The sequence below is a fragment of the Neoarius graeffei genome, chromosome 1 (genome assembly GCF_027579695.1).
Source record: "Neoarius graeffei isolate fNeoGra1 chromosome 1, fNeoGra1.pri, whole genome shotgun sequence".
Classification (NCBI taxonomy): Eukaryota; Metazoa; Chordata; class Actinopteri; order Siluriformes; family Ariidae; genus Neoarius; species Neoarius graeffei.
In genome coordinates, this window is record NC_083569.1 from 24,315,075 (window position 1) to 24,459,253 (window position 144,179).

Sequence of the window (144,179 nt, forward strand, 5' to 3'; positions counted from 1 at the left end):
ATTAATACAATGAATTCCATAAAGCTAATGCAAGAATGAAAACTGAGGTCAACAGATTTCAAATGTAGACCTGTTTATTAACATTGAGTGCCTGAGGAACAAGTTATAATAACTTAAAATAAAAAGAGAGCCATCTTTCTTAAGTAAACTTTTGCTTCTTTTACTTTTCCCATCTACAACATGTCAGACATAAAAAAAAGGTTGATCAATGGCTCAGCAGCATCAAAATATTGCACTTTTGTAAAAGAATGTACGTAAGCATTATAAATTATAACTAGAGCCAACAATTCCCCTGTGGGAAATTGTGAGAGTGATGCAGTGTGCGCAGCAGTCGCTATTGCAGGAGCTGAGCTGTACTGTGTGAATGTATGATTTGCCATGAGGCTACAAGCCTGTGTCTCTCTGAGAGGGAGCAGCCCCTCCCTCCTGTGTGTGTGTGTGTGTGTGAGAGAGAGCAGCCCCTCCCTCATGTGTGTGTGTGTGTGTGTGTGTGTGTGTGTGAGAGCTAGCAGTCCCTCCCTCCTGTGTGTGTGTGAGAACGAGCAGCCCCTCCCTCATGTGTGTGTGTGTGTGTGTGAGAGCGAGCAGCCCCTCCCTCATGTGTGTGTGTGTGTGTGTGTGTGTGAGCGAGCAGTCCCTCCCTCCTGTGTGTGTGTGTGTGTGTGTGTGTGAGAGAGAGCGAGCAGCCCCTCCCTCATGTGTGTGTGTGTGTGTGTGTGTGTGTGAGAGAGCGAGCAGCCCCTCCCTCATGTGTGTGTGCGCGCGAGAGCGAGCAGCCCCTTCCTCCTGTTTGTGTGTGTGCGAGAGCGAGCAGCCCCTCTCCCACCCGCGCGCTGAGCACAGAGACACAGAAAGGGCAGTTTTTCCTCAGAGTGCTCCCTCCAAACAACGGGGATTTACACAAAAACGGAAGGAGATATTCACAAAATTCTTTCACATTAAGTGCCACAAGGCTCTCCTGAACACATAGATGCAATTTTTTTCATGTAAAAACCGCGGCTTTGACGATCCCAAAATCGTGTTGTCTGAGATCGCGATTTTCAGTCGAAAACGATAGATTGTTCAGCCCTACTCTGCCAAGTCTCAGTGAAATCGGTAAAATATTTTTGGAGAACTAGATGTGTTTGGACACACCCACACACACATCGTTCTGCTTTCTGTAGTAATTTTTTTTCAGAAGTCTTATTTCTGGGAAAATATGAACAACAAGTCATTATATATGGTCAATCATAACATTTATTAACAAAACATGTTAACAAAACAGATTACACATGTCTTTCCGCTCCTATATAGCTAATCTGAGACATCGTCCTCTGCCCTCTGGCTTGTCGGGGTCGATCCGGAGTCCCCTCCCTCGAGCTGCTTCAAGAAACTGTCACTCAGACCTATGTTGGAGAAGCTCTCCCCTGACGTGCTTCCTGGGGTGAATTGCCCTGCTGTGAGTGGCCCTGCTGAATGTGGCCTAGGTAGAGGGACAGATATCTGCAAAATAAAGACGTTAAAAGATATTTAAAATTTAGTTATCTCTAGTTTGCCTGTATTTTTTTTAATGTGACAAGAAACGTTAAACATTTAAAAGATGATTTTTGTTTGTTGTTGTTTTTTTTTTTTAAATTACACTACCGTTCAAAAGTTTGGGGTCACTTTGAAATGTCCTTATTTTTGAAAGAAAAGCACTGTTCTTTTCAATGAAAATCACTTTAAACTAATCAGAAATATACTCTATACATTGCTAATGTGGTAAATGACTATTCTAGCTGCAAATGTCTGGTTTTTGGTGCAATATCTCCATAGGTGTATAGAGGCCCATTTCCAGCAACTATCACTCCAGTGTTCTAATGGTACAATGTGTTTGCTCATTGCCTCAGAAGGCTAATGGATGATTAGAAAACCCTTGTACAATCATGTTAGCACAGCTGAAAACAGTTTAGCTCTTTAGAGAAGCTATAAAACTGACCTTCCTTTGAGCAGATTGAGTTTCTGGAGCATCACATTTGTGGGGTCGATTAAATGCTCAAAATGGCCAGAAAAATGTCTTGACTATATTTTCTATTCATTTTACAACTTATGGTGGTAAATAAAAGTGTGACTTTTCATGGAAAACACAAGATTGTCTGGGTGACCCCAAACTTTTGAACGGTAGTGTATATGTGTCATCAAAATTTGTCATTTAAAAAAAGATTATACACAATCCAATTTATCATGAAGATATACATGTGCAGAGTAGAATGTCTCATCTTGTCGCTGGCTACTCCACTGTAATACACACCTGCTGCACCTGCCTCATCAGAGTGCTGTGGCAACGGGGTGGGTCAGCTGCCAGGACTGCTGCGAGGGATGCTGCGAGGCAATGCGAGGAGGCAACGAAGTATCTGGGGCTTGTGGAAGGGGCATGATGGGCCTTGTGAATTCCCGCATCAGATTCTGGGCAGCTACAGTGAAGTCCTCCCATCTCTCATCGGGCACCTTCGCGATCCTGGCCACGAGCCAGTTCCCCAGTGCCGTGCGTTCGTCTTGGGGTCCTGCAGAACTGGCGGTTAAAGCTGCTTCAATCTGCTCAAGATCATGGAAAAATGTAAACATAATGATTATTAACTCCATATACCATTAAATAAGAATACCATAAAAACTATACACATCAATTTAAAATACATTTTGTACAAAGTTGTATTCTTTTGGCCAAACAAATGCTAAAGTCTTATACCTTTTGGGAAATCTCCTCAGACGGCCTGGGCCTTGATAAGTATTTGAGAATGACATCATCAATCTTCTTTGAGCGCTTTTTTTTGGCTTGAACATAGGCCCGGCTGGAGGTTGACCTGTCACTCGCTTGATCCTCTTCTTCACTGGTCGAAGCTCCCCTGCTTTTCCTGGACTCTGATGACGGCAGCTGGAGGAACGAAACACAAAGCAGAAAATAGTCATTAATCATGATCATTAATGAAATAATTAATTGTGATCGTTAATCATCAATCATGATCATTTATAATAATCCAAACAACAATACATGGTAAATGCTTACTCTTCCTGTGTCAGACATGTACGATCTTGGAACGATGTGATCCCTCAAGAAAACAAAGTTCTGTAGCTGCCATCTTTTCCTGGCTGTGAGTGCCTCTACTGCTTGCCCTGACCTTTTCTTCAAAAGCTTTCCCACAACCATCCTCTGGTTCCTGAACCATCCATTTACCTTGGCAACTGCAGTAAACAAAAACATAAAACAAAATATTTCGGTATTTATTTCAGGGATGCAAACGGCATCTGAGTGTCTGATTATAATTTCATCAAAGTAAATTCGCAGCTTTCTGATTTACTGTTTTCTTCTATGGACTGTAACGGCATTTGCTTATTTAGTAATTTTAATACAGAATTTACTTTGATGAAATTATTCAGACACTCCAGCGCCCCCCCTAAAAAAAAAATCGGATCTGCACGATACAAGGTGCATGCGCCAAAAGGCGCGCCGTTTGCATAGAAATGCAAAGAAAAGAAAGTTAAAATTCACGTGCACAGCATGAACTTGGGAAAAAAATGACAACATATACCAAGCAAAGCTTTAACCAATACACGTGCAAAGTATGTCTACACAAAACTTACAAATCCAAGGATTTTTACTAAGAAAATGCCAAAACAGCACCATAATTAGTATTTAGCAGGTGAATACTCACCAGTTGTGTGTAGTTCAGCAGCAATGCCCTGTGTCAATTTCCGTTTGTGGATGGCATTGCTGTACAGGTCCAAAGTCTTGTCGTAGAAACAAGGGTTGGCACGGAAAAAATCGACCAACTTCTCCTCGTCTGCTACGCCAAAAGAGTAGGACAAACTCCTGGCCTGCTGGCCACTGTCGTGGTCTTCACCCTCCTCCTCACTGCTCCTTGTCCTCTCTCTCTCCTCCCTCTCTGCCGCCGTCTCTCTCTCCTCCCTCTCTGCTGCCGTCTCTCTCTCCTCTGTCTCCATCCTCCTCTTCCCTTTTGCCTTCGGCATATTGAATTTAAGCGATGCAATGAAAATGAAACTGGGTTTTCTCTCAATCAAAGCCTACGTGTACAAATGGCAGTAGGCACCCCTGCAACTTTATATACCCGAGTTTTCGTGCGATTGCTGCCCTCTCGCAGTACGGCCAATGCACGGCCGACTTACTCGACACGCATGGATAACGTACGAAATATCTGAACGTGCATTGGCCGCACTAATTCCGTATGTAGGGTGCACGACAGACATACGGAGTCCGCAAGTGCGACGTACGAAAAAAATTGACATTTTGCCCAAACCTGACACCAGCAAATCGTACGAAAGACGCACGTCGGCCGTACGAAAGACACACGAGGCCGTAAGTTTGTCTTGCAACCTGAAAAAAACGTAAGTGCCCGTAGAGTTTGTTTGACATGACAAAGAACCTCTGTGGCCGGTCTGCGGCCAGTCTACGGCTCGAAAATCAGCACGTCACACACGCGCCCTCCGTGCGTTTCTTTGCGTTTTTTGCACGTAGACCGGCCGTAGGAGCACGTACGGCCGGTTGTGACCGAGGCATAACAAATTATCATTAAACTTGAACGAATCCAAAGTAATATTATTTGGTAACAACAAAACAAACACACAAATAAATATTCAAATAGATGGGGTTATTATAGAAAGAGTTAAGGAAATCAAATTTCTTGGAACAACTATTGATGAAAAACTTAGCTGGAAACCACATATAAAAACATACAATCCAAAGTATCAAGAAGTATTGCAATATTAAACAAAGTCAAACAGTTTCTAGATCACAAGTCACTCCGGATTCTTTACTGTTCCCTGGGTCACCTTATTTAAGTTACTGTGCAGAGGTATGGGGCAATAATTACAATAATACAATACATTCATTATTCATTCTCCAAAAAAGAGCAATATGGATTATACACAAGGCTGGTTCTCGGGATCATACAAATACATTTGTGGGTGCAATTGGTCTTACGTGATCAGTCTCATTAAATCAGTCTCAGTAATAATACCTTTAATTTTGGTGTTTAATAATAAGTTACCAAACAGCTAAATTATGGTATATTCCAAATTATTATTATCACTACCAATGCAGCAACAATGTATTACTTACCGTATTACATAGACACTACAGCCAATAGTATTCATATACTCTTGGGTGAACGCAATTTGGAGTTCTTTTAGATTGTGTGACTTCAAGGATATATCAGCAAAAACAGACACACAGTTTAACAGGATAATTGAATTTATTATAACAAAGGTACTAAATGAACAATAGCAGTCGAATACATTATATACAATATGGTCATATACTTGATGAGCATGTGTGTGTGCGTGTCTGTGAGCGTGTGTCTGTGTGTGTGTGTGTGAGGGGCTGTAAAGTTTGGAATGTTCTCAAGTGGTGTTAGGGGAAGGGATTCCACCTCGTGGTCGAGACAAAGGGACTAGCCGTGGTTGCTAACCCACTAGCTTATAACATTACTAAATCCACTGAAATCTTGATGAGGTCAAGATATGTGTAATAATGAAATTAAAGGTGTTAGAAAGGATAGAGAAAGAGCATGCAACAACCGATCTATTAAAAACAACTGAGAGGACAATATAGAACAATGATCAATTCAACACTCTGAGTATCTACAGTGTGCACAATTAAACAGTTCCTGAGTTTAAATTCACACTACTTCATAAAGCTAATTCCTAAGACTAGTTTTTGCCCAAAATGCCAGCCTTACTTCCAGTATTTGCTTCTATGCAAGATGAGATGTCCCGAAGAGGCAGAGTTTCACAGAGCTCGTGGAGGCTTCTGTAAAAAGGCGCAGAGAATTCCTTGGTCCGAACTTCGTCGTTCGTGAGGAAAAGTCTCTGATCAAACAATGTGCACAGCGATTAAGTCAGAAGGAATCCGGTCGCTTCTAACTTTTAATTAATTGCTTTGGGCTGCAGTCGTAACGTGACTTATAATGAACAAATAAAATCGGTTGTAACTCAAAATGAGTGAGACGGCACACTTAAGTAGCATTTTTACCGGCCAGCGGTAAACACGAAAGCGCGCTGAGTCTTCTTTTCTTGCAAGGCAGACGTCTTGATCTCGGATGTTCTGATGAGAGGGTGTCTCTTTATGTCTGTACTACGCATGGTCCACAGCGCCAAAGAGGCTGAACTGAGGGTTTCCGGGTCACCTATAGAGTCATGGAGGAAGTGACGTAGGTGATCCCGCCCAGCCGTGACGTAGGTCATCGCGGAAGTTAGTTGATGGGATTTGTAGTCCAAGACGGGACTGGGCTGTCCCTACACATTATTCTTACAGTCAGAAATACTGAAATTTGCAGATCTGGTGGACTATCAAACAGCACAAATATTATTCAAAGCAAACAATAATCAACTACCACATAATATTCAAAAACTGTTCACTGAAAGAGAAGGGAGTTATAATTTAAGGGGTTTATTTAAATTTAAAAATTATAGGGTGTGCACAACCAAGAAAAGTTTTTGTATTTCTGTTTGTGGGGTGAAGCGGTGGAACAGTTTAAATGAGGGGCTCAAGGGATGTCCAGACATGAAGCGGTTTAAAAAGATGTACAAAAATTTGATTTTCACAAGGTATAAGGATGAAGGGGATTAATCATAACTGGCTGTTTATTGTGTAAATTTTCTTTTTTGAGTCTTCATCTATTTGTTTTGTTTTTATTTTGTTCTCCATTGTGAGTGTGGGATTTGTAGTAAACTTGTGTGTAGACATATGGATATACACATATAATTAATTAATTATATGATATAGTCATAGAGAATTGATATCTGAATAGTTGAAGTAATAAGTAATATACAGTGTGTGATATATATATATATATATATATATATATATATATATATATATTAGTGCTGTCAAGCGATTAAAATATTTCATCGCGATTAATGTCGCGACTGTCATAGTTAACTCGCGATTAATTGCAATTTAATCGCACATTTTTGTCACATGAAAAACCATTGTAATTCTCTTATCAGCATAAAAAAGTGAATGGGCTTGCTCACCGTTCGAACTACGGGGGTACTCGGGGGATTCGAGATCCCCTGAAACAGACATGAGATCCCTTGAAAACATGTTTTGGGAAATGTTGGGGGGTCTCTAAAATATTGTCAAAATGATGTTTATTGACAGCAATCGTGTGTAACGGGAAGCATTTGCATATCCGAAGTGAGCGCACGATGGAGAGCCGCGCTCTGAGACAAGCGCAAGCACCGCCCCAAGGGAATAAAGGGACCCCCCGAAAATATCGGCATAGTTCGAACACTGGTTGTACCAATGTTTCTTTTTTTATTGCAGAGCATAACACGTCTTGTCACAGCCACTACAAAGTGGGGCTGGAGCCGCCGATGGGAAAACAAAACCTAAGCCGAACACCGTGGCTCTTCGGGGGAGGGCAGAGGACTCTGGCTGTGCGGGGCGTGGCATCATGTCACAGAGCGTTAATCTCACGATAAAAAAATTATCGCCGTTAAAATTGAGTCAAGTTAACGCGTTAATAACGCGACATTTTTGACAGCATATATATAAGGAAGCTTGATAATCAATTTATATTGACTAAAGTAGAGGGGTGGAATTAAATAAGTTTTTACTTCAGCCCACTCCTTTTCAGACATGTAAACTCAAAACTGCTTAGTGCATCCTTGTTTGTATTGTTTTCTTTTGTTTTCTCTCTCATTATCTGTAGCCGCTTTATCCTTCTACAGGGTCGCAGGCAAGCTGGAGCCTATCCCAGCTGACTATGGGCGAAAGGCAGGGTACACCCTGGACAAGTCGCCAGGTCATCACAGGGCTGACACATAGACACAGACAACCATTCACACCTACGGTCAATTTAGAGTCACCAGTTAACCTAACCTGCATGTCTTTGGACTGTGGGGGAAACCGGAGCACCCGGAGGAAACCCACGTGGACACGGGGAGAACATGCAAACTCCGCACAGAAAGGCCCTCGCCGGCCCCAGGGCTCGAACCCAGGACCTTCTTGCTGTGAGGCGACAGCGCTAACCACTACGCCACCGTGCCGCCCATTTTGATATATTATTACATATATTATTTAAGGTTTATTTTCTAATTTAGTGGCTTTTTACGTGTTATTGTTGCAAATGCTGTTTTGTTTTTCTTGTTATCTGCTTATTTATTCATTGTTTGTTTACATGTTTGAAATAAACCATGCCCCCAGAGTGAATATTCATGAGCGAATTGGGCGTGGTGTTTCGCCCAGTGGAAACCTACAGTAACCCTTTGTGTACCGCGCACGGGGCGGGATTTTTTTTCTTCAATCAGAAAGGTAGGGACACGCCCATACCCAATTCTACACCTGTGTTGTTGAGCATGGAGAAAACCAGAAAATAGGGAAAAAGTTAGGGCAGGCAAAATAAAGATTTTTTCTTTCTTTTTTAAAATAAGGTAACTATTCCTAAATCTCCTATAATACCACATGAGAGTATAGAATAAAAGGACCAAATTCCTATTTTTATTTTCGACTCTAAAAAACCCATTTATCAACTTCATTTAAAAAGAGTGTGCCAAATAAAAAAAAAAAAAACTTCTCCTAGAACAAAGATAGAGGCATTGCAATATCAGGTTAGTATATAGAGCCAAAAGAGCAAACCCTATCCCAGCTCCTTGCTCTAAAAAAATTTGCTTGACATAACACTCTCGTTTAGAGAACAAATCAGATATCAAATTGATTAGAATAGATACTACACTTGATCCTGGTCAAAATACAAAGAAATGATAATTTACTGCAGCTAATGGCTTTAAAGATACCATTTCCACATATTAAAATCCAGAAAGGTAAACACAGCTAGACTCCGCCCCCAACAGCTGGATCCTTTTGAAGAGAGACATCGCCTTTTGGGGCGTGTGGGAGATACTTCAATACAAAAAGATCAACAGTTCTAACATTTGTTGACTAAAAATGTTCAGCTCCACCAGAGCAAAGCCTACAAAAATATGGACCCTTTTCACGTGACGTCACGACAAACGCGGCCGCCATTTTGGACATGTACTACCAGTAGTTTACCACAGCCAGCATTGAGGAACGGCAGCAAAGAAAGTTTTTACTTTCAGCAAGACTTCCATCATGCCACTATATTGTTGTGCACCTGGATGTAGTAACCATCAACAAACAAGGCAAGGTTTATCATTTTATCGGATCCCGACGGAGAAGATGGATAGCGGCCATTAACAGGAAAGATTGGCAGCCCTCGGCATACCAGCGCTTGTGTAGTGACCACTTTGTTGGAGGTAAGACGAATAAAATTAGCCAGAAAAGGCATTACATTGCTGTTAACATTCTGTGGCGGCGAGTGTGTAACCAAATAGGTTAAAATAACCCATTGTAACCTCTTTGTTCTTCTGTAGTAGCTATTGTTGACTAGCTAATGTCAACAACATAGTAGTTAGTATGTTACTGTAGCAATGTTTACGTTCAGTCATTTGGATGACTGTTAAAACCTTTCAGTCTCAAGTTTTTCCTTTACTGTATTTACTAGTTTACTGTAATTATGATCCGGCAGCTATTTACACCGGATCCAGTGTAAATAGCTGCCGGAGCCAATGTCCGAGGTTCCGGAGCGCGCTCCGGCTTGCTCCCCCTCAAATTAAGCAGCGCGCTCCGGCTTGCTCCGGAGCACGCCGGAGCGCGCTGCTTAATTTGAGGGGGAGCAAGCCAGAGCGCGCTGCTTAATTTGAGGGGGAGCAAGCCAGAGCGCGCTGCTTAATTTGAGGGGGAGCAAGCCAGAGCGCGCTGCTTAATTTGAGGGGGAGCAAGCCGGAGCGCGCTCCAGAACCTCGGCCGGAGCACTCCTGGAGCAAGCCGGAGCGTGCTCCGGAACCTCGGACGTTGGCGTGTATGTGTATGGCGATGGGTTTTTAACGACATAGATATACAGATCATGTGGGCCGAAGTCAGGTAAAGACGAGGGCTTCGTGTACTTCCGTACGTCAGTGAACAATCCTGGTGGAAGCAGGTAAACGTCGTTCTCTAAGCCTGCTAACCTCAATTTTTGCAAATACCTCTCCCTCTGCTCGCCCTGTAAATGCCCTACGTCGCTGGATAGTGAAGGTGTTTTCTGCATCTCGCTCCTTTTTCTTTTATGTTTTTCATTTGTCGCCTTCCTCGCATTCAAACTGATTCAAGCCGAAGTCCACTACATGTCCAAAATGGCAGTCGCGTTTACGAAGGTCACGTGACTGAAAAGGGTCTATACTGAACTCATTAACATTTCTCTCCACGGAAATCTTTAGTAAAGGCCCCGGTCACACCGCCTGAACTTTGCTGGAGCGTTCCTGGAGCGGTGAAAAAAATTCATCACCGCTCGTAACCGTTCACCACCGTTTAACAAAAGTTGGCCCCCGTTAAAGCAACGGCGTATACGCTCGGCCACCGCTGATGTTTCTCGAGGGGCCCTCCTACCGCTCCGAAAGTTTTGAGCTGCACAAAATATTGCGAGCGGTGAGGAGGGGGCAATTTTCCGCCCCGGCAAAGTTCACCCCCGCTGCACCAATGCCCAGTCAAAGTTTGGCACCGCTAGACGCAAGTTTGTGGCTTGGGTCCGCTAGGCCAACGCAGAAATCTTGAACGCTGGACCACCGCTGCTTCGCCAGCGTTGCCCGGGCAGCGATTAAACGTTGCACAAACTTCGGTGGAGCGGTTGTAAGCGTTTTACGAGCGGACACGGGGTTGCTGGAACGGTGTCGGGCGTTGAAGCAGCTATCCATGGCGGCGATGAACTTTGGTTTGGCGTTGGTATAGAGGTGTAAAGATGATGAATCACTCGGTTTCGTCCATTTTAGGTACCGTTTATTAACATATCTACAAGGCACCAGCAGGTACTCGTGTGCCGGCACAACGTTGCCCACGCGAATGAAAACAAACACATAAAACCTCACTTCCCACAGATTGCACACAGGTCAAAATAAGAGTCCCCGGTGAGACACTGCACATGTTGCAGAGTCAAAACATCACACACTCACACATGGTAGGAAACCATTAATAACACAAATTAACACAAATAATATTTGTATGAGAACATAACTCAACACCCCCACTTGTTCTCATCTTCACAAACCATACACAACCATTATCAAGTATATCTAATTTCCAAACAGCAAATTTTTAAACTGCAGGATTCTAATTTTTGGTACAGATTTATGGGCCTTTTCCACGACCCTTTTTCAGCTCACTTCAGCCCAACATGGCTCGCGTTTCGACTACCTCAGAGCAGCACGACTGAGCTCACTTCAGCCTTACTCACACCGTTTTGCAGTGGGGCTGAAGTGAGCCCAACCGAGCCGAGTGGGGCTAGGGGCGTGAGGAGACAGTCCTCTGTGCACTGATTGGTGAGGAGGAGTGTCCTCACATGCCCACACATGCCCTGCGAGCACGCTGGGATCTTTAACCACCATCTGTAAACACCGTAAACCCAGAAGAAGGCTTTCTGAAGCCTTATGCGCCTCGCCTCATCTACTGTATACGCTCTTATCTGTTGGCGTTGTCGGTGACAACAAGCCACAGCACCAAGACCAGCAACACTAACGACTCCATGTCCTCCATGTTTATTGTTTACTACCCGGGTCGTGAGACTACCGCTTAAAAGCTCACTGATGTCACTGTTTGCGCCGCCTAACGACATCACGTGACGTCCACCCACTTTCGCTAACTCCACCCAATGTGTCCACCCACTTCCAGCCAGCACGGTTCAGCGCGGTTGTAGTCGAAATGCAACGCCAACAGCCCCGCTCAGCTCGACTCAGCCCAACTCAGCACCGCACGGCTCAGCCCAACTCAGCCGCGTTGGTAGTGGAAAAGCCCCATTAGTGAGTATGTCTGCAACCATGTTTTCTGTTGGACAGTATTTAATAGTTATTCTTCCTGCCCTAAGTACATCATTAATGAAATGGTATTTCACATCAATGTGCTTACACCTTGACCTATGTACTGGATTTTTACTCAGTGCTATGGCTCCCTGATTGTCACCATAAATTGTTGTACAATTGTAAACATTTGAATCCAAATCATTTAATAACTGCATTAGGTAGATGCTTTCCTGAGTTGTGTTTGCTAAGCCAATATACTCAGCTTCACAAGTTGACAGTGCCACTGTGGGTTGTTTCTTAGACTTCCAAGATATTGCAGGGCCTTGTTTTGTTGGACTGAAACAGTAACCTGTGGTACTACATCTGTCCTCTACAGAGGATGCCCAATCCGAATCACTGAATGCTGACAGACTCAAGTGTTCATCTGTTTTCTTGAAACATAGCTCGTAGTGAGAAGTACCCTTCAAGTATCTTAAAACATGTTTGGCTGCCACCAAGTCTTGTACTTTAGGTTTTGCTAAGGATTGTGACAGTTTACTGACAATCCAACTGATGTCAGGTCTGGTGCACGTCATTGGATAGATCAAGCTTCCAACAATTTCTCTGTAATCTTTGGGATTTTCTATTTCAGTGTTGTTTTCTTCTACATTTCTGTTACATTCCATTTTCAACTCATTTGGTGTAGCTCTAGGTTTACAGTCGGACATTCCGAACCTCTCAAGCATTTTGATTATGTATTTTTCTTGACTCATTTTGATTTCTCCTTCTTTTTGTTCAAACTGGATGCCCAAAAAATATGATATTTGTCCTAAATCTTTCATATTAAATTGAGACTTCATTGTTTCCTTGAACCTGTTTAGCTGATCCTCAGTACTTGCTGCAATGATCAAGTCATCTACCCAGATGATTACTATGATTGTGTCATTTTCAATCTGTTTCCTGTATACACAGTGATCTACCCGATTTCTCTCGAAGCTGTTTTGTTCCAAATGATCGTTTAAAAGTTTGTACCAATTTCTTCCAGGTTGTTTGAGGCCATAGAGGGATTTTTTCAACTTGTACACTAGTTTCCCTCCTGTTTCTGTTGCCTCTTTGAAACCCTCTGGTTGATCTAAATAGATCTCTTCTTCAATGGGGGCATGTAAGTATGCCGTTTTCACATCCATCTGATGTACAGAAAAGTCATTCTGTGCCGCTATCTGCATCAGTGCTCGCACTGAGTGAGATTTGCTGTAGGAGCAAATGTCTCATGGTAATCTATTCCTTCTGTTTGTTTGTATCCTTTAGCAACATATCTAGCTTTGAAAATTTTTCCTGTGTCTATATTTTCTTTCAAAGCATAGACCCGTCTCCCCCCCACTGTGTTTCTATCCTTTGGCAAAGTCACCAATTCAAATGTGTCATTTACTTTAAGTGAAGCCATTTCTTCCTTCATAGCCTGTTCCCACATAGAAGCTTCAGGTGACATGATGGCATCTCTATATGTTCTATGTATGTTCTATATATATTCAAACATATATATGTTTGGATATATCCAAAACTATTCATGATACGGATTTGAAACTTGGTGTACATATTAAGAAGGTGATGTAGATGTGCCTTTTCATACTAAGAAACTTGAGAAATTTAAATTTTTCATGTTTCAATGGAAACAATTTCAGACTTCGTTTGTCAGGTTAGTCTGAGGGGGAGGTTTTGTTTCCGGAGCAGAACTTGAAAATTGTGAGTGATATGGTCTTGAACGGTAGTATGACTACCTCTGAGTAGTTTGCCATGATAGTATAGTGGTTAGTACTCAGCAACCCTGGTTTGAATCTAGGACATGGCAAAAAAAATAAAAGCTACCTGAACAGGTATAATTTTGGGTTTGCTGTCATTAGTCATTTGCACTGTTAGAGTTGATTTGTTTTTATTTATTTATTTGTCTTCCATTCAATACCTGACACTTTTGCACAGTTTTTATCTTCATTTATCGCAATTCTTGATTTTAGCACTATTAATGCACAGTCACATGTACAAAGTGCATATATAGGGTTTTTTATTGTTACATTTTTATCTGTATATTGTAAAGTCAGCTTGTTCTTTTTGCACAGTTTGTCTTTTTCTTTTCACATGTTTGATAACTTGCTGCTGCAACAAAAGAAATTCCCAGCTTGGGAGCTATCTACCTACCTGATGTTTACAGGAATCAAAACCTCCAATATAGTACACATCTAAAACTTTCGTGCTTTGGTGATGTTGGTGAAAACACTATTGGAAGTCCAGAAAGCTGGTATAGGGTAAGGTGGCTTGCGCCAATCTCTTGCATCTTTACAGCTTTCTTAGCCATTGCAAACAGAGAAAAAAAATAAGCCAGTAAGTAAATAAAAAGAAAGTAGAAGGTAGGAAAATATTGTGTCTCATGAAAAAGTAAGAAAAAGAATTACTGCAGACTAACAGTCCAGTTGCTTGTTAAAAATGGAGAAAACCAGAAAACAGGGAAGAATCAGACCAGAAAAAAAAAAGAATTTTCTTTATTTTTTGAGCAAAATACCTCTTTCTAGGACTACTATAGTATCACACAAACGCATGGAACAGGAAAAGCAAACCCCACTTCTAGCTCTCTACTATCAAACGTCTACTCTTATATAGAAAACACAAACATTAAACTAACACGTTAAAAAAAAAGTTTGCCTTTTTTTTTTTTAAACAGGGGCACTATTCCTGGATGTACTGCAATACCAAGCTGATGCGTGGAGCAGAAAGAGCAAGCCCTTATTCCAGCTCCCTGTTCTAAAAATCTGTTTAATATAACATTCTCGTTTAGAGAACATATCAGATATTAAACTGATAAGAACAGATACTACACTTGATCTTAGCCAAAAGCAGGGGCGTGTTTAGCCTATTTTTGGGGGTGCTCAAGCACCCCCAAAAACAAGCTCAGCACCCCCTAGCTCAGCACCCTCAAAAACACTGCTTTTGGACATAATTTTCAGAAATAAGTGCCCTTGCGCACTGCGCAGTGAATGTGTGCGCGGGCGTGTGTGTTCTTGAATTCACCTGTTAGGTGATAGTTCTATAACCAGTAAAATACCTCTCCTCCTTGCGTCCCCTCTGATTGCCTGTCCGCGAGAGTGCTTGCTACGACATGGTGTTTTTTTTAACTGGATTCCACGCCGATGAGGAACTCGAAGTAGCACCTGAGTATTACTGGCATAGCGAGATGTGAAGGTACGGACTGGAGTTACAATTGTTAAACACGACACAATAATATGCATAATGCAATACTGATGTTCCCTGCACAGAATGATAAAAACGACATTTATCATCCATATCGAGATACTTTTGTGCAGAGCTGTACAAGCGCTACGGTGCTAGACCACCATGTGTGTTAGTCAATTTTATTTAATGTAACATAGCGTTTACGTTTGCTTATCATTCACAAATCCAAACCCTGGTCATTGTCTGGGGGGACAGTGAGTGTGGTTTGGATTTTAAACAAATGACTATCAAAAGAACACTACCAAAATATAACAAATATAACAAAAAATATAAACTAATGTAAAATCATAATAATACACACTATTATTACACAATACACAATAACACATTAATTAACAATTACCACTGTTCAAAATGAATAGCTCCAACATTACAAATGCAGTAGTAGGTCTTCTCCTCTCATCTCATTATCTGTAGCCGCTTTATCCTGTTCTACAGGGTCGCAGGCAAGCTGGAGCCTATCCCAGCTGACTACGGGCGAAAGGCGGGGTACACCCTGGACAAGTCGCCAGGTCATCACAGGGCTGACACATAACCCTGCATTCATGTGCTCTGGGAAGATGATATTTTCCAGTTGGGAAGTGGTATTTACCAGTGTGTTGTGTTCACATGCTTTTGTTGTGGTTGACAAATTAAAGATGGTGGACCAGATTCAAGTTAGCAATAGTTAGTTAGCTATCGTTAGCAATAGCGTCTGCTCTGGATAGGTAAAAACAAACCATAACAACGCATTTTTAAAGGAAACGGATTTCTAATGTATTATATTACACTTGTTAATGACGCAACATTGCATAGACACCAAAAACTACCCACTAGTACTAGTAAAAAAAAACTTTAGTAGTGTACAATGCTTAGCATTCAAGTGTCTTGTACCGCTCGCCGCCATGTTGAAAAGGTTAAAGTTCATCTCATCTCGGCAACTCGTGTATCAAAATTTTCTACGAGTTGCCCAGTGGAAAATACCACAAGAGGGGGCGTTCATGTGTGCTTTCCATGTCGGCGTTTGGTATTTACCATAATTCCCATAGCACATGAATGCAGCAACAGACACAGACAACCATTCACACCTACAATCAATTTAGAGTCACCAGTTAACCTAACCTGCATGTCTTTGGGGGAAACCCACGCAGACACGAGGAGAACATACAAACTCCACACAGAAAGGCCCTCGCCGGCCACGGGGCTCGAACCAGGACCTTCTTGCTGTGAGGCGACAGCGCTAACCACTACACCACCGTGTCACCCCAGCAGTAGGTCTTGTTTAGTTAAAAATATAACGTAAATATTTGTGTCAGTGGTTGTAAATGTGTAGATATCATAGTTTATTGGGTTAGCTTCTGTTAAAACATTTCATAAATCTAGTCTTCTTGTCTAGTTAAGTCTAAATACGGAATAAATGTGGAAACCCTGTCGTTCAAGCTAGGTGCCTCTGTCAACTAAGCACCCCCAAAGATCAGATGCTAGAATCGCCCCTAGCCAAAAGGCCGAGAAGCGATAACTTACTGCAGTCAATAGCTTTAAATAAACCACTTCCAAATATTAAACTCCAGGAAGGTAAACACAGCTAGACTCCGCCCCCAACAGCTGGATCCTTTTGAAGAGAGACATCGGCTTGGTGTGTGTGTGTGTGTGTGTTGGGGGGGTTCTATGCAAAAAGCACGATATTTCTAACATTTGACCATGAAACATGTCCAGCTCTACCAGAGCAAAGCCTGCAAAAATAAGCTGAGCTCATTAACATCCCTCTCCCCGGAAATGTTTAGTAAAAGGTGAAAGATTTGCGGTCAGTGCAGAGAAACCTGAGCTGCACTGAACACTGGATCAGGTTAGTGACACTGGATTGGAGGCTGGGAGACTCTCAGCGCTGCCGCTGTGATGCTTGGAGTTGTGGCTGAGGAGCTCATTACGGAAACACCTGGGATCTCCTTTAAAAGGAGGAGCCTTTGGGAAATGGCGGGGGCTTGGAGCTCATCACCTGCTGTCTTGGGTTTGGTTATCTGTTATGGATTTGTTTTATATTTGTTTTTTCTTTCATGCTATAACTCTTCACTACACTATCATCACATGCTTGCACTGATTAATTGCCTTACTCACACCATACATTCATTTAGTAAATATTTCTATGTTCTTTAAGTAAATGAATTAAGATCTTCAGTCTCTGTCCTTGTCCTCCTTCCTTTGTTGTGATTTGTGAATCAGTCGGAACACTAAGTCATATCAGAAGGTGCGGTCACGTGGCTGCTGTGTGAGCTTTGAACCCTGACATTACAAAAGTATAAGTTTAGAAACACAAGCCAAATGTGACCAACATACAAATAAACAACTCAAAGCACATTTCAATGAAGTATTAAACTTGGATGAGCCAGCAGCAATATTTCTTTAAAAATATTCTGATCACTGGACTGAAAACTGAAATAATTATTGACAACTTTTTCTTGGGGCTCGAGGCAAAAATATTCGCTTGTGCTACATCCTAAGGCAAAGTTTACTTTTATAAAATTGAGAGCATCATTATGAGATCATAGATGCCTCTAAACTTTAAACTAACGCTATTTGTTTTCTCTAGAAATGTATTTTCATTGGTGAACGGCTGCTTATATTGTTTCTATGGTAGACTGGGTCTGTATGTGATTATATATGACACTGTAATATAGGAGACCTGACCAGTCTGATGAGTTTGTTGAACATCCCATTCCAAAACCATAAGCATGAGGTATATTTCAAATATACAACTTCCTGTACACAGTGAGATACATCCCACTGATTCTCACTGTCACAACAGGTAATTCACTTTCATTGTATTAATGAATACCCTACTTTGTATTAATCTAGTGATTTCATAATTTCTTCAGTCAATATTGTTGACAAAACATATTTCCCAGATTTCTTTCTTTATTTTCTTTTTACAACAGGCAGTTTTGCAGATAAAATTGTCCCAATGGATGAAGATGCCAACATTATGGGGAAAGAAACAGACACTGTTACTCTGAAATGTTCATATGAGTCAAGCAGCAATAACATTGACCTTTACTGGTACAAACAATATCCTAACAGCGCACCACAGTTTTTACTATATAGCTCTGGGAGCACTCCTACTGACACTCGATTACCTGCATGTCTTTGGGAGAAACTGGAGCACCCGGAGGAAACCCACGCGGACATGGGGAGAACATGCAAACTCCACACAGAAAGGCCCTGCCGGCCACGGGGCTCGAACCCGGACCTTCTTGCTGTGAGGCTACAGCGCACACCACAATTTGCAAATGTTCATTTGAACAAATTATTTCTATTGAGGTATTTCACTCACGTGACCAAGTCATGTGATGCTGCCATTTTGGACGGCACGGCTCGAATCAGTTTGAATGCGAGGAAGGCGACAAACGAAAAACATAAAAGAAAAAGGAGCGAGATGCAGAAAACACCTTCACTATCCAGCGACGTAGGGCATTTACAGGGCGAGCAGAGGGAGAGGTATTTGCAAAAATTGAGGTTAGCAGGCTTAGAGAACGACGTTTACCTGCTTCCACCAGGATTGTTCACTGACAGCTAAGGTTTGTTCACATTTTCATTTACTTTCGGTCCTCAGGATAGACAAAATGTTATTAAATGTAATTGAAATAACTTCTTAGTCTGTTGAGACATGGCCCGTTATAAGTTTTTCCTTTACTGTATTTACTAGTTTACTGAGCGCGCTCCGGGGCGGGCGGGCTGGCCGGCTAGCTAGCGCGCCGGGGCTCGCTGGCTCAGTAAACTAGTAAATCCAGTAAAGGAAAAACTTGAGACTGAAAGGTTTTAACAGTCATCCAAATGACTGAACGTAAACATTGCTACAGTAACATACTAGCTACTGTTGTTGACATTAGCTAGCTTGCCGTCCAAAATGGCGGACACCGGGGCGTCACGTGACCCTGTGACGTCAGGTGAAATACCTCAATTTGGCAGCCAGAAAAGTAGGGACACGCCCATACCGCCCACACCCAATTCTACACCTGTGTTGTTGAGCATGGAGAAAACCAGAAAATAGGGAAAAAGTTAGGGCAGGCAAAATAAAGATTTTTTTCTTTCTTTTTTAAAATAAGGTAACCATTCCTAAATCTACTATAATACCACATGAGCATACAGAATAAAATAAACAAATTCCTATTTTAATTCTCTACTATAAAAAAACATTTATCAACTTCACTGAAAGAGTGTCAAATAAGAATAAAAAAACACCCTTTTTTGAGCAAAAGTACTATTCCTGAAGATACTACAATATCAGGTTGATAGGAGCAAACCCCTATTTCAGTTCCCTGTTCAAAAAAAAAACTGCTTGATGTAACATTTTCATTTATAGAACATATATCAAATTGATAAGAATAAATACCATGCTTGATCTTAACCAAAAGACCAAAAAGCAATGTCTTACTGCACTCAATGCTTTTAAATACCACTTCCACATATTAAAATCCAGAAAAGTAAACACAGCTGGATCCTTTTGAATAGAAACATCACCTTTTGGGGCGTGTAGGAGATACTTCTATGCAAAAAGATCAAAAGTTCTAACATTTATTGACTAAAAATGCTCAGCTCTACCAGAGCAAAGCCTGCAAAAATATACCGAGCTCATTAATATTTCTCTCCACGGAAATCTTTAGTAAAAGGCGAAAGCTTTATACGTCAATAAAGAAAAACCTGAACTACACTTAACACTGGATCAGGTTAGTGACACTGTATTGGAGGTGCAGAAAGCTGGTAGAGGGTAAGGTGGCCTGGGCCAATCTCTTACACCTTTACAGCTTTAGTAACCATTGCACACAGGCAGAGAAATGTCTGACCAATGAGCTTTTTTGAAAGAAAGATAGATCGATCGATCGATCGATAGATAGATAGATAAGCAAGCAGGGTGGGGGTGTTGAATTTTGAAAAGGAACAGTTGAGTGCTGTGCGATCTGTCCAATATCACGGATGTAGGCCTATAAATTAAATATGAAAACATCAGCTGGAGTTTGATTATTGACAGGAACGGTGTTGACCCCAGCAGTAAGTGCTTTCCATACCACATTTTTAATTGATATATGAGGATCATTGCATCATCCTCGTTAGTATAGTGGACAGTATCTCCGCCTGTCACGCGGAAGACCGGGGTTCGATTCCCCGACGGGGAGACTTTAAACATTTATTAACTTGTGCAGCAGGGGGGTGGAGTGGTTCACACTGTCGCCTCACAGCAAGAAGGTTCTGGGTTTGAGCCCAGCGGCTGGTGGGGGCCTTTCTGTGTGGAGTTTGTGTTCTCCCTGTGTCAGCTCTGGTTAACCCCACAGTTCAAAGATATGTAGTTCAGTTAAGATGGGGTGGTGTTGGGTGGAAGTGCCCTTGAGCATATGTATATAAAGTGTGTGTATGAATAGCCACATTTTGTGTCAATTAAATCTTATTAATAGTAACAGATCTAGATAAATCCAGTGACTATAGACCATACTTTAATATGCCTAAAGTCAATGTTAATGTCAATTATGACTATTGTAAATTGCCAATGGGAGACCCTCTGATGATGTTCTAATAATATTCAATTTCTAAGTCTAGTAAAAGTCAGACAAAAAAAAAAAATTTCTGTGTTTTTAGCTTTTAGGTAAATATCAGAAAATTGAGTTAGCTAATTTAATGGATGCCCGCTAACATATCTTTGCGCATGGAGTGTTAGGAAACCTCCCTTGTGATAGTGAGAACTGGCAGCCTGGATTTTTCCATTGGCTCACGCGCTCGACCCCCAATCCAATGTTGCTTTGGTTGGCCAAAGTTATGAGGTTGCTGTGGGGTACTAAGACTAGACTAAATAACAAAATTAAATGTTTCAGACACCCCTAGTCCCCCGGACGCTCTGGGAGTCTCCCCAGGAGCATGTAGACAGAGACAGGAAAGGCAGGAGAAACTTGATCTAAGGGTGTATTCAGACCAGGATAGTTCGATAGTTCACTTGCTTTGGTCCAAACCAAATGTTTTTTTTATTTTTTCATTTTGGTGCGGTTCGCTTTCACACTGTACATTTTAGTAAGCGGACCAAAATCTGTCAACAAAGCCACGCGCCCTGAGGTCGTTCAGCTATTGGTCAGAGACGACACGCGCGCACAGCGTTAAGTTCAAAAGTAGTCACGGAGGATAGCGCTGATGAGCGCACATCATGTTGTGACAGTTCTGGCTCTTCACGCAAGTCGCTAGTACCGCCACTTTTTGAAAGAACGTCCCTGATTTTAATGTAGGTCTGACGGAGTTTCTTCACTTTTAGCCGACATTGTTCTGGGGAGCGCGTGAACCCCTTCTCCTTCATTTTCTCACTGAATACAGCAAACACGTCGGCATTTTTGTGTGTTCTCTCCAAAAGCTCAGATATGTGGACATCTGCCCATATATCCACAAGGGTACGCGTTTCTTCCTCGGCCCACGTTTGCCCCCTACTCATTTTTTGTACTCTGTAGTCTAGCCTGAATTACTGAACGACTGTTGAAAGGTTCCCTTGACAACCGAAACAGTGTTTGCGCTTTGCGGTGGAGTGTCAAGACTCTGTTTCCCATAATGCTCGACAAATGACGGAAGCTCCCGAGGTACAAAAAAGCAAAATTGTCGGATTAGGTCCGGTCTGCTTTCACACCTCCAAAAGGTCCGTACCAGGGTTCCTTTGGTCCGGACCGAGTCCGACCTTGCAGCTCGGTCTCGGTGCGCTTGTTTGGTCCGGACCAGAGTTCGGTGGTTTGTATTCAGACCAACCCAAAAGGTCCGGACCAAGGGAAATCTGGTTCGTTTGGTCGTTTGGTCCGGACCAAACAACATAGGTGTGAATACGCCCTAAGTCTTATTTGGAAAGTTGTAAATTAAATTGTAATGACTGGCTATTGCTGATATGTGGTTTGATGTTGTGACATGTAAGTAAGTTTAGCAAACAATTGATTTGATTGATGTAGATTTATGGTGTGAAATGTAAAGAACTATTCTTAATATGTGAATTGATGGTGTGAGATGTAAACAAGTAATGCAAATAATACTGTTGGTTGATGAGATGTAAATAACTATTGCTAATATGTGAATTGGTGGTGTATATTGTGAATAAGTTTTACAAATTACAGTGTAGATTGATGGTGAAACGTAGGCTTAATAAGTTACCAATATGTGCATTGATGTGAGATATAAATAACTAGGCCATAAGTTGATAAAATATGAATTAAACCGATGGTGCAATAAATAAAAATGTTTTGAGAGATCTTGACCACTGTGAGTGAAGAAGGGCTCCCCCTCCTTACAAAAGCCAATTTAACCACTGTCTGAATGAATGGATTTTTGACCAAAATGCTCTGTTATTTAGATGTTATTAGAGGGTTTTTTTTCTTGGGGGGGTGCCAAAACTCAATCTCGCCTAGGGCAGCCGGCCCTGTCTGAACGGATCAAACTTTGGTGCGCGAACCAGAACGGAACCCGTTCCCTGTTGGTGGAAAAGGGCTACGTGTTGGTGGGTGCAAAGTCTTGTCGGGTCCATATCTTGTCTGACCAGTAGGGAGCGCACATGAAATCAGCACCAGTGTCTTGTGCTGAATTGGAAGAGGAGGGGCCAAAAATTATGCAAAACCCTGCTCAGACGCTTTGCCCACCCTCACGGAGCAGCCTACACCCTTGCAGGGTTACACCTCAGCCAGGTAAAGAAGCTCATATTTACCTGGTAGGGGCAACACCATGATCAAGAAGGTGGATTGCCCAAAATAAGGTCTAGCTATTGCTCTCAAGCTGTGCTGTTCTTTGTGAATTTCTCAAATGCAGGAATCTCAACTGCATAATTTCTGGTAGTGGAGGACTGTGTTTGCATTCTTCTCTTTTGCCTAATTCTATGGAAGTCAAAGATAGAGCTGTTTGTTTTTTTGAAATTTTTCTTTGTGTTCAGATGTTTTATATCAAGAGCTTCTAGCTGTTTTAAATCTTTGAGAAGCTAAAAGGGTTATGCTCTTAAAAGTAACATGTGGAAAAGATCTTTCTGGTTCTGTATATTGCTGTGTTTCGGAGTACATAGGGAACAGGTTTTGTTCAGGTTTCTTTTATCCTTAGCACCCAGCTAGGGTTTCCATGAGTTTTGAGCAGAACATGGTTGTTGAGGATGCACCGTTGACAGAGGGAATTTCACTGGGGTTGTGCAGACCTTTGCGAATTCTTCAAATGTGGGAATATCGACTGCATAATTTCTGACAGTGGGGGAATGCGTTCCTGCTCTCTCCTCTTTCCCATAACCCTGATAGAGTCAAAAATAGAGCTGGTGGCTTTTCTATCTATCTATCTATCTATCTATCTATCTATCTATCTATCTATCTCCTTCCTTCCTTCTTTGCCCTCCCCTGACGTTGTGCGCTGGAGTGCAAGTTGCACGATGTGTTTGAAGTCTTATGAAAACAAGTGGGCTCAGGGACCAAAGTGCAGCATGTGGAGAAAATGTAGCTGGCTCCGCATGTTGCTGTTATTTTCGCTCTGCTCGCACGGCTTTCCGACCACCAGGGAACGTGTTCTTGAACGGGTTTAGGTCAGGCTTCTGGGAACCTTGGCATGAGCAAGGGTCTTGATCAGGGGCGTCACTAGGAATTAAGCTTTACTGGGGCACTGCACCCCCCCCCCCCCCCCCCCCCCGCACAATGCACCTTAACGTTCCTGTCCCCAACCTATGCAAAGTGGATAATTCTCATGCTCTTGTGGATGAAGTTATGCGAGGAATAGGTCAACGAGACGGAAAACACATCCCAGTCCCCAAAAAAATTATTGTTGGCATTTGGGCTTTTAATGCATGCTGATGCTAAACATGTCACCTCAACTCTCACGATTTACGAACTTAGCTGGTTAGTTATGACTGACTAGCACATAGCCTACAACCTTAATCTTACCTCTCTCACCCTCCTCCTCATCTGTCACTGCTTCCCTGCCCCGTCTCTGCTTCGTGAGAAGAATTGTCTGATATCCATTTGGAAAAGTAATTTAATATCGTTTAATTCGATGTAGTTTAATGGGTTTGTTAGAATATGGTTTGCTTAGTTTTGTTGCAAAAACTTCGCGCTACCTTAACTCATCCAGAGCCCGTTCTCTGACTCAACCAAAGAGTAGACTCATCTCTCCAGTAGGCTAAATGGACTCATGGCACGCCACATGCACACTATGTTTACAGTGAGAATCTCCCAGACCAATCAGAAAATTAGTTAGAAAGAAGAGGCAATAGTTGTTTGAAACACACTCTGTCCTACAACTTACAGTAGATAAATGATCTGCCAAAGAAACTAGTTTGTTACAAAAATCGTTCAACATTTTCTTACTGGGGCACAGCTGATTTTTACTGGGGCATGTGCCCCAGTAAAAAAGGCCTAGTGATGCCCTTGGTCTCCATGAGTTTTCAACAAAAATTTGTTATCAAGAATGCGTCATCGACAGAAGGCATTGCACAGTGCACAGCAGAAGTAAACAGTAGTCCGGAGATGGTGGATCGCATTGCTTGCCCACAAGCTTTGTTCTTTTATTTCTTCCCTGGTGGTCAGAAAGCCGTGCGAGCAGAACGAAAACACCAGCAACATGCAGAGCCAGGTACATTTTCTCCACACACTGCGCTTTGGTGCCTGAGCCTCCTTGTCTTCATAAGACTTGCAGACATAGCAGATATTTGCTTTCTTCCAAAGTACGAGCACAGACCAACTAGTAATCATAAGAAGATGTAGAAACTTATCCTAAACTAAAAACACGCCCTCTGATGTCGTCACGGTTCGCACCAGGAAAAAAAACAAAAAACAAAACTTCTATCCGGAAGGGGACCTACTTTTCAGGTTCCGAACCCAGAGATTAAATTGGGCGGAGCCCTCCGGAGCTCCCTTCCGCCTCCTTGCCTCGGCAGTACAGCCAGCAGGAGCTGAGCTCCCTCTGCTTCAGTGTTTATTATAATATAATACTTTTATTCATTTTCATCTATTCTAAAAACACCATCAATATGAGAGTTCATCAATAATGATTTAGACAACAAAAAATAAGCAAAAGTGAATTACACCCTTCAATTAAAAAAAAAAAACATTTTCATTGGAATTATCATTGAATGCGCATGCGCTGTGAGAATGCGTGACATCACACAGCATCATCATACGTTTAATCTCATCTCATTATCTCTAGCCACTTTATCCTGTTCTACAGGGTCACAGGCAAGCTGGAGCCTATCCCAGCTGACTACGGGCGAAAGGCGGGGTACACCCTGGACAAGTCGCCAGGTCATCACAGGGCTGACACATAGACACAGACAACCATTCACACTCACACCTATGGTCAATTTAGAGTCACCAGTTAACCTAACCTGCATGTCTTTGGACTGTGGGGGAAACCAGAGCACCTGGAGGAAACCCATGCAGACACAGGGAAAACATGCAAACTCTGCACAGAAAGGCCCTCGCCGGCCACGGGGCTCAAACCCAGACCTTCTTGCTGTGAGGCGACAGCGCTAACCACTACACCACTGTGCCGTCCGTACGTTTACTATAAAATACTTTATATTTTATGAGGATTTGTGTTGTACAAAGTTGTAACTATCTGCTAAACATGATGCCTTAGCAAATTAGACAGAGGTAAGTCATGGTTCTTTTGTTTATTTTGTCTTTAGTTGAGAAACTTTCTCAGGCAAAATATACTAGTGCAGCAGATGACATAAGTAGCGTTAGCTAACACTGACAGACAGGATTCTAGTCGAAAAATTCACGCATCCATTTGCTAAAGTTCAGATTTTTTTGTCTGTAGTTCTGTCATATTTTATCTTCATTTACTAAGTTGTAGCTGTTTTCTGTGTTTTTAGCTTTTAGGTAAATATCAGAAAATTGATTCAGCTAATTTAATGGATGCCTTAAATGGTCGACCTGAACTGCTGACGACATGAATTTCTCTTGGCTGCATCGTTCTGAAAGTGCTTGTTTCATGAAAGGTGCATCAGAAAATACCTGGTTTTCTGTGTGTGATGTGCTCAAGTACACTGTAAAGTTGGCAGATAAATAAAAAAATGCTTCTTTGCATCTGAATTCTGTTCCGAAAATTACTAAAAGCCTGTCCACCATTATTAGATCGCAGCGACTGACGGGTAGGCGGATTTCACTCGGCTGCATCGTTCTTAAAGTGCTAATCTAATGAAAGTTACGTCAGAAAACCCCCAGTTTTCTGTGTGTGCTGTGCTCAATTACACTGTAAAGTTGGCGAATAAATAAAAAACTGTTTCGAAAAATGCTTTTTTGCATCTGAATCCTGTTCCAAAAATCACTAAAAGCTTGCCCGTCATTATTAGATCGCAGCGATTTATAGCTTGGCGGTGCTGCACGCTTGACGTTATTTGCACCACTACCTTCTTTTGTTTCCACACGGACTCTATAATATTCTCCTCAGTGGCGTGAATTCTTGATACCGATTCTTTTGAAAAGACACGAAAGCTCTTCAAATTCGTCCTCAGTCTTTGTTTTTTTGTTTGAGGATGATTTGGAGCCGATAGCTGAGCAAGCAGACTCAAAAGAGAACCCATCCTCATCTGGGTCACATGTTGTTGTGAAGTTGTTTACATACTGAAGGCAAGCAATATTGAAGATGTCAGATGTCTGCAGTTCGAAGAAAGCTACCACTAGAAAAGCTTTACTACCAGAGTGCTTGGATAATCTAAGTCAGAGAGAAGCAGAGGATAGATACAGAAGAAGTTAGCTTATTTATGGTTATGATGTGTGCAAAATTGCTCGAAATTATTGGCGTGATGATGTCCATTTTTGGCCTAGGTTTACCTACATGGATGTTGGAATGTACCTTCTCACTGCATTTTCTCTGTTTTAATATTTTTTTTAAAAAAACATCGTTTACTGAAAGAGAAGGGCAGGGAGGATTGAGAATCCATTAGCTGTGGTTTGTTTACACCCGATACTAAAACTGGTAGCGTCCAGCAAAAGTAAGACTCAGAGACAGTTTCACTAACTCTTTATAGGCTCCAGTGAGAATTGAACTCACGACCCCTGGTTTACTAGACCAGTGCTCTCACCACTGAGCTATGGAGCCTTAACTCTTTCACAATTATTGAAGATTGGAGCAATAGCAGAACCTTGAAGCCCCTGCGCTGATCCCCAAAACAGCCCCCAGAAACTGCTGTAAAGTCACTCACAGCTTTAGTTCCTAGCTGCAGTTAGCTTCTGTTTACTATTTGCCTCGCAAAAAATGGACACGCATTTTAAATAATGCAGTGCGTCAGTCGTAGAGTGGGCTGTGGACTGTACATTCTGGCTACTTTCTCATCTGAGTTAACAAAAACACTGGACAGGCCAAGACCTCAAGAGACAAACCGTAAGCACCATGAGTGACCTCGCTGATCTCCAGGCTCTTCATGTGGGGCCATCCTCAGCAGCAGCCAGTGGTTTTCAGGTGATGAGAACTGCAACCCAAAAAAATTCAACCAGTATTTTTGGTTCTTTTTTGATCGGCTGCCCAAATTAATTTTGGCGCGGGATATAGAAATTGGTTCTGTCCGGCCGGCTGTCCGTCTGGTCACATTTTCATTTCCGGGCCATATCTTTAAAACTACTGAAGATATCTTCATGAAACTTTGTATACATATCAAGCAACATGTGAACTGCTGCCTTTTGCTATTTTGGATTTTTGAAAAAAGTATTTTTCAAAATTTTACATAAATATATTTTGACTTAGTTTCTCAGAGCAATGTTCGTTTCCGGAGCATATATCCAAAACTATTCATGATCCAGATTTGAAACTTGGTATGCATGTTAACAAGGTGATGTTATGGGTTCCTAATTGTTTTATTAACCCCGCCGATAGTAGTCGGAGGGGTTATTATTTTCACCTGCGTCAGTCTGTGTGTGTGTGTATCTGTCTGTCTGTCTGTCTGTGTGTCTGCAAGATATCTCAAGAACCAATGGATCGATTTGGACCAAATTTTGTACGTGTTGCCAATCACCCAGGAAGGAAACCATTAAATTTTGGAGGTCAAAGGTCAAGGTCATGGCAGAACTTCGAAATTTTCGCCCAATGTATTTTAATAGGGAAAAGGCGGGGTTTGCACTCGTTAGAGTGTCCCTGTCTAGTTTTTTTTATTTTTTGACATATCAACATTTAGGGTGGCACAGTGTTGTAGTGGTTATCACTGTCTCCTCACAGCAAGAAGGTCCTGGGTTTGAGCCCAGCGGCTGCCAGGGGCCTTTCTGTGTGGAGTTTGCATGATCTCCCTGTGTCTGTGTGGGTTTCCTCTGGGTGCTCTAGTTTCCCCCACAGTTCAAAGATGTGGTTAGGTATATAGGAGCCATGGGCTGAGGTGCCCCTCAGCAAGGCACCTTACCCCCAACTGCTCCCTGGGCGCTGTAGCATAGCTGCCACTGCTGTGGGTATGTGTGTGTGTGCTCATTGCTCACTTGTGTGTGTTCACTGCTTCAGATGGGTTAAATGCAGAGGAGAAATTTCACTGTGTGATTCAGTCGGTGCTTGAGTGTATGTGAAACAAATAAAGGCTTCTTCTTCTTAAATCTACTTGGCTAGATAATGTATGTTCAGTACTGACACAGATACTAGTAAACAATCCTGTTGCCATAGCAGTGTGATTCTTGCCATCTAAAAAGATCTCTTTTCTCCATGAATAAAAACAAAAGCATGTCACATAAAATTATCAATGATCCGGTTTATTTTACACCCAAATGCTTGACACTTGGTATCTTAAGGGCTGTTAACAACAATTTAGAAGCAATGTGTCCAAGAGCTCCACTAGCCTCGATAAATCATGTTTGGAGCACTGATCTCTACATAAAAATCTGGAAAGCTCAGAGGCTCATCAGAGTGAAACCATCTGACCGCCATCTTACCACTCACATCGTTGAGCAGAATGGTTATTTAGGCTACTGGAAGCTACACAAAACTGGTCAAGTTATTGATGTAGTTGGTGAGAAAAATTGCAAGAAAAATGCCTGCATGTGCAGCAGTGAACTGTACAAACTGTCAAGTCAAAGGTGGTGGACGGACATTTCACCTGTGAGTATTGATAGTGTGTGATCATTTTTATGTGTGTGTGCAGTGCCATTTGCATGGACCCACCTACAGCATTTTATGATGGTTTGCAAGAGCAAAATAACAGAAAATCTGTCTTATCATTTTGTCTGTTTTTGTTGAAAATCTGACAGTGATATCTGGGATGAACACTGTGACTGTGTCAGATTTTTGATGGAAATGTCCCAGACTAGATCAAAGCCAAAGTCTAGACATGTTTGATATTGAATGTGAGAGCTCAAGCTCAACGGCTCAAACTCAAAAAGAAGAATGAACTGAGTAAATTAGCCTCAGTAGCCTAAATGAAAGAAGGACCATAGCCTTAGGCAGAAATGGCAATGAGGGATGCAAATAAAAAGAGATGTTGTTGTTCTAGTTTGGTCAGCAGTTATTTTCATTTACCTCAGGCTAAGCACAAATGACAATGTCGATCATCTACACACGTCACACCTACTTGCACAAATTGACAAAATGGGCATGATTGTCTGTTTTAACATGATTTTAGTTTAAATTGAGTCCAAGTATATTGATAAGTACTCTTAAATCAGGGTTGGTCATATTTCCCGGTCAATGGCTTATTTCCCGGATGGCGTCCAATATATGATTTCCTGTACAAAGAAAAACTGAAATAATCTCTGTAAAAATAATTATAGTAGTAAAAGAGCTGCTCAAAAAAATGATCAGAGACTGAACTGGAAAAGAAAGAAAAAACAACAACAGTGAAGGGGAGTGCTATAAAGATATGTAAGGAATGTGGGTAAAGTTGAGAAAATAAGAAGTGGTAATGAAAGGAAAAAAGTCAGGAGATACTTTTCTTGGGGCAAATTTGATCGGACATGACAGCTTAACACAGAAGTCAAATGATCACACACTATCGATGTGAGTGGTAAGATGGCAGCCAGATGACTTCACTCATCTCAACAGCAGGGAATTGAGGTATTTCACCCACGTGACCAAGTCACGTGACACAGCCATTTTGGATGGCACGCTTAAGTCCTTCAGTGCAAGGCGGTATGAGATGGTGGAGACCTTTGCACATTTTAACAAGAAAGTAAGCTGTGATTCGTGTTAAATTGGATCTGTCTTTTATCACAAACACTGTACCCAGCCTTGGTATGGAGCCCTGTTTATTTATTTCTGTGTCCCGTTTCTTTCTAGCCTCTGTTATTGCGTTTTATGTCTGATGTCTGCTACATGCAACCCTCGACAAATTAACACTGCCTTGTTTCACTGCTCAGATGGGTTAACAAACACTGACCCATTTCCTTTTTGCTATATATTTTATCAAAATTGCGTTAACTGATAAACTAACCTGAAATGAAATGATCACTGCAAAGTCTGGAGTACTCTGTTGGCTCCCAATCCTGTCTCTTCGCAGCTGCAATCCATTTGGCCCTCTTGTCTGGGTCAGTAGGAAACCGGTAGTGATGTGTCGGTCGTGAACGATCCAGTTCAAAGAGCCGGCTCTTTGAAGTGAACGACGGGAGCCGGCTCTTCGGTGGGAGTCAAATTAGTTTTTTGTACTTAGGTGCCTCAGAGAGAGAGAGACTTTCACAAAAGTTGCTGTCCGATTGCGTCTTTGTGTTGTCTATTACCTTTCAAAGGAAAAAAAGTTGCATGGTGTACGCCTACTTTTTTTGGTTGGGGGGGTTGATGTCATTCACAGCTGCGAAAATATGAAAATTGGTGTAATGCATAAAGCTGTGGAGCACAGGGGAGAGGAGTCTGTGAGGCACCTGAGGAGGGGAAAATCAGCTGTGTATTTTATATTGGTAATATAACACAGTTTTGCATTATGTTTGTGAGAAAATAATTTATTAATTGGTAAGTTTTATTTCTATAGCTAGAACATTGTTACACTACTATACTTAACAAAGCTTTACAATGGCTACAAAAACTAAAAAATAAAATGGAAAACATCCTATTGATAAAATATAAATAATAATGTAATTAATAAACTAGTTAATTGCAGCAATTAAATCAAAAATAAAATCTCAGGAGCCGTTTGGGAGCCGAAAGAGCCGGCTCCTTATAGGAAGAAGAGCCAAAAGAGCCGTGCCAACTACGGAAGTGTTTGCTTTTCACCAGCCAAGGTATGGACACATTTGCTGAACAAATGTTACACAGTGACTCTCCAGTCAGAACGCTGCAAAGTGGCATTGACTCTGGAATGCTTCATCATGTCTCAACGAGTATTTGCCGGCCAACATTCAGATACATTTGCTTATTGACTCTCAAACCGTGACTGTGCAGTCCTCTGTTTGTGGAAAACATGCAAAGAAGCAGCTTGCCGCCAACGAAAGACAAGCACGCAGGCGCCCGTGTCCTTGAAGCACGCCCAGGTTTGCGCAAACCGATGCCATTCGACTGCATGCAACGCGAGCGGAAAGCAGAAGGAGCGGCCCTCAGTCACCTCCTTGGCAAAGCAGTGACAAGCAACCGATCCGTTGCTGCCGTTTCCTCCTGGGTGCCTGGCCACGCTCTCTGCCTTTCATCAGAGAAACGAAGCGTTAAAGGGTGTGCGTTGGCCGGGAATCGAACCCGGGTCAACTGCTTGGAAGGCAGCTATGCTAGCCACTATACCACCAACACTGCGTGCCTGGCCTGGGGACAGATGCCTAAGTGCCATTGCTTCTGAACTTGAGGCCCAGGCAACAGCTGATCGGTCCAAGCGCTGAGGTTTCTGTAGTGTAGTGGTTATCACGTTCGTCTCACACACGAAAGGTCCCCGGTTCGAAGCAGGGCAGAAACAGCGGTGGGTTTGTTTATTTATTTATTTTTTGAGTGACTGCTGAGCTGTGATCTCTGCTCTGACCGTGCCAACTACGGAAGTGTTTGCTTTTCACCAGCCAAGGTATGGACACATTTGCTGAACAAATCTTACACAGTGACTCTCCAGTTCTCTGTTTGTGGACAAATATACACCTGTCGATTGTTGCCAACGAAAGGAAAACACGCAGGAGCCCGTGTTGTTCACCGCTTCATGGGTCGAACGTACGCAGGGGCAAACTGATGTCATTCAACCCTGCAAACAACTACTTACGTCGCTCGTGGAAAGCGGAAGGAACAGTCCTCAGTCATCTCCTTGGCCCGTCCAAACAAGGCATTTGATTTCTTCCCGTGATGTTGTTGCAGCGCTTTTCAGTGCTGATCCTCGTCACACTCGACCACCAGCTCATCTCTACGACGCCAAGGCCGTGCCCCTATCCTCGTGACAGTCGCTTAAGCGTGATCTGTGTTCTTCTTGAGGCCCAGGCAAGAGGTAACACACGCGTGGTTTCTGTGCTGTAGCGGCGGCCACGTTCGCTTAACACGAGAACGGTCCCCGATTCGAAACCGGGCGGAATCGGTGCTCGTTTTCTTGAACTTGGCGGCGAACAAATGTCGAGCTGCGATCTCTGCTCCGTCCGTGCCTTTTGGAACAGTCCCAAACCGAGACGCTGAAAAAGCTCCGCGTGTTTTCTGCTGTGCAGTGGTTTCCCCTTTCACCTGACAAGCGAATAGACGCTCCTGAGAAACCTGGCAGAGCCACGCTTTGCCTTTTGAGCTCTGCTTCCCTTAACGTCCAGTTATCGCCTTGCTAAAATCAGGTACCCTCGAAACAGCCAGAAAGACAGACCCTTAACGTGACCGGATTGCTTTCTGTAGCTTAGTGGTTGTCATGTTCTCCTAGGTGCAGACGACCGTCGGGACAAAACCTCGTTTGCACGGTTTCCCTGCCTCTCTGGTTTTCCATCAAGGTCCGTGACGGCTGCTTTAAAAACAAAATCGGGCACGATCTACATTTCTGTTGACTGTGGAAGCATGGACATTGCAATTCGTCACGGGGAGGTGGTGTTCTCAAATGCCACTTCGTTGCTCGTTTACGGAGTGAGGTCAGGTCAACAGGGCTGCACACGGCATCAGAACGCTGCAAAGTGGCATTGACTCTGGAATGCTTCATCATGTCTCAACGAGTATTTGCCGGCCAACATTCAGACACATTTGCTTATTGACTCTCAAACCGTGACTGTGCAGTCCTCTGTTTGTGGAAAACATGCAAAGAAGCAGCTTGCCGCCAACGAAAGACAAGCACGCAGGCGCCCGTGTCCTTGAAGCACGCCCAGGTTTGCGCAAACCGATGCCATTCGACTGCATGCAACGTGAGCGGAAAGCAGAAGGAGCGGCCCTCAGTCACCTCCTTGGCAAGGCAGTGACGAGCAACCGATCCGTTGCTGCCGTTTCCTCCCGGGTGCCTGGCCACGCTCTCTGCCTTTCATCAGAGAAACGAAGCGTTAAAGGGTGTGCGTTGGCCGGGAATCGAACCCGGGTCAACTGCATGGAAGGCAGCTATGCTAGCCACTATATCACCAACGCTGCGTGCCTGGCCTGGGGACAGATGCCTAAGTGCCATTGCTTCTGAACTTGAGGCCCAGGCAACAGCTGATCGGTCCAAGCGCTGAGATTTCTGTAGTGTAGTGGTTATCATGTTCGTCTCACACACGAAAGGTCCCCGGTTCAAAGCCGGGCAGAAACAGCGGTGGGTGGGTTTGTTTATTTATTTATTTATTTATTTTTTGAGTGACTGCTGAGCTGTGATCTCTGCTCTGACCGTGCCAACTACGGAAGTGTTTGGTTTTCACCAGCCAAGGTATGGACACATTTGCTGAACAAATCTTACACAGTGACTCTCCAGTTCTCTGTTTGTGGACAAATATACACCTGTCGCTTGTTGCCAACGAAAGGAAAACACGCAGGAGCCCGTGTTGTTCACCGCTTCATGGGTCGAACGTACGCAGGGGCAAACTGATGTCATTCAACCCTGCAAACAACTACTTACGTCGCTCGTGGAAAGCGGAAGGAACAGTCCTCAGTCATCTCCTTGGCCCGTCCAAACAAGGCATTTGATTTCTTCCCGTGATGTTGTTGCAGCGCTTTTCAGTGCTGATCCTCGTCACACTCGACCACCAGCTCATCTCTACGACGCCAAGGCCGTGCCCCTATCCTCGTGACAGTCGCTTAAGCGTGATCTGTGTTCTTCTTGAGGCCCAGGCAAGAGGTAACACACGCGTGGTTTCTGTGCTGTAGCGGCGGCCACGTTCGCTTAACACGAGAACGGTCCCCGATTCGAAACCGGGCGGAATCGGTGCTCGTTTTCTTGAACTTGGCGGCGAACAAATGTCGAGCTGCGATCTCTGCTCCGTCCGTGCCTTTTGGAACAGTCCCAAACCGAGACGCTGAAAAAGCTTTGCATGTTTTCTGCTGTGCAGTGGTTTCCCCTTTCACCTGACAAGCGAATAGACGCTCCTGAGAAACCTGGCAGAGCCACGCTTTGCCTTTTGAGCTCTGCTTCCCTTAACGTCCAGTTATCGCCTTGCTAAAATCAGGTACCCTCGAAACAGCCAGAAAGACAGACCCTTAATGTGACCGGATTGCTTTCTGTAGCTTAGTGGTTGTCATGTTCTCCTAGGTGCAGACGACCGTCGGGACAAAACCTCGTTTGCACGGTTTCCCTGTCTCTCTGGTTTTCCATCAAGGTCCGTGACGGCTGCTTTAAAAACAAAATCGGGCACGATCTACATTTCTGTTGACTGTGGAAGCATGGACATTGCAATTCGTCACGGGGAGGTGGTGTTCTCAAATGCCACTTCGTTGCTCGTTTACGGAGTGAGGTCAGGTCAACAGGGCTGCACACGGCATCAGAACGCTGCAAAGTGGCATTGACTCTGGAATGCTTCATCATGTCTCAACGAGTATTTGCCGGCCAACATTCAGACACATTTGCTTATTGACTCTCAAACCGTGACTGTGCAGTCCTCTGTTTGTGGAAAACATGCAAAGAAGCAGCTTGCCGCCAACGAAAGACAAGCACGCAGGCGCCCGTGTCCTTGAAGCACGCCCAGGTTTGCGCAAACCGATGCCATTCGACTGCATGCAACGTGAGCGGAAAGCAGAAGGAGCGGCCCTCAGTCACCTCCTTGGCAAGGCAGTGACGAGCAACCGATCCGTTGCTGCCGTTTCCTCCCGGGTGCCTGGCCACGCTCTCTGCCTTTCATCAGTGAAACGAAGCGTTAAAGGGTGTGCGTTGGCCGGGAATTGAACCCAGGTCAACTGCTTGGAAGGCAGCTATGCTAGCCACTATACCACCAACACTGTGTGCCTGGCCTGGGGACAGATGCATAAGTGCCATTGCTTCTGAACTTGAGGCCCAGGCAACAGCTGATCGGTCGAAGGGCTGAGGTTTCTGTAGTGTAGAGTTTATCATGTTTGTCTAACACATGAAAGGTCCCTGGTTCGAAACCGGGCAGAAATAGCGATGGGTTTGTTTATTTATTTATTTTTTGAATATGCCGATCCAGTAGTGGTAGTGCACATGCATTCAGCTTCAACATACTGGAATGGACAGTCTGTGTCGAATGTATACAGTGCCATAGAATGCTGATTTTTCAGCATCTTTTAAGGTCAATTATAGCAGGAGTGAGAGTATTGAGGAACACAGAAAATAACCACAGTAAGAAGTGGACTCATCAGGAATTGAGCATAAACCATCACCAAACACAAACAGCAAAATCCCCAGTGTTGAATTCAGTGGCGTAGCCTGGATTTTTTTCATGGGGTGGCCAAAGGGGGGCCAAGGATATACAGGGGGTGGCCATGCTGTGACTAAATAAAGGTGAGGTGAGGGGGTCCGGGGGTCCTTCCCTGGGAAATTTTGAATTAGCTAGATTTGAGTTCCTGTATTCTGATGTATCTGGTGGCATATCTGGTGCCTAACTCATGAACAAAACCCATGTGAGCCAAGAGGTCAGAAATTAATGTATTCATTTATTTTTGTAACATAAAGCATCTGCAAAACAAAGAAACCATCCAACTTGTTTACTCTAGTTAAGCATCAGGATTTTAACGATCACTACTAAAATGCAGAAGTAAAAACTAAAAGATCACCTGCCCCAGGCACCTGGGAAGTAGTAAGTATATTAGTCAGGCTTGAATAAAGAGTGCTTTGCTCAGGAAAAGGAAAATACTTGTATACTTAACTCATACATACAACATATGTAAACACTTACAACACGTTGTGATATTGTCCATTGTAAGTACTGTACAAACTAAATGTGTTGAGTTACAAAATGTGTTTGTGTGTGTGTGCGTGCGTGCGTGTGTGAGTGAGTGAGTGAAAGTGTTACACTGATGTAACACATGACATAGATGAGGTGTAGTGCATGAGTGGTGTGTGTGTGTGTGAGAGAGACAGGGGGGAAAGTATGTGCACTGCATGTAGATATAGATGAGCTCTGTGTGTGTGAAGATATGTTATATGTAAATACAAAAATGAAGTGCATAAGTTGTGTGTGTGTGTGTGAGAGAGAGTGTATGTTCAGAGTGCATGAGTGTTGTGTGTGTTATACGTGAATATAGAAATGTAGTGCATGAGTGGTGTGTGTGTTGAGAGTGCACGAGTGTTGTGTATACCAGTGAGTGTGTTACATGTAAATATAGAAATGTAGTGCATCATGCATGAGTGGTGTGTGTGTGTAAGAGAGGGTGTGTGTTGAGAGTGCATGAGTTGTATCTTATAGTGAGTGAGGGAAAGACATAGTGTGTGTTAAGAGAATGAAGTGTGTGTTCATATATGAGTGAGAGAGAGAGTGAGTGTTAAGACAGTGCATGAGTGTTACATTTAAATATAAAAATTTAGTGCATGAGTTGTGTGTCTGTGTTGAGAGTGTATGAATGTTACATGTAAATATAGAAATGTAGTGCACAAATTGTGTGTGTGTGTGAGAGATAGACAGTGTGTTAAGAGAGTGCATAAGTGTTGTGTATGAGTGAGTGTGTTACATGTAAATATAGAAATGTGGCGCATGAGAGGGGTAGGGGGACAGTGTGTGTTGAGAGAATGCATGAGTGTTGTGTATGTATGAGTGTGACAATTATTAATCAATGTGTACTCCCACCAGTAACACCCAACATCTCACACACATTAATATAAACATCACACAACTTCTCTATATCTACTGTGTATCTAGTATCTATCTATGTGTGCCCACAGCACAAATCCCACTGTAGCCGGATATCTATAAAGACACATATTTATCTATACGGTTGCATTTACATGTAAACGAAGGTTTCAGTCACTGAAAACGGATACTTTCGAAAACCCCAGGCAAAGTGGAGATTTCTGGAAATTCAGGAGATTTCTGGAAACTCTGAATTGTCTGAGGACAGAATTGTAACTGCATATCTACAAAGTGAGAACTTGAAGAAAGTATGAGATGAATAACTTACCTCCCAAATTAATTGCACATTCACATAGTTCGTAGGTTGTTGTGTTGTAGGACTAGAGCATGACTATCTGATACCACCTGCTGCTTGAACACGCGAAACGTTTATGTGCTACGGTAATATGCATCCCCGCAGAAACCAAATAGGCGGAACAAAAATCCAGCGGGCGGAACTAACATTTCGTGGGACATACTGGTTTTATAAATTTTATTGTCCGGCCCTGGGGTGGCCAGGGCGGGGCCAAGGTGTGCCCTGGGGTGGCCACGGCCCCTCCTGCCCCCCCCCCCCCCCCCCCCCCCCCCCCAGTGTGTGTGTGTGTATATATAAGGAAGCTCGATAATCAATTTATATTGACTAAAGTAGAGGGGTGGGATTAAATAAGTTTTTACTTCAGCCCACTCCTTTTCGGACATGTAAACTCAAAACTGCTTAGTGCGTCCTTGTTTGCAGGCACATGCACACATAGGGCTTTAGGGGTGCTTGAGCCCCTGCCCTTTTTGCCTCTAATTAAATGTTGCCCTTTTAAAATAATAATAATAATAATAATAATCCTAATAATAAATAATACAGTCCTGTTAGAAGTTTAAAACAACGGCGGTACAAAAACTCCACGGCAATCTACCAATGTTCTTGTAATCCGGGGTGGTTGTGTGCACTGTAATCCAGGGTGGCTGTGTGCGCTGTAATCTGGGGTGGCTGTGTGCGCTGTAATCCGGGGTGGCTGTGTGCGCTGTAATCCGGGGTGGTTGTGTGCGCTGTAATCCGGGGTGGCTGTGTGCGCTGTAATCCGGGGTGGCTGTGTGCGCTGTAACCCGGGGTGGCTGTGTGTGCTGTAATCCGAGGTGGTTGTGTGCTCTGTAATCCGGGGTGGCTGTGTGCGCTGTAATCCGGGGTGGCTGTGTGCGCTGTAACCCGGGGTGGCTGTGTGCGCTGTAATCCGAGGTGGTTGTGTGCTCTGTAATCCGGGGTGGCTGTGTGCGCTGTAATCCGGGGTGGCTGTGTGCGCTGTAATGCAGGGTGGTTGTGTGCGCTGTAATCCGGGGTGGCTGTGTGCGCTGTAATCCGGGGTGGCTGTGTGCACTGTAATCCGGGGTGGCTGTGTGTGCTGTAATCCGGGGTGGCTGTGTGCGTTGAGCTGCCGCTTCTCTGTCCATTGCTGCTCCGCTCGCGTGCGGCCAGAGAGAGGGCGTGCACGGACTGAGTGAGAGGGAAGAAGCCGCTGCACGCGCTGCCACAATGATAACAGAGGAGGTGGACAGTGAGGCAGCTGGAACATGTGAGCTGTGGTCTAACAGTTAGCCCTTTCAAACTGTATGGACATGACATCTGGGCGTTTGTAGGGTAGGGTGACCACCTGCTCATAAACCCAAGGGGGGAAAAGGGGTATGTTCTTGAGGGACAATGTGGGACGGCGCCGCGCCGGCCGCTGGAAGACTCACAGATAGTGGTTTACCCATTTCTAGCACATACTACCTTACATGGTATATCAATAATACCCTATTCTGCTGTTATTGGTGATGTATGGTCATGAACAGGCCACCAAATGTGTTTTTTTTTTAAATAAACATTCATAATATTTTGACCATTCAATGACTTAACAGACACACTTCCACTTATGATTTACTGAAGCTACTCAATTTTATTTATTTTCCATTACAATTTATTCACTTTAAATCAATCATAATATAATATTGAGTCTGAGGCTTTGCAGTGCATCAGTACAGCAGGAATAGTGGCAAGTCTCCATTTAGTTTTCAGTGGATTAACAGGAATTGTAGTGGCTCAGCACCACAGAAACAGTAGAAAAAAAGTCTCTTAACTCACAACCACAGCAAAAACTCTTCTGTGTTTGGGGACACCTTTAGGCCTTTGGGGACACGTTTAGGACTCACCAGCATCTGCATACATGTCAACCTTTGGTCAATCAAACCTGTATAGCCAACCTCCAAAATCCGTATTTCCCTTATAAAATCCATATAAGATGCAAATTAAAATAATTTACCTAAAATTTGAATGATAATTAACAATGATATATCCCAGTTACTTTTTATTCAATATTAATAACAATAAACCTTCAGAATGAATACAAAGCTCCAATGTTTGACAAAAACACAAAGTGCCACTCTAATGTTCTGAATTGTACTCCATGACAGCTTTTTTAGCACTCTGCACCAATACTCACTAGGCTGCATGTCACAGCAAGTGTCTGTGTTGATCTTGCCGGAGTGCCCATTCAGAATCTTTTCAGTCGCAAGTGAAAGTCGCTCAGATGGAAATACGCATTTCAAACAAAATACTTCCTGGTTGGCGGGATTCTTGCAATGCGGTGTGCGCATGATCAAAAGTGGAACGAAGTCTTGCTACCACGAGATAACGCGCGATTTCATAAGACTCTTTACTGGCTGTTTGTGCTTTCTGTGGTGTACAGTACGTTTATAAATGTTATGCGCTCTTTTATCATCATGGGAATTTATTATAGCTCTAAATAAATATTGAAGTTTTTTTAAAGAATCCGTATAACTTTATTTGTACGCCCGTATACTACGTTTATTGAATCAAATCCGTATAAAATACAGACATTCCGTATAGGTTGACATGTATGCATCTGAATGAAATAAGGAAGAGAGATAAGAGACAGAATTAAATTAATTTTTAATTTTTTTCACTGACGTTAGCTAGATAGCTAACGCAACACTGTTACATCCATTAATATAACTTAACTTTGGTTGTTGTCTCTCATTGCTCATTCAGTGGTCTTCTGAGGACTTTCAAGCAATCTTTGACGAAGACAGGGGCAAGCACGTCCGTGACGATGGCTTCTGCCTTTGTCCGACCACATGCCATCATCTTTGCAATGTCGGAGTCCTGATACATCGTTGCAGCTAGCTTTGTGCCACAATCTCCTGCCTGATATGATATTGCGTGTTGGGCAGTGTGAGACACACTCGTCACCTCTGCCGCAGTCACTTTGTCATCTAGAGAGTCGTTTTTAGGTCGGAGGAAAGCATCCATAGATTTAGACGTTTCTTTCTGTTGCACACGTTTCTTGTGAGTCTCCGCGAGCCTGTGTCGTTTCAGGGCTACTGACATTTGTGCGAGTAATTTAAGTCTCTGTAGTTTAATAATCTGCTTGTTAACTGACATGACCTGACCTGTTACTGTTCACAATCGATTGCCTCGGGCGTGCTTCGGTGTACATGCAAGTATCATATATCGTCGGGAAGCTTACATTCTCCTCTTGTATATATAACTAGTCGTCGACCTCTTCCACAATGTGCTCAAATCAAATGTGGGTTATGTTTCAGAAAAAACAAAAACAAAAGCTTGTGAAAAATGTACTCAGAAGCCTATGCAAAGCAGAGAGGCTCTCTGATCTCCTTCTCCTCTCGATTGAAAAAGACATACCGATAAATCACAATGAGGTCATTAATATCTACAGGGACATGGCCCCCAGAAGGTTACTGCTTTAAGGCCCCTGGAATGTTAGGCTTCTACCTTATGAGAAGAAGTACTGATTTTTATCATTTTGTCCATTAGGCTATTTACTTATTTGTTCAAAGTTCAGGTTTCACTGTTCAATGTTAAATCTTTAACAATAAAAAAGCCTAATAATGCACCAGTGTTTTATTGCTTTGCATGTCTTCCAAGCCTATGATAATGTGAGTGACAATTTTGCTGACACAAAAGAAATGGCAATTGCATATCACTTTCACCAACACAGGACACATAGCTAAGTACTTACCTTCCTCTTAGTACGTTAATTTTAATTCTACATTTCCATATTTTGGAAAGGACCGGGGAAAAAAATAATGCACTTGCTGCCCTTTTTCTGACTTTGAGCCCCTGCCCCTCTATAATCCTGTGCACGTCCCTGCTATGTTTGTATTTTTGTCTTGTTTTCTTTTGTTTTGATATATTATTATTACCTATATTTTTTAAGGTTTATTTTCTAATTTAGTGGCTTTTTACGTGTTCTTGTTGCAAATGCTGTTTTGTTTTTCTTGTTATCTGCTTATTTATTCATTGTTTGTTTACATGTTTGAAATAAACCATCGTTATCATCATCACTGCAACCGCACTTGCTAATTGACACGGTAGCCAAAAGTGCGGGCTATTTTCGCGGCCACGCCCCCAGAGTGAATATTCATGAGCGAACTGGGCGTGGTGTTTCGCCCAGTGGAAACCTACGGTAACCCTTTGTGTGCCGCGCACGGGGTGGGATTTTTTTTCTTCAGTCAGAAATATTGGTAGGGACACGCCCACACCGCCCACACCCAATTCTACACCTGTGTTGTTGAGCATGGAGAAAACCAGAAAATAGGGAAAAAGTTAGGGCAGGCAAAATAAAGATTTTTTTTCTTTCTTTTTTAAAATACGGTAACCATTCCTAAATCTAGTATAATACCACATGAGCGTATAGAATAAAAGAACCAAATTCCTATTTTAATTCTCTACTGTAAAAAAAAAACATTTATTAACTTCACTTAAAGAGTGTGTTTTGTCAAATTCGTATTTGTCAAATAAGAATTAAAAAATCATTTTTTTGAGCAAAGGCATTATTCCTGAAAATACTACAATATCAGGTTGATAGGAGCAAACCCCCATTCCAGCTCCCTGTTCTAAAAAAAAATAATCTGCTTGATATAACATTTTCATTTACAGAACATATCAGATATTAAATTGATAAGAATAGATACCACACTTGACCTTAACCAAAAGGCCGAAAAGCAATAACTTACGTTCAACTTGTTAACATTTCTCTCCCATACCGCCCACACCCAATTCTACACCTGTGTTGTTGAGCATGGAGAAAACCAAAAAATAGGGAAAAAAAGTTAAGGCAGGCAAAATAATTTTTTTTTCTTTTTTAAAATAAGGTAACCATTCCTAAATCTACTATAGTACCATATGAATGTATACAATAAAAGGAACAAATTCTTATTTTTATTCTCTACTCTAAAAAAACATTTATCAACTTCATTTAAAGAGTGTGTTAAATAAGGAAAAAAAAGCTTTCTTGAGAACAAAGACAGATATACTATAACATTAGATTGGTATATGAAAAGAGCAAACTCCAATCCCAGCTTCTTACTCTTAAAAAAACCACTGCTAGATATAGCACTCTCGTTTAAAAAACAAAACAAATATTAAATTGATTAGAATATACTACACTCGATCCTAGTCAAAATGCGGATAAACGATAATTTACTGCACCTAATGGCTTTAAATAAACCACTTCCACATATTAAAATCCAGAAAGGTAAACACAGCTAGACTCCGCCCCCAACAGCTGGATCCTTTTGAAGAGAGACATCATCTTTTGGGGCGTGTGGGAGATGCTTTAATGCAAAACGATCAATAGTTCTAACATTTGTTGACTAAAAATGTTCAGCTCTGCCAGAGCAAAGCCTGCAAAAATATACTGAACTCATTAACATTTCTCTCCACAGAAATCTTTAGTAAAAGGCGAAAGATTTATGCGTCAATGAAGAGAAACCTGAGCTGCACTTAACACTGGATCAGGTTAGTGACACTGGATTGGAGGTTCCTTTACAGCTTTATTAGCCATTGCACGCAGGCAGAGAAATGTCTGACCAACGAGCTTTTTTGAAAGAATGATAGATAGATAGATAGATAGATAGATAAGCAAGCGGGGTGGGTGGTGTTGAATTTTGAAAAGGAACAGTTGAGTGCTGTGTGATCTGTCCAATATCACGGATGTAGGCCTATAAATTAAATATGAAAACAACAGCTGGAGTTTGATTATTGACAGGAACGCTGTTGACCCCAGCGTTAATAAATGAGGGTCATTGTGTCATCCTCGTTAGTATAGTGGACAGTATCTCCGCCTGTCACGCGGAAGACCGGGGTTCAATTCCCCGACGGGGAGGCTTTAAACATTTATTAACTTGTGCAGCAGGGGGGATGGAGTGGTTCACACTGTCGCCTCACAGCGAGAAGGTTCTGGGTTTGAGCCCAGCGGCTGGCGGGGGCCTTTCTGTGTGGAGTTTGCGTGTTCTCCCTGTGTCAGCTCTGGTTAACCCCACAGTTCAAAGACATGTAGTTTGGTTAACATGGGGTGGTGTTGGGCTGAAGTGCCCTTGAGCATATGTATATAAAATGTGTGTGTATGAATAACCACATCTTGCGTCAATTAAATCTTATTAATAGTAACAGATCTAGATAAATCCAGTAACTATAGACCATACTTTAATATGCCTAAAGTCAATGTTAATGTCAATTATGACTATTATGAATTGCCAATGGTAGACCCTCTGATGATGTTCTAATAATATTCTATTTCTAAGTCTAGTAAAAGTCAGACAAAAAAAAAAGTTTTCTGTGTTCTTAGCTTTTAGGTAAATATCAGAAAATTGAGTTAGCTAATTGAATGGATGCCCGCTCACCTATCTTTGCACATGGAGCGTTAGCAAACCTCCCTCGTGATAGTGAGAACTGGCAGCCTGGATTTTTCCATTGGCTCGCGCGCTCGACCCCCAATCCAATGTTGCTTTGGTTGGCCAAAGTTATGAGGTTGCTGTGGGGTACTAAGACTAGACTAAATAACAAAATTAAACAATTCAGACATCCCTAGTCTCCCGGACGCTCTGTGAGTCTCCCCAGGAGCATGTAGACAGAGACAGGAAAGGCAGGAGAAACTTGATCTAAGTCTTATTTGGAAAGTTGTAAATTAAATTGGAATGACTGGCTATTGCTGATATGTGGTTTGATGTTGTGACATGTCAGTAAGTTTAGCAAACAATTGATTTGATTGATGTAGATTTATGGTGTGAGATGTAAAGAACTATTGTTAATATGTGAATTGATGGTGTGAGATGTAAACAAGTAATGCAAATAATACGGTAGATTGATGAGATGTAAAGAACTATTGCTAATATGTGAATTGGTGGTGTATATTGTGAATAGGTTTTACAAATTACAGTGTAGATTGATGGTGAAACATAGGCTTAATAAGTTACCAATATGTGCATTGATGTGAGATATAAATAACTAGGCCATAAGCTGATAAAATATGTATTAAACTGATGGTGCGATAAATAAAAATGTTTTGAGAGATATTGACCACTGTGAGTGAAGAAGAGCTCCCCCTCCTTACAAAAGCCAATTTAACCACTGTCCGAACCAATGGATTTTTGACCAAAATGCTCTGAACGGATCAAACTTTGGTGCGCGAACCAGAACGGAACCCGTTCCCTGTTGGTGGAAAAGGGCTACGTGTCGGTCGGTGCGAAGTCTTGTCGGGTCCATATCTTGTCTGACCAGTAGAGGGAGCGCACATGAAATCACCACCAGTGTCTTGTGCTGACTTGGAAGAGGAGGGGCCAAAAATTATGCAAAACCCTGCTCAGACGCTTTGCCTGCCCTCATGGAGCGGCCTACACCCTTGCAGGGTTACATCTCAGCCAGGCAAAGAAGCTCATACTTACCTGGCGGGGGCAACACCATGATCAAGAAGGTGGTTTGCCCAAAGCGAGGCCTAGCCATTGCACTCAGCTTGTGCTGACCTTTGTGAATTCCTCAAATGCAGGAATTTCAACTGCATAATTTTTGGTAGTGGGGGACTGCATTTGTGCTCTCCCCTTTTGCCTAATTCTGTTAGAGTCAAAGATAGAACTGTTTTTCTTTTCTTTGTGTTCAGATGTTTTACATCAAGAGCTACTAGCTGCTTTAAATCTTTGAGAAGCTAGAAGGGTTATGCTCTTAAGGGTAACATGTGGAAAAAATCTCTCTGGTTCTGTGTATTGCTGGGTTTCTGAGCACTAGGAAACAGGTTTTGTTCAGGCTTCTTTTATCCTTAGCACCCATGGTTTCCATGAGTTTTGAGCAGAAAATGGTTGTTGAGGATGCACCGTGGACGGAGAGAATTTCACCGGGGTCATGCGGACCTTTGCGAATTCTTCAAATGCGGGAATATCGACTGCATAATTTCTGAAAGTGGGGGAATGCGTTCCTGCTCTCTCCTCTTTCCCATAACCCTGACAGAGTCAAAATAGAGCTGGTGGCTTTTCTATCTATCTATCTATCTATCTATCTATCTCCTTCCTTCTTTCCCCTCCCCTGATGTTGTGCGCTGGAGTGCAAGATGCACGATGTGTTTGAAGTCTTATGAAGACAAGTGGGCTCAGGGACCAAAGTGCAACATGTGGAGAAAATGTAGCTGGCTCTGCATGTTGCTGTTATTTTCGCTCTGCTTGCACGGCTTTCCGACCACCAGGGAACGTGTTCTTGAATGGGTTTAGGTCAGGCTTCTGGGAACCTTGGCATGAGCAAGGGTCTTGATCAGGGGCGTCACTAGGAATTAAGCTTTACTGGGGCACTGCACCCCCCCTCCCCAACACACACACAAAATGCCCCCCCCCCGCACAATGCACCTTAACGTTCCTGTCCCCAACCTATGCAAAGTGGATAATTCTCATGCTCTTGTGGATGAAGTTATGCAAGGAATAGGTCAACGAGACGGAAAACACATCCCAGTCCCCAAAAAAATTATTGTTGGCATTTGGGCTTTTAATGCATGCTGATGCTAAACATGTCACCTCCACTCTCACAATTCACTAACTTAGCTGGTTAGTTATGACTGACTAGCACATAGCCTACAACCTTAATCTTACCTCTCTCACCCTCCTCCTCATCTGTCACTGTTTCCCTGCCCCGTCTCTGCTTCGTGAGAAGAATTGTCTGATATCCATCTGGAAAAGTAATTTAATATCGTTTAATTCGATGTAGTTTAATGGGTTTGTTAGAATATGGTTTGCTTAGTTTTGTTGCAAAAACTTCGCACTACCTTAACTCATCCAGAGCCCGTTCTCTGACTCATCCAAAGAGTAGACTCATCTCTCCAGTAGGCTAAATGGACTCATGGCACGCCACACGCACACTATGTTTACAGTGAGAATCTCCCAGACCAATCAGAAAATTAGTTAGAAAGAAGAGGCGATAGAAGTTTGAAACACACTCTGTCCTAGAGCTTACAGTAGATAAATGATCTGCCAAAGAAACTAGTTTGTTACAAAAATCGTTCAACATTTTCTTACTGGGGCACAGCTGATTTTTACTGGGGCATGTGCCCCAGTAAAAAAGGCCTAGTGATGCCCTTGGTCTCCATGAGTTTTCAACAGAAATTTGTTATCAAGAATGCGTCATCGACAGAAGGCATTGCATAGTGCACAGCAGAAGTAAACAGTAGTCCGGAGATGGTGGCTCGCATTGCTTGCCCGCAAGCTTTGTTCTTTTATTTCTTCCCTGGTGGTCAGAAAGCCGTGCGAGCAGAACGAAAACACCAGCAACATGCGGAGCCAGGTACATTTTCTCCACACACTGCGCTTTGGTGCCTGAGCCTCCTTGTCTTCATAAGACTTGCAGACATAGCAGATATTTGCTTTCTTCCAAAATACGAGCACAGACCAACTAGTAATCATAAGAAGATGTAGAAACTTATCCTAAACTAAAAACACGCCCTCTGATGTCGTCACGGTTCGCACCAGGAAAAAAACAAAAAACAAAACTTCTATCCGGAAAGGGACAGACTTTTCAGGTTCCGAACCCAGAGATTAAATTGGGCGGAGCCCTCGGAGCTCACTTCCGCCTCCTTGCCTCGGCAGTACAGCCAGCAGGAGCTGAGCTCCCTCTGCTTCAGTGTTTATTATAATATAATACTTTTATTCATTTTCATCTATTCTAAAAACACCATCAATATGAGAGTTCATCAATAATGATTTAGACAACAAAAAATAAGCTAAAGTGAATTACACCCATCAATTAAAAAAAAAACATTTTCATTGGAATTATCATTGAATGCGCTGTGAGAATGCGTGACATCACACAGCATCATCATACGTTTAATCTCATCTCATTATCTCTAGCCGCTTTATCCTGTTCTACAGGGTCGCAGGCAAGCTGGAGCCTATCCCAGCTGACTACGGGCGAAAGGCGGGGTACACCCTGGACAAGTCACCAGGTCATCACAGGGCTGACACATAGACACAGACAACCATTCACACTCACATTCACACCTACGGTCAATTTAGAGTCACCAGTTAACCTAACCTGCATGTCTTTGGACTGTGGGGGAAACCAGAGCACCCGGAGGAAACCCACGCAGACACAGGGAAAACATGCAAACTCCGCACAGAAAGGCCCTCGCCGGCCACGGGGCTCAAACCCGGACCTTCTTGCTGTGAGGAGACAGCGCTAACCACTACACCACTGTGCCGTCCGTACGTTTACTATAAAATACTTTATATTTTATGAGGATTTGTGTTGTACAAAGTTGTAACTATCTGCTAAACATGATGCCTTAGCAAAGTAGACAGAGGTAAGTCATGGTTCTTTTGTTTATTTTGTCTTTAGTTGAGAAACTTTCTCAGGCAAAATATACTAGTGCAGCAGATGACATAAGTAGCGTTAGCTAACACTGACAGACAGGATGCTAGTCGAAAAATTCACACATCCATTTGCTAAAGTTTAGATTTTTTTGTCTGTAGTTCTGTCATATTTTATCTTCATTTACTAAGTTGTAGCTGTTTTCTGTGTTTTTAGCTTTTAGGTAAATATCAGAAAATTGAGTTAGCTAATTTAATGGATGCCTTAAATGGTCGACCTGAACTGCTGGCGACATGGATTTCTCTTGGCTGCATCGTTCTGAAAGTGCTTGTTTCATGAAAGGTACATCAGAAAATACCTGGTTTTCTGTGTGTGATGTGCTCAAGTACACTGTAAAGTTGGCGAATAAATAAAAAACTGTTTTGAAAAATGCTTTTTTGCATCTGAATCCCGTTCCAAAAATTACTAAAAGCTTGTCCGCCATTATTAGATCGCAGCGACTGACGGGTAGGCGGATTTCACTTGGCTGCATCGTTCTTAACGTGCTAGTGTAATGAAAGTTACGTCAGAAAACCCCCAGTTTTCTGTGTGTGCTGTGCTCAATTACACTGTAAAGTTGGCGAATAAATAAAAAACTGTTTCGAAAAATGCTTTTTTGCATCTGAAACCTGTTCCAAAAATCACGAAAAGCTTGCCCGCCATTATTAGATCGCAGCGATTTACAGCTTGGTGGCGCTGTATGCTTGACGTTATTTGCATCAGGACCTTCTTTTGTTTCCACACAGACTCTATAATATTCTCCTCAGTGGCGTGAATTCTTGATACCGATTCTTTTGAAAAAGACACGAAAGCTCTTCAAATTCATCCTCAATCTTTGTTTTTTTGTTTGAGGATGATTTGGAGCCGATAGCTGAGCAAGCAGACTCAAAAGAGACCCCATCCTCATCTGAGTCACACCAGATAGTGAGATTATAAAGAAGTTCCCTTCTATAACTTTGTGCCACATTGTCAAAATTTGCAACAGACCCCTTGCACTGATCTCACACTTACATTAGCAACCGTTACTGCCATTATCCCGGGGGACAAGCGAACTTTGTTTACATACTGAAGGCAAGCAATATTGAAGATGTCAGATGTCTGCAGTTTGAGGGAAGCTACCACTAGAAAAGCTTTACTACCGGATTGCTTGGATAATCTAAGTCAGAGAGAAGCAAAGGATAGATACAGGCAGAAGTTAGCTTATTTATGGTTATGATGTGTGCAAAATTGCTCAAAATTATTGGCATGATGATGTCCATTTTTGGCCTAGGTTTACCTGCATGGATGTTGGAATGTACCTTCTCACTGCATTTTCTTTGTTTTAATAATTTAAAAAAAAAAAAAAAACATCGTTTACTGAAAGAGAAGGGCAGGGAGGATTAAGAATCCATTAGCTGTGGTTTGTTTACACCCGATACTAAAACTGGTAGCGTCCAGCAAAAGTAAGACTCAGAGACAGTTTCACTAACTCTTTATAGGCTCCAGTGAGAATTGAACTCACAACCCCTGGTTTACTAAACCAGTGCTCTCACCACTGAGCTATGGAGCCTTAACTCTTTCACAGTTGCTGAAGATTGGAGCAACAGCAGAACCTCGAAGCCCCTGCGCTGATCCCCAAAACAGCCCCCAGAAACTGCTGTAAAGTCACTCACAGCTTTAGTTCCTAGCTGCAGTTAGCTTCTGTTTACTATTTGCCTCGCAAAAAATGGACACGCATTTTAAATAATGCAGTGCGTCAGTCGTAGAGTGGGCTGTGGACTGTACATTCTGGCTACTTTCTCATCTGAGTTAACAAAAACACTGGACAGGCCAAGACCTCAAGAGACAAACCGTAAGCACCATGAGTGACCTCGCTGATCTCCAGGCTCTTCATGTGGGGCCATCCTCAGCAGCAGCCAGTGGTTTTCAGGTGATGAGAACTGCAACCCAAAAAAATTCAACCAGTATTTTTGGTTCTTTTTTGATCGGCTGCCCAAATTAATTTTGGCGCGGGATATAGAAATGGGTTCTGTCCAGCCGGCTGTCCGTCTGGTCACATTTTCATTTCCGGGCCATATCTTTAAAACTACTGAAGATATCTTCATGAAACTTTGTATACATATCAAGCAACATGTGAACTGCTGCCTTTTGCTATTTTGGATTTTTGAAAAAAGTATTTTTCAAAATTTTACATAAATATATTTTGACTTAGTTTCTCAGAGCAATGTTCGTTTCCGGAGCATATATCCAAAACTATTCATGATCCAGATTTGAAACTTGGTATGCATGTTAACAAGGTGATGTTATGGGTTCCTAATTGTTTTATTAACCCCGCCGATAGTAGTCGGAGGGGTTATTATTTTCACCTGCGTCAGTCTGTGTGTGTGTGTATCTGTCTGTCTGTCTGTGTGTCTGCAAGATATCTCAAGAACCAATGGATCGATTTGGACCAAATTTTGTACGTGTTGCCAATCACCCAGGAAGGGAACCATTAAATTTTGGAGGTCAAAGGTCAAAGGTCAAGGTCATGGCAGAACTTCGAAATTTTCGCCCAATGTATTTTAATAGGGAAAAGGCGGGGTTTGCACTCGTTAGAGTGTCCCTGTCTAGTTTTTTTTTATTTTTTGACATATCAACGTTTAGGGTGGCACAGTGTTGTAGTGGTTATCACTGTCTCCTCACAGCAAGAAGGTCCTGGGTTTGAGCCCAGCGGCTGCCAGGGGCCTTTCTGTGTGGAGTTTGCATGATCTCCCTGTGTCTGTGTGGGTTTCCTCCGGGTGCTCTAGTTTCCCCCACAGTTCAAAGATGTGGTTAGGTATATAGGAGCCATGGGCTGAGGTGCCCCTCAGCAAGGCACCTTACCCCCAACTGCTCCCTGGGCGCTGTAGCATAGCTGCCACTGCTGTGGGTATGTGTGTGTGTGTGCTCATTGCTCACTTGTGTGTGTTCACTGCTTCAGATGGGTTAAATGCAGAGGAGAAATTTCACTGTGTGATTCAGTCGGTGCTTGAGTGTATGTGAAACAAATAAAGGCTTCTTCTTCTTAAATCTACTTGGCTAGATAACGCATGTTCAGTACTGACACAGATACTAGTAAACAATCCTGTTGCCATAGCAGTGTGATTCTTGCCATCTAAAAAGATCTCTTTTCTCCATGAATAAAAACAAAAGCATGTCACATAAAATTATCAATGATCCGGTTTATTTTACACCCAAATTCTTGACACTTGGTATCTTTAGGGCTGTTAACAACAATTTAGAAGCAATGTGTCCAAGAGCTCCACTAGCCTCGGTAAATCATGTTTGGAGCACTGATCTCTACATAAAAATCTGGAAAGCTCAGAGGCTCATCAGAGTGAAACCATCTGACTGCCATCTTACCACTCACATCGTTGAGCAGAATGGTTATTTAGGCTACTGGAAGCTACACAAAACTGGTCAAGTTATTGATGTAGTTGGTGAGAAAAATTGCAAGAAAAATGCCTGCATGTGCAGCAGTGAACTGTACAAACTGTCAAGTCAAAGGTTGTGGACAGACATTTCACCTGTGAGTATTGATAGTGTGTGATCATTTTTATGTGTGTGTGCAGTGCCATTTGCGTGGACCCACCTACAGCATTTTATGATGGTTTGCAAGAGCAAAATAACAGAAAATCTGTCTTATCGTTTTGTCTTTGTTGAAAATCTGACAGTGATATCTGGGATGAACACTGTGACTGTGTCAGATTTTTGATGGAAATGTCCCAGACTAGATCAAAGCCAAAGTCTAGACATGTTTGATATTGAATGTGAGAACTCAAGCTCAACGGCTCAAACTCAAAAAGAAGAATGAACTGAGTAAATTAGCCTCAGTAGCCTAAATGAAAGAAGGACCATAGCCTTAGGCAGAAATGGCAATGAGGGATGCAAATAAAAAGAGATGTTGTTGTTCTAGTTTGGTCAGCAGTTATTTTCATTTACCTCAGGCTAAGCACAAATGACAATGTCGATCATCTACACACGTCACACCTACTTGCACAAATTGACAAAATGGGCATGATTGTCTGTTTTAACATGATTTTAGTTTAAATTGAGTCCAAGTATATTGATAAGTACTCTTAAATCAGGGTTGGTCATATTTCCCGGTCAATGGCTTATTTCCCGGATGGCGTCCAATATATGATTTCCTGTACAAAGAAAAACTGAAATAATCTCTGTAAAAATAATTATAGTAGTAAAAGAGCTGCTCAAAAAAATGATCAGAGACTGAACTGGAAAAGAAAGAAAAAAAAACAACAACAGTGAAGGGGAGTGCTATAAAGATATGTAAGGAATGTGGGTAAAGTTGAGAAAATAAGAATTGGTAATGAAAGGAAAAAAGTCAGGAGATACTTTTCTTGGGGCAAATTTGATCGGACATGACAGTTTAACACAGAAGTCAAATGATCACACACTATTGATGTGAGTGGTAAGATGGCAGCCAGATGATTTCACTCATCTCAACAGCAGGGAATTGAGGTATTTCACCCACATGACCAAGTCACGTCTCATCTCATCTCATTATCTCTAGCCGCTTTATCCTTCTACAGGGTCGCAGGCAAGCTAGAGCCTATCCCAGCCGACTACGGGCGAAAGGCGGGGTACACCCTGGACAAGTCGCCAGGTCATCACAGGGCTGACACATAGACACAGACAACCATTCACACTCACATTCACACCTATGGTCAATTTAGAGTCACCAGTTAACCTAACCTGCATGTCTTTGGACTGTGGGGGAAACCGGAGCACCCGGAGGAAACCCACGCGGACACGGGGAGAACATGCAAACTCCACACAGAAAGGCCCTCGCCGGCCCCGGGGCTCGAACCCAGGACCTTCTTGCTGTGAGGCGACAGCGCTAACCACTACACCACCGTGCCGCCCACCAAGTCACGTGACGCAGCCATTTTGGACGGCACACTTAAGTCCTTCAGTGCAAGCCGGTATGAGATGGTGGAGACCTTTGCACATTTTAACAAGAAAGTAAGCTGTGATTCGTGTTAAATTGGATCTGTCTTTTATCACAAACACTGTACCCAGCCTTGGTATGGAGCCCTGTTTATTTATTTCTGTGTCCCGTTTCTTTCTAGCCTCTGTTATTGCGTTTTATGTCTGATGTCTGCTACATGCAACCCTAGACAAATTAACACTGCCTTGTTTCACTGCTCAGATGGGTTAACAAACACTGACCCATTTACTTTTTGCTATATATTTTATCAAAATTGCATTAACTGATAAACTAACCTGAAATGAAATGATCACTGCAAAGTCTGGAGTACTCTGTTGGCTCCCAATCCTGTCTCTTCGCAGCTGCAATCCATTTGGCCCTCTTGTCTGGGTCAGTAGGAAACCGGTAGTGATGTGTCGGTCGCGAACGATCCGGTTCAAAGAGCCGGCTCTTTGAAGTGAACGACGGGAGCCGGCTCTTCGGTGGGAGCCGAGTTGGGGAGCCGAATTAGTTTTTTGTCCTTAGGTGCCTCAGAGAGAGAGAGACTTTCACAAAAGTTGCTGTCCGATTGCGTCTTTGTGTTGTCTATTACCATTCAAAGGAAAAAAAGTAGCATGGTGTACGCCTACTTTTTTTGGTTGGGGGGGGGTTGATGTCATTCACAGCTGCGAAAATACGAAAATTGGTGTAATGCTTAAAGCTGTGGAGCACAGGGGAGAGGAGTCTGTGAGGCACTTGAGGAGGGGAAAATCAGCTGTGTAGTTTATACTGGTAATATAACACAGTTTTGCATTATGTTTGTGAGAAAATAATTTATTAATTGGTAAGTAAGTTTTATTTCTATAGCTAGAACATTGTTACACTGCTATACTTTACAAAGCTTTACAATGGCTACAAAAACTAAAAAAAAATGGAAAACATCCTATTGATAAAATATAAATAATAATGTAATTAATTAACTAGTTAATTGCAGCAATTAAATCAAAAATAAAATCTCAGGAGCCGTTTGGGAGCCGAAAGAGCCGGCTCCTTATAGTAAGAAGAGCCAAAAGAGCCGTGCCAACTACGGAAGTGTTTGCTTTTCACCAGCCAAGGTATGGACACATTTGCTGAACAAATCTTACACAGTGACTCTCCAGTTCTCTGTTTGTGGACAAATATACACCTGTCGCTTGTTGCCAACGAAAGGAAAACACGCAGGAGCCCGTGTTGTTCACCGCTTCATGGGTCGAACGTACACAGGGGCAAACTGATGTCGTTCAACCCTGCAAACAACTACTTACGTCGCTCGTGGAAAGCGGAAGGAACAGTCCTCAGTCATCTCAGTCGTCCAAACAAGGCATTTGATTTCTTCCCGTGATGTTGTTGCAGCGCTTTTCAGTGCTGATCCTCGTCACACTCGACCACCAGCTCATCTCTACGACGCCAAGGCCGTGCCCCTATCCTCGTGACAGTCGCTTAAGCGTGATCTGTGTTCTTCTTGAGGCCCAGGCAAGAGCTAACACATGCGTGGTTTCTGTGCTGTAGCGGCTACCACGTTCGCTTAACACGAGAACGGTCCCCGATTCGAAACCGGGCGGAATCGGTGCTCGTTTTCTTGAACTTGGCGGCGAACAAATGTCGAGCTGCGATCTCTGCTCTGTCCGTGCCTTTTGAAACAGCCCCGAACCGAGACGCTGAAAAAGCTTTGCGTGTTTTCTGCTGTGCAGTGGTTTCCTCTTTCACCTGACAAGCGAATAGACGCTCCTGAGAAACCTGGCAGAGCCACACTTTGCCTTTTGAGCTCTGCTTTCGTTAACGTCCAGTTATCGCCTTGCTAAAATCAGGTACTCTCGAAACAGCCAGAAAGACAGACCCTTAACGTGACCGGATTGCTTTCTGTGGATTAGTGGTTGTCATGTTCTCCTACGTGCAGACGACCATCGGGACAAAACCTCGTTTGAACGGTTTCCCTGCCTCTCTGGTTTTCCGTCAAGGTCCGTGACGGCTGCTTTAAAAACAAAATCAGGCATTATCTACCTGTCTGTTGACTGTGGAAGCACGGACATTGCAATTCATCACGGGGAGGTGGTGTTCTCAAATACCACTTGGTTGCTCGTTTACGGAGTGAGGCCAGGTCAACAGGGCTGCACACGGCATCAGAACGCTGCAAATTGGCATTGACTTGGAATGCTTCATCCTGTCTCAACGAGTATTTGCCGGCCAACATTCAGACACGTTTGCTTATTAAGTCTCAAACCGTGACTGTGCAGTTCTCCGTTTGTGGAAAACAGGCAAAGAAGCTTGCCGCCAATGAAAGACAAACACGCAGGTGCCCGTGTCCTTCAAACACGCCCAGGTTTGCGCAAACCGACGCTGTTCGACTACATGCAACGCGAGCGGAAAGCAGAAGGATCAGCCCTCGGTCACCTCCTCGGCAAGGCAGTGACAAGCAACTGATCCGTTCCTGCTGTTTCCTCCCAAGCGCCTCGCCAAGCTCTCTGCCTTTCATCAGAGCAACGAAGCGTTAAAGGGTGTGCGTTGGCCGGGAATCGAACCCGGGTCAAATGCTTGGAAGGCAGCTATGCTAGCCACTATAACACCAACGCTGCAGGCCTACCCTGGGGACCCATGCCTAAGTGCCATTGCTTCTGTATTTGAGGCCCAGGCAACAGCTGATCGGTCCTAGAGCTGAGGTTTCTGTAGTGTAGTGGTTATCACGTTCGTCTAACGCACGAAAGGTCCCCGGTTCGAAACCGGGCAGAAACAGCGTTGGGTTGGTTTATTTATTTATTTATTTTTTGAACTCGGCAGTGAGTGACTGCTGAGCTGTGATCTCTGCTCTGTCCGTGCCAACTACGGAAGCAAGTATTTGCTTTTGACCAGCCAAGGTATGGACACATTTGCTGAACAAATCTTAAACAGTGACTCTACAGTTCTCTGTTTGTGGACAAATATACACCCTTCGCTTGTTGCCAACGAAAGGAAAACACGCAGGAGCCCGTGCTCTTTCTTCACCGCTTCATGGGTCGAACGTACGCAGGGGCAAACTGATGTCATTCAAGCCTGCAAACAAGTACTTACGTTGCTAGTGGAAAGACCAGTCCTCAGTCCCCTCCTTAGCCCTTCCAAACGAGGCATTTGATTTCTTCCCATGATGTTGTTGCAGCGCTTTTCGATGCTGAACCTTGTCATGCTCGACCACCAGCTCATCTCTACGATGCCAAGGCCGTGCCCCTATTCTCGTGACAATTGTTTAAGTGTGACCCGCGTTCTTCTTGAGGCCCAGGCAAGAGCTAACACACGCGTGGTTTCCGTATTGTATTGGTTACCACGTTCGCTTAACACGAGAGCGGTGCGCGATCCGAAACCGGGCGGAAACGGTGCTGGTTTTCTTGAACTTGGCAGCGAACAAATGTCGAGCTGCCATCTCTGCTCCGTCCGCGCCTTTTGGAACAATCCCAAACCGAGACGCTGAAAAAGCTTCGCCTGTTTTCTGCTGTGCAGTCTTTTCCCCTTGCACCTAACAAGCGAATAGACGCTCCTGAGAAAGCTGGCAGAGCCATGCTTTGCCTTTTGAGCTCTGCTTTCGTTCACGTCCAGTTCCCACCTTGCTAAGATCAGGTACTCTCGAAACAGCCAGAAAGACAGACCCTTAACGTGACCGGATTGCTTTCGGTGGATTAGTGGTTGTCAGGTTCTCCTACGTGCAGACGACCATCGGGACAAAACCTCGTTTGAACGGTTTCCCTGCCTCTCTGGTTTTCCGTCAAGGTCCGTGACGGCTGCTTTAAAAACAAAATCGGGCATTATCTACCTGTCTGTTGACTGTGGAAGCACGGACATTGCAATTCGTCACGGGGAGGTGGTGTTCTCAAATACCACTTGGTTGCTCATTTACGGAGTGAGGCCAGGTCAACAGGGCTGCACACGGCATCAGAACGCTGCAAATTGGCATTGACTCTGGAATGCTTCATCCTCTCTCAACGAGTATTTGCCGGCCAACATTCAGACACGTTTGCTTATTAACTCTCAAACCGTGACTGTGCAGTTCTCCGTTTGTGGAAAACAGGCAAAGTAGTTTGCCGCCAACGAAAGGAAAACACGCAGGAGCCCGTGCTCTTTCTTCACCGCTTCATGGGTCGAACGTACGCAGGGGCAAACTGATGTCATTCAAACCTGCAAACAAGTACTTACATTGCTAGTGGAAAGACCAGTCCTCAGTCCCCTCGTTGGCCCCTCCAAACAAGGCATTATGTACATGTCTGTTGACTGTGGAAGAATGGACATTGCAATTCGTCATGGGGAGGTGGTGTTCTCAAATACCACTTGGTTGCTCGTTTACAGAGTGAGGTCAGGTCAACCGGGCTGCACATGGCATCAGAACGCTGCAAATTTGCATCGACTCTAAATGTCACTTGAACAGCCTTGAAGGACACACCCCTTAGTAGGCATGCTTTGGTTTTAGTTTTGTTGCAGAATAAATCAAAAAAATCATTAAAAACGTGCTCCAATTTGCAAAACAGATGAAGCCTGAAATGCCCACTAACTTTTAAGCATTTTGCATATGATGTCACTTCTTTGAACAAACAGTAACTTACCAGGAACGCATTCTTGTAATGGTGGACTCAAAGAGCCAAATTTTACCAAATAAACAGAACATGTTCCTGGTCTCGTATTAAAATACATTTTAGACAGTAAACTATTAAACATGTCTAGTTTTATCAGGTATAATTCCCAGGGGTAATATAATTTTCAGAAGACTGGCACTTTAACGGAAACAAAGGGTTTGGGACGTGACAGCTTGCTTGACCAAAAGGAGCATATAGTTGAGACAGTCTGTGCATTCAGAAGCCACAAACAAAGGCTTCAAAGGTTCCACTGAGATTTGAACTCAGATCACTAGAGTCAAAGTCCAGGGTGCTAACCATTACACCATGACATAGCCAAAGGGTTGTTTTCACTGTCAAACCTTTGAATGATATAATGAAATTCCAGCAGCACATGAACACATGATTGAAGGTTTTACCTGAAATCGTCAACCTGTTGGAAAAAAAATTCTCGGAACCCTGACTGCTGGCTACATGGTTAATCATTCTTTGTTGTTTGTATTAATTTCTAGTTTTGTAATTTGTCAATGTCAACATTCAGTTGACATTGTAACCACATGATAATCCAAGTCAAACGTCACATGTCGTTCCACGAACTAAAACTTAATATTTTTACATCTAAAAACATAAAATACCTACATAAAATACATTGTAACATGTGGCAGATATTCACAACAAACTGAAAAAAAAAATACAAATTTTTCTGAAAAGGCATGCTAGCTGAAGCTTCCATTTTCACTCACATGCAGGCAAAACTCGCGACAAGCATTCACTAAACGCAAACCATGAGCATAAAACCCATGGCCCGTTCATAACCCGCGATAGCAAATATTAGAAGTGGGATTCAAGTCCACACCTCCAGAAAAGACTGCAACCTAAACACAGCACCTTACACCACTCAAAATCTAGGTTATACTTAACCAGGTTAGTGACACTGTATTGGAGGTGCAGAAAGCTGGTATAGGGTAAGGTGGCCTGGGCCAATCTCTTACACCTTTACAGCTTTATTAGCCATTGCACACAGGCAGAGAAATGTCTGACCAACGAGCGTTTTTGATGGAAAGAAAGAAAGAAAGAGTTGGGGTGTTGTGTGATCTGTAGCCTCGGTCACAACCGGCCGTACGTGCTCCTACGGCCGGTCTACGTGCAAAAAACGCAAGAAACGCACGGAGGGCACGCATGTGATGTGCTGATTTTCGAGCCGTAGACTGGCCACAGACCGGCCGCAGAGGTTCTTTGTCATGTCAAACAAACTCTACGGGCGCTTACGTTTTTTCAGGTTGCAAGACAAACTTACGGCCAACGCATGTCTTTCTCCATGAACAACAACAAAAAAAAACGCAGCGATTTGGGAAATGCCAAAAAATCGTATGGCCGGTTGGGACCTAGGGGAGAGAATTACTGCAGACTAACGGTCCAGTAGCTTGTTGAACATGGAGAAAATCAGGAAATGGGGAAAAGGTCAACCCAGCAAAGAAATAACTTATTTCTTTACTTATTTTTTTAACAAGACAATTTCTAGATGTACTACAATGTCATGTGAACAGATAGAATAGAAAAAGCTCTATTCCCACTCATTACTTTAGAAAACTCATTTATTATTTTTATTTAAAGAATATATCAAATAAGAAAGCTGTTTCTTTGTGTTTAGGACAAGGCACTATTCCTGGAAATACTATAAAACTAGGTTGATGAGTGGAGCAGAAGAAGCAAACCCCAACTCCAGCTCCTTGGTCAAAAAGTCTATTTAATATAACATTTCCAGTTAAATAACATGTCAGATATTAAAGTGATAAAAACAAACACTATGCTTCATCTAAAACAAACAACAAAGAAACAACAACTTACTACTGTCAATGGCTTTAAATATACCACTTCCAAATATTAAAATCCAGAAAGGTAAACACAGATAGACTCCACCCCCAACAGCTGGATCCTTTTGAACAGAGACATCGCTTTGGGCTTTGGGTGTGTGTGTGGTTTCCATGCAAAAAGTTCAATATTTCTAACATTTGACCACCAAAAATGTGCAGCTCTACCAGAGCAAAGCCTGCAAAAATAAGCTGAACTCATTAACATTCCTCTCCCCGGAAATCTGTAATATATAGATTGAGGCACTGCCTAAAAGCCCATCTGTTTCTGGGTTGTAGAATTTTCTTATATCATAGCCAGCCTCTCTTGTTTTATTTCTTTACCGTTATAGTTACTATACTGTTTCCTTATGTTGTACAAAACATACAAAGAAAGAGAAGAGCTCTGGCCTGATGAGTAGAGTCAGGGCACTGATTTTATTTACAAATTCGATTTCACCATTGCTGAGACAAGAATACAAAAAAAATAACATATTGGAAAAATAATATCATATTGAAAACTAGGGGCGGCATGGTGGTGTAGCGGTTAGCGCTGTTGCCTCACAGCAAGAAGGTCCAGGTTCGAGCCCCATGGGCGGCGAGGGCCTTTCTGTGTGGAGTTTGCATGTTCTCCCCGTGTCCGCGTGGGTTTCCTCCGGGTGCTCTGGTTTCCCCCACAGTCCAAAGACATGCAGGTTAGGTTAACTGGTGACTCTAAATTGACTGTAGGTGTGAATGGTTGTCTGTGTCTATGTGTCAGCCCTGTGATGACCTGGCGACTTGTCCAGGGTGTACCCCGCCTTTCACCCGTAGTCAGCTGGGATAGGCTCCAGCTTGCCTGCGACCCTGTAGAACAGAATAAAGCGGCTAGAGATAATGAGATGAGAGATGAGATGAGATATTGAAAACTAAATATAATACAATGAATCCGCTGCCTGGTACAAAACCCCGGGATAAAACCCCAGTGGGATTAGAACCTCCCAGGAACAGACTCCTCGTCCGAATGCAGCGCATGGTGCTCCGGGGATTCGAGTTTTGACTTTGAAAAGATGATCGAGGTTTTGTTAAAAAAAAAGTGCAATTGAGGAAATATTTAAAACACTCAGCATTGGCATTATCAGCATACTAATATTAAGAAATTGTGTTATGAAACTAGAAAGACCATTAAAGAGTTTTCTAGAGTTATAGTTTGTTTGTAAAAGATGAAAATATTGTTTTCGAAGTGTGCACGTTTTGCACGAACCAGTGGAAACTCAGGCATGGTTCCAGAGAGCAATGAGCAGGCCAGGAAGGGCAGTTTGGGGGGGCTGTTTGTCGTAGTTAGTTGGACAAACCCTCAGACACAGCAGGGGAATTAGCACAAGTGGTAGAGTGCTTGCTTAGCATGTAAGCAGTAGTGAGCTTGAGGCCCACATTCTCCAAAACAGTAACTGCCATCTTGCTTGCTTTTAACAGAGAAAAACTTTCTTGTCATCTTGCAAACCATCTGAATCATCTGCACTTTCAGCCAAGTCAAGATCAAATTTCTTTTGCCACATTCAAAGCAGCACATCTGTGAAAACAGTCAGTATTTGGATTAAACCCACAACCTTGGCACTGTTTGCAACAATGACCAAAATCAACTAGCTGCATACTACTTTTCTGCTGATATGCTCCTCTGATGAGCTCCGAATGTTAGCTAACACAGATTCCTTTCAGTTTGCTTGTCTTTATTTCCTGAATTGCTGACTGACCTCAGTATCTCCAACTCACATTTTTCAACAGGGTTGTCATATTCCCACCATCCACTATGAAATTCTAACTCTTGCTTGTGTGCAAAGTCAGCTTAGACAGCTTTTACAAAGTGAAAATATGATGCTTACCTGCTTGTATTAGCAAGAAGGTCCGGGTTCGAGCCCCGTGGCCGGCGAGGGCCTTTCTGTGTGGAGTTTGCATGTTCTCCCCGTGTCTGCGTGGGTTTCCTCTGGGTGCTCCACAGTCCAAAGACATGCAGGTTAGGTTAACTGGCGACTCTAAATTGACCGTAGGTGTGAATGTGAGTGTGAATGGTTGTCTGTGTCTATGTGTCAGCCCTGTGATGACCTGGCGACTTGTCCAGGGTGTACCCCGCCTTTCGCCCGTAGTCAGCTGGGATAGGCTCCAGCTTGCCTGCGACCCTGTAGAAGGATAAAGCGGCTAGAGATAATGAGATGAGACCTGCTTGTATTCTTAAACCTGCTGATGAAAAGCTTGCATCTGTCCTGAAAAGGCACTTTTCACCACCTTCTACCCAACTGCTGTCAATGAACAATGAAGCAACAAATGCTTCCTGAGGCATGCCCCAAAAGTGTGAGAAGCATGCCAGGGACTCCATGTCAGGAGATTGGGTTGTTTTAGTGGCAAAACCCTTGAAGCTCACCAACTGATATTCAAGCAAATGGGAGTCAGAATACACTCCCCCAGAATAATATCCACTTCTGGGCAATCGCTCACTTGAAAATAAACAAACAACCAATGGAAACTCAGGCATGGTTCCAGAGAGCAACGAGCAGGTCAGGAAGGGCAGTTTGGGAAACTCCCGGTATTTAGTTGGACAAACCCTAACTCACTGCTGGGGATTTAGCTCAAGTGGTAGAGCACTTGCTTCGCATGTAAGAGGTAGTGGGATTGATACCCACTTTCTCCAAAGCAGCAACTGTCACCTTGCTTGCATTTTAGAGAGAAAAAACTTTCTTGTCATCTTGCAAACCATCTGAATCATCTGCACTTTCAGCCAAGCCAAGATCAAATTTCTTTCTCCAAATTCAAAGCAGCACATCTGTGAAAACAGCCACTATTTGGATTAAACCCACAACCGTGGCATTGTTTGCAACAATGACCAAATCAACTCATTGCACACTATTTTTCTGCTGATATGCTCCTCTGATGAGCTGTGAAGGTTAGCTATCACAGATTCCTTTCAGTTTGCTTGTCTTTATTTCTTGAATTGCTGACTGACCTCAGTATCTCCAACTCACATTTTTCAGCCAGCTTGATATTATTCGGGCATTACGAGCCCAATTGTAGTAAAGGAAATTGGGAGGTGCCTGACCCCCACTGTCTTTTGACATCTGTAAGGTCTTCATCCTTCTCCGAGGTTTCTTTCCATGCCATATAAATTTTGACAGAGATCCTTCAACATCTAAAATGACTTTCCTATTCATCTTAAGTGGCAACATTTGCATAGGGTATAATATCCTGGGAAATATATTCATTGTAATCAAACTTATTCTACCCATCCAAGACATCGGAAGATCAAACCACTTGTTAAGGTTATCTTTAACAGATGTTACAATTGCTTTCAATTTTCATTTATACAGCTCTTTAATGTCTGCTGAAACTCTGATGCCCAGATATGTAAAACCTGAGGTTGACCACCTGAAAAGGAAACTGACAGGAGTTACCCAGTCCCCCAAGTCACCCAACGGTAAGGCCTCCAACTTGTTATAGCTAATTTTATACCCTGAAATCAGGTCAAATTGATTTATGATTTATTTTAAAGTCGGGATGAAATTCTCAGGGTTATTAATGAACAGTAATATGTTGTCAGCATAAAGCAAGATTCTGTATTCAACCTCTCCTAACTTGCACAGTTTTGGGTTGCCACAATCGCTCAGATCGTGAGAAACATCTGTACTTCTACCGATTACCTAAAATAATTGAAAATCAGGGGGAGGAAACCAGAAAACTGTCAGAGGAGTGTCGTCGTCTCTGGCTTGCCAAACTAAACCAAGATCTGAGCGACAAAAATCCACACAACATAAGAGCGTGTTCAGTTCACTTTGTATCAGGTATGAGGTTTTTTTTTAAGTTTTGATCAATGCCTGAAAATTAAACATGACACCATATTTCTACTGTCTAGCTGTGATGGTGCTTCTGTATGTTCTCTTGAGAGGAAGCTAAAGTTAAAAATCACAATCAGCCATCTGCTGTCAGCTGAGGTAGGCCCACAGGGGATGTGATTAATGACCTACAGTATATCACTGTACATGTAATGTACACAGTACACACCTTTGCTTTCACCAGATATGTGTCACCAAATTTCCATGCTTTTCATTCCCTGACCCAGCCACAGCACATCTGGTAATAAGCTTCTAGTCCCTTGAAACACTTCAGATCCTCAGCAGTGTGGGGACTTAGCAAAAAAAAAAAAAAGTAGTTGATGATGTGTGGGTATGTCACAGCCAGCAGCAATGCGCTGTCTTCACTCAGCTCCTCTCCCATTTCATATGGTTCCAGACTATTGATTAACTGCAATTTCGCCATATAGCAGGCTCTTGCACTGGGCTCTAGGCTTTCTACATACTTTCTAGCAGCTTCTGTCTTCTTATTGCAAAGTTTTTTAATCAATACTATTACAAAATCAAGATTTTTTTCTTTTCTGCATGAAATGCAAGCATTATTTGCTTATGGAAATCAATATCTCTAATATTGCACGCATGCAGAACTTTCATGTTTTGGTGGCATCAGTGAGAACACTGTATTGGAGGTCCAGAAAGCTGGTATAGGGTAAGGTGGCCTGGGCCCATCTCTTGCACCTTTGCAGCTTTGTTAGCCATTACAAACAGGCAGAGAAATGTCTGGCCAACAAGCGTTCTTGATAGATAGATAGATAGATAAATAAATAAATAAAAAAGAAGGAGTAGGGGGTGTTGTGTGATCTGTTTAATGAAAAAGCAGGGAAAAGAATTACTGCAGACTAACAGTCCAGTTGCTTGTTGAGCATGGAGAAAAGTTAAACCAAGCAAAGAAAGAATTTTTTTAAGATAACTATTTCTAGAGCTACTCCAACACCATGAAGATGCATAGAATAGTAAAAGCCAGCCCTAACACTAATTTTTCACTGTAAAATATCTAGCTACTCTTCTTATAAGGAAAACATACCAAACATTGAAATCATCTACTAAAAAAAAAAAAAGGATCTTTCTTGAACAAAAACTCCATTCTTGGAAACACTTCAATACTATAGAACAAACCCCTATTTAAGCTCTGTTATAAAAATCTGCTTAATATAACATTCTTATTTACAGAACATACCAGATATTAAACTAATAAAAACAGATACCACACTTGATCTTAGCCAAAAAGCAATAGCTTGCTGTAGTTAATAGCTTTAAATAAACCACTTCCAAATATTAAACTCCAGAAAGGCGAACACAGCTAGACTCCGCCCCCAACAGCTGGATCCTTTTGAAGAGAGATGTCACCGTGTGTGTGTGTGTGTGTGTGGTTTCCATGCAAAAGGTTCGATATTTCTAACATTTGACCATGAAACATGTCCAGCTCTACCAGAGCAAAGCCTGCAAAAATAAGCTGAGCTCATTAACATCCCTCTCCCCGGAAATGTTTAGTAAAAGGTGAAAGATTTGCGGTCAGTGAAGAGAAACCTGAGCTGCACTGAACACTGGATCAGGTTAGTGACACTGGATTGGAAGCTGGGAGACTCTCAGCCAAGGGTGTAGGTTTGGTATTAACACTGGTGGGGACAGAAACCCAATGCCAACCCCCAGTGGCGCCAACTTCCGGTCAACATTAGAGTCACAATATTTTGCTCTGTTGTGTTCCACCAAAAGAGATCCATCATCTCTCCAAAGTCCAGACTTTTAAAATTTGAAGTTCAGAATTGTACTAACTCATGAATAATAATAATAATAATAATAATCAATTCATTTGATTAATTGCAAATCTTGCATGTGATGATTAACTCATTCTACCAATTTGCAAATGTGTTTTAAGCGAATAACGCATTGACTGTCGGGAGGGTGTATGTTCCTTTCCCTCATAAACGGAAGTGAACCCTGTCATACGGTGATTTCTACACTTTGATCTGCGCTGGTTTCTACGTTAGATTGATAAATGAGGGCTATTGCGTCATCCTCGTTAGTATAGTGGACAGTATCTCCGCCTGTCACGCGGAAGACCGAGGTTCGATTCCCCGACGGGGAGACTTTAAAAATTTATTAACTTGTGCAGCAGGGGGATGGAGTGGGTCACACTGTCGCCTCACAGCAAGAAGGTTCTGGGTTTGAGCTCAGTGGCTGGTGGGGGCCTTTCTGTGTGGAGTTTGCATGTTCTCCCTGTGTCAGCTCTGGTTAACCCCACAGTTCAGAGACATGTAGTTCAGTTAACATGGGCTGGTCTCAGGCTGAAGTGCCCTTGAGCAAGGCACTGAAAGGAGATGCGCAGAACCATGGCCTCACTTCTTGCTTTTAAATGCCTTGAGACCTCAAGAATGGCATAGGGATAGTTTCAAGCGGTAATATATAGATTGAGGCACTGCCTAAAAGCCCATCTGTTTCTGGGTTGTAGAATTTTCTTATATCATAGCCAGACTCTCTTGTTTTATTTCTTTACCGTTATAGTTACTATACTGTTTCCTTATGTTGTACAAAACATACACAGAAAGAGAATAGCTCTGGCCTGATGAGTAGAGTCAGGGCACTGATTTTATTTACAAATTCGATTTCACCATTGCTGAGACAAGAATACAAAAAAAAAACATATTGGAAAAATAATATCATTTTGAAAACTAAATATAATACATTGAATCCGCTGCCCGGTACAAAACCCCGGGATAAAACCCCAGTGGGATTAGAACCTCCTGGGAACGGACTCCTCGTCCGAATGCAGCACAGGGAGCTCCGGGGATTCGAGCTTTAACTTTGAAAAGATGATCGAGGTTTTGTCAAAAAAAAGTGCAGTTGAGGAAATATTTAAAACCCTCAGCATCAGCATTATCAACATACTAATATTAAGAAATTGTGTTATGAAACTAGAAAGACCATTAAAGAGTTATAGTTTGAGTTATAGTTATAGTTGAGTTATAGTTTGTTTGTAAAAGATGAACATATTTTTTTAGAAGTGTGCACGTTTTGCACGAAGGTCTCAGGTCCTTATTACACGGTTATCAAAATGAATAATGCACATAATATAGCATGTTGAGACAGAATGAACTCCAGTGATCGGCCATCTGCATACATGTCAACCTTTGGTCAATCAAACCTGTATAACCAACCTCCAAAATCCGTATTTCCCTTATAAAATCCGTATAAGATGCAAATTAAAATAATTTACCTAAAATTTGAATGATAATTAACAATGATATATCCCAGTTACTTTTTATTCAATATTAATAACAATAAACCTTCAGAATGAATACAAAGTATTTTTCCAGTCTCACCTGTGAAAGGTAATCCCATGTGATCTCGTTTGGGCAGTAAACCTGTTGGTACAGTTAAACGCAGCACATGAATGAGGCATCTTTATTCTCGGCTACTGTCTAGACGCTATACCAGAGATGGTTGAAGAATCTCCACTTTGCCACATCCAATATGGCGGCGAGGATGACGTATGAGTCTACGCAGAAGGCGGCGTCTATGTTTATATGTCTATGACTTCACGGTTGGCGGGATTCTCGCAATGCGGTGTGCGCATGATCAAAAGTGGAGCAAAGTCTCGCTACCACAAGATAACGCGCGATTTCATAAGACTCTTTACTGGCTGTCTATGGTGTACAGTACGTTTATCATCGTGGGAATTGATTATAGCTCTAAATAAATATTGAAGTTTTTTTAAAGAATCCATATAACTTTATTTATACACCCGTATACTACGTTTATTGAATCAAATCCGTATAAAATACGGACATTCCGTATAGGTTGACATGTATGCATCTGGCTGTATTTTTAGACAATTTCTGCAGGCTGGAATCTTTGGGCTTCTTTTCATCCAAAAGAGAAAGTAACTGGTTGCTGGTGAGCTGAAAGAAAATCAGATATGTAAATAAGCATACACTTCTTTAAATGATAAAATTACGCTTGTCAGTTAAAGGTAAGCGGTACAATGAAATTCATCATGGCAAGAAATCAGAAAACAACTCGATGGGTTTCTCACGACTCAGTTGTTGGGTTTCCTGTGGTGGCACAGAACCAAAACCATCAGAAAACAACTCAATGGGTTTCTTTATATATCCCCACACTATGCATATGGGGCTCCGCTAGCACTGGCCACGAGGCGGTGTGTATGACTGGTAATTACTAACACTGGCCACTAGGCGGTGTGTATGGTGTGTATGACTGGTAATTACTAACACTGGCCACTAGGCGGTGTGTATGACTGGTAATTACTAACACTGTCCACTAGGCGGTGTGCATGACTGGTAATTACTAACACTGGCCACTAGGCGGAGTGTATGACTGCTAATTACTAACACTGGCCACTAGGTGGTGTGTATGATCTATTCCGATGCCATACTTGAGGTCTCAAGGCATTGAAAAGCGAGGCCATGATTCTGTGTACCTCCTTTCAGTACTTTACTCAAGGGCACTTCAGCCCAAGACCAGCCCATGTAAACTTCATGCCTTTAAACTGAGCCACCCACATTAGTAAATTTTTAAAGCCTCCCCATCAGGGAATTGAACCCCGGTTGTCCACATAACAGGTGGAGATACTGTCCACTATACTAACAAGGATGATACAATAATCCTCATTTATCAATCTAATGTAGAAACCAGCGCAGGTCAAAGTGTAGAAATCACCATATGACAGGGTTCACGTGTGATTCATGAAACGTTTGTATCTTGCCAATCACAGTGTAAGAATGATTGGGCATTGATAAATGTGGTGGGTGAAAACCATTGTCATTTAAATATCACAATCCTAAATATTATCGGTTTAGAGGCCTTGCTCCTTGACTTTACAGCATGGAGAGGCGTAATATGGTCAAGAAGAGAAACTTATCTGCCCTCAGAATAGAAGCTTTAAAATCACAAATCCAATGGAATAAATTATTTCTATTTGGCAGCCTGAACAGTAGCATCACAGGAAGGCAGAAAAATGTGGTATGGAAATCACTTACTGCTGGGGTCAACAGTGTTCCTGTCAATAACCAAACTCCAGCTGATGTTTTCATATTTAATTTATAGGCCTACATCTGTGATATGTATAGCCAAGATCTCATCTCATCTCATTATCTCTAGCCGCTTTATCCTTCTACAGGGTCGCAGGCAAGCTGGAGCCTATCCCAGCTGACTACGGGCGAAAGGCGGGGTACACCCTGGACAAGTCGCCAGGTCATCACAGGGCTGACACATAGACACAGACAACCATTCACACTCACATTCACACCTACGGTCAATTTAGAGTCACCAGTTAACCTAACCTGCATGTCTTTGGACTGTGGGGGAAACCGGAGCACCCGGAGGAAACCCACGCGGACACGGGGAGAACATGCAAACTCCACACAGAAAGGCCCTCGCCGGCCCCGGGGCTCGAACCCAGGACCTTCTTGCTGTGAGGCGACAGCGCTAACCACTACACCACCGTGCCGCCCTGTATAGCCAAGATACTGTATATAATAGTAGCCTACTATAGTAACTTCCATCGTAAATCTTTACATGTAGGAGAAGAAAAAAAAACGGTCAGGTCTCAAACAAGTCGCGAAAAATTAAACGGTTGGAAAGTTTAGTTATTTTCTCATTTTAATGTTACAGGTTAATCAAAGTCAGGCACCACTGGTGTTCATCCTTTGGCTAGACAAACCGGCCTGAAGCCACCCCACAGAGCCAGGAAACGGTGAGCTGTGTGAGAGAGAAGTTGATGAAAGTGAATGAATAACTACTTATCACTCTCCAATAAAAAAATAATAAAAATTAATAAATAAAAAATCCCGGCAGTGCAAAAATACCCTCTCATACCTTATGGATGTGCAGAGGTCTTCTCACAGCCAGATGTGTCATTGCCAAGATCTGATTACTGGCAAGATTCTTCTTTAAATAGTTTAGATGCTTATTCATTCATCTTTCACATATGTGTATCTGAAGAATCAAACTTGCATTGTCTTGCAAAAGTATTCATCTCCCTTTATATTTGTCCTGTTTTGTCGCATTACAAGCTGGAATTAAAATGAATTTTTGAGGGGTTAGCACCATTTGATTTACACAACATGCCTCCCACTTTAAAGGTGAAAATTGTTGTTTTATTGTGACACAAACAATAATTAAGATGAAAAAAACAGATATCTGGAGTAGAGGCACATGTAGAGACACCACTAAAACACATAATTAAAATATTCATTTATGTACTTATCAGAGTATATTGTTCTCTCCCTCCATCCATTTTCTATACTGCATTTCCATTGTGGGTCATCAGTGAGCTGGAGCCAATCCGAGCTGACTATGATCGAGAAGCCGGGTACACCCTGGACCTGATCTTTTTGGCCATCATGGGAAATGCCGTGTGTGGCACAAACCCAACACCCTGAGAACACCATTCCTACAGTGAAGCATGGTGGCGGCAGCATCATGCTGTGGGGATATTTTTTCATCTGCAGGGACAGGAAAGCTGGTCAGGACTAAAGGAAAGATGGATGGCACTAAATACAGGACAGTTCTGGAGGAAAACCTGTTTTAGTCAGCCAGAGGTTGGCAGAAGAGAGGGAGGACAGCGCTGAGTGATGAGTAGGCAAAAGGGAATAAAAATATTTCAATTTAAAATAAACACTCAAAATTATCCTTTCATAGTACATCATCTTATTATTGCAAAAACAAAGCACATAAAACAGGCAAATGTGACAAAACAGATCAAAAGCTTACCTGCATCCCTCCACAATTGGATGGAAGGCTGCCGTTATTTCCTGCATTACTCTGTTGGAGTCCCAGTCACAGCCAAATCCCAAGGCAGATTGTATGTGTCCATTTTCAAAAAGCCAAGCTTTCTTGACACACGTGCAGATGTATGGTCTGGCAGATGAATTACCTCTTTGGTGAAAGACTGAGCCACAAGACGTGAACAGTTTAATTGTGCCTGAAACCTGAGAAACATTAAAGAAAATCAAACTATATTCACTTACATTAAATATTCATGCATGTACTGTATAGTCACTTATCTTTTCTGTTTACAAACAGCCACCTGCGTAAGCTGTGAATTTATTTTTTGAACTATTTACTTATTTTTGTGGTTAATAGTCAACATTTGTCTTACCATGGTACACTATTACTGTGTTACAATACTTCATGATTTACTGCAGTGTTATTAAACAAACAAACAAACAAACAAACAAACAAACAAAAAAAAAGTGTGATTAATACAGCACTCTCCAAGGTGCAGATCCATATTAGTGTGAAGACCTAAACAAACGAAGGTGTTCCAAAGGTGTTTGCTGATTTGAATAGCAGATTTGAACAAGTGACCCTTCATTTAAGACATGAACTTTGTCTCTGTAGACTTCAGAGCGGGTGGGTGGAGCACGGAAGGGCAGCAGGCCAGAACTAAGTTCCAAAAACTCTTTATTTTTGCACTTTTCAGTGACACACACGTACACTCTCCCAGCCACACGCATAATTCACATCAGGTGTAGTGATTCTGCCACTTCCCTTCCATGACTCCGCCCTCCGGTCACAGACTGACGCTTGACCACGCCCCCACTGCCACAGTCTCCTTTTCTCACTCTCTCCTTTTCTCTGTAACACACACAATGTACAAACGATGCATCCGGTGTGTGTGAAAGAGAGAGAGAGAGAAAGAATGAATTAATATTTTTAAATTTATGTATTTAAAAAACCCTCATTTTAGTCTTTCTGCTCTGTATGATTGGTGAACATTTATTCACGTGTTAAGGTTTTTCCCTTTAATGAACACAAGATGGCGCAGTCAGTGATCACACAACCTTGCTTACATCCTCCAGAAATGTTGTCCAACCCTGCTTACATTCTCCACTGCTGAATGTTTGCTAGTAGTGGTAAACTTCTCATTATTGCCAGAATGCTGTTGGAAGTTTGTCTCTCGTGGTGAACTTTGGCAAACTTGTGACACAGTGGTAAACATGGCCTTGTCCTAACTTTTTTGAGATGTGTTGTTGTCATAAAATTTAAAATCACCTAACTTTTCTCTTTAAATGATACATTTTCTCAGTTTAAACATTTGATATGTCATCTATGTTCTATTCTGAATAAAATATGGAATTTTGAAACTTCCACATCATTGCATACCGTTTTTATTTACAATTTGTACTTTGTCCCAACTTTTTTGGAATCGGGGTTGTACTAATCTTTACAAGGGGTGCCAATAATTGTGATGGGCACTGTATGTGAGTAGGTGGAGTTACATCTGGAGACAGCAGAGACAGTCTCAAATACACAACAATGACATTTACTTCTGAACTAAAGGTCTGAACTAAACACTCAGGATAACAATGTTACTCCTCTTCATGCTTTTCTTCACCATTGCTGAAACTGGTAAGCCATATATATTACACATGATTTTATTTTATGTTTTAAAAGAAACAAAAATAACAATTATTTATGAATAATAGTTTATTAATAGTGAATAGCCATGATATTAAAGTAGTATCTGTGTCACAGAGGCTGCTGAAAACAGCATTAAACCAGTCCAAACCACTATGTCTGGAACCGAAGGCAGCAACATCACACTGTCCTGCACATATACTGGATCAGTTCGGAGTCTTCACTGGTACCAACAAAAACCTGGATCAAGACCAGAGTTTCTGCTGCTGATTGATGAAGTCACTGAACGTGTCACACCAGCTGAACCACCTCATCCACGATTGTTCATTAAACTTGATAAAACGAGTAAGAAAGTGGATCTGTTCATCTCCTCTGCTGCAGTGACAGACTCTGCACTGTACTACTGCGCTCTGAGGCCCACAGTGACAGGAAACCCAACTACACTGTACAAAAAGCACTACACATGACTGGAGCAGAGTCGTGCTTTTCTCACAAGATGGAGCTCTGTACATGTTTGCTTTCACATCTGGACTGCCTGTCTGTGAAAGAAAATGCTTTTGAAGATCAACTGTGTACCAACTGTATGATCAACTTTTTAAAGTTTTTTTTTCTTATTAGAATAAAAGAATAATCCTCGCCAGTGGCAACTCAAAAATACTAGTGATGTTTTTTTTAAAAAACCTGATAATTTACTTCATGAGCAACAATAAATTTGTACAAAATAAATCCATGGACAACACATTTCCTGTTCTTGAGGTTATACCACAATAATTATCTACGGAAACTTTCTTCAGTTCTCCCAGTGTTTCTCACACATACAGTGGTGCTTGAAAATTTGTGAACCCTTTAGAATTTTCTGTATTTCTCCATAAATATGACCTAAAACATCATCAGATTTTCACACAAATCCTAAAAGTAGACAAAGATAACCCAGTTAAACAACTGAGACAAAAATATTATACTTGGTCATTTATTTATTGAGGAAAATTATCCAGTATTAAATATCTGTGAGTGGCAAAAGTATGTGAACCTCTAGAATTAGCAGTTAATTTCAAGGTGAAATTAGAGTCAGGTGTTTTCAATCAATAGGATGACAATCAGGTGTGAGTGGGCACCCTGTTTTATTTAAAGAACAGGGATCTATCAAAGTCTGATCTTCACAACACATGTTTGTGGAAGTGTATCATGGCACGAACAAAGGAGATTTCTGAGGACCTCAGAAAAAGTGTTGTTGATGCTCATCAGGCTGGAAAAGGTTCCAAAACCATCTCTAAAGAGTTTGGACTCCACCAATCCACAGTCAGACAGATTGTGTACAAATGGAGGAAATTCAAGACCATTGTTACCCTTCCCAGGAGTGGTCGACCAACAAACATCACTCCAAGAGCAAGACCTGTAATAGTTGGCAAGGTCACAAAGGACCCCAGGGTAACTTCTAAGCAACTGAAAGCCTCTCTCACATTGGCTAATGTTAATGTTCACGAGTCCACCATCAGGAGAACACAGAACAACAATGGTGTGCATGGCAGGGTTGCAAGGAGAAAGCCACTCCTCTCCAAAAAGAACATTGCTGCTTGTCTGCAGTTTGCTTAAGATTACGTGGACAAGCCAGAAGGCTATTGGAAAAATGTTTTGTGGATGGAGGAGACCAACATAGAACTTTTTGGTTTAAATGAGAGGCGTTATGTTTGGAGAAAGGAAAACACTGCATTCCAACATAAGAACCTTATCCCATCTGTGAAACATGGTGGTGGTAGTATCATGGTTTGGGCCTGTTTTGCTGCATCTGGGCCAGGACAGCTTGCCATCATTGATGGAACAATGAATTCTGAATTATAGCAGAGAATTCTAAAGGAAAATATCAGGACATCTGTCCATGAACTGAATCTCAAGAGAAGGTGGGTCATGTAGCAAGACAACGACCCTAAGCACGAGAGCCGTTCTAGCAAAGAATGGTTAAAGAAGAATGAAGTTAATGTTTTGGAATGGCCAAGTTAAAGTCCTGACCTTAACCTAATCGAATTTTGTGGAAGGACCTGTAGCGAGCAGTTCATGTGAGAAAACCCACCAACATCCCAGAGTTGAAGCTGTACTGTACGGAGGAATGGGCTAAAATTTCTCCAAGCCGGTGTGCAGGACTGGTCAACAGTTAAATGACAGTTTTAAAAAATAAAATAAATGAAAAAGAAATAGAAACTGCAATGAACAATGCATCATGAAGTAAAATACAAAATAATTACAGGTAAAATCAGCTTCATTTTTGTTTTCCTCCCATTTTCCCCCTTGAGACAGTAACAGATGAGTTCCAGAAGGGGGCAGTAATGTAAATTTGCACAGATTGTGCTTATTGACTACACGTGCGAAAAGTGTGCAGTAATATGCCAATCCAGTAGTGGTAGTGCACATGCGTTCAGCTTCAACACACTGGAATAGACACGCTGTGTCGAACGTATACAGTGCCATAGAAAGCTGATTTTTCAGCATCTTTTAATGTCAGTTATAGCAGGAGTGAGAGTATTGAAGAAGACAGAAAATAACCACAGTAAAAAGTGGACTCATCAGGCTTTGAGCATAAACCATCACCAAACACAAAGAGCAAAATCCCCAGTGTTGAATTAACACCCAGTGTGTTGATTTCACACCCTATTGTGTTTATATATGTCCAGCTGGACACAAATTAACTCTGAAAGTGTTAACTCAACACTGGGGAATTTGCTGTGTACATGCATACCATGCTCAAAAGGCCCAGAGGATCAATCCCATCTAATGCTGGACATATTAGTAATTCCATGTAAACATTTATGTGAGTCAGGAGGTTCAGAGGATGATGAGGCAGTCAACAGACAACGTACTGTAACAGTACAGCAGGTGAATTGGGAGTGTCTGCAGGCTTAATAGAAAGACTTTGGGTTTACACAAAGGATTGCTTTATCCCCAGAGCGATGCTGTGCTGTCATGTGTTGTGTCTGAATGTTGTTAAGAATAGTTACGATATGGTGAGACGAATGTACAATTATTGGTTGAGACAAAACAATTTATTCCGTATCAGGGCAGATGCAGTGACGGCACACAGACAGGCAGGCATGCCCTGAACAACCAATATATGATCGTTTTTTTCCCTTTAATCAAAGAGTCAGACCAAACCATTTTTGCATTGGGGTGGTAGGGGGTTCTTGACGCCTTTTTCAAAGACAATAAAGGCAAAAGATCTAGAAATCATTTATTGAATGCAAATATAGCCAGGGCTGTGAAATTGTAAATAAGAAATCTGAGGAAAAGGGGGGGGTCTGGGGGGCACAGCCCCCCAGCATAAGCCGGATACGTATTCAGCAGCGCATTGATACGGAGCTCAGATATCAATGCACTGCCAAAGCGCGCAGAAGGTGTTAGTACGCCTGTTATTATAGTGCGGACTTTCCATAGCATAGAAAATCGCTACATTTCAATTTGTGTAACTGAACTTGTTTCATATCACTGGTCATATAAACTTATGTAAATAGGAAAAACGTGGAAGAGTTTGGTCGCATCTAACTACAGCCCCAAAAAATACCATTGGCCATACTGAGCCTAGCTACATTGCTAACAGGAGTGACAGCGCGTCTGACTGCGTCTGACTGACTGGGAGGTCACGCAAAGCTCGGAGAGGTACGGAGCAGCTCGTCTCAATTCAGATAAGAGCATATTTCATTATGGAAGTACGGTGGACTGTTCCTTTAAGAACAACTTTGCTCAGAGCACCTTTGCAATACATGTCCTCGATATAGGCATTCATAGTTGTTAAAGGCATTTGTACTGGAGTTGCAAAATCCAGTCAATGAGGTCACATGGCGTTCGTTTTTGACCAAAAACCGATGAAATATAAAGTGTTAAAATATGTTAATATTGTATCATCATTAAGCATTACAGGTATAGTGTGGCAGTTAATAATTGAAACAATTTTAGATTTTTGGACAATAACATTTATTCCAAGCACGTTTTTAAAATTAAATTAATAAATGTTCATGCAAAAGAATGAAGAAATAATAAGCTAAATAATTAAATAAATGTTTTCCCTGTGCCCACTCATTTCATCATTACCCAGTCATGCAGTCGTGATTATTTCAACTGTTATGCCAAGTTGGCAATGTTCTCATATATATATGTATATGTATGTGTGTGTGTGTATATATATATATATATATATATATATATATATATATATATATATATATATACACACACAGGTGCAGAAATGTGTCTCATTTATGGCACTAAATTAGATAATCACTTGCCTAATTGAGTTAGATGTGATTAAAATGTGGCGATATCAATGTGACATCAAGATATCATATGTAATTCCATAGCATATTGAAATATATTCATAATGTTTTGTGTATATTTATTTCTTTAATAATTAACTCAAATTACTTGCAGTGTACAAGAAAAATGTAACACCGGCAGCAGATTTAACACCATTTTCCGCCCACTGATTGTGAGAGCTCCTCAGAAGCGCATGCAAATTCTGTTTTTGGATGCGAGAAGATGCTCTTTGTTGTGAAAGAGTGGTCCAGGTCCATTGTAAATTAAAAGCGAACTAAACTACTACTTTGACTAAGACATTGTTCAGGAAAACCACGTTAGTTTAATGATGGATCTTAAGAGGCAGCTACTTAAAGACACTCTTAGGTGGGGTTTACATTAGACCGTATCAGCGGATCATCAGATTAACGTTTTTAAAACGATTAGCGTGCACACAGCAACGCCAATACATGATTAGCGTACACACAGCAACGCCAATACACGGATGCGCTCGGCTCCGCAGGCATCCTGCGCTCCAAATCACTCCGCCCTGAACAACGAGTGCCCTCTGGAGGGTGCGTACTCCGGCCCTGCGCAGCTCACAGAGTGCGCGAGTGAAGCGCACGAGCAGTGATTCGGGACTGAGCTGCTGTGTGTGTAATCCCAGTGCATATTGGGCATGCGCGTCACTCACCACTTGCAAGTGGAAGGATGGCAAGCCTAAAGACAATCATAACTACACAATGGGCAGTATTTGCATCAGTATTTGCAGTATTCATACTTTTATACTCTTTAATGAAAGGTGATACAAGGCGGAAGTCCGCGCCGTTTTTCAGCAGTCGTGTCACATGACCAACGCCAGCGAATCAGGAAGGTGGATGTCACAGTGACGTTGTCCAATGACGACGCCAGCTAGAGCTCAGCACAGCGTATCCGTGTATTCTCAATGTTTACACAGCACCGGACCAGACACGATCTGGATTGAATACGTGGACCCTGGCGGATTCCCGTTTCCCGGCGTTTCCAGGCGTTTTAATGTAAACGGACAGTGCATCCGCGAAGAAAACGAGACAGATACGGTCTAATGTAAACTTGGCCTTAGACTTAAGAGGCTTTCAGGAAACCTACCCCTGAACATTTCACATTGAGATGAGATCAGGAAACAATTTACCATATACAGTTTTGTTCAAAATTATTCAACACCCAATGCTGTAAAGGGTTTTAGGGAATTCAGTGTACATTTGTAATTGTGTTCATAATGACATCTTACAAGGACTTGTTAAAGAACCAAATGCAACTAAATTGACATCAATTGCTTTTGTAATAAAGTATTAAATGGCCTTTTTGTGATTTCTTCAGTGACACAATTATTCAACCCCTTTAAGACTACCACTCTTAAGAACAGAGGTTCATTCAAATGTTTTCAATCAGGTATTGAAAACACCTGTGGATGTCAACGAGCATCAATCAAGCATAATAAGCACCAATTAGGCAGATTTAAAAGGACTGTGATACTCAGCTCCTTCTAGACATTTACTGGTGTGTTGACAAACATGGTGAAGGCAAGAGAATGGTCCCAGAAGACAAGAGAAGAGGTTATTTCTCTTCACAAGAATGGCAATGGATATAAGAAGATTTCCAAAATGTTAAACATTCCAAGAGATACTATCGGAAGCATCATCTGTAAATTCAAGGCAAAGGGCACAGTGGAAACGCTACCTGGTCGTGGCAGAAAGAAGATCCTGACGGCGACTGCTGTGCGCTACCTGAAGTGCCAGGTGGATAAAAATCCCCATGTGACTGGTGAGGAACTGAAAAAAGATCTGTCAGATGTGGGCATTGAGGTTTCAGCACAGACAATAAGGTGCACACTGCGTAATGACAGCCTCTATGCCAGAACTCCCAAGCGCACCCCCTTGCTGACTCCAAAGAATAAGAAAAGTCGACTGCAGTATGCCAAAAGTCATGTGGACAAGCCACAAAAGTTTTGGGAAAGTGTTCTGTGGACTGATGAAACTAAATTAGAACTGTTTGGGCCCATGGACCAGCGCTATGTTTGGAGGAGGAAGAACCAGGCCTATGAAGAAAAGAACACCTTGCCTACTGTGAAGCATGGCGGGGGGTCAATTATGCTTTGGGGCTGTTTTGCTTCTAATGGTACAGGGAAGCTTCATCATGTGCAGGGTACCATGAATTCTCTTCAGTACCAGGAAATCTTGGAAGAAAATGTGATGGAGTCTATCACAAACCTGTGGCTTGGGAGACGTTGGAGCTTTCAACAGGACAATGATCCTAAGCACACATCCAAGTCCACGAGAGCATGGTTGAAGATGAAGGGCTGGAACATTCTGGAGTGGCCATCGCAGTCACCAGACTTAAATCCGATTGAGAACCTCTGGTGGGACCTAAAGAAGGCAGTTGCAGCGCGCAAGCCTAAGAATGTGACTGAACTGGAGGCTTTTGCCCATGAAGAATGGGCTAAGATACCCGTTGGTCGCTGCAAGACACTTGTGTCAAGCTATGCTTCACGCTTGAAAGATGTTATAACTGGAAAAGGATGTTGTACTAAGTACTAAGAATGAATGTCACTTGGGGGTTGAATAAAACTGATAATGATGTGAGCACAGAAAAGACATTTGTGGTCATTTTATTATAAATGTTATGTTATATTTGTCTAATTTACAAGTGCCTCTTTGATTTAATTGTAAATAAGATGACTGAAATGATCAAAATCAATGTCAAACTGGCCAAAACACTTAATTTCAGTGGGGGTTGAATAATTGTGAACACAACTGTAATTGCAAATATTCAGCCCTTTTTGATAAATTAATTAAATTAAAATGAACATTTTCTATTTCTCTATTAGTATCAATTATTACGGAAGTGCATTGCATTCACCTAATAATAAAAAAAAACAGCAGGTTATCTCATAATTACGAGATCATTATCTCAATTATGAGATAAGATTTCATAATTACGAGATAGTATCTCATAATTACGAGATAATTATCTCAAAATTACGAGATATTATCTCATAATTTTGAGATAATATTATGTCCGCTTATCATTTAGCCATATCAGTTTCATGCTAGGAAGTGATGTGTGGCTACTGTGATTAGCAAGGGAATGATGGATATCTCTGGCAGTATAAGCTTTTACTTCTTTCTTGGCATGAGGCACTGGGAAATATTAACATGTCTCAGGATGGATGGCATTCAAATAAGCATGTCAACGCTACGGAAACGAATCAAATTGTTGGAGTTGTTCAGGCGGAAAGGCAAGTCTGACTTGCTGGAAGTTGCGCTCTTCCTGAATGAGCAATTAAACCAATATGACATGATGCATGGATACAAATTCATGCATTTGAAATGCATTCAAGCTGGACTGGTCATGACTCAATCCACAGTACGTGCTCTGCTGAAGGCAAGGCAAGGCAAGGCAAGTTTATTTATATAGCACATTTCATACACAGTGGCAGTTCAATGTGCTTTACAGAAGTAAAAGCAAAACAGTAAACAATAGAGAATAAAATTACTTAAAATAAATGGGAAAAATATAATAAGAATTAAACAATAGTAGAAATAAAATAATAAAATGAAGTAGAAGTTCAAATAGGGGGAGAAAAAAAACAGCAGAATAAAATTGAATAAAAGTTAAGTAAAATTTGAAACATGCAGAAACTGTAAAAGTACAGATTATAAAAACATGTAAAGAAGACACTATTAATTATTTAACAGAAAGCATCTGAAAACAGCTTGGTCTTTAACCTAGATTTGAAGCTGCCAACAGCAGGAGCATTTTTAATGTCCTCTGGCAGTTGGTTCCATAGCTGTACTGCATAGTAGCTAAAAGCTGCTTCACCACACTTTGTTTTAACAACAGGTTTTAATAGTAAATTTTTCTGTTGCGATCTGGTAGATCTGATTGGGTTAGGCCGCTGCAACATATCAGAGAGGTAATTGGGCCCTGTACCATTTAGAGATTTGTACACCAGCAGCAATGCTTTAAAGTCAATTCTGTAGCTTACTGGAAGCCAGTGAAGGGACCTTAGAATTGGAGTAATATGCTCTGTTCTTTTTGTTTGTGTGAGAACCCTAGCCGCTGCATTTTGAACCAGCTGAAGTCATTTGATGGTCTTTTTTGGCAGGCCTGTGAAAAGGCCATTGCAGTAATCAACCCTACTAGAGATGAAGGCATGTATCAGTTTTTCCAGATCATTTTTTGACATAAGTCCTCTTAGTTTGGAAATGTTTTTTAGGTGATAAAATGCCGTTTTAGTGATTGCTTTCATGTGACTGTCAAAGTTTAGCTCGCTGTCAATGAAAACACCAAGATTTTTAACCATTTCTTTAGTTTTAATCCCTTTTGTGTCAAGAATAGTGGTAATCCTGAGTCTTTCATCTTTTTTCCAAATAGAATTACTTCTGTTTTATCTGTGTTCAGCTTAAGAAAATTTTGTGACATCCAGTTGTTGATTTGATCGATACACTGGTAGAGACATTCAAGGGGGGCATAATCATTAGGTGATAAAGCAAAATAAATTTGGGTGTCATCTGCATAGCAGTGATAAAAAATTGAATTGTTATTGATAATTTGCCCAAGTGGGAGCATATAAAGGTTGAATAGTAATGGTCCAAGAATCGACCCCTGGGGGACACCACAGGTCAAGGACATTGACGTTGAGGAACAATTTCCCATGGTAACAAAGAAGCTTCTATCTTTTAAGTATGAATTTAACCAATTGATAACTTTACCAGTCAATCCAACCCAGTGTTCAAGTCGATATAGCAGTATGTTGTGATCAACAGTATCAAAAGCTGCACTGAGGTCCAGTAACACCAGGACCGATGTTTTGCCTGCATCAGTATTAAGACGTATGTCATTTATAACTTTAATCAGCGCTGTTTCAGTGCTATGATTGGCACGAAATCCTGACTGAAAATTATCAAAACGGCTGTTTGATATCAAGAAGGCAGTTAATTGATTGAAGACAATTTTTTCAAGGATTTTCCCGATGAATGGTAAATTTGATATTGGCCTGTAGTTATTTAATACTGAAGGATCCAGATTATTTTTTTTTAAGTAGGGGCTTTACAATGGCTTTTTTCAGGGACACAGGAACAACGCCAGTCTCTAGGGATGTATTTACAATTTGAAGCACATCTGTAATTATAAGATGAAGAACAGACTTAAAAAATTTGGTGGGCAGAATGACCAATTCAGATGTTGAGGAACTGAGATTTTGTACAGTTTTTTCAAGAGTCTCATAATCAATTAAACAAAATTCTGACATTGTGTTGAAGTTATCTATCTGTGTTATTGGTGATTGCAGTTTTTCAATTTTTTGCAACTGAGATATATTATGAGCAATATTCTGCCGTATTTTATCAATTTTACCTTTGAAGAAGGATGCAAACTCATTGCATTTATTAACTGAGAGAAGTTCAGGTGCTAATTGTGGTGGGGGATTAGTTAGCTTCTCTACTGTTGAAAATAGCACACGGGCATTGTTCATATTCCTGTTGATGATGTTGGAGAAGAAAGACTGTCTTGCTTTACGAATTTCATAATTATAATTACAAAGCATCTCTTTATGGATTTGATAATGGATGTGAAGTTTAGGGGCGGCACGGTGGTGTAGTGGTTAGCGCTGTTGCCTCACAGCAAGAAGGTCCTGGGTTCGAGCCCCGGGGCCGGCGAGGGCCTTTCTGTGTGGAGTTTGCATGTTCTCCCCGTGTCCGCATGGGTTTCCTCCGGGTGCTCCAGTTTCCCCCACAGTCCAAAGACATGCAGGTTAGGTTAACTGGTGACTCTAAATTGACCGTGAATGTGAGTGTGAATGGTTGTCTGTGTCTATGTGTCAGCCCTGTGATGACCTGGCGACTTGTCCAGGGTGTACCCCGCCTTTCGCCTGTAGTCAGCTGGGATAGGCTCCAGCTTGCCTGCGACCCTGTAGAAGGATAAAGCGGCTAGAGATAATGAGATGAGATGTGAAGTTTAGATTTGCACCATTTTCTTTCAGTCTTTCTACATTCTCTCTTTAGCAGTTTAACAGCCAGGTACTACTTCCATGGTGCTTTCTGCTTATCATTGACTCTTTTGATTTTGAATGGAGGAATATCATCCATAATTTGGGTCATATTTAAATTAAAAAATTCCAGTAAATCATCTACAGAGTCTGACATTTTGGTTGAGTTCTGAGAGAGAGCTTGCTCAAAGAGAACACGTGTTGTCATTTATGACTGTCCTACCCATAGTCGTTGAGCTGTTCTGAATGTGAGGAGACATAGAAACATCAGAGAAAACACAAAAATGATCAGATAAGGCCAGGTCAACAACAGTAGTAGAAACAGTAAGACCCTTTGTGATGACGAGGTCAAGGGTATGACCACGAGAGTGGGTCGGCCCCTGTACATGTTGTACTAGGTTGAAGTTGTCAGTAAGTGCAAGTAATTCTTTGGCATAAGTGTTTTCAGTATCATCTACATGCAAGTTAAAATCCCCAGATATAATAAGACAATCAAACTCTAAGCAAATGACTGACAACAGTTCACCAAACTCTTCAAGAAAGACTTTGGCTGAATGTCTCGGAGGCCTATAAATAGTTAATAATAATATGTTAGGAGAGCATGTAACAAGTGCACATAAGTGTTCAAAGGATATAAAATCACCAAGTGAGGATTGTTTACATTGAAAAGAGACTTTGAATATATTTGCGATCCCTCCACCTTTCCCTTGTCGGGTAACATTCAAAAAATTAAAATTTGGGGGAGCTGCTTCAATAAGGGTGGTAGCACTATTTGCTTGATCCAGCCAGGTTTCAGTTAGAAGCAAAAAATCAAGATTGTGTTTGCAGATAAGATCATTAATTAAAAATGACTTGTTTAAAAGTGAGCTAACATTCAGAAGAGCTAGCTTTACAGAAAGTCTAGAAGTAATATCTGCTTGTGCACTCTGATGTTGTTTTAAAACAGGAAGGAGATTAGATTGGTTTACCCCCTGGGTTAAATGTGCTCTATGTTTTCTATTTCTTATCAACACAGAAATAGAGAATGGCATAGGCATATTGGGTCCCAGCTGGTTTTCAAAACTACACCCATTTGCAGGGACCCAGAGTACATCAAACAAGACTTTCTAAATGTTCCATTTGGTTTGAGGGTGAAAGGATTGGAGATGACATGTATCTTTTAGATGGTGAAAAACATTTGTAGCCAGCTGAAAGTCCTGGGCGAACACAGTTTTGATGAACTGGGTACACTGCTTGTCGCGACAGATTTGGGCTGGAAAAAGAGAGTGTAGCCACTGGGAGTGATCTTTGCATACTATTAGGGAAATCCATGCGGGTGGGAGATGGAGATGGCGCATTGAAGTCAGAAGAGCGAGAAATTGGTGAGTTCTTTGTATGGCATTTTGTCTCTGATTTTTGGCAGTCTGTCTTTGAATCTTGGCAGTCTGGCAGGTCAGATGTCTGTGTGTCCTTGATGACGACTTGCAAAGATGATTGTTTTGGCTTTGCAGAGGTATTGTTTTTTGTAACTATGTCAGTCTGCAACATCTTATCAACTGTTTTCCTCAATGCTGGCTGAGAAAAGATTGCAAGTCTGTAATGGTCTACTAAGACTTTGGCTCCAATCCAGCTGAGTTCAGTGCTATTTGGCTTGAAGAATTCTCTGCAATTCCAGAAAAGGTTAAAATTGTCTATGAAGTTCATACCAAATGAAAAACAAGTTTTTCCAAGCCAGGTGTTAAGACTGAAGAGTCGAGGAAATGCAAAACTTCCTCTCGCTGGGAGTGGGCCACTAATAAAAGATTGTATTCCAGTCTTATAGAGATCAGAAAAAAGTTTTCTGAAATCATCTTGGACAAACAGCTGTTCTCTGAAAACATCATTTGCTCCCACATGCACAACAATACGTTTGATAGTTTTATGCTTGGACATGAGTTTCAAAATGCTGTCTTTGGTGTCAGAGATGGATGCATTTGGAAGGCAGCAAATAATCATCCTATGACCTTTTAAATGTCTTACAGTGGAATCACCAAGAACAAGGGTTGTGGGATCAGGTGGTGTTATGAGCTGCTTTTTGCCTCTTCCCACAGCTCTTCGATCTTGGTGCGATCTCTTTTTACGATGTGTTTGTCCACTTGAAAAATCCTCTTCCACATCCCTGAGGCATTCAAATTTGTTCTGAAGCCTTATGGGCTGTGGATTTTCCATAGGATTGTAAATCCTATTGTAATTTGTAGAACGAGCTGGTGTTGAGGTAATTACTCTTCTGTTTTTATTTTTGGGCTTGCCACCCATCATTTGCCAGTTTTCTGTACTCACATTTTGCCCAGCTTGATTGATGAATTCATCCACTTGATCTGCAATGCCATCGGTCTGTCGGAGTGCAATCTCTGCATTCTCAGCCACTGTTTCTGTACTCCTTTCCTGAGATATCGCTTTTAATTCGTCCATCTTTGGCAGAGCATCAATCTTTGATTCCAGGATAGAAATCCTCTGTTCTAGTTCCATGCATTTTCTGCAGGATTTTTTGTCCCCTGGCATTTTGTTTTAAAAGCTAACTTATCTTATAAAGATGAAAAATAAAATGAAAAAATAGTGGAAATTAAATTAAAATTAAATTAAAAGCTTATAAAGATGAAAAATAAAATGAAAAAATAGTGGAAATTAAATGAGAAAGTAAAGTATAGAAATCAAGATCAAGAAAGCAGGAGCAAAGCAAAGAAGCGTCCTACTTGCTTGAGTAGGAGGAGCAAAAAAGTGTATTACCATTTTCTACACCGCAGAACAATACTGAAGACACCAAAACTTTGAAACAACATATGGAACACAAAGAACTATGTGACTTACAAAAAAGTAAAAAAAAAAAATCCCACAGGCTACAGGAATGACAGACCACATAAGAAACAAGGGGATACAACAAAATAGAACAACAGGGACAACAGAAAGAAAAGAGCAATGACAAAACCTACACAATACCTACACAATGATCGCAATACAAAACAACAGTAAAAGATCGTGCAAAAACCCCAGGCAGGGGCCCCATACAGACACGGCAACCAACAATGGGCCACATCACTGCCCCCAGGACCCCAGACAGACCAAACACAGGGCAGCAAACAGGAGAGTAGAACCGACACCAGTGCGCAGCTTTGTCCTCGACCTGTACTGTAACGACCTCATGCCATCTCATAAAAAAAATCTCCTTCTCACCCCCGGCGGGGGGGGTGGTATCCATGTCATCCTCAAGCTTGGGTCCTCTACCAGAGGCCTGGGAGTTTGAGGGTTCTGCGCAGTATCTTCGATGTTCCTAGGACTGCGCTCTTCTGGACTGAGGCTTCAGATGTTGTTCCTGGGATTTGCTGGAGCCACTCTCCCAGTTTGGGGGTTACTGCCCCAAGTGCCCCCACTACCACGGGGACCACGCAACCCTTGACCTTCCACATCTGTTCCAGCTGCTCTTTCAACCCTTGATACTTCTCAAGTTTCTCATGTTCCTTCTTCCTGATGTTGGCGTCAGCTGGGATCGCCACATCTATCACCACCACCCTCTTCTGCTCTTTGTCCATCACCACTATGTCCGGTTGGTTAGCCAGGATCTGTTTGTCAGTCTGGAAGCTGAAGTCCCACAGAACCTTGGCCCTGTTGTTCTCAGCCACCTTCTGTGGTATGGCCCATTGGGACTTGGGTACTTCTATTCCATACTGGTTGCAGATGTTCCTGTATACTATCCCAGCCACTTGGTTGTGCCTCTCCATGTACGCTGATCCAGCTAGCATCTTACACCCTGCTACTATGTGCTGGACTGTTTCAGGGGCTTCTTTGCACAGTCTGCATCTTGGGTCTGATCTACTCTGGTAGATCCTGGCCTCTATGGCTCTTGTGCTTATGGCCTGTTCTTGTGCTGCCATGATTAGTGCCTCTGTGCTGTCTGTCAGTCCTGCATTATCCAGCCACTGGTAGGATTTCTTGATATCAGCCACTTCCTCTATCTGATGGTGGTACATGCCATGTAGGGGTTTGTCTCTCCAGGTTGTCTGTTCCACCTCCTCCTCTGCACTCTCATCAGGGTTCTGCTGCCTGAGACATTCACTTAACAGTTCATCCTTTGGGGCCATCTTTCTGATGTATTCTCAGATTTTCGATGTTTCATCCTGGACCGTGGTCTTGATGCTCACTAGCCCTTGGCCTCCCTCTTTCCATTTAGTGTATAGTCTCAGGGTGCTGGACTTGGGGTGGAACCCTCCGTGCATGGTGAGGAGCTTTCTAGTCTTGATATCTGTGGCTTCTATCTCCTCCTTTGGCCAGTTTATGATACCAGCGGGGTATCTGATGACTGGTAGTGCGTACATGTTGATGGCTCGGACCTTGTTCTTACCATTCAGCTGACTTTTCAGGACCTGCCTTACTCTCTGGAGGTATTTGGCTGTGGTTGACTTCCTTGTGGCCTCTTCATGGTTTCCATTAGCCTGTGGGATGCCAAGGTACTTGTAGCTGTCTTGGATATCACCTATGTTGCCCTCTGGTAGGTCAATCCCCTCAGTCTGGATCATCTTGCCTCTCTTTGAGACCATCCGGCCACACTTGTCCAATCCGAATGACATCCCTATGTCATCGCTGTAGATCCGGGTGGTGTGGATCAGCGAGTCTATTTCTTGCTCGTTCCTGGCATACAGCTTGATGTCATCCATGTAGATCAGGTGGCTGATTGTTGCCCCACTACAGAATCGGTACCCGTAGCCGCTCTTCGTGATGATCTGACTGAGGAGGTTCAGGCCTATGCAGAACAGCAGTGGTGATAGCGCATCTCCTTGGTATATGCCGCACTTGATGTTGACTTGGGCAATGGGTTTTGAGTTGGCCTCTAGGGTTGTCTTCCACATTTCCATTGAGTTCTGGATGAAGGTCCTTAGGTTCCTGTTGATCTTATACAGTTCCAGACATTCCAGTATCCATGCGTGTGGCATTGAGTCATAGGCTTTCTTGTAGTCAATCCAGACAGTGCACAGGTTGGGCTGTCTCTTCTTACAGTCTCAGGCGACTGTTCTATCGACCAGTAGCTGGTGCTTGGCTCCTCTGGTGTTACTGCCAATTCCTTTCTGTGCCTCGCTCATGTATTGAGCCACATGCTTACTCATTTTTGCCGCAATGATGCCTGACAGGGCCTTCCATGTTGTGCAGAGACAGGTAATTGGCCGGTAGTTGGATGGGATGGGTCCCTTCTGGGGGTCCTTCATGATTAGGACTGTCCTGCCTTGGGTTAGCCATTCTGGGTGGGTTCCATCCCTCAGCAGCTGGTTCATCTGTGCTGCTAGGCATTCATGGAGTGCAGTTAGCTTCTTCAGCCAGTACGTATGGATCATATCGGGGCCTAGTGCTGTCCAGCTCTTCATCTTTGACACTCTTTCTTGGACGTCTGCCATTGAGATGGTTACTGGTTCTTGTTCTGGGAGGTTGCTGTGGTCAGCTCTTAGGTCCACTAACCATTGGGCATCGGTGTTGTGTGATGCCTTTCTTTCCCATATGTCTTTCCAGTATTTTTCCATCTCAGCTCTTGGTGGGTCTGACCAGTTGTTGTTCCCCTGCCACTGAGAGTACACCTTGGCTGGTTCAGTGGAGAACAGCTTGTTTATTCTCCTGGCCTCTCCCTCCTTGGTGTATCTCTTCAACCGGGTGGCCAGAGCTGTTAGTCGCTGTTTGGCAGTTTCGAGTGCCTCTGGTATGGAGGGTGAGTTGTACTTCCTGGGTGCCCCTTTATTCACCATGTTCCCTTTCTGTAGTTCAGCTAGCTGGCTAACTTCTCTCCGTGCTGCCTTTATCTTGGCCTCTAATCGTCTCTTCCATGGTGGATACTGTTTGTTATGTCCCAAGCCCACCTTGTGTCCAAGCATCTCCATGATTACTGTTGCTGTACTGTGTATCAGCTTGTTGGTCTCAGTGATGGTTCTTGTGGAGATTGTCTTCAGAGCAGCATTCACATCTACTAGTAGATCTTCTGAAGGTACTTGGCAACTCAGCTTCGGTATTTGTCGGGAGCTCCAGGTTTCCTTCTCAGGTCAGCAGCTCTTGTGTTGAGGCTTTTAGCTGTTGGGGCTTGGTACCCAATCTCTGGGACTGCTTGGATGGTGACATGACCCGGTTATAATGAACTTGCTGAAATAATTCAGTATGGAGTGTGTTAGACTGAAGATCTAAAAGTCCCTGGTTTAATCCCAGGTTTCAGCACTGAGCAGTGTGGTTTGTGTTCATCAAAGCCTTTGACCAAGAGTGTGTTTGAGCTTTTGCCAGGTCGATGCCAGTAATTTGGTGCTGAAAACAATCCCACATCTAGTATGTCTTGGTTCCATGGTGTAATGGCTAGCACTTTGACTCCTCTGATCTGAGTTCAAATTTCAGTGGAGGCTTTGTTTGCAGCTTCTATGTTAGGACTAGGACTGTTTTGGCCTCTAGAGGCCGCTGTTATTTCCTTTTCATGTCGTGTTTATTTTGGCCTCTAGAGGCCGCCACTGTTCCTGTGTTTTTGTGTTTGTGTTAATTGCCTAATTATCTTCACCTGTGTCCTTAATTAGTTTGTGTATTTATACCCCTGAGTTCAGTCCTCTTGTCACAGAGTCTTTGTGCTGTTATGTTTATCTCCAGTTTCCTTTGTACTGTGTTTTTTGATCTTCTTAGCTTTTGTATTTTTGCACTTTGCTTTTCTTTTGGATTATACTCTTTGGTTTTTTTTTTGTCTTTTGTTTTGCCCTGTATATAGTGTATATAGTTTAAATAAACCTTTTGATTCTTTTTCTACTTCCGCCTCACGCCTCTGCATTTGAGTCATCCCCCTGGTGGCCTAGTGGGGGTTTGCTGGATTATCACACCAACGAACCAGGTTCGAATCCCAGCAAAACCCTAACAGAAAGACTCCGTCATGACCGACTCAGCAGAGGCTGCTTCAACTGTCTACCCGGCCAACCTTCAGGGAATTATGGCAGCTTTGACACGCTTCGGAGCGACCATGGACGCTCATGGACGTACGCTCACCAGCCAACGTGAGGCCCTCGCTCGCCACGAGGAACTGCTTCAGCAAATTGGGAAAACCCTGGCACAGCTGACATCTCTGCCTGCATCTCCTGCTCCTGATCCAGTTCCTGCTCCTGATCCAGTTCCTGCTCCTGATCCAGCTCCCACTCCTGCTCCAGTGCCTCCTGCAATGCTGCCTTCTTCACCTCGCGAACCCAGCCTTCCTGCACCACAGAGGTATGACGGCAAGCACAGTGAGTGCCGAGAGTTCCTTACCCAGTGTCAACTCACCTTTGAGCTTCAGCCTACCACCTACACTACGGATCGCCGCAAGATTGCCTTTGTGATCACCTTATTAGCTGGTAAGGCGCGAGCCTGGGCTACTGCTATCTGGCAAAGACAGGGACCTGAGTGCTTTGATTTCCAGCTGTTTTCTGAAGAGATGCTTCGGGTCTTCGATCAGGCAGACATCAGTACCGACGCAGCCCGAAAGCTCATGTCCATCCGGCAAGGAGGAAGCGTCGCAGATTACGCCATCTCGTTCCGAACACTCGCAGCAGTAAGTGGATGGAACGAGACTGCCCTGGTGTCAGCCTTCCACCATGGTCTGTCTGACCCCATCAAGGACGGTCTGGCCTCTATTGGATGCCCAAGTGACCTCGAAACCCTCATCTCACATGCTATTCGTCTGGACAACAGGATGAGAGAACGCCACCAAGCCTTGAGCCCCCCCAGCCTCCCTACCTCTACCTGGAGACCGTCTACCTCCTTCAGTGACTGTCCAGAACCCATGCAAGTGGGTCGTACTCGCCTCTCCGCATCTGAGAGGGAGCGCAGAAGGAGGGACAAGTGCTGCATCTACTGTGGCAAGCCTGGTCACTTCCGAGCATCATGTCCCGAACTCTTGGGAAAAGGACCGCCCCGTCCAGCCGAGGGAGGGTTGTGACGGGGCCTACCCTCTCTCCCGGACTCCCTGGCCAAGGAATCTACATCCCGGTCTCCATCTCCTGGGGTGAGTCTGTCCACTCTTGTCAAGCTTTGATAGACTCAGGGGCGGCTGGGAACTTTATGGATATTCACTTCGCCCAAAGCATCAATATTCCGACTGCACCTCTTGAAGTCCCACTGTCTGTGTCTGCCCTCGATGGCCAAGCGTTAGGTGATGGAAGAGTCACCCAAGTTACTTCTCCAGTTTTCCTCCAGTCTCAAGGTCACAAGGAAGAAATATCCCTGCACCTGATTCCTTCACCTGAGTTCCCAGTTATTCTAGGCCTTCCTTGGCTTACTCGCCACAACCCTCGCATAGACTGGGTAACAAGCCAGGTTGTGGAATGGGGCCCTGCATGCCATGCCTCTTGTCTGCTCTCTAGCTCTCCTGTGTCTCCTGCCGAGCCCCCTGATCTCACCGAGTTATCTCAAGTTCCCACAGAGTACTGGGATCTCAAGGAGGTATTCAGCAAGAGCAGGGCCGCCGTTCTTCCTCCGCACCGGGCCTACGACTGTGCCATTGACTTGCTCCCTGGGACTACCCCTCCTCGTGGCAGACTGTTTTCACTCTCTCAGCCAGAACGCAAGGCCATGGAGGAATACCTCAAAGATGCCCTGGTCTCTGGGTTTATTCGACCCTCCACTTCACCTGCTGGAGCCGGCTTCTTCTTTGTCGGCAAGAAGGATGGGGGGCTCCGACCATGTATTGATTACAGGGGCCTGAATAAGATCACTGTGCGCAACCGATATCCCCTTCCGCTGATGTCCACAGCTTTCGACCTGCTCCAAGGCGCCACCGTCTTCACCAAGTTGGACCTACGGAACGCATACCACCTCATCCGTATCCGACAGGGAGACGAGTGGAAGACTGCCTTTAACACCCCGTCTGGGCACTACGAATACCAGGTGATGCCCTTCGGACTCACCAACGCACCAGCTGTTTTTCAGGCCCTAATCAACGACGTCTTAAGGGACATGATTAACCTATACGTTTTTGTCTACCTCGACGACATCCTTATCTTTTCCAAGACCGTGCAGGAGCACCGCCACCATGTCCGCCAGGTTCTCCAGAGGCTGCTACAGAACAATCTGTTCGCCAAGGCCCAGAAATGCGAATTTCATGTTCCCGAGGTCTCCTTTCTGGGATTTATTGTACGGACAGGCCAACTCCAAATGGACCCTGCCAAGACCCTGGCCGTCCGGGATTGGCCTACTCCCAAGTCCGTTAAGGAGGTTCAGCGGTTCTTAGGATTCGCTAACTTCTACCGCAAGTTCATCAGGAACTTCAGTTCTGTGGCAGCACCCATGTCTGACCTCACCAAAGGGACAGGTGGATCTTATGGCTGGTCTCCTCAGGCAGAAAAGGCGTTCAAAGACCTCAAGGACCGCTTCTGCACGGCACCCGTTCTGGTTCTCCCGGACACCTCCCAACCATTCATCGTGGAGGTGGACGCCTCGGACAGTGGTGTCGGCGCGGTGCTCTCTCAACGTTCGGAAGGAAAGCTGCACCCCTGCGCTTACTTCTCCCACCGCCTGAGTCCTGCTGAGTCCCGGTACGATGTGGGGGATCGAGAACTGCTAGCGGTCAAACTGGCCCTTGAGGAGTGGAGGCACTGGCTGGAGGGAGCACAACATCCATTCCTGGTTTGGACTGACCACAAGAACCTGGAGTACCTCCAGCAAGCCAAGAGACTGAACCCTCGACAGGCTAGGTGGGCCCTGTTTTTCAGTCGGTTTGACTTCACCCTCTCATACCGCCCCGGCTCCAAGAACACCAAACCTGACGCACTGTCCAGACTGTTCTCTGCCACTAACAGGGAGAATGAAGTCGGGCCTATTATCCCTGTGTCCCGGATTGTGGCCCCTGTCCGCTGGGGTATTGAGGAGGCTGTCCGACGAGCCCAACGCCAGGACCCCGGTCCTGGGACGGGGCCACCAGGCCTCTTGTACGTCCCACATCAAGCCCGGGCCAAGGTTCTCCAGTGGGGTCACTCTTCCCCTCTCACCGCCCACCCGGGAGCTCGGAGGACCCTGGACTTCCTGAAAAGACGCTTCTGGTGGCCTAACATGGAGAAGGAAGTAAGGTCATTTGTCCTGTCCTGTGAGGTTTGCACCAGAACCAAGAACCCACGACAGCGTCCCCAGGGTCTCCTGCATCCTCTGACCATTCCCCGGCGTCCCTGGTCCCACGTGGCAGTCGACTTTATCACGGGTCTCCCTGAGTCACAAGGTAACACGGTCATTTTGGTCTTAGTTGACAGATTCTCCAAGGCCTGCCGCTTCATACCACTGTGCAAACTCCCCTCTGCTCTTGAAACTGCGAAACTTTTGTTTAATCATGTCTTCCGAGTCTTTGGTCTTCCACAGGACATCGTCTCAGACCGAGGGCCCCAGTTCTCCTCCCGAGTGTGGCACGGGTTCTGCAAGGTCATCGGAGCCACTGCCAGCCTCTCCTCTGGGTTTCACCCACAGTCCAATGGTCAGACGGAGAGGCTCAACCAGGACCTGGAAACCACCCTGCGAGGCCTGGCTATGGATAACCCGACATCGTGGAGCACCTGGCTGCCATGGGCGGAGTACGCCCACAACACCCTGCAGTCATCGGCCACCAAGCTGTCGCCATTCCAGTGCCAATTCGGGTTCCAGCCACCTCTGTTCCCGGACCAGGAGGAGGACGCGGGGGTGCCCTCGGTCAACCAATATGTGAGACGGTGTCGCAAGACCTGGAGCAAGGTCAGGAAGACCCTCATACAGACCTCCAGAACCAACCAGACTCAGGCCAACCGCCATAGAAGACCTGCACACGCTTTCCGCCCTGGGCAGCGTGTTTGGCTGTCCACTAAGGACCTTCCACTGCGGGTGGAGAACCGCAAGCTTGCTCCTCGCTACATTGGCCCCTTCAAGGTGGTGCGCAGGGTGAACCCTGTCTCCTACCGGCTCCAGTTGCCCCGGACTCTGAGGATCAACCCCACTTTCCATGTTTCCCTGTTACGGCCCGTACTGACGTCTACGTATGCCCCTGCCCCTAGGAACCCCCCACCCCCCCGCATCTTCCAGGGGCAGACTGTGTTCACTGTGAATCGCCTGCTTGACTCCCGCCGGGTCCGCGGCGGGTTGCAATATCTGGTGGACTGGGAGGGCTATGGTCCTGAGGAGCGCTGCTGGGTTCCTGCTCGGGATGTCCTTGATAAAGAACTATGTCGGGACTTCCATTCGGCCCATCCGGATCGCCCTGGGAACGTCAGGAGACGCTCCTAGAGGGGGGGGTCCTGTTAGGACTAGGACTGTTTTGGCCTCTAGAGGCCGCTGTTATTTCCTTTTCATGTCGTGTTTATTTTGGCCTCTAGAGGCCGCCACTGTTCCTGTGTTTTTGTGTTTGTGTTAATTGCCTAATTATCTTCACCTGTGTCCTTAATTAGTTTGTGTATTTATACCCCTGAGTTCAGTCCTCTTGTCACAGAGTCTTTGTGCTGTTATGTTTATCTCCAGTTTCCTTTGTACTGTGTTTTTTGATCTTCTTAGCTTTTGTATTTTTGCACTTTGCTTTTCTTTTGGATTATACTCTTTGGTTTTTTTTTTGTCTTTTGTTTTGCCCTGTATATAGTGTATATAGTTTAAATAAACCTTTTGATTCTTTTTCTACTTCCGCCTCACGCCTCTGCATTTGAGTCATCCCCCTGGTGGCCTAGTGGGGGTTTGCTGGATTATCACACCAACGAACCAGGTTCGAATCCCAGCAAAACCCTAACATTCTAAGCTACCATATACAGATTGTCTTAACTCCATGCTCTGTTTGGTCATGTCCCAAACCCTTTGTTTCCATTAAAGTGCTTGTCTTATGAAAATTACATTACCTCTGGAAATTATACCTTATAAAATTAGACATGTTAAAAAGTTTACTGTCTAAATTGTATTTTAATATGAGACTGGGAACATGTTCTATTTAGTTGGTAAAGTTTGGCTCTTTGAGTCTGACATTACACAAACGCGTTCCTGGTAATTTACTGTTCATTCAAAGAAGTGACGTCATATGCAAAATGCTTGAAAGGTTGTGGCATTTCTGGCTTCGTCTGCTTTAGATTTTTAACTTTGAAAAAATTATTTATTTATTTATTTTATTCCACAATAAAACTAAAACCAAAGCATGCCTCCTAAGGGGTGTGTCCTTCAAGGCTGTATAAGTCTCACTGATTTAAAAAAAAGCAGAATTTTGATCCATTGTAGCCCAAAGTCAGCAAGACACTTGCGGAATGAATGGGTTTGATTTGAATCGACAAAGAGAGGCAACTTCAAGCCGACAGGACGATTTGGTGTCTGCTCCATACATTTTGAAAAAGATAAATTTGTGAGGCAGATTCACATATAGAATAGAATAGAATAGAATAGAATAGAATAGAATAGAAAGCCTTTATTGTCATTATACAAGTACAATGAGATTTAAAGCTTCACCATACAGTGCACACATAAATACTAAAATAGACATAGGAAAATATGTACAATAAAACTAATATAAAACTAAAAACTACTACTAAAAAAAACAACTACTGACAACTATACCTAAACTATACATAAACTTGTGCAGGTCCCTGAAGGAACACAGGTGCATAACAGTAACAGGGTTGAGAATAAAGTGACTAGCTGCATCAAGTCATAGAGGTAGCATTGGCATGTACAGACGCCTATTTTCAGTATGTAGGCAACCCAAAAAAAAAAAAGATGATCTGACTTGATATGATAGTGCAATAAGACAGTTTATAGATAGCTATGATATTAATAGTGCAAATATGACAGTTTACAGTACTTAAAATGACAGAAAGTGGATGTCTAAGAACAGATGAACTGACTTGATATGATAGTGCAATATGACAGTCTTGTGGCATTTACAGTGCAAATATGACAGTTTACAGTCTGACAAGGAGAGACTAGGTTGAGATCAAGTGGTTAGCAGCATTGTGGTGATGGTTACCTTGTCAGTGGTGTTCAAGCATGTCAGTTCCTCAGTGCAAACTTGAGTTGAGTATTGTGACAGCTCTTGGAAAGAAACTGTCCCTGAGTCTGTTTGTTTTGGCTGGTATGGCCCTGTAGCGCCTGCCAGAGGGCAACAGGTCAAAGAGGTGGAAGCCAGGGTGTGTATAGTCTCTTATGATGCTCTTTGCCCTGCCTAGGCACCGGGAGTTGTAGATGGTGGACAAAGGAGGTAAAGGACAGCCTATGATCTTGTGTGCTGTGTTAGTCACCCTCTGCAGTCTTTTTCTGTCCGCTTCTGTGCAGCTTGAGTGCCACACTGACACAGCATAGGTCAGCAGGCTCTCAATGGCTGACCGGTAGAAGGTCACCAGCAGTTTTGTGTCAAGTTGCTCCTTCCTGAGCACTCTCAGGAAGTGTAGTCTCTGCTGTGCCTTTTTAACCAGTGCGGTGGTGTTGGCTGCCCAGGAGAGGTCAGCAGAGATGTGGACCCCAAGGAATTTGAAGGATTCCACTCGCTCCACGCTTTCGCTGTTGTGATAAACAGTTTGTGATAAAATTAAAATCAATTAATTCACATCAAATTTAATCATATTCTGCATACAGCTCTGCACCCATCTCCATACCCATTGTTATCGACACAATACCTCACTAACTCCTGTGTTTACACAACAAACCATACATCAAAATAAACAACAGTTCCTACCATTTCAAATAGTATACAGTAAAGTATTCATCTGTGCCTTTTGCCTTTCTCAAGTAATCTGGTTTTGAAATTACAGCAACAGCAAATTACAGCAACAATTTGTCTCCAACTTCGGACTGATATTCTAATGTAGCATACATTATGTAGTTATAGAAAAGCCTGATGTAAATGTGCAAATATTATCATAATCTAGACTGTCCTGAAAAAAAAAAACAACAACCATAGATTATATCATGATAGCATGTAGATGGATGGCCCTAAAATCACCATGAGCTTAAAAGTAAAGAGAGTATACCCTGAAAATAGCCAATGGTTAATTTAGATCGATAATATCAGGAATAAAGTGGATGTTTTTTCTACTTCAAGGTGCATCGACGGAGGCAGCTGTCTGTCCCTAAATATAAGGGGAACATTCTGTGCGTCTGTGTGCGTCCATGTGAATGTAGGGAATGCCCATGCAACCAAGTGCGTGAAATAGGAGGAGGAAGGTACAGAGAGGTCATGCAAGTTAACAAAGCAAAAGGATATATTTTTAAATGAAGCTGTATGTATTGCATATTTCATATTCAGAAAGCTTTAAAAAATTATATAGGGGAGGTGTTTGGTGGGGTGTTTAAATTTCATAAAGGTTCAATTCAACTTAAAATCAGCTCTCTGTGAAGGGACACCACAAGAAGATCTTAGGTTTTGGAATTTTGAGAAAAAAATATATGGTTGCAGAGATGATTTTAGTAAAAAAATAAAGAACAGTTATAGCGCGCTGACACCCCCCCCAGATGCTTTCTGTAGATTAGCAGTTGTCATGTTCTCCTACATGCAGACGACCATTGGGACAAAACCTCGTTTGACCATGTCCTTCAAAGATGCCCAGGTTTGCGCAAACCGATGCTAATCCAAACCGAGACACTGAAAAAGCTTCGCGTGTTTTCTGCTGTGCAGTGGTTCCCCCTTTCGCCTAACAAGCGAATAGACGCTCCTGAGAAACCTGGCAGAGCTGTGCTTTGCCTTTTGAGCTCTGCTTCCCGTAACGTCCAGTTATCGCCTCGCTAAAATCAGGTACCCTCGGAACAGCCAGAAAGACAGACCCTTAACATGACCGGATTGCTTTCTGTAGCTTAGTGGTTGTCATGTTCTCCTATGTGCAGACGACCGTCGGGACAAAACCTCGTTTGAATGGTTTCCCTGCCTCTCTGGTTTTTCATCAAGGTCCGTGACGGCTGCTTTAAAAACAAAATCGGGTATGATCTACATTTCTGTTGACTGTGGAAGCATGGACATTGCAATTCATCACAGGGAGGTGGTGTTCTCAAATACCACTTCGTTGCTCGTTTACGGAGTGAGGTCAGGTCAACAGGGCTGCGCACGGCATCAGAATGCTGCAAAGTGGCATTGACTCTGGAATGCTTCATCACGTCTCAACGAGTATTTGCCGGCCAACATTCAGACACATTTGCTTATTAACTCTCAAACCATGACTGCGCAGTTCTCTGTTTGTGGAAAATATGCAAAGAAGCAGCTTGCCGCCAACAAAAGACAAGCACGCCCAGGTTTGCGCAAACCAATGCTGTTCAACTACATGCAACACGAGCAGAAAGCAGAAGGAGCAGCCCTCAGTCACCTCCTTGGCATGGCAGTGACAAGCAACCAATCCGTTCCTGCTGTTTCCTTGCCACACTCTCTGCCTTTCATCAGAGAAACGAAGCATTAAAGGGTGTGCATTAGCCAGGGATCAAACTCCGGTCCACTGCTTGGAAGGCAGCTATACTCACCACTATACCACATGCCTGCCCTGGGGACGGATGCCTAAGTGCCATTGCTTCTGAATTTGAGGCCCAGGCAACAGCTGATCGGTCCAAGAGCTGCGATTTCTGTCGTGTAGTGTTTATCACGTTCGTCTCAAACATGAAAGGTCCCTGGCCCGAAACCGGGCAGAAACAGCGTCGGGTTTGTTTATTTATTTATTTATTTTTTGAATATGCCGATCCAGTAGTGGTAGTGCATATGCATTCAGCTTCAATACACTGGAATGGACAGTCTGTGTTGAACGTATACAGTGCCATAGAATGCTGATTTTTCAGCATCTTTTAAGGTCAATTATAGCAGGAGTGAGAGTATTGAAGAACACAGAAAATAACCACAGTAAGAAGTGGACTCATCAGGCTTTGAGCATAAACGATCACCAAACACAAAAAGCAAAATCCCCAGTGTTGAATTCAGTGGCGTAGGCAGGATTTTTTACATGGGGTGGCCAAAGGGGGGCCAAGGATATACAGGGGGTGGCCATGCTGTGACTAAATAATGGTGGTGGGGGGTCCTCCCCCGGGAAATTTTGAATAAGCTAGATTTGATTTCCTGTATTCTGATGTATCTGGTGGCATATCTGGTGCCTAACTCATGAACAAAACCCATGTGAGCCAAGAGGTCAGAAATTAATGTATTAATTTATTTATGTAACATAAAGTATCTGCAAAAGAAAGAAACCATCCAACTTGTTTACTCTAGTTAAGCATCAGGATTTTAACGATCACTACTAAAATGCAGAAGTAAAAACTAAAAGATCACCTGCCCCAGGCACCTGGGAAGTAGTAAGGATATTAGTCAGGCTTGAATAAAGAGTGCTTTGCTTAGGGAAAGGAAAATACTTGTATACTTAACTCATACATGCAACATATGTAAACACTTACAACATGTTTTGATATTGTCCATTGTAAGTACTGTACAAACTAAATGTGTTGAGTTACAAAATGTGTTTGTGTGCGTGTGTGAGTGTTACACTGATGTAACACATGACATAGATGAGGTGTAGTGCATGAGTGGTGTGTGAGAGAGAGGGGGGGAAGTACAGTATGTGCACTGCATGTAGATATACAGTACAGGTCGGCGGCGCTACACGCGTGACATCATTTGCGCCAGTCCGTTCTTTTGTTTCCACACGGACTCTATCCTATTCTCTGCAGTGGCGTGCATTCTTGATACCGAGTCTTTTGAAAAAGACATGAAAGCTCTTCAAATTCATCCTCAATCGTTGGGTTTTTGGATTAGGATGACATCGAACCTTTTGCCACGGAGAAAGAAGCGGACGGATTTTTTTTTCCTAATTTATTCTTTGCTTTAGACAGTTTGGCTTGTTGGTCTAGGGGTATGATTCTCGCTTAGGGGGTGAGAGGTCCCAGGTTCAACTCCCGGACGAGCCCAGGCTTTACCTTAAATGGTCGATCTGGACTGGGGTGTCACTTGAGTGTATCATTCTTAAAGTGCTAGTCTAATGAAAGTTACATCAGAAAATCTCTGGCTTGTGATGTGCTCGAATACACTGTAAAGTTGGCAAATAAATGAAAAATTGGTTTAGAATTTTTTTTCTGCACCTGAATTGAGGAATGTGTAAAGGACATTAGACACTGGATGCTTATTAATTTCCTTCTGCTTAACTCTGACAAAACTGAAGTACTTGTCCTGGGACCACATGCAGCTAGAAGTAAGTTTTCTGATTCCACATTAACTCTGGATGGCCTTTCTGTTTCTTCACGTGTAGCAGTAAAAGACCTCGGAGTGATTATTCACCCCAGTCTTTCATTCGAAAATCACATTGAGAAAGAAGCGGACGGGTTTTTTTTTTTTTTTTTAAAGCATAGGCTGGCTTGTTGGTCTAGGGGTATGATTCTGGCTTTGGGTGTGAGAGGTCCCGCGTTCAACTCCCGGACAAACCCAGGTTTTACCTTAAATCCTTAAATGGTCGATCTGGACCGGGGTATCAGGGATTTCACTTGGCTGAATTGTTCTTCAAGTGCTCATCTCATGAAAGTTACGTCAGAAGGTGTGATGTGCTCAAATACGCTGTGAAGTTTGAAAAATGCTTTTTTGCATCTGAATTCTGTTCCAAAAATCACTAAAAGCTCGGCCGCCATTATTAGTTCGCAGCGATTTACAGGTTGGCGGCGCTGCACGCGTGACGTCATTTGCGCCAGTCCGTTCTTTTGTTTCCACACGGACTCTATCCTATTCTCTGCAGTGGCGTGCGTTCTTGATACCAAGTCTTTTGAAAAAGACATGAAAGCTCTTCAAATTCATCCTCAATCGTTGGCTTTTTGGATTAGGATGACATCGAACCTTTTGCCACGGAGAAAGAAGCGGATGGATTTTTTTTTCCTAATTCATTCTTTGTTGCCCTCAGTCACCTCCTTGGCAAGGCAGTGACGAGCAACCGATCCGTTCCTGCTGTTTCCTCCCAAGTGCCTCGCCATGCTCTCTGCCTTTCATCAGAGCAACGAAGCGTTAAAGAGTGTGCGTTGGCCAGGAATCTACCCTGGGTCAACTGCTTGGAAGGCAGCTATGCTAGCCACTATACCACCAACGCTACAGGCTTACCCTGGGGACAAATGCCTAAGTGCCATTGCTTCTGTATTTGAAGCCCAGGCAACAGCTGATGGGTAGAAGGGCTGTGGTTTCTGTAGTGTAGTGGTTATCATGTTTGTCTTACACACGAAAGGTCCCTGGCTTGAAACAGTGGTTGATTTATTTATTTATTTTTTGAACTCGGCAGTGAGTGACTGCTGAGCTGTGATCTCTTCTCTGTCCGTGCCAACTATGGAAGCAAGTATTTGCTTTCGACCAGCCAAGGTATGGACACATTTGCTGGACAAATCTTAAACAGTGACTCTACAGTTCTCTGTTTGTGGACAAATATACACCTGTCGCTTGTAGCCAACGAAAGGAAAAGATGCAGGAGCCCGTGTTCTTCACCGCTTCATGGGTCGAACGTACGCAGGGGCAAACTGATGTCATTCAAACCTGCAAACAACTACTTACGTTGCTCGTGGAAAGAACAGCCCTCAGTCACCTCCTTGGCCCATCCAAATAAGGCATTTGATTTCTTCCCATGATGTTGTTGCAGCGCTTTTCGATGCTGAACCTTGTCACACTCGACCACCAGCTCATCTCTACGATGCCAAGGCCGTGCCCCTATTCTCGTGACAATTGTTTAAGTGCGATCTGCGTTCTTCTTGAGGCCCAGGCAAGAGCTAACACACGCGTGGTTTCTGTATTGTATTGGTTACCACGTTTGCTTAACACGAGAACGGTCCCCGATTAGAAACCGGGCAGAAACGGTGCAGGTTTTCTTGAACGTGGCAGCGAACAAATGTCGAGCTGCCATCTCTGCTCCGTCCCTGCCTTTTGGAACAATCCCAACCGTGGCGGCAGCTTTAAAAACAAAATCGAGCATTATCTACATTTCTGTTGACTGTGGAAGCATGGACATTGCAATTCGTCACAAGGAGGTGGTGTTCTCAAATACCACTTCGTTGCTCGTTTACGGAGTGAGGTCAGGTCAACGGGCCTGCACACGGCATCAGAGCGCTGCAAAGCGGCATTGACTCTGGAATGCTTCATCACGTATCAACGAGTATTTGCCAGCCAACATTCAGACACATTTGCTTATTAACTCTAAAACAGTGACTGTGCAGTTCTCCGTTTGTGGAAAATAGGCAAAGTAGCAGCTTGCCGCCAACTAAAGACAAACGCGCGGGTGCCCGTGTCCTTCAGACACACCCAGGTTTGCGCAAACCGATGCTATTCGACTACATGCAATGCGAGCGGAAAGCAGAAGGAGCAGCCCTCAGTCACCTCCTTGGCCCGTCCAAACAAGGCATTTGATTTCTTCACGTGATGTTGTTGCAGCGCTTTTCGATGCTGAACCTTGTCACACTCGACCACCAGCTCATCTCTATGATGCCAAGGCCGTGCCCCTATTCTCGTGACAATTGTTTAAGTGAGATCTGCGTTCTTCTTGAGGCCCAGGCAAGAGCTAACACACGCGTGGTTTCTGTATTGTATTGGTTACCATGTTCGCTTAACACGAGAACGGTCCCCGATTCGAAACCGGGCGGAAACGGTGCAGGTTTTCTTGAACGTGGCAGCGAACAAATGTCAAGCTGCCATCTCTGCTCCGTCCCTGCCTTTTGGAACAATCCCAACCGTGGCGGCAGCTTTAAAAACAAAATCGAGCATTATCTACCTTTCTGTTGACTGTGGAAGCATGGACATTGCAATTCGTCACAAGGAGGTGGTGTTCTCAAATACCACTTCGTTGCTCGTTTACGGAGTGAGGTCAGGTCAACGGGCCTGCACACGGCATCAGAGTGCTGCAAAGCGGCATTGACTCTGGAATGCTTCATCACGTATCAACGAGTATTTGCCAGCCAACATTCAGACACATTTGCTTATTAACTCTAAAACAGTGACTGTGCAGTTCTCCGTTTGTGGAAAATAGGCAAAGTAGCAGCTTGCCGCCAACGAAAGACAAACGCGCGGGTGCCCGTGTTCTTCAGACACACCCAGGTTTGCGCAAACTGATGCTATTCGACTACATGCAATGCGAGCGGAAAGCAGAAGGAGCAGCCCTCAGTCACCTCCTTGGCCCGTCCAAACAAGGCATTTGATTTCTTCACGTGAGGTTGTTGCAGCACTTTTCGATGCTGAACCTTGTCACACTCGACCACCAGCTCATCTCTATGATGCCAAGGCCGTGCCCCTATTCTCGTGACAATTGTTTAAGTGAGATCTGCGTTCTTCTTGAGGCCCAGGCAAGAGCTAACACACGCGTGGTTTCTGTATTGTATTGGTTACCACGTTCGCTTAACACGAGAACGGTCCCCGATTCGAAACCGGGCGGAAACGGTGCAGGTTTTCTTGAACGTGGCAGCGAACAAATGTCGAGCTGCCATCTCTGCTCCGTCCCTGCCTTTTGGAACAATCCCAACCGTGGCGGCAGCTTTAAAAACAAAATCGAGCATTATCTACCTTTCTGTTGACTGTGGAAGCATGGACATTGCAATTCGTCACAAGGAGGTGGTGTTCTCAAATACCACTTCGTTGCTCGTTTACGGAGTGAGGTCAGGTCAACGGGCCTGCACACGGCATCAGAGCGCTGCAAAGCGGCATTGACTCTGGAATGCTTCATCACGTATCAACGAGTATTTGCCAGCCAACATTCAGACACATTTGCTTATTAACTCTAAAACAGTGACTGTGCAGTTCTCCGTTTGTGGAAAATAGGCAAAGTAGCAGCTTGCCGCCAACGAAAGACAAACGCGCGGGTGCCCGTGTCCTTCAGACACGCCCAGGTTTGCGCAAACCGATGCTATTCGACTACATGCAACGTGAGCGGAAAGCAGAAGGAGCAGCCCTCAGTCACCTCCTTGGGAAGGCAGTGACAAGCAACCAATCCATTCCTGCTGTTTCCTCCCAAGTGCCTCGCCATGCTCTCTGCCTTTCATTAGAGCAACGAAGCGTTAGAGAGTGTGCGTTGGCCAGGAATCAAACCAGGGTCAACTGCTTGGAAGGCAGCTATGCTAGCCACTATACCACCAACACTACAGGCCTGCCCTGGGGACAAATGCCTAAGTGCCATTGCTTCTGTATTTGAGGCCCAGGCAACAACTGATGGGTAAAAGCGCTATGGTTTCTGTAGTGTAGTGGTTATCATGTTTGTCTAACACATGAAAGGTCCCTGGCTTGAAACCGGGCAGGAACAGCACTGGGTTGGTTTATTTATTTATTTTTTGAACTCGGCAGTGAGTGACTGCTGAGCTGTGATCTCTGTTCTGTCCGTGCCAACTATGGAAGCAAGTATTTGCTTTTGACCAGCCAAGGTACGGACACATTTGCTGAACAAATCTTAAACAGTGACTCTACAGTTCTCTGTTTGTGGACAAATATACACCTGTCGCTTGTTGCCAACGAAAGGAAAACATGCAGGAGCCCGTGTTCTTCACCGCTTCATGGGTCGAACGTACGCAGGGGCAAACTGATGTCATTCAAACCTGCAAACAAGTCCTTACGTTGCTAGTGGAAAGACCAGTCCTCAGTCCCCTCCTTGGCCCGTCCAAACAAGGCGTTTGATTTCTTCCCGTGATGTTGTTGCAGCGCTTTTCGATGCTGAACCTTGTCACACTCGACCACCAGCTCATCTCTACGATGCCAAGGCCGTGCCCCTATTCTCGTGACAATTGTTTAAGTGTGACCCGCATTCTTCTTCAGGCCCAGGCAAGAGCTAACACACGCGTGGTTTCCGTATTGTATTGGTTAGCACGTTTGCTGAACACGAGAGCGGTCCGCGATTCGAAACCGGGCGGAAACGGTGCTGGTTTCCTTGAACGTGGCAGCGAACAAATGTCGAGCTGCCATCTCTGCTCCGTCCCTGCCTTTTGGAACAATCCCAACCGTGGCGGCAGCTTTAAAAACAAAATCGAGCATTATCTACATTTCTGTTGACTGTGGAAGCATGGACATTGCAATTAGTCACAAGGAGGTGGTGTTCTCAAATAAATCCGTCCGTGCCTTTTGGAACAATCCCAAACCGAGACGCTGAAAAAGCTTCGTGTGTTTTCTGCTGTGCAGTGGTTTCCCCTTGCACCTAACAAGCGAATAGACGCTCCTGAGAAACCTGGCAGAGCCATGCTTTGCCTTTTGAGCTCTGCTTTCGTTAACGTCCAGTTATCGCCTTGCTAAGATCAGGTACTCTCAAAACAGCCACAAAGACAGACCATTAACGTGACCAGATAGCTTTCTGTGGATTAGTGGTTGTCATGTTCTCCTACGTGCAGATGACCATCGGGACAAAACCTCGTTTGACCGGTTTCCCTGCCTCTCTCGTTTTCCGTCAAGGTCCGTGACGGCTGCTTTAAAAACAAAATCGGGCATTATCTACATGTCTGTTGACTGTGGAAGCATGGACATTGCACTTCGTCACGGGGAGGTGGTGTTCTCAAATACCACTTGGTTGCTCGTTTACGGAGTGAGGTCAGGTCAACAGGGCTGCACACGGCATCAGAACGCTGCAAATTGGCATTGACACTAAATGTCACTTGAACAGCCTTGAAGGACACACCCCTTAGGAGGCATGCTTTGGTTTTAGTTTTGCTGCAGAATAAATAAAATAATCGTTAAAAACGTGCTCCAATTTGCAAAACAGACGAAGCCAGAAATGCCAAATAACTTTTACGCATTTCGCATATGATGTCACTTCTTTGAACAAACAGTAACTTACCAGGAACACGTTCATGTAATGGTGGACTCAAAGAGCCAAATTTTACCAAATAAACAGAACATGTTCCTGGTCTCGTATTAAAATACAATTTAGACAGTAAACTAATAAACATGTCTAGTTTTATCAGGTATAATTCCCAGGGGTAATATAATTTTCAGAAGACTGGCACTTTAACGTAAACAAAGGGTTTGGGACTTGACCAAAAGGAGCCTACAGTTGAGACAGTCTGTGCATGTGAGTTCAGAAGCCACAAACAAAGGCTTCAGAGGTTCCACTGAGATTTGAACTCAGATCACTGGAGTCAAAGTCCAGGGTGCTAACCATTACACCATGGAACCAAGACATAGCCTAAATGTTGTTTTCACTGTCAAACCTTTGAATGATATAATAAAATTCCAGCAGCACATGAACACATGATTGAAGGTTTTACCTGAAATCATCAACCTGTTGGAAAAAAATTCTCGGAACCCTGACTGCTGGCTACATGGTTAATCATTCGTTGTTGTTTGTATTAATTTCTAGTTTTGTAATTTATCAATCAATGTCAACAGGCAATTGACATTGTAACCACATGATAATCCAAGTCAAATGTCACATGTCGTTCCATGAACTAAAACTTAATATTTTTACATTTAAAAACATAAAATACCTACTGATATTGTAATATGTGGCAGATATTCACAACAAACTGAAAAAAAAATACAAATTTATCTGAAAAGGCATGCTAGCTGAAGCTTCCATTTTCACTCACGTGCAGGCAAATTTCCCGACAAGCATTCACTAAACACAAACCATGAGCAGCATGGCCCGTTAATAACCTGCGATAGCAAATATCAGAAGTGGGATTCAAATCCACACCTCCAAAAAAGACTGCAACCTAAACACAGCAACTTACACTACTCAAAATCTAGGTTATACTTAACCAGGTTAGTGACACTGTATTGGAGGTGCAGAAAGCTGGTATAGGGTAAGGTGGCCTGGGCCAATCTCTTACACCTTTACAGCTTTATTAGCCATTGCACACAGGCAGAGAAATGTCTGACCAATGAGCGTTTTTGATGGAAAGAAAGAAAGAAAGAAAGAAAGAAAGAAAGAAAGAAAGAAAGAAAGAGTTGGGGTGTTGTGTGATCTGTAGCCTCGGTCACAACCAGCCGTGCGTGATCCTATGGCCGGTCTATGTGCAAAAAACGCAAGAAGCGCACGCAGGGCGGGTGTGTGATGTGCTGATTTTCGAGCCGTAGACTGGCCGCAGACCGGCCGCAGAGGTTCTTTGTCATGTCAAACAAACTCTACGGACACTTACGTTTTTTTCAGGTTGCAAGACAAACTTACAGCCAACGCGCGTCTTTCTGCATGAACAAAAAAAAAAACGCAGCGATTTGGGAAACGCCAAAAAATCGTATGGCCGGTTGTGACCTAGGGGAGAGAATTACTGCAGACTAACGGTCCAGTAGCTTGTTGAACATGGAGAAAACCAGGAAATGGGGAAAAGGTTAACCCAGCAAAGAAAGAACTTTTTTCTTTACTTATTTTTTTAACAAGACAATTTCTAGATCTACTACAATGTCATGTGAACAGATAGAATAGAAAAAGCTCTATTCCCACTCATTACTTTAGAAAACTCATTTATTATCTTTATTTAAAAAATATATCAAATAAGAAAGCTGTTTCTTTGTATTTAGAACAAGGCACTATTCCTGGAAATGCTATAAAACCAGGCTGATGAGTGGAGCAGAAGAAGCAAACCCCACCTCCAGCTCTTTGGTCTAAAAATCTATTTAATATAACATTTTCAGTTAAATAACGTCAGATATTAAAGTGATAAAAACAAACACTAGGCTTCATCTAAAACAAACAGCAGAGAAACAACAACTTACTACTGTCAATGGCTTTAAATATACCACTTCCAAATATTAAAATCCAGAAAGGTAAACACAGCTAGACTCCACCCCCAACAGCTGGATCCTTTTGAAGAGAGACATCGCTTTGGGCGTGTGTGTGGTTTCCATGCAAAAACCTTGATATTTCTAACATTTGACCACCAAAAAATGTGCAGCTCTACCAGAGCAAAGCCTGCAAAAATAAGCTGAACTCATTAACATTCCTCTCCCTGGAAATCTGTAATATATAGATTGAGGCACTGCCTAAAAGCCCATCTGTTTCTGGGTTGTAGAATTTTCTTATATCATAGCCAGCCTCTCTTGTTTTATTTCTTTACCGTTATAGTTACTATACTGTTTCCTTATGTTGTACAAAACATACACAGAAAGAGAATAGCTCTGGCCTGATGAGTAGAGTCAGGGCACTGATTTTATTTACAAATTCCATTTCACCATTGCTGAGACAAGAATACAAAAAAAAATAACATATTGGAAAAATAATATCATATTGAAAACTAAATATAATACAATGAATCCGCTGCCTGGTACGAAACCCCGGGATAAAACCCCAGTGGGATTAGAACCTCCCAGGAACAGACTCCTCGTCCGAATGCAGCGCATGGAGCTCCGGAGATTCGAGCTTTGACTTTGAAAAGATGATCGAGGTTTTGTTAAAAAAAAGTGCAATTGAGGAAATATTTAAACACTCAGCATCGACATTATCAGCATACTAATATTAAGAAATTGTGTTATGAAACTAGAAAGACCATTAAAGAGTTTTCTAGAGTTATAGTTTGTTTGTAAAAGATGAAAATATTGTTTTCGAAGTGTGCACATTTTGCACGAACCAATGGAAACTCAGGCATGGTTCCAGAGAGCAACGAGCAGGCCAGGAAGGGCAGTTTGGGGGGGCTTGCCATAGTTAGTTGGACAAACCCTCAAACACAGCAGGGGAATTAGCTCAAGTGGTACAGTGCTTGCTTAGCATGTAAGCAGTAGTGAGCTTGAGGCCCACATTCTCCAAAACAGTAACTGCCATCTTGCTTGCTTTTAACAGAGAAAAACTTTCTTGTCATCTTGCAAACCATCTGAATCATCTGCACTTTCAGCCAAGTCAAGATCAAATTTATTTTGCCACATTCAAAGCATCACATCTGTGAAAACAGTCAGTATTTGGATTAAACCCACAACCTTGGCACTGTTTGCAACAATGACCAAAATCAACTAGCTGCATACTACTTTTCTGCTGATATGCTCCTCTGATGAGCTCCGAATGTTAGCTAACACAGATTCCTTTCAGTTTGCTTGTCTTTATTTCCTGAATTGCTGACTGACCTCAGTATCTCCAGCTCACATTTTTCAACAGGGTTGTCATATTCCCACCATCCACTATGAAATTCTAACTCTTGCTTGTGTGCAAAGTCAGCTTAGACAGCTTTTACAAAGTGAAAATATGATGCTTACCTGCTTGTATTAGCAAGAAGGTCCGGGTTCGAGCCCCGTGGCCGGCGAGGGCCTTTCTGTGCGGAGTTTGCATGTTCTCCCCGTGTCCGCGTGGGTTTCCTCTGGGTGCGCCGTTTTCCCCCACAGTCCAAAGACATGCAGGTTAGGTTAACTGGCAACTCTAAATTGACCGTAGGGGTGAATGTGAGTGTGAATGGTTGTCTGTGTCTATGTGTCAGCCCTGTGATGACCTGGTGACTTGTCCAGGGTGTACCCCGCCTTTCGCCCGTAGTCAGCTGGGATAGGCTCCAGCTTGCCTGCGACCCTGTAAAACAGGATAAAGCGGCTAGAGATAATGAGATGAGACCTGCTTGTATTCTTAAACCTGCTGATGAAAAGCTTGTATCTGTCCTGAAAAGGCACTTTTCACCACCTTCTACCCAACTGCTGTCATTGAACAATGAAGCAACAAATGCTTCCTGAGGCATGCTCCAAAAGTGTGAGAAGCATGCCAGGGACTCCATGTCAGGAGATTGGGTTGTTTTAGTGGCAAAACCCTTGAAGCTCACCAACTGATATTCAAGCAAATGGGAGTCAAATTACACTCCCCCAGAATAATATCTGCTTCTGGGCAATCACTCACTTGAAAATAAACAACCAATGGAAACTCAGGCATGGTTCCAAAGAGCAACAAGCAGGTCAAGAAGGGCAGTTTGGGAAACTCCCGGTATTTAGTTGGACAAACCCCACCTAGCTGCTGGGGAATTAGCTCAAGTGGTAGAGCGCTTGCTTCGCATGTAAGAGGTAGCGGGATCGATGCCCACATTCTCCAAAGTAGCAACTGCCACCTTGCTTGTATTTTAGAGAGAAAAAACTTTCTTGTCATCTTGCAAACCATCTGAATCCTCTGCACTTTCAGCCAAGTCAATATCAAATTTCTTTCGCCACATTCAAAGCAGCACATCTGTGAAAACAGCCACTATTTGAATTAAACCCACAACCGTAGCATTGCTTGCAACAATGACCAAATCAACTCATTGCACACTATTTTTCTGCTGATATGCTCCTCTGATGAGCTCTGAAGGTTAGCTATCACAGATTCCTTTCAGTTTGCTTGTCTTTATTTCTTGAATTGCTGACTGACCACAGTATCTCCAACTCACATTTTTCAGCCAGCTTGATATTATTTGGGCATTACGAGCCCAATTGTAGTAAAGGAAATTGGGAGGTGCCTGACCCCCACTGTCTTTTGACATCTGTAAGGTCTTCATCCTTCTCCGAGGTTTCTTTCCATGCCATATAAATTTTGACAGAGATCCTTCAACATCTAAAATGACTTTCCTATTCATCTTAAGTGGCAACATTTGTTATTGTTTGTTTGTAAAAGATGAACATATTTTTTTAGAAGTGTGCACATTTTGCACGAAGGTCTCAGGTCCTTATTACACGGTTATCAAAATGAATAATGCACATAATACAGTATATTGAGACAGAATGAACTCCAGTGATCGGCCATCTGGCTGTATTTTTAGACAATTTCTGCAGGCTGGAATCTTTGGGCTTCTTTTCATCCAAAAGAGTAAGTAACTGGTTGCTGGTGAGCTGAAAGAAAATCAGATATGTAAATAAGCATACACTTCTTTAAATGATAAAATGATGCTTGTCAGTTATGCTTGTTTGTAAAAGATGAACATTGAAAGCGGTACAATGAAATTCATCATGGCAAGAAATCAGAAAACAACTCGATGGGTTTCTCACGACTCAGTTGTTGGTTTTCCTGTGGTGGCACAGAACCAAGACCATCAGAAAACAACTCGATGGGTTTCTTTATATATCCACACTCTATGCATATGGGGCTCCGCTAGCACTGGCCACTAGGCGGTGTGTATGACTGTAATTACTAACACTGGCCACTAGGCAGTGTGTATGACTGGTAATTACTAACACTGGCCACTAGGCGGAGTGTATGACTGGTAATTACTAACACTGGCCACTAGGCGGTGTGCATGACTGGTAATTACTAACACTGGCCACTAGGCGGTGTGCATGACTGGTAATTACTAACACTGACCACTAGACGGTGTGCATGACTGGTAATTACTAACACTGGCCACTAGGCGGTGTGCATGACTGGTAATTACTAACACTGGCCACTAGGCGGTGTGCATGACTGGTAATTACTAACACTGGCCACTAGGCGGTGTGTATGGTGTGTATGACTGGTAATTACTAACACTGTCCACTAGGCGGTGTGAATGATTGGTAATTACTAACACTGGCCACTAGGCGGAGTGTACGACTTGTAATTACTAACACTGGCCACTAGGCGGAGTGTATGACTGGTAATTACTAACACTGGCCACCAGTGGCGGCTGGTCGTCTTTCAAACAGGGGAGGCTGGTCGGTTACGATATTTCCAGATTTTAAAAGAAAAAACACATAAATTTTGCCCATACTCTTGCCTCTGATCTGGCTGATTGTTGGCAGGGTCACAAACTGTGAAATAACAGGTTCTTTTGGCCCATTAGCCTACTGTCCAATATACATGATGATGGTGTTGGGGGGTATATTTTAACATTTTATATTTTAAAATTGTGGCATGTTGTTTAAAAATTGATCATTATTGAAAGCAGCTCTTTGTCAGGAACCTCAGCAGTAACAGCAGAGTGTTCTGGAATAGGCACAAGCATTGACCTTGGGGAGCCAAACATAGAGCTGGGTGCCACACATTTCATTGCAGGGGCGTGTTTAGCCTATTTTTGGGGGTGCTCAAGCACCCCCAAAAACGAGCTCAGCACCCCCTAGCTCAGCACCCTCAAAACACTGCTTTTGGACGTAATTTTCAGAAATAAGTGCCCTTGTGCACTGCGCAATGAATGTGTGCGCGGGCGTGTGTGTGTTCTTGAATTCACCTGTTACGTGATCGTTCTATGAGCAGTAAAATACCTCTCCTCCTTGCGTCCCCTCTGATTGGGTTGCCTGTCCGCGCGAGTGCTTGCTACGACATGGTGGTTTTTTTAACTGGATTCCACGCCGATGAGGAAGTCGAAGTAGCACCTGAGTATTACTGGCATAGCGAGATGTGAAGGTACGGACTGGAGTTACAATTGTTAAACACAACACAATAATATGCATAATGCAATATTGATGTTCCCTGGTCTATGGACAGAATGATAAAAACGACATTTATCATCCATATCGAGATACTTTTGTGCAGAGCTGTACAAGTGCTACGGTGCTAGACCACCGTGTGTTAGTCCATTTTATTTAATGTAACATAGCGTTTACTAATGTAAACTAATGTAAAATCATAATAATACTCACTATTATTACACAATACACAATAACATTAATTAACAATTACCACTGTTCAAAATGAATAGCTCCAACATTACAAATGCAGTAGTAGGTCTTGTTTAGTTAAAAATATAACGTAAATATTTGTGTCAGTGGTTGTAAATGTGTAGATATCATAGTTTATTGGGTCAGCTTCTGTTAAAACATTGCATAAGTCTAGTCTTGTCTAGTCTAGTCTTCTTGTCTAGTTAAGTCTAGTCTAAATGCGGAATAAATGTGGAAACACTGTCGTTCAAGCCAGGTGCCTCTGTCAGCTCTGGGGGCTAAGCACCCCCAAAGATCAGATGCTAGAATCGCCCCTGTTTCATTCAATGATACTTTCCCTATATTTTACTTATTTTGACTGAGAAATGTTTTATTGACAATTTTGATTACCCTTCACTTTTAATCAAGGTCTGTAGTGTGAAATGTTCTCGGCTGTGTTTTTGTTTAAAAATGTTTTGCAAATTGTAGCTGTGTTTAATTCATATCCAGAAAAATATATATTCCAATATAATATACTCAGCATAAACATTTTAAATAGATTCTATATTTTTGGTCCATCCATGACATATTACTAAAGTAGCCTATTTACTGTTGTTGATGTGGGTCACTTGCTGTTAGCCAATTCACTTTCTCGTACCAGGAGAGCTGAAAGGAACGAGTATTCCCTACCTTTTTCACCAAGTCAATTTGAGGCGTTGGTCTACCCTGCTCTTTAATTTTAATTTTTTCCTCAAAAGGAAGACTGGCAAATGGCTTCGCCAAAATTAAATCAGCAATGCTTGGCATCCGTGCGCAGCTTTCTTGCTAGCTGACTAGCCCCCTCAAGTTCAAGTTCAGTCACTCAAATAAACAAAATTTCTGGAACTAAGATAGCAAACTTGACAACACTATATTTACACTTTATTTACAATGAAAATATATACAAACTAAAAAAGCTGGTAAAAACCGTATGTAATGAATGAAATCGAAATGTAAGCCGATCTCTTACAATACACCACAGCACTTGCGAATCCGCATGGGACTGAACTGAAATTCACCGCTGCCTGTCTATAGTTGAAACGAGCTGTCAATCAAAGAAAATATCCGGCCGCTTTCACCAATCACCAGTCTCCTCGTGAAACTGCCATGTCCCTCCCACTGTGAGGCTCGGAGTCCGTGGGCGGGCATTTTCGCAGTATTTGTCCAATAACCGTCTTGCATTTTGAGATTGACAAGCGCATAGCTCCCAAATGCCGTTGAAGTCCACTGAGGCTGGGCTGCATCGCACTGTCACGAAAGGGAAAAAAAAACTCACGCACACATTAGGTGAACTGGGGAAAGTTATAACGGAATGATTTCACACTGTAGTTGGGTTGAGCACATATATTTCTATGATTCTGGATCTGAAATAGCAATGTTATAAGGTCGGCTATAACATAAGCCTAGCGCAATTCATCCTACACGATGTTCGTCATTTTTAGAGGAGGCTGAGCCTCCCTCGTTGTCTTAGAGCCATGCTGGCCACTAGGCGGAGTGTATGACTGCTAATTACTAACACTGGCCACTAGGCGGAGTGTCTCATCTCATTATCTCTAGCCGCTTTATCCTGTTCTACAGGGTCGCAGGCAAGCTGGAGCCTATCCCAGCTGACTACGGGCGAAAGGCAGGGTACACCCTGGACAAGTCGCCAGGTCATCACAGGGCTGACACAGACAACCATTCACACCTACGGTCAATTTAGAGTCACCAGTTAACCTAACCTGCATGTCTTTGGACTGTGGGGGAAAACGGAGCACCCGGAGGAAACCCACACGGACAACATGCAAACTCTGCACAGAAAGGCCCTTGCCGGCCACGGGGCTCGAACCCAGGACCTTCTTGCTGTGAGGCGACAGCGCTAACCACTACACCACCGTGCCGCCCTAGGCAGTGTGTATGACTGGTAATTACTAACACTGGCCACTAGGCGGTGTGTATGACTGATAATTACTAACACTGGCCACTAGGTGATGTGTATGACTGGTAATTACTAACACTGGCCACTAGGTGGTGTGTATGATCTATTCCGATGCCATACTTGAGGTCTCAAGGCATTGAAAAGCTAAGTTATGGTTCTGTGTACCTCCTTTCAGTACTTTGCTCAAGGGCACTTCAGCCCAAGACCAGCCCATGTAAACTTCATGCCTTTAAACTGAGCCACCCACATTATTAAATTTTTAGCCTCCCCATCAGGGAATTGAACCCTGGTCTTCCACATAATAGGTGGAGATACTGTCCACTATACTAACAAGGATGATACAATAGGCTTCATTTATCAATCTAATGTAGAAACCAGCACAGGTCAAAGTGTAGAAATCACTGTATGACAGGGTTCATGTGTGATTCATGAAACGTTTGTATCTTGCCAATCACAGTGTAAGAATGATTGGGCATTGATAAATGTGGTGGGTGAAAACCATTGTCATTTAAATATCACAATTCTAAATATGATCGGTTTAGAGGCCTTGCTCCTTGACTTTATGACATGGAGAGGCGTAATATGGTCAAGAAGAGAAACTTATCTGCCCTCAGAATAGAAGCTTTAAAATCACAAATCCAGTGGAATAAATTATTTCTATTTGGCAGCCTGAACAGTAGCATCACAGGAAGGCAGAAAAAATGTGGTATGGAAAGCACTTACTGCTGTGGTCAACAGCGTTCCTGTCAATAATCAAACTCCAGCTGATGTTTTCATGTTTAATTTATAGGCCTACATCTGTGATATGTATAGCCAAGATACTGTATATAATAGTAGCCTACTATAGTAGCTTCCATCGTAAATCTTTACATGTAGGAGAAGAAAAAAAAACGGTCAGGTCTCAAACAAGTCACGAAAAATTAAATGGTTGGAAAGTTTAGTTATTTTCTCATTTTAATGTTACAGGTTAATCAAAGTCAGGCACCACTGGTGTTCAGCCTTTGGCTAGACAAACCGGCCTGAAGCCACCCCACAGAGCCAGGAAATGGTGAGCTGTGTGAGAGAGAAGGTGATGAAAGTGACTGAATAGCTACTTATCACTCTCCACTAAAAAAAAAATAAAAATTAATAAATAAAAAATCCCAGCAGTGCAAAAATACCCTCTCATACCTTATGGATGTGCAGAGGTCTTCTCACAGCCAGATGTGTCATTGCCAATATATGATTACTGGCAAGATTCTTCTTTAAATAGTTTAGATGCTTATTCATTCATCTTTCACATATTTGTATCTGAAGAATCAAACTTACATTGTCTTGCAAAAGTGTTCATCTCCCTTTGTATTTGTCCTGTTTTGTCACATTACAAGCTGGAATTAAAATTAATTTTTTGGGGGGTTAGCACCATTTGATTTACACAACATGCCTCCCACTTTAAAGTGCTGATGACACGTTTTTGACATCTTTGGCGATATTTTATAACATAAAAAGTAATTCCCGATGATCCATATATTAATTCACGAAGGCGCCTATTTTACAAGTTATGCTAAAAAACGCGGCTATCTGGGCAAATTTGACGGGGCTGCAGCACCAAGGAGACGAAAGAGGAGGAGGAGCTATATGACGTCACCGAAAGAACCTTCCTCCTAACTTACCAGTTTGTTGTTGATGCGGCAGGTGTTCAGTTTATCATTATTAGTATTTTTATTATACATTATTATATATATATATATATATATATATATATATATATATATATATATATATATATATATATATATAGTTATTATGCCTTAGCGTTGTGTTGCCGGCTTTTGCTCCAAAACCCACAAGGATGGGGTAAGTTTATTCAAGTTTCCCAGAGATCCCGAGCTGCATGCGAAGTGGGTGAGGCAAGTCAGGCACACTCGTGACAAGTGGGAGCCCTCACCAACATCCGTCCTGTGCTCTGAACACTTTGATTTGGATTGTTTTGACACCCTTCCCAGCTTAAAGGAATCTCTTGGGTGTTCAGTTCAGCACAAACGTGTGTTGCTACCATCAGCAGTGCCTACAGTATTCCAGAGGGGGTCTACTAGTAGCTATGCCGGATCCAACAGTCGCCTGGGACAAGCCGACTCCTCCAAAGACAGTCCTCCTGTCAGAACATGTGTTGAGAAACGACATAAGATAAAGGTACGTAGAGCTATAGAGTGCTCCGATATGATGCTAAAAATAGTAACCATGCGGTCTGCGCGGCCATCTTGGAAGTGACTCGCTCCAGAGCGCTCATAGAGTACACATCATAGAGTACACATTCATGATAATCATAAATGTAATCATAAAGTCGGCGTGATATCAGTCATGTATTTGCTTGTGAAAGCTTGCGGCTTTCATGTAACTGCCGCCTAGCAACGAGAGGCAAAGGGTAAAGAGGGTAGGCTATCAGATTCTATTCAGAAGAGATCAATACATGATTGCTTAAAAATTAGGTATTTTAACAATTTGCGTCTGTTTTGTGATTATCGTGACACTTGTGTGTTATATAGAACTGTATGTCTTATCAGCACATCGAGGATCTTCCACCGGAGGCTTTAGCAAGTACTCGTAGCAACACTACACTTTACCCTTTGCCATGCGTTGTTAGGGAACGGTAGCAAGTACCCCGATGACCGACTTCAAGAATATGTAGAAAAAATTTAGAAATTATACTTTCATTATACTTTAATTCAAATTATACGTTCATGCCTAGGAGCCGTTCAAAAGAATCGGTTCGTTGGCGAACGTCACAACTCCTGTCTACTAGTGTTGTGATGTTCGCGAACGAACCGATTCTTTTGAACGGCTCCTAGGCATGAACGATGAGAACCGAGTCTCGAGCTGGGGGAGCTGTTCTTTCTGTCGTTCTTTTTCTGTACTGTGTTTCAGATGAAAAAGCTTTTGCCCAAGGACAAGAAGTAGGCTAAACAGCATTTGCCTTTTATTTATTCAAGTTTTATCTGTTTGCCTAATAGTTCAAATTGTTTTGTATATAGTTGATAATGTTGTTGTGTGATATTAATGATAATATTGTGGGAAAACTACTTTGCACAGACGTTCATTTAATTTATTCTATCGTCATTTTGTTTGTTCTATTTTTGTGTATTTTATTTATTTATCTGTTTGTCTAGTTGTATCTATTTTTCTAATAATATATTTTTTGCATTAATAGTTTGTTTTTTCCAATTAAAATAATCTTGTGTTCTTGTTATAACTTTATCTATTTATCTGACTGTTTAGTTGTATCTATTTTTGTTACAATTTCAATATTTTCAATATAGAAAGTTTGTTTTGTTTCTATTAAAATGTTCTTGTGTGATAACTAGTTCTTGTGTTATATTTATTGTAGTTGTATCTATTTTGTATCTCAGACTTAAATATTTTTGTAACACAAGTGTTTTTCTATAAAATATTCTTGCGTTCTTGATAACTATGTTCTTGAGTGTTTTTTTTTTTTTACAGAAAAGCCGTGGGTGGCACGGTGGTGTAGTGGTTAGCGCTGTCGCCTCACAGCAAGAAGGTCCTGGGTTCGAGCCCCGGGGCCGGCGAGGGCCTTTCTGTGTGGAGTTTGCATGTTGTCCGTGTGGGTTTCCTCCGGGTGCTCCGGTTTCCCCCAAAGACATGCAGGTTAGGTTAACTGGTGACTCTAAATTGACCATAGGTGTGAATGGTTGTCTGTGTCTATGTGTCAGCCCTGTGATGACCTGGCGACTTGTCCAGGGTGTACCCTGCCTTTCGCCTGTAGTCAGCTGGGATAGGCTCCGGCTTGCCTGCTGACCCTGTAGAAGGATAAAGCGGCTAGAGATAATGAGATGAGAAAAGCCGTTCTGCATGGACATTCATTGAAGCCCTCATTGTTTTTTAATGGTTATTTATGAGCGTTTAGGGGTTACAATAATGTAAGTCTAGGTTGCTTTATATAAAAGGTATGTCCAGAAATATTGATGTCACTGTCTAAGCAGAGGGATCTGGCTTCTTTAGACGCTGTCGTCTTAAAACTGAATAAATATTTTAAAAGAGCCAAATGAGCCAGTCTTTTGAACGGCTCTTTTCAAAGAACGGATCACAAAGATGCGGATCCCATCAAAGAGCCATAAATCCCATCTCTACTGTCTACAAGACGAAACAGGATGCTGTGAACTTACGACACTTCCGGTCACAATGTCTGTAAATTCAGTGAATTACAGACTTTTGCTTATCCCGTCTGAATGCACCACACAATAACACAGATGTGCGGGGGTAATTGCGAATTACCAGAGGTCCATAGGTAATACTTATCCCGTGCGAATCATACTTTATTGTGACACTAACAAGAATTAAGATGAAAAAACAGATATCTGGAGTAGAGGCACATGTAGAGGCACCACTAAAACACATAATTAAAATATTCATTTATGTACTTATCAGAGTATATTGTTCTCTCCCTCCATCCATTTTCTATACTGCATTTCCATTGTAGGTCATCAGTGAGCTGGAGCCAATCCGAGCTGACCATGATCGAGAAGCTGGGTACACCCTGGACTTGATTTTTTTGGCCGTCATGGGAAATGCCATGTGTGGCGCAAACCCAACACCCTGAGAACACCATTCCTACAGTGAAGCATGGTGGCGGCAGCATCATGCTGTGGGGATATTTTTTCATCTGCAGGGACAGGAAAGCTGGTCAGGACTAAAGGAAAGATGGATGGCACTAAATACAGGACAGTTCTGGAGGAAAACCTGTTTTAGTCAGCCAGAGGTTGGCAGAAGAGAGGGAGGACAGAGCTGAGTGATGAGTAGGCAAAAGGGAATATCAAAAATATTTCAATTTAAAATAAACACTCAAAATTATCCTTTCATAGTACATCATGTTATTATTGCAAAAACAAAGCACATAAAACAGGTAAACGTGACAAAACAGATCAAAAGCTTACATGCATCCCTCCACAATTGGATGGAAGGCTGCCGTTATTTCCTGCATTACTCTGTTGGAGTCCCAGTCACAGCCAAATCCCAAGGCAGAGTTTATGTGTCCATTTTCAAAAAGCCAAGCTTTCTTGACACACGTGCAGATGTATGGTCTGGCAGAAGAATTACCTCTTTGGTGAAAGACTGAGCCACAGGATGTGAACAGTTTAATTGTGCCTGAAACCTGAGAAACATTAAAGAAAATCAAACTATATTCTCATCTCATCATCTCTAGCTGCTTTATCCTGTTCTACAGGGTCGCAGGCAACCTGGAGCCTATCCCAGCTGACTACGGGCGAAAGGCGGGGTACACCCTGGACAAGTCGCCAGGTCATCACAAGGCTGACACATAAACACAGACAACCATTCACACTCACGGTCAATTTAGAGTCACCAGTTAACCTAACCTGCATGTCTTTGGACTGTGGGGGAAACCAGAGCACCCGGAGGAAACCCACGCGGACATGGGGAGAACATGCAAACTCCACACAGAAAGGCCCTCGCCGGCCACGGGGCTCGAACCCAGACCTTCTTGCTGTGAGGCGACAGCGATAACCACTACACCACCGTGCCGCCCCAAACTATATTCACTTACATTAAATATTCATGCATGTACTGTATAGTCACTTATCTTTTCTGTTTACAAACAGCCACCTGCATAAGCTGTGAATTTATTTTTTGAACTCTTTACTTATTTTTGTGGTTAATAGTCAACATTTGTCTTACCATGGTACACTATTACTGTGTTACAATACTTCATGATTTGCTGCAATGTTATTAAAAAAACAAACAAAAAAAATGTGTGATTAATACAGCACTCTCCAAGGTGCAGATCCATATTAGCGTGAAGACCCAAACAGACGAAGGTGTTCCAAAGGTGTTTGCTGATTTGAATAGCAGATTTGAACAAGTGACCCTTCATTTAAGACATGGACTTTGTCTCCTTTTCTCACTCTCTCCTTTTCTCTGTAACACACACACAAACGATGCAGCCGGTGTGTGTGTGTGTGTGTGTGTGAGAGAGAGAGAGAGAGAGAGAGAAAATATTTTTAAATTTATTAAAAAAAAATTTAGTCTTTCTGCTCTGTATAATTGGTAAACATTTATTCATGTGTTAAGGTTTTTCCCTTTGGTGAACACAAGATGGCACAGTCAGTGATCACACAACCCTGCTTACATCCTCCAGAAATGTTGTCCAACCCTGCTTACATCCTCCACTGGTGAATGTTTGCTAGTCGTGGCAAACTTCTCATTATTGCCAGAATGCTGCTGGAAGTTTGTCTCGAGTGGTGAACTTTGGCAAACTTGTGACAACATTTTTTTTGGCAAACTAATTTGTTTGCTGCAAATCTGCCACAAACTTTTTGCTTTTGTAGCTGCGCTGGTTACTCTGAGTCGCTAAGCTCATTTACAGAGATACGATTCTGATAAAACAACACAACTGTCCACTTAAGAGTAAACTGTAATAAGAATACATATTCATCGAATGTTATTCTTGTTTTTTGACAAAGCGAAGTACCTGTAGTTCTCTTCTGCTCTCTTGATGCTATCTTGAGTAAAGGAACGTTTTATTTTTCATATCTAACACCCTATAAACTTGTGTTGTTAGGGCTGAGTATTAAGGGGTTTAATGAACGTTAATTAACAAGCAGGGGCGTTTCTAGCTATTGAAAAGACCAGGGGCTCAGTCAAGCTTTCCTGGGGCTTGTATTTCTTTTAAAGGAGATTGGCATAGATAGGTTGGGGAGGTTATATCTAACTTTACAAAAAATATTATCACCCGCGCACATTCACAGGTTATATCATTGTGACAGCGTTTATGCTGGGACAAATGAGGAAATGGAGACAGGTGCTACAATCCAAGGTGCACTTTTATTTCTAATGGTCAATTTTCAGGGCCACTACTTCAACTCACTCTCTTTCTCATTCCTGGCCATCTGAAAGACACACAGAGACACACATTAATAGACCGCCAGTAATTAAACACAGTTGAACCTTGTCACATGTTGCCTGCTGGTTCAATCTGACTCCTCTCCGTTCACAGCCGACACTCGACCACACCCTCACTGCCACACTCATCTTTATTATTACTGATTTTTGCACTGCTCTTTTTAAATGTATGTAGTTCAGTTTCTGTCTCCTTATTAAGTTATCATCATCACCCATAATGTCTCTGGAAACTGAGGCATGTGCCAACTGACTATTAAATATCACTATTAAACTGATAATAAATTTTACTAAAAATATATAATCTGTCACTCACATATCTCTCCTTTAGGACCACAAACATTCTAAGCTACATTGCAGCATTCAAAATCTCAGATAACATCCCATCTCACAAGATTATGATCATGTTTATATGTCTTCCAAGTCTCTCTCTCTTGCTCTCTCGCACACACATAAATACTATTTTCTCCAATGCATCCAGGCTCAGTTGACTGCAGCAGCTCATTTATGGTGTCTTGGACAACACAAATTTATGTTCACATTAATATTGTGTGGCAAAAAAAAAAATCCCCCTATATGTGACTAATATGCCAAAGGCTGGCTATGGTACCGTCAGCTGACTGGTTCTGCGTAGGGTACACGTCGCATTAAAACATGATTAAATTATGTCAGGGCAACTACTGGTGTCTACATGAACAAAAATTGTTGTTGACCTGTTAAATAAACTTCATCAGGGCAAATAGACCACCACTGTGGATATTCATTAAACCACTCAAACTTTTGAGCTCGCCTGGCACACTAATCATGCAGAGCCTATGCTGTAAATCCAACATATCCAGGCTACATGGAGCAGTTTTTGTGCATCAACATAATTTGACAGGTTACACTGTTGATATATTCTATATATACACCCATGGCTGATGACTTACTATCTGGTTTCAGCTTGAAAAAATCCAACAATAGTGGATTGTTTTTTAAGCCATCTTCCAACCAGTTCTGAATGTTGTTCTTCTGTTGGCAGTCCCCAAAGTTTTGATCCCCCTCCTCCCTTTGTCTTTGGATGCTGCAAGTCAAGTTCCAATCTGTTTCAGTCAGTTGTTTTCTATTAATCTCTTACTTTTTTGAGAGTGAAAATACCCGGGGCTATAGTCCCGAGTGATAGGGCCTAACGATGCCACTGTTAACAAGTAAAAAATATATTATATATTAAATTATTTCTAATTCTCAAGTAAACCTGTTTCTCTTCCAATTAGCAGTTCTAACATTAACCTGCTGCTGCTGCTGCACACATGAAGGAAGTAAAACACATTGAACAAATTATCACACACTCTCCAAGCGAATATCACTGCAAACTTCATTTGATTCAGTAAACCTCACTCACACCCTCATATACACACACACTGATTCATCTTTAGTCAGTGATTTATCCTGGTCAGGGTCCCACGTGATGCTCAGTGTAAAGCCAGAACGCTGCAGCAACTCAGCAGTCTGACAGTAACATTGGTGACACTGTCATGTGATGCTGTGGGGTGGAGCTTCATGAAGCTTTATGATTTTAACATATGAGAGTACAGAAAGATCTCAGAATATTTTTATTCATCTAACAACATTCATCATGTTCACTGTTATATTCCTGTGTCTGTGGCTTTCACTGAGTGAGTTAACTTTGACTTTTTCTTGTTTCAGAAACTAGTGATTAATTAGTCTGTGTGGTATTAAGAAAAATCAGATAATAGGTCTGACATGTAGTCCTGGCTTGATTAAAAACATTATGTTCTCTTCTTTATGACAGGTGACTCCATGGCAGATTCAATAGAGCCACTTTTCACTCAGAAAGTTGTTGATGAAGGTGATGATGTTACTCTGTCCTGCAGCTACAAATTCAGTGGTTTAGGAACCAACACCCTGCAGTGGTACAGGCAATATCCAAAATCTAAACCCAAGTTCCTTCTTTATATTTATCCAACTGGACTTCGAAGTCCTGACCTCCCCCCACGAATGACTGCTAAAGTTCAGGAAAATAACCAAGTGGATCTGCTCATCTCCTCTGCTGCTGTATCAGACTCTGCACTATACTACTGTGCTCTGCAGCCCACAGTGACAGGAAATCCCACTGCACTGTACAAAAACTTTCACAGTTTTATTCCTTTGAAAGCAATTCTGCCAATGATTTTGAGAAATCTACATGCACTTTTGGGGAGGATTCTTTCATGATTTACGAAGTTTCTATTCTTGGCATATACTGGATTATTAGATGTCAGTTCCTTCATTCATTCATACCATGATTCATTCATTGGAAAACTGGGCTTGAGGGAGGAATATGATTAAAGCAGAAAACGTGGAGGAAACCTCATGTAACCCGAACTCAGCATTGAACTGGGCAGCAATACTACCCACAGCTCAACTGTCCCTGAAAAGTGGAAATTGTACAGTGGTTTGGCTTTTGTTTTTATCACAGCAACTAATACACTACCGTTCAAAAGTTTGGGGTCACCCAGACAATTTTGTGTTTTCCATGAAAAGTCACACTTTTATTTACCACCATAAGTTGTAAAATGAATAGAAAATATAGTCAAGACATTTTTCTGGCCATTTTGAGCATTTAATCGACCCCACAAATGTGATGCTCCAGAAACTCAATCTGCTCAAAGGAAGGTCAGTTTTATAGCTTCTCTAAAGAGCTAAACTGTTTTCAGCTGTGCTAACATGATTGTACAAGGGTTTTCTAATCATCCATTAGCCTTCTGAGGCAATGAGCAAACACATTGTACCATTAGAACACTGGAGTGATAGTTGCTGGAAATGGGCCTCTATACACCTATGGAGATATTGCACCAAAAACCCAGACATTAAAAAGTAGAATTTAGCTAGAATAGTCATTTACCACATTAGCAATGTATAGAGTGTATTTCTGATTAGTTTAAAGTGATCTTCATTGAAAAGAACAGTGCTTTTCTTTCAAAAATAAGGATATTTCAAAGTGACCCCAAACTTTTGAACGTTAGTGTATGTGTGATAAGTTTTAAGAGTAGCTTTCACTTTTATATGGTTTTGAGTTTTTAGGCAGGAGTTCTAAACTGCTAATCTGCTTGAACACTACATTTCATTAGATGCTGAGATCATGATTACTCTGACGACTCGCAACACTGCTGCAAAGTACAGCTCAGGAGAACCCAAGTGGTCAATCTGTGTTCCTCTGCTGCTGTGATCATGGAGACAGTCTTTGGGGCACATCACAGAGGACCTCAGCTGGGCCAGAAAAATCCCAGCAGTGTCTTAATTTCCTGCAAATACAGCAGACCAAACCTCACCTTACTACATTCAGAAGAATCATAGAGAGCATCCTGTGCAGCTGTAACACTGTCGGTGATGAAAAGTGTATTCTGTTCTAGTGTCTAACATCCTACAGCAGAGAATGAAAACCACTGGTAGCATCATCAGGGTCTCTCATCTTCAGTGAGGATTCTTCATAGAAAATATTAATTTATAAAGCCATCCACTTTATGAATGTCCCCTCCCATCTTCCTAACACAATAAGGGTATTTAATCTCCTGGGGTATTGGTGACTCGATATATCAGGCTGTGGGTTACCGATCAGAGGTTCAAGCCCCAGCACTGCCAAGCTGCCATTGTTGGGTTCTTGAGCAGGGCCCTTAACCCATTCTGCTCCAGGGATGCTGCATCATGGCTGACCATGCCTGCTTTCTAACAAGCTGGGATATGCAAACAAAAGAATTTCACTGTGCTGTAATGTACATGTGACAAAGGGGTTGAGAGGGCTGTACCACAAAACAAACTTGTGGTTTTGTTATGGTAGCCAGCCTCCTTTCATCAAATATTTACAAACTGGGTTAATTGCTATTACAATGTGGGTTAACAAGCTTTTCTAATCATGTCCACCATAAAGTAATACTGTCAGAGCTGCCAAGGTATATGAAGGCGCATGGTGTCCCATCCAGTGTCTATTCCTGCTTTATCCACAGTGTTGCCAGGAGACGCTTCAGATCCACCACAACCCCGGACAGGATAAAGCAGTTCCTGAAGATAAATGGATGTTTTGGAACTTAGTTGTGGAAATGTGACCAGGATAAAGTGATCCCTGGAAATAAATGATGAATGAATGAACATTTGTTGTCTGCAGCTGCAGGACACTAAACAGCTGCTGATATTGTTAAGGTAAAGTGTGTTTGTAAATGAATCTACAATATGTCTCACAGCAAAGTTGGAGATTTTTCAAGGTTGATCTGGGGCTTGATTCCACAAGACTTAAAGTTGTAGTTTAATAATAGTGGCATGTGTGTTTTTGTTGAAAATAATTATTTCTTGATGAGGGATTTGATTTTCTCTGAATAAATTTATTTCTATTAAAGGTTGGACTTTTCTCATTTTTCAGTGTGAGATGAAGTTACTTCACCAAATGGTGGATTTTTTTCTAACCCTTTTTACTAATCTTTACAAGGGGTGCCAATAATTGTGACGGGCACTGTATGTGAGTGGGTGGAGTTACATCTGGAGATAGCAGAGACAATCTCAAATACACAACAATGACATTTACTTCTGAACTAGAGGTCTGAACTAAACACTCAGGATAACAATGTTACTCCTCTTCATGCTTTTCTTCACCATTGCTGAAACTGGTAAGCCATATATATTACACGTGGTTTTATTTTACGTTTTAAAAGAAACAAAAATAACAATTATTTATGAATAATAGTTTATTAATCGTGAATAGCTATGATATTAAAATAGTATCTTTGTCACAGAGGCTGCTGACAACAGCATTAAACCAGACCAAACCACTATATCTGGAACCGAAGGCAGCAACATCACACTGTCCTGCACATATACTGGAACAGGTCCAGATCTTCACTGGTATCAACAAAAACCTGGATCAAGACCAGAGTTTCTGCTGCTGATTGATGAAGTCACTGAACGTGTCACACCAGCTGAACCACCTCATCCACGATTGTTCATTAAACTTAATAAAACGAGTAAGAAAGTGGATCTGCTCATCTCCCCTGCTGCAGTGACAGACTCTGCACTGTACTACTGCGCTCTGAGGCCCACAGTGACAGGAAACCCAACTACACTGTACAAAAAGCACTACACATGACTGGAGCAGAGCCGTGCTTTTCTCACACGATGGAGCTCTTTACATGTTTGCATTCACATCTGAACCACCTGTGTGTGAAAGAAAATGCTTTTGAAGATCAACAGTGTACCAACTGTATGATCAACTTTTTAAAGTTTTTTTTTAATTAGAATAAAATAGTAATCCTCACCAATGGCAACTCAAAAATACTAGTGATAAGTTTAAAAAAACCTGATAATTTACTTCATTAGCAACAATAAGTTTGTACAAAATAAATCCATGGACAACACATTTCCTGTTCTTGAGGTTATACCACAGTAATTATCTACGGAAACTTTCTTCAATTCTCCCAGTGTTTCTCACACATACTTGCTTGAAAGTTTGTGAACCCTTTAGAATTTTCTATATTTCTCCATAAATATGACGTAAAACATCATCAGATTTTCACACAAATCCTAAAAGTAGATAAAGAGAACCCAGTTAAACAAATGAGAAAAAAATATTATACTTGGTCATTTATTTATTGAGGAAAATTATCCAGTATTAAATATCTGTGAGTGGCAAAAGTATGTGAACCTCTAGGATTAGCAGTTAATTTGAAGGTGAAATTAGAGTCAGGTGTTTTCAATCAATGGGATGACAATCAGGTGTGAGTGGGCACTCTGTTTTATTTAAAGAACAGGGATCTGTCAAAGTCTGATCTTCACAACACATGTTTGTGGAAGTGTATCATGGCACGAACAAAGAAGATTTCTGAGGACCTCAGAGAAAGTGTTGTTGATGCTCATCAGGCTGGAAAAGATAACAAAACCATCTCTAAAGAGTTTGGACTCCACCAATCCACAGTCAGACAGATTGTGTACAAATGGAGGAAATTCAAGACCATTGTTACCCTTCCCAGGAGTGGTCGACCAACAAACATCACTCCAAGAGCAAGGCGTGTAATAGTCGGCGAGGTCACAAAGGACCCCAGGGTAACTTCTAAGCAACTGAAAGCCTCTCTCACATTGGCTAATGTTAATGTTCACGAGTCCACCATCAGGAGAACACAGAACAACAATGGTGTGCATGGCAGGGTTGCAAGGAGAAAGCCACTCCTCTCCAAAAAGAACATTGCTGCTTATCTGCAGTTTGCTTAAGATTACATGGACAAGCCAGAAGGCTATTGGAAAAATGTTTTGTGGATGGATGAGACCAAAATAGAACTTTTTGGTTTAAACGAGAGGCGTTATGTTTGGAGAAAGGAAAACACTGCATTCCAGCATAAGAACCTTATCCCATCTGTGAAACATGGTGGTGGTAGTATCATGGTTTGGGCCTTTTTTGCTGCATCTGGGCCAGAACAGCTTGCCATCATTGATGGAACAATGAATTCTGATCTCATTTCATTATCTCTAGGCACTTTATCCTGTTCTACAGGGTCGCAGGCAAGCTGGAGCCTATCCCAGCTGACTATGGGCAAAAGGCAGGGTACACCCTGGACAAGTCACCAGGTCATCACAGGGCTGACACATAGACACAGACAACCATTCACACTCACTTTAGAGTCACCAGTTAACCTAACCTGCATGTTTTTGGGGAAAACCAGAGCACCCGGAGGAAACCCACGCAGACAACATGCAAACTCCACACAGAAACGCCCTCGCCGGCCACGGGGCTCAAACCCGGACCTTCTTGCTGTGAGGCGACAGCGCTAACCACTACACCACCATGCCGCCCCCTGAATTCTGAATTATAGCAGAGAATTCTAAAGGAAAATATCAGGACATCTGTCCATGAACTGAATCTCAAGAGAAGGTGGGTCATGTAGCAAGACAACAACCCTAAGCACATGAGTTGACTCATTCTAGCAAAGAATGGTTAAAGAAGAATAAAGTTAATGTTTTGGAATGGCCAAGTTAAAGTCCTGACCTTAATCCAATCGAATGGTGTGGAAGGACTTGAAGCGAGCAGTTCATGTGAGAAAACCCACCAACATCCCAGAGTTGAAGCTGTACTGTACGGAGGAATGGGCTAAAATTCCTCCAAGCCAGTGTGCAGGACTGATCAACAGTTAAATGACAGTTTTAAAAAATAAAATAAATGAAAACGAAATAGAAACTGCAATGAACAATGCAACATGAAGTAAAATACAAAAGAATTTCAGGTAAAATCAGCTTCATTTTTGTTTTCCTCCCATTTTCCCCCTTGAGACAATAACAGACAAGTTCCAGAAGGGGGCAGTAATGTAAGTTTGCACAGATTGTGCTTATTGACTACATGTGCGAAAAACGTGCAGTAATATGCCAATCCAATAGTGGTAGTGCACGTGCGTTCAGTTTCAATACACTGGAATAGACACGCTGTGTCGAACGTATACAGTGCCATGGAAAGCTGATTTTTCAGCATCTTTTAATGTCAGTTATAGCAGGAGTGAGAGTATTGAAGAACACAGAAAATAAACACAGTAAAAAGTGGACTCATCAGGCTTTGAGCATAAACCATCACCAAACACAAACAGCAAAATCCCCAGTGTTGAATTACCACCCAATGTGTTGATTTCACACCCTATTGTGTTTATATATGTCCAGCTGGACACAAATTAACTCTGAAAGTGTTAACTCAACACTGGGGAATTTACTTTGTACATGCATACCATGCTTAAAAGGCCCAGAGGATCAATCCCATCTAATGCTGGACATATTAGTAATTCCATGTAAACATTTATGTGAGTCAGGAGGTTCAGAGGATGATGAGGCAGTCAATAGACAACATACTGTAACAGTACAGCAGGTGAATTGTGAGTGTCTGCAGGCTTAATAGAAAGACTTTGGGTCACACAAAGGATTGCTTTATCCCCAGAGCGATGCTGTGCTGTCATGTGTTGTGTCTGAATGTTGTTAAGAATAGTTACGATATGGTGAGACAAATGTACAATTATTGGTTGAGACAAAACAATTTATTCAGTATCAGGGCAGATGCAGTGACGGCACACAGACAGGCAGGCATGCCCTGAACAACCAATTCCAGAGTTTTAGGGAGGTAAGCCACAGGCCGATAAATAATAATCCACACTACTGATGTCTTAACAATACCAATGATCAAATAAAATCCAATTATTTAATTCAATAACAATAATCTTGTAAAAATATTTTCATGAACATCACAGTACCTGTTAAATATTCTTTTGGGTTGTTGTACAATAATTATCTGCTGCAATCTTGTTTAGACTTATCAGTGTTTCCTACACATAGGTGATATGTACTGATGAACTGCCAAGGATATTTTGTCTTGTTTAAAAATTATATACATTTCTACTAACCCATTGTGTGTAAACCTCATTCTACACCTTGTTTCTAGTTTCGTCGAAAAATTGGCTTTCAGAAAAATTAATTTCAGAGAAACTGACAGAGGTGCTTGTGTCTGAAGTTGCTACAAAAAAGTCTTCTTTTGTGAAGTTTCAAAAAATGTTGAAATAAAATCAAGATAAGTCCTGCCTCTTACCCAGTGTTTTCAGGAAAGTCTCCAGATCCACTTATTAAAGATGAAGGAATGTACAGTCCTGTGCAAAAGTCTTAGGCCCATGTAAAGAAATGCTGTAGACTAAAAATGGCTTAAAAATAATGAAATTAAATGTTTCAACATTAAAAAGATACAATAAAGAGCAGTAAGCCATAATAAATGAAATAAAGTCAATATTTGGTGTGAGACTACTCTTTGCTTAAAAAAATAGTAGTCTCAGATCCAATGAGTGCAGTTTTATAAGGAAATGAGCTGTAGGTTTTACTGAGCATCTTACAGAACCAGCCACAGGGTCATTCCGTGCCAACTCACCTAAATTTCAGGAACTCCCCCACATCACCGTCTCAGATTTTACTCAAAAAATTCTCTAATCAAGAATCATATGTTTGTACCACACATGCAAAATATTAGCCCCCAATTATGTTGTAGTTTTGGAACTACAGGCCTTTGAAATATTGATGTCAAAACACCACGTCGAAATTGGCTCTTTCCCCAACTTCAGAGACCCATAACTTTTTATTGCAGCTATCTAGAAAGTTGTGTGTGCAGATTCTTACTGAATGATACCCACTCTTTTCAAATCTGTTGCCAGAAAGCCTCTGAAGGACATACTTTTTGCATAATAGGAAGCCAAAAATGGCATTTTGGCCAAAATCGCTTAAAATTCATTAAAACTCAAAGGGGCCTAGTAGAAATATGAAACTAGTTAGATTTTTTTCCTCATTACATAGTAATTGTAGGGTTGTTATCTGTTCACAGAAACATATTTTGCGATGAAAATTATATTCCTGAATTTTTAAAATTTTTTTTAACATCTTACGTCCTTTCCGAGGGGGCTAAAATAGGGCATTTTCGCCATCTTATTTGGTCATGTGGCTAGGGGTTTAGGATCTTCTAGTTTTTTGTGAAGATGCTCTCATATAAGATGTAACTACTCCCTGATTTTTTTTAACAAACGCCCCTTGCTTCATATTTTAATAATTTTTTTTGTACATGGACAGTTTCATCATTTTTCACTTTTTTCCACATTCAGAACTCTGTAACTCTACATTGGAAAATTCCTACTAGCAGCTATTTCAGATTTACATACACTGACATACAAATTTTCATATTTTAGTAGTAGTCTGCCCAAGAAATTCATATTTTTCTTTCTATTGGGACCTAAAAACAGCTATTTGGCCAAAAATGACAAAAATGTTGACTTGATATTTTTCAAGTTCTGGAGGGAATGGGCTATTTTCCTCATAAATTAAAGATGTGGTGACTTTTTCTATCCTGGAACAAGATCTCATCACAGCTTCTGCCCAATTTCACCCACTCAGCTGGAGATGAGAAGGGTTTCTTCTGATGTGGTACCATCATCGGTAGTGGACATAGGACCTGAAACCACACCAGTTTTACAGTCCCAGTTACAGGCCCCAAGCCAAATGTCCCAATCTGCACCAAATATGTACCAGCCAGGCAAATATATTGCCTGTGTTTATGACAGAAAATGGTACATTGGAAATATTGTCACCAGAAATGAGGAAGAAAATGATGTGTATGTCAATTTCATGAGACAAGGACGAGGCAACACATTCTCATGGCCACCACAAAGCAGGAAAGATGAATGTTGGGTGCCTTTGCTTCATGTCCTTTGTGTGGTAGAGGCCCCAAACATAAAAAGTGGGGGACGCCATTACCAACTAACAGAGGATGACTTCAAACTTGTGAAAGACTTAAGTTTTAACTTATGTACTACTAGATGACAGTTTATGAGTGTCTTAGCACATCACATGAAACTGTACTGCCTGTGAATGAATTACCCATTATCACGGATGCCCATATTTGACTTTAAATTATGTACAAATCTTGTGATGTTTTTCAACATCATGATCATGGATCATTGAATGTGTTAATATGTAAATAAAACCTCATTGCTAAATGTTTTGTGCTTACACAACCTTGAAGTATATAAAAAATACTACTCCAGAATTTTGTTGTTATTTTTCTATATTTTCCAAGGATATTCAACAAAAATTGCAATTATACCTAAAATTTTCTAATTGCAAAAAATAATATACAATACAGAAAAAGTTGTTCAGGAAATGTGTATGCCTAGATTAGGTTCTTATAAGCCTTAATTTGTGTGCAAAACACCCCTTTATTATTCCCTTGTTTATTAAAAGCTGCCCAGCGTTTTTGTCATTTTTGGCCAAATAGCTGTTTTTAGGTCCCAATAGAAAGAAAAATATGAATTTCTTGGGCATACAACTACTAAAATATGAAAATTTGTGTGTCAGTGTATGTAAATCTGAAATAGCTGCTAGTAGGAATCTTCCAATTTAGAGTTACAGAGTTCTGAATGTGGAAAAAAGTGAAAAATGATGAAACTGTCCATGTACAAAAAAAATTATTAAAATATGAAGCAAGGGGTGTTTGTTAAAAAAAATCAGGGAGTAGTTACATCTTCTATGAGAGCATCTTCACAAAAAATTTGAAGATCCTAAACCCCTAGCCACATGACCAAATAAGATGGCGAAAATGCCCTATTTTAGCCCCCTCGGAAAGGACGTAAGATGTTAAAAATTTTTTTGTAAATTCAGGAATTGAAATTTCATGGCAAAATATGTTTCTGTGAACAGATAACAACCCTACAAATACTATGTAATGAGGAAAAAAATCTAACTAGCTTCATATTTCTACTATGCCCCCTAGAGTTTTAATGAATTTTATGTGATTTTGGCCAAAACGTCATTTTTGGCTTCCCATTATGCAAAACGTATGTCCTTCAGAGGCTTTCTGACAACAGATTTGAAAAGAGTGGGTATCATTCAGTAAGAATCTGCAAACACAACTGTCTAGATAGCTGCAATAAAAAGTTATGGGTCTCTGAAGTTGGGGAAAGAGCCATTTCGTCATGTGGTATTTTGACATCAAAATTTCAAAGGCCAGTAGTTCCAAAATTACAATGAATTCGGAGCTAATATTTTGCATGTGTGGTACAAACATATGATTCTTGATTATACAATTTTTTGAGCAAAATCTGAGACGGTGATGTGGGGACCCTTAGGTGAGTTGGCACGGAATGACCCCACAGTTCTTCTGGACACTTTGACTGTCACGCTCGCTTCTTCATTTTGCAGCAAAACCCAGCAGCCTTCATTATGTTTACTTTTTTAATCTAAAAAGTGGTCTCTTATGTAACATCTGCTCAGACACAAACTTTTCTTTTTACTGTAATATTTAATTTTGTGCTGGAAAACAAACATTTGGAACTCTAACATGTTTTTGTACTGACTTGATAACGTAGAAGTCATAAAATAGAAATCTAACAAAGTTTGTATGGAAAAAATAGGGTGCCCAAGACTTTTGCACAGTATTGTACCGGTATGTAGGCGGAGATATTCAGTTATGGATGTGTGCTGTTTTTTATAATGCTTTTTAAGAGCAAAATCATGATCATCCATTAATTTCATGGATAAAATCATCATGAACTACAATTGCTATGAAAAAAAAATCAGATGTTTTGGGTTGATCATCAGCAGGACTTGTTCTGTGTTGTACTGGTGACTCAGTTCACTGTCACTGATGCTGTGAAGTGATGATCTGTGTAACGTTCTGCTACAACAGCTGCACTTCCTGGGTGTGGCCTTCTAGAGACACATGTTCCCTCATGTGTAAACCTTGTTTCAACCTCAGCTTCAGCACATACAGCACTATTATACAGAATCCTCACAGAGCTGTGCTCAGAAATGGCTCAGCTATACAACTTACTGTACACAGTGAGATACATCCCACTGATTCTCACTGTAGCAACAGGTAATTAACCTTCATCAGCTCATTCATTGTATTAACTAATACTCATGTGTGTATTAATCTATTAATTTCTTATTTTTGTAAGTCAGTATTTTGTTTACAGAAATATTTCACAGATCTATTTCTTTATATTCTTCTTTGCAAACAGGCAGTTTTGCAGATAACATTGGGCCGATGGACAAAGATACCAACACTGTGGGGAAAGAAACAGACACTGTTACTCTGAAATGTTCATATCAGTCAAGCAGCGATAACATTGGGCTTTTCTGGTACAAACAATATCCTAACAGCGCACCACAGTTTTTACTGCTTAAAGGCGCAAAGTCATACAGTTCTGTTGAGCGCAACCCTTCTGGCCCTCGATTCAATTCAGAAACATCCTCAGACTCGACTGAACTTACTATTAAAGATCTACAGATCTCAGATTCTGCACTCTATCACTGCGCACTGACAGCAGCACAGTGATACAGAGTCAATGAGAGGCTGTACAAAAACCTAAAAACAGTACATAAATGGTTTGGATCAAAGATACTTCCTTTACCAACTTGTTATCAGTTAACCACAGATACAAACAACATTTGTGGTAACAGATGCAGCTGAATAACAGAAAATAAAAATAAAGATGGAGTGTGTCAGGTGTTACTGCTGCATACTGTTTTAAGTTCAATTCATTGTAGACTACTTTGTTTCCCACTTTACCCCATGATTTATTCCCATCAACTTTCATTCATGTATATGTACAAAAACAAATGAAGAATCGTCATATATTCTACAGAAAAGGCACAATATTGTATGACTTTTTTGGAGAAATATCACCAACAATTCAGAACATTCAGAAGTGTCTGTGCTAAGAGATGCAGTATAAGCTTGGGAAGGTGAATAATATGGTACAAGCTGTTATGGAGCAACAATGTTGACCGTGCAGGGGTAGGTTTCTCTATAACATTGCACTTTCGGGCTAAAGAGCAAGTTTGAAGACACTCTTAAGCAACGAACATTGGTTTTCCTGAACTCAATCGTAAGAAGTTCTCTTAAGAACAACTTTGCTCAGAGCATCTTTGCAATACGTGTCCTTGATATAGGCATAGTTGCTAAAGGTGTTGCTAAATCCAGTCAATGAGGTCACATGGTGTTCATTTTTAACCAAAAACCAATGAAATATAAAGTGCTAAAATACGTTAATATTGTATCATCATTAAGTATTACATATATAGTGTGGTAATTAATAACTGAAACTATTTTACATTTTTGGACAATAACATATTTATTCAAAGCGTGTTTTTTAAATTAAATTAATAAATGTTCACGCAAAAGAATGAAGAAATAATAAGCTAAATAATTAAATAAATGTTTTCCCTGTGCCCACTCATTTCATCATTACCCAGTCATGCATTCGTGATTATTTCAACTGTTATGCCAAGTTGGCAATGTTCTCATATATATATATTGTGGCAGCGGGGGCGTGGCCAAGCAGCAGTCTGTGAATGGAGGGCGAAGGTAAGTGGCTAAGTCATTCCACCTGCTGTCAATTAATGTGTGTGTGTGTGTGTGTGTGTTTCAGGGATGGAGCATAAAAGGAGAGAGAGAGAGAGACAGCAGACAATGGGTGCTGTCTCATCAACCACAATGCAGGTGTGTGTGAGGAAAGCTAGCTAGCTAGCTAGCTGGCTGGCCGGCCGGAATAAAGTACCAGGTACTTTCATCTCATTATCTGTAGCCGCTTTATCCTGTTCTACAGGGTCGCAGGCAAGCTGGAGCCTATCCCAACTGACTACGGGCGAAAGGCAGGGTACACCCTGGACAAGTCGCCAGGTCATCACAGGGCTGACACATAGACACAGACAACCATTCACACTCACGGTCAATTTAGAGTCACCAGTTAACCTAACCTGCATGTCTTTGGACTGTGGGGGAAACCGGAGCACCCGGAGGAAACCCATCAACTCTTGCCTGCTGTGCTTCTGTGCTCCACCCACATCAGGAAGTGTTACGCACACACACATAAATATGTATATATATATACACACACAATGTTACAGGTGTAGAAATTTGTCTCGTTTATGCCACTAAATTATATAATCACTCGCCTAATTGAGTTTAATGTGATTAAATTGTGGCAATATCAATGTGACATTATGATATATGTAATTCCATAGCATACTGAAATATATTCATAATGTTTTGTGTATATTTATTTCTTTAATAATTAACTCAAATTACTTGCAATGTACAAGAAAAATGTAACACCGGCAGCAGATTTAACGCCACTTTCCACCCATTGATTGTAAGGAAGTTGTATAGTTGAGCCATTTCTGAACACAGCTCTGTGAGGATCCTGTATAATAGTGCTTGCTGTATGTGCTGAACTTTACACACAAGGGAACACATTTCTAGAAGGCCACACCCAGGAAGTTCTGCTGTTGGAGCATAACTTTGTACAGATCATGGATGTTGGAATGTACCTTCTCACTGCAATTTCTCTGTTTTAATAAAAAAAATAAATAAAAAGTTATCATTTCCTGAAAGAGAAGGGCAGGGAGGATTGAGAATCCATCAGCTGTGGTTTGTTTACACCCGATACTAAAACTTGTCGTGTCCTAGCACCCACAAAAGTAAGATTTGGAGACAATTTTACAGGCTCTAGTGAGAATTGAATTCACAACCCCTGGTTTACTAAATTACTGCTCTCCCCACTGAGCTATGGAGCCTTAGTTTTTGCATAGCTGCTGAACACTGGGACCACAACAGAAGCTTGAAGCCCACTGATCTCCAGGCTCTTCATGTGGGAAGAGCAGCCAGTGGTTTTCATTCATGTCTATGTACAAAAACAAATGAATTGTCATATATTCTACAGAAAAGGTTCAATATTGTACGACTTGTTTGGAGAAATATCATCAACAATTCAGAACATTCAGAAGCATCTGTGCTAAGAGATGTAGTAGAAGCTTGGAAAGGTGAATAATATGGTACAAGTTGTTATGGAGCAACATTGTTGACCGTGCAGGGGTAGGTTTCTCGATAACATTGCACTTTAGGGCTAAAGAGCAGGTTTGAAGAGTTAAAATATGTTAATATTGTATCATCATTAAGCATTGCATATACAGGTCCTTCTCAAAAAATTAGCATATTGTGATAAAGTTCATTATTTTCTGTAATGTACTCATAAACATTAGACTTTAATATATTTTAGATTCATTACACACAACTGAAGTAGTTCAAGCCTTTTATTGTTTTAATATTGGTGATTTTGGCAAAAAAGTAAAGGAAAACCAAAAATCCCTATCTCAAAAAATTAGCATATTTCATCTGACCAATGAAAAAAGTGTTTTTAATACAAAAAAAGTCAACCTTCAAATAATTATGTTCAGTTATGCACTCAATACTTGGTCGGGAATCCTTTGGCAGAAATGACTGCTTCAATGCGACGTGGCATGGAGGCGATCAGCCTGTGGCACTGCTGAGGTGTTATGGAGGCCCAGGATGCTTTGATAGCGGCCTTAAGCTCATCCACAGTGTTGGGTCTGGTGTCTCTCAACTTCCTCTTCACAATACCCCACAGATTCTCTATGGGGTTGAGGTCAGGAGAGTTGGCAGGCCAATTGAGCACAGTAATACCATGGTCAGTAAACCATTTACCAGTGGTTTTGGCACTGTGAGCAGGTGCCAGGTCGTGCTGAAAAATGAAATCTTCATCTCCATAAAGCTTTTCAGCAGATGGAAGCATGAAGTGCTCCAAAATCTCCTGATAGCTAGCTGCATTGACCCTGCCTTTGATAAAACACAGTGGACTAACACCAGCAGATGACATGGCACCCCAAATCATCACAGACTGTGGAAACTTCACACTGGGCTTCAAACACCTTGGATTCTGTGGCTCTCCACTCTTCCTCCAGACTCTAGAACCGTGATTTCCAAAGTAAATGCACTTTCATCTGAAAAGAGGACTTTGGACCACTGAGCAACAGTCCATTTCTTTCTCTCCTTAGCCCAGATAAGACACTTCTGACATTGTCTCTGGCTCAGGAGTAGCTTGATATTAGGAATGCGAAAGTTGTATCCCCTTTCTTGAAGATGTCTGTTCGTGATGGGACTTGATACACTGACACCAGCCTCAGTCCACTCCTTGTGAAGCTCTCCCAAGTTCTTGAATCAACTTTTCTTGACAATCCTCTCAAGACTGCGGCCATCCCTGTTGCTTGTGCACCTTTTCCAGCCACCCTTTTCAGCAATGACCTTTTGTGGCTTACCCTCCTTGTGGAGGGCATCAGTGATCATCTTCTGGACAACAGTCAAGTCAGCAGTTGTCCCCATGATTGTGATTGTGTGTATTGAACTAGACCGAGAGATACACTGTGTTCATACTGTTTTACTCAAACTCGAAATGAAATATTCTAATATTTTGAGATGTTTTTTTTTTATGTTTTTGTACTGTATGCCATACTGATTAAAATTAAAATAGAAAAATGCTTGAAACATTTTAGTTTATGTGTAATGAGTCTATAATATATAACATTTTCACTTTCTTAAATAACTGATGGAAAATATTGAACTTTATCACAATATGCTAATTTTTTGAGAAGGACCTGTATAGTGTGGTAATTAATAATTTTAACTATTTAACATTTTTGGACAATAACATATTTATTCCAAGCATGTTTTTTTAAATTAAATTAATAATAAGCTAAATAATTAAATAAATGTTTTCCCTGTGCCCACTCATTTCATCATTACCCAGTCATGCAGTCGTGATTATTTCAACTGTTATGCCAAGTTGGCAATGTTCTCATATATATATATATATATATATATATATATATATATATATATATATATATATATATATATATATATACACTGTTACAGGTGCAGAAATTTGTCTTGTTTATGCCACTAAATTAGATACTCACTCACCTAATTGAGTTTAATGTGATTAAATTGTGGCGATATCAATGTGACATTATGATATCATATGTAATTCCATAGCATACTGAAATATATTCATAATGTTTTGTGTATATTTATTTCTTTAATAATTAACTCAAATTACTTGCAATGTACAAGAAAAATGTAACACTGGCAGCAGATTTAACGCCACTTTCCGCCCATTGATTGTGAGAGCTCCTCAGAAGCGCATGCGAATTCTGTGTTTTTGGATGCGAGAAGATGTTCTTTGTTGTGAAAGAGTGGTCCAGGTCCATCGTAAATTAAAAGCAAACTAAACTACTCCTTTGATTATGACATTGCTCAGGAAAACCATGTTAGTTTAACGATGGATCTTAAGAGGCAGCTAAAGATGCTCTTAGCCTTAAGAGGCTTTCGGGACACCTACCCCTGAACATTTCACATTGAGATGAGATCAGGAAACAATTTATTATTTATGATATTATTATAATTTATGATAAATTAATTACATTAAAATGATAATTTTCTATTTCTCTATCAGTATCAATTACAATTAATTATAATTATTAAAAAATCCATTACATTTTCATTACAAATGTGAGGTTAAGTGGTTAAAGGTGATTTTTGTTGTTACAACTCATTTTGGAGCAAATGAACTTGTTCTAATAATACTACCTAATTCATTCCTCCTCAAAATTCAGTGAATAACGTTGGCAATAAAAGGTTAGACTGGCTCCTATGTAGGAAGACACTGGAGAAATCAGGTCTTCTTCTTCTCGGGTCACCACCGCAGTCTGCTACACTCTCCTGCTCCAGTACTCCGCACACGCCCTTCCTCTGGGGGTCAGAGCTTCCAGATCTTCCTTGGTGCAAGGTTCAGGCAGGAGGGGGCAGACAAGAAGGTGATTCCTTATGTCAAACATTTAGCAATTTATTTTTAACCACTTTAGCTGTGGTCCCTAATATGTCAGTGATGCATTTCCTCAGAGAGAGAAAATGTTTTACAAATGCTGGGGTCTGGAATAAATGGGCAAAGTTGGATCTCCTTTGATATCATATTCAAAATATGTAGTTTTATAATAGTTTGGCATGTTGTTTGTGCACTATCGACCAGAAGAAATTAACTTTCCCCAGTAAAAGAGATACAGTGTCACCCAACTTTGCATCAGACCTCTATGTGTTTCACAGAACAGACACTATGGATTGTTAACAGGCAGCAACGTGGCTGAACAAAAGGCATAAACAAGCTACTTCAAATGACTTTACCCTTAAAGAAGTTCATCAAATTCAAAATGAGAATATATTTAAAAAAAAAACAATAACATTTCTCAGTTTATTTGATATGTTGTCTTTTGTACTATTTTCAATTAAATATAGGGTTTCCATGATCGGCAAATCATCACATTCTGTTTTTATTTACATTTTACACAGCTTCCCAACTTTTTTGGATTCATGGTCATACTGGATTATGACAATTACACTGATATGATTGACAGTAAATGGGATGAGCTCCTTTTAATCAGTTCACCTGTAATTGTATTTTTCTACCACTAGATGTTCCTGCATACACATGATCATCTTCACACACAAGAACAACCTGATAAAGCACATTCTGTGTGGAATGTATACAGTGTTTCTGCACAAAACTATGTGTCCCCAAGTTTAATAAATGAGACTGCAGGTGTGTTGGAAGCAGGAAAACCTGAATCACTGCAAGACAGGAATGGTGATGAAAATTATCATCAGCATTTTAAATAATATTCAGCAAGTAAACTGTGTCTTTGCTGATGATAGTCTGCTACTGAACAGCATTATACTGTGTGTTAAATAGAATATTACTGTTCTGTAGTTCTATGTATCACTCAAATTTAATAACAAACTGTTTAAGTCATCTGCTGTCTGATCAAAATCTAAACAAGTATTTAATCACAACCCGGTTGACTAATACAGGAAACACCTGAGGAAAGTTGATGCAGTTAGCTTGATATACAGTAGAATAGGCTCATTAAAATAAACTTTAGCCAAACAGTTAAATTGTGGGAGTTAAGTTCTATTATGCAGCAGATCACCTCAACTGCCTTTTTTTTCTTTGTGATTGATACATGTCATGCCTTCAGAAATTTAATGCAATTCCACTGACATGTAATGGAATATATTAGGTAAATAAAGTGAAACTAAACAGTTACTGTATATGTAAATTAATTAACTGCTTATTATTTCAATATGTGTGTAGCATTAATGAGTCTGTAATATTCCACAGAGCAAAAATTATCATACTGTCTGCTAATATCACAAAAACTACAGAAGACCCTTATATTAGAGAAATGTGTAATATTATCAGAACATTCAGCAATGTGTGGAATTAACACACGTGATTAAGTGTATTATCTTCATTCAATATTTGTGTGATTTGATTTAAGTAATTGATTATTACACCATATTTGTCATTTCTAATTAAAAGAGGACAGAATGTATAAGACTATAAACTGAGAGATTGATGCCAGAATTGATACGAGTGTAAAAGTAGGTGGAGCAAGATGTGGTGAGATACAGTTTAGACAGTTACACAGAGTTACTGCCATTTATATCGACTGCAAAAGAGACTCTCATCACAATCATGCTACTCTTCTTTGTTTTCATGGTTGTTAAAATCTTTGGTAAGTCATTTATATGATACACAAGCTTTAGGTGTATCCTGGAGATTTGTATTGATACCTAAACATGATTTAGTTGGTTTAAAAAAAGTCCTTAAATAATGAAAATAGAAATGTTGATGTTGTTGCAATGTCTTTACTGCAGGTGCTGTTGACAGCAGCATTAAACCAGACCAAACCATTATATCTTCAGCTGAGGGCAGCAAAACCACACTGACCTGCACATATGATGACTCGGCTAACTATCTCTACTGGTATCGACAAAAACCTCAATCAGAACCAGAATTTCTGTTGCTGACTTTTGTATCTTCAGATGATGTCACTAAACCTGACCAAAGACTGTCTATCAGACTTCGTAAAAAGGAAAAGAAAGTAGATGTGGAGATCTTTCCTGCTGCAGTATCAGACTCTGCACTGTACTACTGCGCCATGGAGCCCACAGTGACACAAAACTCAAACACACTGTACAAAAAGTGCAGACTGATTTTTTTTTCCCCTCAGGAGGGGGAGCTGTTTACCTGTTTCATTCAAATACAGTTTTCTGTATGAGTTCCCAAACTTTGATATTTATTTGCTTTGAATATCTACAGCCATCATCTTTGGTAATGCTTTCTTTGAGCAATCAATGGAAAACAAACTTTAAAAAACGTTACACTTCCTATGATGATGTAACACAATGTTCAGTGACGTTAATATAAAGAAATAGTTTGAGATTCTGATTCATAATTTAACATGATGGTTTCCACCCTCATTATTTAACAGATTATAAAATAGCACTTACACTGATGTTAGCAGTCAGCTCTCTCAGGCAGCTGTCTGTTCCTCCTATTGATTGTTCCTCAGAGGTCTGTTTGGCATCTGAAGAAGAAGAATGGACAGCACAAGATAGCAGCTAACAAGCTCTCAAGTTCAATAGACACAAGGCCTTGTTGAATAGAAAAGATTAATCTGTCGTGGTCCCTTGAGGAGGCACATGTTGACTTTACTTTGTTTTCCTGGGCTTCCTGAGGCTCAAAAATCTATGGCAGGAAACAAGTTCTGGATGAAATGGAAATGGCTGCCTCACTGTTGCTGCCACATGTTCTCTCACTCTCCACAGTACTAATTATGGTTCTCATACTGGCAGGTTAGCTGACTTGCTAGTTAATGTAGAATCAGAGAGTGAACAGTCTTTTCACATCAATACATCTGTTGATCGCTGACCTGAAATTGATGAGGAGGGAATGTTAGATGCTACGTAACCTGATATTTGATGATTACCCATCATTTTAATACAGTGTAGAGCTGAACTTAGAGGAGGGAACAGGGCTCAAAGACTCTACAAACACTGGGGATCATCCACTTTACCGAAATGTGCCAATTTCTGTTGCAGAGAGCCTTCTCCTCATAATGACTTTTGCAAACAGACACAAAATAACAGCAAAAGCCTGAAGTGACTTGCTCACACTAATCACTCTGCACTGGCCCTCTGATCTCCAGACTGAATGTCTTCAGAAATTCAAACAATTTTTGATGATTCCTCTAATCTACTTTTGCACAAATATTGTAGTGCATGCCTCATGCACGTTGACAATACAGACACCCTGTGTAAATCCTGTGAAACAAATGGGTTGATGGAGGCTCAACTTCCTATTTCATTGAGGTTCCTATTGAAGCACAGCATTGTTTGCTAAGGAAGGTTTGAGGAAAAACCAAAGTTCAGGTTTAATAGACAGAAAAAGTGTCATGAAAGTATTGATGAGGAAATATGATGAAGTCTATCAGATTGGTGATCCCAGAAACATTTCTTTAACTAGGAACACAGATGGCATACCCATTATCAACTCTTCAAAGTTTTCTATTTGGTATTTTTCTTGTGTCATAAATGAGCTAAGCTTTGTTCAACGCATAAAACAAGAAAACATGACATTTGCAGGTCTTTGGTTTGAGGATTCAAAGCCATCAGTGTTGACATTCCTTGAATCACTATGTGACACTGAACAAAATTGAAAGAGATGGACTTTCTGTTCAGTTTGCAGGAGCTCAAGAACCTTTGATGTGTAAAGTGTTTCCTGTTGCTGGAACATGTCATTTGCCAGGAAAAAGCATTAGTACTTGATTCTGTTCAATTCAATGGACAGTTTGGGTCTAAAATGTGAACATCCTGGTCAAACAGTAAAAACTGGAGAGAAAGGTCAAGTCCATACCTTTCATTTTTAGGCAGTAGATCCAAAAGGCTCTCCTCATACCCCCAAGGGCTTTGTAGATAATGCTAAGATGGCCTTTGATTCCAAAAGCATTGTGCATGGGGTGAAAGGCCCTATCTGTCTCAGCAGACTAAAGAGCTATGATTTGGTCTTGGGTACCAGTATAGACTATATGCACTCTGTATTACTGGGAGTTATGCGTTTGTTGATGTTTTTGTGGTTTTCCACAGAGTTTTCCCAATGTGCTTTTAGTATGGTCAGGTCAATCAGTGAAGTAGACAAGTGGATGAAAGAAATATGACCACCATTTTTGATCAGATTCCATCACTCTGTATCTTCTCACAGATTGTTCTGTAAAGCATCTGAGTATCAGTCCATTTTGTTGTTGTTTTTTTGGGCCAGTTGCGTTCTGGGACATTCTTGCAGGCCTATACTACAACCACTTCCTGCTTCTTAGTGAGGCAATCTTTGTTCTTCTGATGGAGTCAATAATGCACCTCTCATCCAAATCCTGGTAGGCCTAACACCTGTCAGCAGATAAGTTTTTTTTCCATTTATCTTAATCTTTAAATAATTTGACTTCTATTACAGAGTCCATGGATATCGATCATACAGTGAGGGACTCAGTAATGTTTTGGATCCATCACATTCTTGGCTGTCTAATGGGTCTTTTAGTTGTAGGTTTCCAGATGAACCATTTCTTTGGTATCCATTGGTCCTCCATTCTCATCATGACCAAACCATCTGAGTTGGGCATGATCCACATAAGTTAGGACACTCTCCACCCCCAGTTCTTCTCCAATTTTTTTTCATTCCTCATTTTGTCAAGTTTGGTTCCATCCTTGATCATTCATAGAACTCTCATCTCTGCCACCTGCACCCTACTCTTGGTCTTTGATGTAAGGGTCCATGCTTTGCAGCTATAACAGTATTGGCCATAGGATAGTCTTATATATGCCTAACCCCAGCTTTTTGAGGGTTTTTGTTTGTCTTTTAGAAGGGGGAAGAGCAGGTTCACATTTTTACTATATTCCTTAATTTGCTCCAAAACGGCATTCTTATGTGTAGGCTTGCTGTCAAAAATATTCCCCAAGTATTTAAATTGATTGATTTGCTTCAGGATGACTTCTTCAACTTCCACTTTCATCTCCTTGGGGTGCCTTGATACTGTCATCACCTCTGTCTTTCCTAGGTTTAATTTTAATCCATGTTCCTTTTGTACTACATTCAGACAGAGTTGGTCAAGTTCAGTGGGTCAGACTCGATAACTGCCACATCATCAGCATAAGGAAATTTGTCTTTCATTTCATGATTTCTTTCACCATCTCTCTCATTGACAGTTTGATGACTTGATTCTTCAATATGATGAACATAAGAGATGATATTATTGACCCTTGTCTCACACCAGTCTTAACATCAAACCACAACTTGCAGGAACCATGAGAACACAGAAGTCCTGTTTGTGATGTACAAACTCTCTAACGCTCTTCTTAGCTTGAGGGGAATCTGCCAGAAACTTAAATTTTTTGTGAGGGACAGCTCCAATGTAGGGTGGTGTAGTGGCTAGCACTGTTGCCTCATAGAAAGAAGGTTCTGAGTTTGAGCCCAGCAGCTGACAGGGGGCCTTTTGTGTGGCGTTTGTGTGGGTTTCCTCCAGGTGCTCCAGTTTCCCCCACAGTCCAAAGACATGCAGGTTAGGCTAACTGGTGGCTCTAAATACACTGCAGGTGTGGGTGTGAATGGTTGTTTGTCTCTATGTGTCAGCCCTGTGATGATCTGGTGACTTGTCCAGGGTGTACCCTGCCTATCATAGTCCCCCCTGCACAGTCAGCTGGGATAGGCTCCAGCTTGTCTATGACCCTGCACAGGATAAGCAGTTACAGATAATGGATGGATGGATGGACATCTCCAATGTACTTACTGGTATGTTTTTGGAAGGAGATGGGAAACTGGATAACCTGGAGGAAACACATACAGGACTCAAGGAGAAATTCACATAGAGGTTATCAGTGTTTATTTCCCATTCCAACCTGTGAACACCCAGGTATATGTAGGTACACTACATGGCCAAAAATATATGGACACCTGACCTTGACACCCATACAGTATGTGCTTTTTGAACTTATTATTCTCAA

At 42.1% G+C, this 144,179-nt stretch overlaps 22 non-coding genes, 3 pseudogenes and 1 gene segment (V, D, J or C); 8 read left to right on the forward strand and 18 right to left on the reverse strand.

Moving 5' to 3' along the window:
* Nucleotides 1-8,544: 8,544 nt before the first annotated feature.
* On the reverse strand, nucleotides 8,545-8,741 carry LOC132897938 (U2 spliceosomal RNA). The gene has a single exon (XR_009656413.1). It is a non-coding gene; the product is annotated as a U2 spliceosomal RNA (small nuclear RNA).
* Nucleotides 8,742-14,513: 5,772 nt separating this feature from the next.
* On the reverse strand, nucleotides 14,514-14,703 carry LOC132897211 (U2 spliceosomal RNA). Its single transcript, XR_009656280.1, has one exon. It is a non-coding gene; the product is annotated as a U2 spliceosomal RNA (small nuclear RNA).
* A 2,077-nt stretch (nucleotides 14,704-16,780) lies between these two features.
* On the reverse strand, nucleotides 16,781-16,894 carry LOC132896469 (U5 spliceosomal RNA). Its single transcript, XR_009656055.1, has one exon. It is a non-coding gene; the product is annotated as a U5 spliceosomal RNA (small nuclear RNA).
* Nucleotides 16,895-19,316: 2,422 nt separating this feature from the next.
* LOC132898953 (U2 spliceosomal RNA) lies at nucleotides 19,317-19,488 on the reverse strand (annotated as a pseudogene).
* Nucleotides 19,489-19,654: 166 nt separating this feature from the next.
* Nucleotides 19,655-19,769, reverse strand: LOC132895735 (U5 spliceosomal RNA). The gene has a single exon (XR_009655820.1). It is a non-coding gene; the product is annotated as a U5 spliceosomal RNA (small nuclear RNA).
* A 393-nt stretch (nucleotides 19,770-20,162) lies between these two features.
* trnad-guc (transfer RNA aspartic acid (anticodon GUC)) lies at nucleotides 20,163-20,234 on the forward strand. The gene has a single exon. It is a non-coding gene; the product is annotated as a tRNA-Asp (tRNA).
* Nucleotides 20,235-22,763: 2,529 nt separating this feature from the next.
* Nucleotides 22,764-22,927, forward strand: LOC132896858 (U1 spliceosomal RNA). The gene has a single exon (XR_009656188.1). It is a non-coding gene; the product is annotated as a U1 spliceosomal RNA (small nuclear RNA).
* A 4,135-nt stretch (nucleotides 22,928-27,062) lies between these two features.
* trnat-agu (transfer RNA threonine (anticodon AGU)) lies at nucleotides 27,063-27,135 on the reverse strand. The gene has a single exon. It is a non-coding gene; the product is annotated as a tRNA-Thr (tRNA).
* A 4,506-nt stretch (nucleotides 27,136-31,641) lies between these two features.
* trnag-ucc (transfer RNA glycine (anticodon UCC)) lies at nucleotides 31,642-31,713 on the reverse strand. The gene has a single exon. It is a non-coding gene; the product is annotated as a tRNA-Gly (tRNA).
* Nucleotides 31,714-31,800: 87 nt separating this feature from the next.
* On the forward strand, nucleotides 31,801-31,873 carry trnav-cac (transfer RNA valine (anticodon CAC)). The gene has a single exon. It is a non-coding gene; the product is annotated as a tRNA-Val (tRNA).
* A 1,532-nt stretch (nucleotides 31,874-33,405) lies between these two features.
* On the reverse strand, nucleotides 33,406-33,477 carry trnag-ucc (transfer RNA glycine (anticodon UCC)). The gene has a single exon. It is a non-coding gene; the product is annotated as a tRNA-Gly (tRNA).
* An 87-nt stretch (nucleotides 33,478-33,564) lies between these two features.
* trnav-cac (transfer RNA valine (anticodon CAC)) lies at nucleotides 33,565-33,637 on the forward strand. The gene has a single exon. It is a non-coding gene; the product is annotated as a tRNA-Val (tRNA).
* A 1,544-nt stretch (nucleotides 33,638-35,181) lies between these two features.
* Nucleotides 35,182-35,253, reverse strand: trnag-ucc (transfer RNA glycine (anticodon UCC)). The gene has a single exon. It is a non-coding gene; the product is annotated as a tRNA-Gly (tRNA).
* Nucleotides 35,254-41,934: 6,681 nt separating this feature from the next.
* On the reverse strand, nucleotides 41,935-42,115 carry LOC132898157 (U2 spliceosomal RNA; annotated as a pseudogene).
* Nucleotides 42,116-42,773: 658 nt separating this feature from the next.
* On the reverse strand, nucleotides 42,774-42,888 carry LOC132895562 (U5 spliceosomal RNA). Its single transcript, XR_009655772.1, has one exon. It is a non-coding gene; the product is annotated as a U5 spliceosomal RNA (small nuclear RNA).
* Nucleotides 42,889-43,201: 313 nt separating this feature from the next.
* On the forward strand, nucleotides 43,202-43,273 carry trnad-guc (transfer RNA aspartic acid (anticodon GUC)). The gene has a single exon. It is a non-coding gene; the product is annotated as a tRNA-Asp (tRNA).
* A 1,550-nt stretch (nucleotides 43,274-44,823) lies between these two features.
* LOC132896188 (U1 spliceosomal RNA) lies at nucleotides 44,824-44,987 on the forward strand. Its single transcript, XR_009655958.1, has one exon. It is a non-coding gene; the product is annotated as a U1 spliceosomal RNA (small nuclear RNA).
* Nucleotides 44,988-49,242: 4,255 nt separating this feature from the next.
* On the reverse strand, nucleotides 49,243-49,315 carry trnat-agu (transfer RNA threonine (anticodon AGU)). The gene has a single exon. It is a non-coding gene; the product is annotated as a tRNA-Thr (tRNA).
* A 5,912-nt stretch (nucleotides 49,316-55,227) lies between these two features.
* trnag-ucc (transfer RNA glycine (anticodon UCC)) lies at nucleotides 55,228-55,299 on the reverse strand. The gene has a single exon. It is a non-coding gene; the product is annotated as a tRNA-Gly (tRNA).
* An 87-nt stretch (nucleotides 55,300-55,386) lies between these two features.
* trnav-aac (transfer RNA valine (anticodon AAC)) lies at nucleotides 55,387-55,459 on the forward strand. The gene has a single exon. It is a non-coding gene; the product is annotated as a tRNA-Val (tRNA).
* Nucleotides 55,460-58,950: 3,491 nt separating this feature from the next.
* Nucleotides 58,951-59,141, reverse strand: LOC132898325 (U2 spliceosomal RNA). The gene has a single exon (XR_009656488.1). It is a non-coding gene; the product is annotated as a U2 spliceosomal RNA (small nuclear RNA).
* Nucleotides 59,142-64,150: 5,009 nt separating this feature from the next.
* LOC132898438 (U2 spliceosomal RNA) lies at nucleotides 64,151-64,270 on the reverse strand (annotated as a pseudogene).
* A 179-nt stretch (nucleotides 64,271-64,449) lies between these two features.
* Nucleotides 64,450-64,563, reverse strand: LOC132896335 (U5 spliceosomal RNA). The gene has a single exon (XR_009656002.1). It is a non-coding gene; the product is annotated as a U5 spliceosomal RNA (small nuclear RNA).
* Nucleotides 64,564-71,318: 6,755 nt separating this feature from the next.
* Nucleotides 71,319-121,204, forward strand: LOC132884270 (T cell receptor alpha variable 17-like). The segment is given in 4 exon segments: nucleotides 71,319-71,401; nucleotides 71,528-71,790; nucleotides 77,383-77,552; nucleotides 121,165-121,204. Coding segments are annotated over 4 exon segments (516 nt in total).
* Nucleotides 104,668-104,739, reverse strand: trnaq-uug (transfer RNA glutamine (anticodon UUG)). Its single transcript has one exon. It is a non-coding gene; the product is annotated as a tRNA-Gln (tRNA).
* Nucleotides 106,083-106,271, reverse strand: LOC132898341 (U2 spliceosomal RNA). Its single transcript, XR_009656492.1, has one exon. It is a non-coding gene; the product is annotated as a U2 spliceosomal RNA (small nuclear RNA).
* Nucleotides 121,205-144,179: the final 22,975 nt, after the last annotated feature.